The sequence below is a fragment of the Scatophagus argus genome, chromosome 13, assembly GCF_020382885.2.
Source record: "Scatophagus argus isolate fScaArg1 chromosome 13, fScaArg1.pri, whole genome shotgun sequence".
In the NCBI taxonomy this organism is placed as follows: domain Eukaryota; kingdom Metazoa; phylum Chordata; class Actinopteri; family Scatophagidae; genus Scatophagus; species Scatophagus argus.
Window position 1 is genome coordinate 23,286,541 of NC_058505.1, and position 144,179 is coordinate 23,430,719.

The 144,179-nt window shown below is 41.2% G+C and overlaps 1 protein-coding gene, 1 long non-coding RNA gene and 1 other non-coding gene across 3 annotated transcripts; 2 read left to right on the forward strand and 1 right to left on the reverse strand.

Moving 5' to 3' along the window:
* Nucleotides 1-14,514: 14,514 nt before the first annotated feature.
* On the reverse strand, nucleotides 14,515-97,599 carry LOC124069299 (junctophilin-1-like). Its single transcript, XM_046408333.1, has 7 exons — nucleotides 95,563-97,599; nucleotides 63,687-64,446; nucleotides 37,742-37,860; nucleotides 28,617-28,877; nucleotides 25,722-26,152; nucleotides 24,272-24,368; nucleotides 14,515-15,143 (listed from the first exon to the last, which is right to left on the reverse strand). The coding sequence occupies exons 1-6, from the start codon at nucleotides 95,939-95,941 to the stop codon at nucleotides 24,288-24,290; spliced, it is 2,031 nt and encodes a 676-aa protein (XP_046264289.1). The 5' UTR covers nucleotides 95,942-97,599; the 3' UTR covers nucleotides 14,515-15,143; nucleotides 24,272-24,287.
* Nucleotides 61,793-61,864, forward strand: trnac-gca. The gene has a single exon. It is a non-coding gene; the product is annotated as a tRNA-Cys (tRNA).
* Nucleotides 97,600-104,785: 7,186 nt separating the features above from the next.
* On the forward strand, nucleotides 104,786-105,369 carry LOC124069737. The gene is made up of 3 exons (XR_006845092.1): nucleotides 104,786-104,870; nucleotides 104,944-105,047; nucleotides 105,173-105,369. It is a non-coding gene; the product is annotated as an uncharacterized LOC124069737 (long non-coding RNA).
* The last annotated feature ends 38,810 nt before the right edge of the window (nucleotides 105,370-144,179 follow it).

Sequence of the window (144,179 nt, forward strand, 5' to 3'; positions counted from 1 at the left end):
TAAAAGAAGGCAAGAAGAGGAGTGTCAGTGAATTGTTTATGTATTCTAATGAAGCCAGCAGCTTGGGTGTACTTATACATCATGAAGGCTGTGATTGCCGTGATGATCCAACCACTGAGCAAGCTTAGTGGCTGTATCTTGGTGGTCTTAGGCTAATAGGCTTCGTGGTGACTGTGTTCACGAGCCGTCAGTGGCCAATTCACTCTACGAGTGTTTCAAACCCACATTCCAAACAGACTTCACTCTGTGCTCATTCTGCCATTCTATGAGAGATCAGTTTAAAACAACGCCTATCTCTAATTCCTAGAGGTCTAAGGCAACTAAAAGGAGGTATTTATTACCTATGGAAGATTTAGGGACAGGTCCAGTCCAAGTGACTTGGAGGTTGGAACATAAAAATGTGACCCCCCCTTTCCCTGAATTGGTGTTCAATTCAGAGGATGGTTGGTTAAAAATGACAGCAGGTAAGGCACCCTTGAGTATAACATCTGGTGTTGTTATTCATGGGTCTAAAGAGTGGCTTTGTAACCATGGTGACCACCAACAGGTGGGTCAGGGTGTGTGTTAGCATCACTCCCCCCTCCCCGTGGTTGGTTGGGACAATCTATTCTACATACAGCTGGTGATGCTATAAGGAGGTCAACAAACAGAACAATTAAAGGAACAGGGTGTCTGGCATTAGGAGTATGTGTGGGGAGCTCAGGGAGTGTCCTGGCTCCCGTTGGTCCCTTTTTCCAGCCCACAAAGTAAAACCTTGGCATCAGTTGAAGAGGAAGTCTTGCCCTTTTTCTTCTCTTAGCAAAGTCAGATATGGAGTGCTGGGAAACACTTCTTGTGCATAAGGCATCCCTGTGCCTATGGTGAACCAGTGGAGGAGTGTACTGGTCAAGAATGATCAAATGTAGGGGGTCTCTGCCTCTCCACTAACTGTCCTAAGATCTGTGGGTGTGTCTCGAACTGTCTGCCAAGCACCCTCGAGCTCCTGACATAAGATGGCTAACCATGCTCAGGTTGCCTGTAGTTCAGCCTGCAGCTTGACCTCCGTGGTATCCGCCGTTCACGTTTTAACCATCTCTTCTGGGACAGGGGCTGCATCTGGGTCAGAACCAGTATCAGACAGATCAAGGTTCAAGGCTGTCTTCACCTGACCTTCCGTCGTTTGGAGCTGCATGTTTAAATAATGACCATCATGCTGCATGGTCTCATTCTCCTCCTTTACTTTAATCAACTGATCCGTAAGGTACTTAACCTCTTGTTGCAGGATCAGGTTTTTGTGTTGCTCAGCATGGTAGCTGGTCTGCAACACTGTACGCTGCTCCTTATGCTCTACCGCTTGTAACTGGGCTTTACGGTAGTACGGCATTGTTATCTGACTGAGCATCCGAGAGACACGGGACAAATGACAATCGACCACTTCCTGTATTTTCCTGTCACAGGTGCTAGCATTGTAGCTATTCAGGTCACTCATATCGTCAACTGCCAATTTCACGAGGCCAGTGACTGTGGCCTGCATGTCCAGGTCATCTGCCTCTTGGGAGCCTCTAGCTCCTGGGCTGTGGGAATCCCTACTGCTCATTTTGTCTTTCCACTGAACAGACAAAACAAAAACCACAAAACTGCTACGCTGAGCAAGTCTAAGTTGCACAAGTGGAATTCAACCTGTGGCTAACAAAACCTACACAAATCAACAATGTGTTAGGCTAATTATGGCTGCTAAGTAGTCGTAACTGAAGTTACACTATACCTTATGTTAAGAAGTTAGTGCACATCAAAACAGGACTCACAGAACCAGGAAAGCAAGAGAACACGGCCTGTGTTCTGCCACTTAACCTATGTAATCCACTGTCCAATCTATGGCACCTCTTAGTGCAAACACAACACGACACAACCAATACTCTTAGTACCCGTAATTAATAGTTAACAATTAAAAATGGAGGGGACGGCTTCTTCACTCTAATTCTGAGAAAAAGAGGAAAATAAGGAGAATAAAAATAAATAAATAAATAAATAAATAAAAGAAATTCTCTAAACCGTCAATAGCAGGTTACTGTGTTTATACTGTAACACAGCTGGAATTAAACAGCCTCACACGGAGCACCAATTATGTTGGGCACTAGTAGGAGCAATTTGGTTATTGGCAAAAGAGTCAATGATTATGGGGAATAATCAGTAAGCAAAAATCAGTATATGCTTTATACATGTAAAAATTGGGGCACCACCCTGTCACCAGGGACCAATAGCCAAATTAATTAACAGGAAATAATAGTCTCTTAAAATTATGAAGGATGAATCCGAGCACTGACTGTCCTGAATCCAGCTTATTACAAGTACATACACAATAACCACAGACAACGACAGGTTAAACTATAACAGGATTTATTAACCAGCAACAACCATCCAGAGATAAGTATCACTTTGTAATAAACACTATTATAATCTAAGTTTTATCTATACACATTAACTATTAACTAAGATAACACAGGTACAGCAGCAGGAGTATATCTATACATGTATATGCATATATACAGGAGTGTGTGTGTGTGTGTGTGTGTGTGTGTGTGTGTGAGAGAGAGAGATAGCGATAGAGTCACGTGAGTGACATCTCAGGAAGAACCCAGATGGCGGAGGGGTGACGCAGGGGGGCGTGTCCCTCGAAGCCAAGATGGTGGGTTGCCGTGTGAGTGACATCAGCAAGACCAAGATGGCCGCAGAGTGCAGCTCAGAGAAAAGATGGCGATTGCCCACGTAATGTGGCTAACGTGGCAAACAAAGACTACAAAGGCAAAGATCCTCGAGCGTCACGTGTCTCGCGAGGAGATTCGTGATCGTGTGCTCGGGCCTCTAACTCATGCCCATGTAAAAATGTGAGAGAGATAAAGATAGAAGAGGAACTTAAAGAATTAAGAACCCAGTAAAGATCACCACTTCAGTTCTTGTGAGTCTCACACTATCACCACACAATAGCGGAGTCAGTAAACCGAAGTTTATCTGCTCAGATATTGGTCTTTTAACCCGTGATGCGCGAGCTCACGGAACTGATGAAAAATTAAATGAGTGCGGCGCTTACAAGCGAAGAAAATCATGTGTAAATAATCCTACTTTACACTATCTCAGCCTTAATAATGCCTCCGCCCAGACATAAGCCTCTTACTGTGAGTTGTTCCGGTCCTTCGGAGTTGGAAAATGAATAGTCCACTTAAACGTTTGCTGCGTTGTCCTCAGCGGGGTGCTGGCGGTCTGTTGTTTCGCTCCTTTGGCGATGCGGCGTATCACTGTGTGTCCCTCGGCGGCAGTGGGGGAAATCACCAGTGAAGAAAAAAACTAATTTTGTTTCGTCCTTAAACAAAGTCGGCGCGCGGCTCGTTAACGTGTGATCAGCTGATGGCAACGACCAAGTTGCAGAAAACTTCACAGTTCTCTGCTGTACTTATGCACGGGGCAAAGAAAACGGCGTGTTTGAATGTTGCTCCCTTTCGGCAGCTGGACACCTCGGAGAGCCTATTGTCACAGCATGCACGGGAAAAAGCAGCGTTTGACGGTCGCAGTGAACTTTTATTTCCTGAGTGACGCCACCTCGGACCCCTGTGGAGACGACTGGACCACAGCCAATGTCCATCCTGAGTCCGGTCCTGAGTTTGAATTCAGATTTATGACTAGGTGTGCGTAATATGGGGGGGGGGGGGGTCTCGAACCGACAGTCACTCTAACTCAGGCTTTGTAGGGTACATGTAGGCCGCTCTATTGTACTCCAGAGCACATGGCCAGAGATCCCAACACCATGAAAGCCTTTAATTTACCCAGCATGGAAACCCCAACATAGGCACCCCAACTTAGCCATCTGACCTCGTTGTGTAGGAGGAGATCCCCATATTCTGCGGAGCATTCCTCTAGGAACAGCTTGAAGCTCCGGTGTTGCTTTGCCTTTGCTCGAATGGAATTGATGATCCTGATAACAGGAGTCATGACATGGTCAAATCCCACTTTTGCGCATATAGCCTGTTGGTGAATGATGCAATGATAGTTCAAAAACTTTGGAAAGTCCAGGTCCGCTTTCCAGTGTGCAATAAATCCGGAGTGACGACCTGTCATTGCAGGTCCTCCGTCAGCTTTTCAATAGGGATCTTTTTTTCCACAAAGTAATCCTTTACTGCATTATAAATATCAACTCCTTTGGTTGTAGTTTTCAGTGGGTCAAAAACCCCTCTTTGGTGGAAAAATCATCAAACACCAACACAATGAAAACAGCCAGCTGGGCTGTATCACTGCCCTGCACAGACTCGCACTGAATAGAGAACCATTTGCACCTGTTCATGTCCGATTCCAGCTGTTTTACCACATCTGCAGACAGCGCACTCTCTCTTTGCCATGGTATTGGCACCAAGCTGTACATCGGCAATAGCAGACAAAATTTCCGTCTTATTTTTATGGTCCTTGAATAGTGTTTCAGCCACTGCGGTTCTGACCTCCTTTACGATCACACCATCGGTGAACGTCTTTTTGCACTTCGTTAAAATGTGCGCTACTTTAAACGAAGCCTCTGTTACTGAATTGGCCTTTTTCACTGGTTTGGTGAACAGAGATGCCGTTGAAGCGTTGTCTTCAGCTCCGTTATTTTGTCTTTTCGTAGACTGCTCCTGGCAGGAAAGTCCCGCGAAAAGTTACCGTGGACTTTGGTGAAAAGGCGCTCCACATTACACCTTTTACCAACTGACATGCTGGCACTGCAGATCAGACACACACACTTGTCATTAACATTGGTAAAACAAAATTCTGTTTCCCACTCTTGTTGGAAATGGAAGGTTTTTATCCACTTGTTCGTTAGGACACCTGTCGCCATTGTAAGCTCCTGCTCATCTCACATCAATACTGACTCATCAAGACTGACAGCAGTGCAAATTTTTGATTGACAGCTCAGAATCAGAATCAGAATCAGAATTCTTTATTTGTCACATGTGGATGTGCATCCACAGTGAAATGAAAAAACAACACTCCTTTTTTACAACTGTGATTGAACTGTGATATTACAAAAGTAATAAAAAATACAAAATACAAATAATCATTTTGTGTTGGAAGGGGGCGGGGCAACTGTGAATTTTGATTGGACATAAATTTAAGTAGATTTGCAGAGGGACCAATTGACCTTTCGCTAAACGGTCATTATCCAATCATACATCCTAGCAACCGTTACTATGCCAACAAGGTCCGACAAGCTGCGGACCTCCGACAAAGTCAATTTACAAAGTTTATACTCAATTGACACATTAACTGCATGTTCACAACCTAACGACAAGCATGTATACATGCATAAAACAAAGTTTGCCTTGTCCAAACACCCAAATAAATGCTGACAAGCAAAAATGACAAGCAAAATAGTATATTACCTCCTCTCAGCTAGCCTGGCGCGAACTGAGAGAAGCTGCGGAATGACGGCTCAAAGCCTGCAACCTCTTAAAGTGACAGTACAGGTATTAACATTTAAGTCTGAATACAACGTTCAGGCATGGTATAGGCAATAAAACACATTTTAAACATATAGAAAACAATATTTATCAAGATTTGGTGATATTTCAAACGTAAAAATACAGATATAATTTCAACACGGTTACAGCATCATACAAAACCATCAAAAAGTAGTATTGTTCTGATAATTAGGCTGTGAGGACAGTAGAGACCACATTTAAGAAAACACAATCATAAGAGCTAGCAAGGCTAAGTTTGTGCCTCTAAGACCACAAACTCCTGGATGAGGGAAGGGTTTCCATGGTCGTCAGTGTCTAGACTTCTTCGTTGTCCTTTGTGAGGTGTGGTTTCTCTGGAATGTGTATGTATTTATGTTATCAGCGTAGCAGTATAGACTGATGCTTAGCTTGTACTCAACACTGGTTTGTTTGGCGGCAGCCTCACTATGTGAGTGACTGAATGAAACTGTTCAGCTGTTTAGCAGCTCTAGCCAGTTATTGTTGTTGTTGGTCGGGTGTGGTCTGTTCTGGTGGAGCTTACAGTTGCTGGCATGTACCCATGTTGCTCCCTCAGTGACCTTGACAGCTGTGTGAGTCACCAGGAGCACTTGGAATGGGTCATTCCAGTGTATGGACTTCCAGTGCTTTCTTCACAGATCCTTGATCACCACAAAAATCACAAGGCTGGATGTCATGTAGAGGTTGAGATGCTCTGATGATGATTATCTTTCATCCGCTTTGGACAGCGTTGTGCAATGTTTCAACATATCATCTTCACAATGGGAGTGGCCTAAGTGTGGGGCCCATTCCTAAATTTGGAGGTCTGCCAAACAGGATTTCAAATAGACTCAATTTTGTTTGAGTTCTTTGTCTCATTCTCATTTACATCAACACTGTTGGCAGTACTTTAGTCCATGGCAGACCTGTTTCCTCACAACACTTTGCAAGTTTAGTTTTCAGAGTGACATTTTCTCCTTCAACAGCACCACCACTGGCTGGATGGCAGTATTGTCTAACATCAATTCCCACAAATGTACTCAATTTTCAGTTCAATTCAGTTTATTTATATAGCACCAATTCACAACAAAAGTTATCTCATGACACTTTCCAATTTGAGCAGGTCTAGACCAAACTCTTTAATTAAACTGTAATACAGAGAGCCCAACATTCCCCCTTGAGCAAGCACTTAGTGACAGTGGCGAGGAAAAACTGCCTTTTAGAAGGCAGAAACCTCGGAGCAGACCCCAGCTCTAGGTGGGCAGCCATCTGAGCCACCAGAAGTATCGGAAATGTAGATAATGATAATGACAATGAAGTATACAGAAGGTATTATGGTGATTTTGATAACAATAGTAGTAACAATAATAATGGTAGTAGCTGTACAGAGTCATAACAGAATTAAATCAGATTATAACTTTCGAGCAGGATGACAGCAGGACTGCAGCAGGAGGTCCAATCACGATCGATAGGAATCTGCGGGACAAGAAAGCACAAGGACTCCAGGGAAGAAATTGAGTTAGTAATATGCATTAATGGGACATGAATGTGTGCAGAAGGAGAAGGAGAGGAAGAAAGAGCTCAGTGCGTCATGGGAGGGCCCCCGGTAGTCTAAGCCTATAGCAGCATATAGCAGCCAGGCTAGGCCAGCCCTAACTATAAGCTTTATCAAACAGGAAAGTTTTTAGTCTACTCTTAAATATAGAGAGGGTGTCCGCCTCCCGGACCGAAACCGGAAGATGGTTCCATAGTAGAGGAGCTTGATAACTAAAGGCTCTGGTTCCCAGTCTACTTTTGAGGACTCTAGGAACCACAAGTAGCCCTGCATTTTGGGAACGCAAAGTTCTGGTGGGATAATAGGGAACTATTAACTCTTTAAGATAGGATGGTGCCTGACCGTTCAGGGCTTTATAAGTGAGGAGGAGAATTTTAAAATCTATCTTGAATTTTACAGGTAGCCAATGTAGAGAAGCCAGTACAGATGATCTTTCATGCTGCTTTTTGTGAGTAATCTTGCGGCAGCGTTCTGGATTAGCTGGAGAGTCTTTATAGATTTATTGGGGCAGCCTGATAGAAGGGAGTTACAATAATCCAGTCTAGAGGTAATGAATGCATGGACTAATTTTTCTGCATCTTTCTGACTCAGGATGTGCCTAATCTTTGCGATATTGCGGAGGTGAAAGAATGCAGTATTTGAAATATTCGCTATGTGTGAGTTAAAGGACATGTTCTGGTCGAAGATAACTCCTAGATTTCTTACAGTGGAGCTTGAGGCCACGGCTAAGCCATCTGGCATTGCAATACTGTGTTGTGTCATAGCCATATTAACAAATGCAGCACTGATGTTACTGCTGATTTTAGCTGGAATTCCCCATCTGTGAATGATTTCAGTTTGGAGAGCTTTTGCTATTGTAGCACTAGTTTTGATTATGGAAAAACTTCAACCCAGTTTCACCACATATCCACCATTTTTCCTTCAGTGGGTGTTAGTTCAATAAAATCGATCATAAAATGTTCAAAAGGTCTGGTTAGTGGTGGGTCTGCAGCTTGTGGTAGCGAGACACCTTTACCTGCATTGTGTGTTGCATGGATTACACAGGCTTGACAAAATTACTGAGCATAAATTGAAAACCCTTTTGTGAGCCAGTGCTGAGTTATTAAATCTAATACCCCCTCTTTTGAACCCATGTGTCAGTTTTGCAAAATGAGGGGAAAAATGTTTTGGAAAGCAGGGCTCATTATCATATCACCACCAAATGTCATCAGGAATGTTACAACCCGATTGTTTCCAGTTATCTGTCTATGTGTGCATGTGAGAGAGAGAGAGATACTTCCTGAGTTGCTGATGCTTTAGGAACTGTGTCCGCTAGTGCATTTCCTGTAGAGACAGGAGTCAATGCCTCCTGTGTGAGCTTGACATTTATACACAGCATTTACTGTTAACATTTTGTATTACATAAGTAGCTTAAAAGGCTCCAAAACTGACAATTTGGGCTTTATAAAGAATCATAAATGAAATCTTGAATCTCTTTCAGGCATAATATGTTAAACTTCCGTGTTAAATGTCTAAAAACGGCTCGACGTTTTCATTGACGTGTAGTTATCCTAAATGTTTCCAACAATGTTCAAAACCAGAGAAATGTTGATCCTGTCTGAGTCCTGTTAGCTATATTTTTATCTCCATTTATGCACAAGATACCATTAATTACTCTTTAAAAGGTGATTAGTATGGTGAAAGTGGTCATCAGTTAATTGTTGCTTGTGAAATGAGACAGGAACCTGGAAAGTAAAGGAATGGGACAAAAATCACACCAACACATGATGTAAAATGTTTTAATTTATCTCCACAGAAACAACTGCCAAGAAAAATAATTGACAATATGTGCATTGTATCACCAGCAAATTTCAACATGATTGCTGTATTTAGCAATCAAGGCCAATATTTAAAATAAAGTCACTAAGTTTTAGAAAAATACTGTCAAATGCATTTAAACCATACACAGTATACAGTTATGTAAAATTCCTTTACAGCGAAAAAAAAAGAGAGTCATTATTACTTCAGATATCAGTCATATTAGATTGTCCTGTTGGAGAATTTGCAGTAACCATACTGTTCAAATAACATTTTCAGAAGAAAAATATTCCTCATTCCATACACATCCATTAAAGGCACCAGTTTTAGTACCTAGAACCTATTTAATAGAACACCTATTTCATAAAACACCCATCTCATAGACAAGCTTAAATCTACCTCAAATTAAATTAATGACCCTGGCTCAATTTCAAATTTGCTTCAGTTTTTCGTAGCCCACAAAAATATAATAAATTCAAGACTCCCTCCTCTTCTCTTCCTGTTTTCCTCAAACACAAAGAAATTTCAGAGCAATGCTGTTACAATGCTTTCTGTCTCTCTCCTCTTTCTCCAACAAGCTTGTTTCTTCTCTAAGATCATACCTGAGTAAACCGTGATGTTAGCACAGCAGCCACACTCCAGCAAAGGCCCAAAGATTCAGGTGTGAATATTCCATCTGAAAACAGCACTGAATTAAAATAGCACAAGGGTCTGATGAAGCTCCCCTGGGCCCTTAGCCTATAAAAGATGGCCCATTAGCTATGACTGGTTTGTGTTGACTTTAGTTTTAATAAATCAGTCTTAATTTATGTAAAATCTTGCCTGGACCTCCTACTTGTCGCATTCCCATTAACACATTCACATAACAAATGGAGGCTGGATCATCTGGAATAGAAACTCATTTTGTAATAATTTAATTCAGTCTTAGTGTAACAAATGAGGAACTGTTGATTAGTCTGTTGGCGACCGGTATGACTTGTGACTGAGTGGTTTTTGCCTTTTGGTATTTGACAGTGTTGGTAAAGTTTTGTACCGCCCTAGAACAGTACCACCCTGTCAACAGCCAACACTTTAATTTAGAACAGTGAACAGAGACTTTCACTGAAACCACTAATTGGCACCTTGCAGCCAATCAGAACCATGGTGTAAGTATATACATGCTACTGATCAAAGGTACAAAGTCCCTTGTAAAAGTTCATCAAGGTTGAACTTAACTCAGACTTACAAGTGACTACAGTGATCACAGCAAATCCACTTAAATTATTTCATTTTGCTGTAAAACTGGTGTGACCAGGCCTTAAATGACAGAAGCAAGTATGTGATATTGTTAGAAAAGTTATTCATTTACTGGAGATTGGATTTAATGCAGGCACTTAATAGCCAAAGCCATTGTCTGCAAATTACGCAGCACAGCACCATTCATGTTTGGCATTACATAAACTTGCCACAGTGCATCTGAAGCTTTCAGTTCAACCACATAATGGTTGACCTTACTGTACATACAATATGTGTTCACTAACAGCCACACAACTGCGCTAATCAGCCACTGAACACAACACCATTGCTCTTATTGTCTTCCACTACAGTGGAAACAAATTCAAGTAAAAAAGATTCCATAATCAATCCAAAACCTTCTAAAAACTCAGCATCTTATCTCAATACTTTCATTTACTGTAAACCCTTTTAAAATAAATGACATGAAAAACAAAACTTTAAACAAACCTTTAAAATAAATTTCTAATTATCTAAAGTCAGTTCTTTGAAAGGTCAGGCTGACAGTAAGCTCTTCAGTGTTTACCAAACTTAGATTTGTAACATCTAAGGAAATTCAGATCTGCAAAAAGCTCCAATATACCACTTTTTAAGCTGCATCAAAATTGTCTTTGTATTGTGTCTTGAGTGTAATATGATATTTAAGACCTCAGCTGTATACCTGTTATATGAGTGTTCAGAACAATTGAATGCCATGTTTTAACACACCGCTTTCATTTTAAAAATGCACTTTTGTCACTCTGAAAATCCAAATAATAGCTATGTGACTACAGTTCAAATAATTCTGAAATGAGAAGTTATATATTCACTGATGTTTAAAGGTTTATTGAGTGTTTAGTTTAGAAATTCTGGTATTTTTAAACATATCCCTGTGTTTACATATTTTGGTGTATAAATTAATCATACTTAGGAAAAGTTATGGCAAATCGCCTCAGCAGGAAGGAAGGCAGCCGCTACATGGTTGCAATGGCTGCAACGTAATCCTCTGGGGCAACCCAGACTTGCAAAGGTACTTCCACTAAAAGTGATTTTGGTCACTAACAGGGTGACATTGCTACTCAAAATATCTTACCACAGAAAAGAATCCTTTCTACTGACAGTTCTCAGTAAATTCCAAAATTCTCTCTACAGCATTAATTGCCATTTCTGGAGCTATTTTTCTAGAACAACTCACCTCTCCTAAGAGACTTCTTCCTGAACAAAACTTGTGTTTCTGGTTAAACATAAAGGATTTTACTCTATCAAATAAAGGGTGTACCTCTTTAGTGATCCTTTCGGTAATGTAATTTTTGATGGTGTATGGTATATTTTGGAGGTAGGGGGACTAACCATTTGGTAAGTATGAATCATTTACACACCAAACGTGTAAATATAGGACCCAGGTTTAAAAATACCAAATTTTCTCTTTTAGGTACTTAACAGAGCTGATATCAGACTAAAATGGCAATCACTCAGTTTACATTTTCAGTCGACTTGGTGGGCTGGATGGATTCAAAGTTGCGGACCCAGGCAAACAGAGTTGCCAAAAAAAATCAACAGGATGGGCTGAGTACAAGTTTTTTGTTACTTTTTATATCTAGTACAGGTATACGGAACATACAGCCACTTCCTAAATCTCTGGATAATCTTTGGTGATACACAAGATCATATTTTCAGTTATGTTGCATACTCTAAGATATGTAACAACAATTAGCTATCTGTGTTATAAGAGAGAATAAGCTATTTCCCTGCAGATAGTGGACAGTGATGGAATGAAGAAGATGTTTCTGAACATCAGTTTCAGTGGGATCCTATTAAGAAATGGGAATGGAGCTTTTCATAAGGTTATTCATCGAAAATTGCACTGTAAGCACCATACTGCAGCCTTGGTGGGCCTGAAGTTTCAAACACATGTAAAGATTTCACACACTGATTTTTGCTGCAAAGTTGCTGAAATCCATTCCAAACTGCCAACAATTACTCACAACTAATGTAACTGAACACACTTTATACATTTTACTCTGACATCCAAAGTAAAAAACTAGCTTTCGGCATGCTAAAACAGGCACCACAATCATAATAAAAATAAGTTATTCTAAATCCAGCAATAAGGGTGGAAACATATTTAAGACAACATTTTTTCTTTTCCTAATGTAAACTGCCACAAAAGTTCAAATATTCTAACCCCTTTTATTCAGAAACCAAAAATATATTCCACATGCCATCATGTGTGTCAGTATCAACTGATTTAAAAAAGCAAACACTTTTTAAAGTGACTTTTCATTCAAAATTTTAAAAATTTACCTCACAACGTAGGACTAATCTTCATCAAAAATATGCACCTGCTGAAAATGGAGCTATCAAACACAAAACCCTCTTACTGTCTGCTTCAGAAGAGTTTCTTATTTTCACAATAATGATTCATTTTTCATGTCTGTCATTTCCTAATTATTTTGTGGATAGTTTCCTCCAAACAATTATAACTTAATGGAAATTATGTATTAATAAAATCATAAAATTAAACACATTAAATACACACTTTAATTTTTTGTATTATGGAGGATTCCATGGTGGTCTGTGAATATAATTTTTGTACTACTACATCATAACCACTGTGTGTGTGAGACAGTGTCTCCAAACTGTACTATGGTGACTTACAACATAACAGAAATCATTATTATCAGCTCATTATCAACAAAATATTTCCTTAACAGAAGAGTTATTTACTGGTAGTTCAGTGAAAGCAAAACACAACAACAATACTACTACTAATAATAACAATAATAACATCCAAACTTAAACGTTGAGCACCTCCACCTTTCCCAGAATGGCCAGAAAGCCATACAGTTTAGTTAGGCTAAAACTACAAAAACAAAGTTAATCGTAGCCCTTAGCAAAAGTAGATGCAAGTATCAGCTCTATGCAAAAGAGAGAAAATAACCAACAAACAATAAGAATTATTTTCTTGGGCTGATACATAGTTGTATCTTAGTATGTTGCATAGTCCAAAATATAGTATTCTGTTTATATAAAAATGATGAGAACATCAAATTTGAGTAAGTACTGTACCATACATAGACATGTTATATAATAAAACCAGTGTAAAGATCTACTCTTCTTTAAGCCTGTACCTCTGGTAATTCATTTTACAGGTCATCACGCTATTTTAGGTATTGTTGTCAGCTTTGGTGTTGAAAAGGAGAACAGAGACATCATAAAAGAAATTAAAACCATGTTTTACACCTTTCACATATATTTTGGTTTTTTTGGATTTGGATTTTGGATTTAATCAATGACTATGTTTTGCTCATGCATAACTACAAACCTATGGTCACTGATTCTTCATCATTCAGAATATTAGTTTTGTTCATTCAGCTCTTGCAGAGGCACTTGCGTTGGGTTCACTATGTGTAGCCTTCTAGTGCATTGAAATGCCTTCACAATACTGACTTTACTCACAAACACATAGTATTTCTACTGAGAATTCAGATCGTGTTAAGAAAAAAAATGCACTCCCCGATTTTACTAAGCATTACCTTACAGCTCACTGTTTTTTTGTGTTTTGTCATAGGACTGAAATTGTCAATGATGAATTTGAGAAATTAAGACTTAAATTAAGATTTGCTACCTCACTGTACTATTGCAATCCATTAACAATCCCCTTACTTGCACAAATCAATTCTTTATTTATTAGGTTCATTTATTTACAATTTTCATTGTCACTCCTGACAATGTTACTTACATGTTGTGTATCTGCCAATGGAATGGAAACTGAACCCGCAAAAAAGGAAATAGTTCACAAATTCATAGTCAGTAATCACTTTTTGCACTTTACAAGTCAGAGTGTATCTAAATGCATTGAACTGGGCTGTGTATTGAAGTGGCAATTTCAGTTAAATCATCTTCTAGACACACTGGTATTAACAGTGAAGGCAGATGCAACACATCAAAAACAGGCAATTCAGTTCCAAAATGAGAACTTTGACCCCTTCTCTTAAACACAGTGCAAAGAGGAAATGCACTAAGGAATAAGAACATTTGCAAAACTGCAATGAACATTTTAACAAGAGGAGAAATTTTAAATGTAGCTTTATGATCTCATTTTGGAATAAAAACCCTATGATTTTCTAACATGCGCCTGATGTGGTTTTTAAAGTGGCAGGCCTTGAGACCCACAGTACAGATCAATAGACAGACTGATATAAATAGAACCACTCTCTCTCTCTCCTAGGACATGGCAGATGGAGAATGAGCCGAGCACTTCACATTCCTGGCTGGAGCCTTCTCATCCACCACCACGTCATTGTGTAAAATGGTAAGGCAGCTGTCGGCTTCCATCAGCTGAAAGTGTATCTTTGGACCCCACCCCCCAACCACCACCAAAACAAAAAAAAACAAAAAACAAAAAACTAAATAAATGAAAATCCCCCCACCCCCACCCCCACACAGAAGCAGACAGAGATATGCACAAGTTTGGTTAAGTTAGGTGGGATGGATTTTTATGTAAGAAAAAAGGTGAATAGAAGCAAAAGTCAACAACCACTGCAAAAACTTGAAGGTAACTTTTTTGAAAATTGTTTTATATAGCAGACTGATTACACATGCTTTTAATTGAAGCACTCCAACAGATGGATGGAGAAGACATACAAGCACACATCTTATAGGCATTTATAAGCAGTATAAATGCCAGATCTCACACTTACTAACATTCACTGTAATCTCCAGGCCTCTTGTTATGTCGAACTCCGATAGAGGGCCCAGAGGCCCCTTTCAGAGCAGTGACTGCTTTCTTCAGTTGTCAGTGTGGAGTCACAAATCATCATCAGTCCAACCAGGAAGGATTCAGACACCAAGGGTAAGGGGTGGGGGTGGGGTAGGGTTATGGGTTGTGATGGAGGTTTCATCTTTCTCTCTGCTTTCCCCTTCTCTCTGCTTCTTCTTGTCCTCCTCCTTCATTAGGCTATTTTCAGTCCTCCATTTTGCCTGTGTCTGCTGTCCTGGCTGAAACAGTTTTTTTTTTTAAAAAAAGGCCCCTTTGGCTGATGGAGAGTTAGCCACTTGGCTGACAAGTTTGGATGAGTCCACTGCAGGGTAAGAACAGTTAGGGATTAGGAATATACTGGCATTAATTTATGCTGAATGACATTCAGAAGCTGTGTTGCCAGCCATACTGTAACTATGCACATATCTTAATGTAACCTAATTTAAAAGCAGATTTCTTTATGTAAAAAACCTGAACACTTACTCTAACTTAGATAAAGCCCTTCCCAAAACAACAATTTTACAATCATGGCTTTGAATTTCTCTGTATGTAAGTGCAGAGTCCATGCCCATTAATTCAGCATTTCAAATATTTTAGAGGTGGTGCCTTGTTTTATTCTTTCCAGCCAAGAACACAAAAGCAAAAGTGTAAGAACCAGATTAAACAAAGGCGCCAATGTGTTAATCTGCTCTAATGTAAGCTCCAAATCAGGGTGTTTGGCTATTTCACAATCTCCAGCGGTCAATCTCCAGTCTTCACAACAATCACCACCACTATAGAATATTATCCACTGTGTAGTATTTTTCCACATTTTCTGGATGCTGTTGATGATAACATTAATTGCTCTGTACTGCTCTACTGGGGAAGTTTATATTCCAGCAAAACCAAGGCACCGTTTCCTGAGATAGAGCTATGTATCAGTTAATCTTTATCCTAAAAAAACATTAAACAACATTAACCAAACTGTGAATTAATGATTAGATCTTACGTTTTCCCTATTATACGTTTTCCCCATTCTAACAGTACACTAACTAGTAAGGGTGCTCTGTTCAGGATTTTGGGGGCTGATTCACCAATAACTGGAGGCAATATTGCCTTTGCAGAACACCAATCAAAATATTATTTTTGAATTTTATTAGTATCTAGAGTCGTTAACTATTCATCACACAATAAAAACATAATTTAAATTTTGAGGAAATAAAGAACTGCAATTTTTTTGCTTGACTCAAAGAAATAAGTTTAAAACAAAATAAAAAGTTATCTGTAAACTGTAAAAAAACCCCAATAAATAATTTAGTAAGAGTTTGGTAAAAACTCTTGTGTCCCAGTCCCCTGCTGTCTCAGTTTGTGTCCTGAAGCCTATTACTCCACCAATGGGTCATTGCTTGTATCTGATTACTTTCATCTCCAACAGAAGTTTGTTAAAATGTAGGCTATGCTGCCATAACTACTGACCCATAAGATGGGGGGGGGGTTAATATTCTCAGAATTTTTGAGAATAAAGTAGCAATTTTTCCAGAAAAAAATTCTGATATTCTCGGACATTATAAAGATGCAAATTTACGAGAAAATAAATTCACAACTTTAAGAGAAAAACAAATTTGTGATAAAAAAAAACTTTGCATTCGTTGTTTTTTGTTAAGGAATCACATCGCATTGCCAAGATGTCATCGTCATTGCATGCATACAGTCTATGAGTGCAAACGTAGAGAAGGTGCTGAGGACCCATGGGCCATGGCGTCCGGCAAGTTTACCTACAGCCAAATACAATTTGTACCTCAACGCGGCTTAGATAAGCTGCTGTCATACATTGCTCACTAAATACACCTAAAATTTGCATAGTCTAAAGAACTACTCAGAAAAGTGTAGCCTAAGTTGCTAGCCTCCTTTCAGTTATTTTAGTTATTTTGGTTTAGCTACATCTGTAGTTAATGCTCACACTTCTGTTGACTCTCAGCCAAACGAATGCCATGTTACATGCATAATTGGCCCATGAATCAGATTTTAATACTAATTGGTGACAAATTGTGTTACAATTTACACTTGTGTGATGTACAGCTGTGAGTCACGAACAGACTTTGCTAGCCTTTACAGATGTTAAAGATACTTAAAACTGGTGGCCAAAAGTAGGCTCTATTGAGGCAAAACAGAAAATTAAAAATGTATAAAATACTTGCCAATCCAGATAATAAGAATACTGTGTAGTATTCCTTTAGTCTATTTTTCCAAAGCAGCTGGATCCAGCTGGGCCTCTCAGACAAAGTATATATGACATTATGTAAACTGGAAAAAATGAAACTGTTTCAGAGCATTAGTTTAACCTTTTCAGGGGGGTGTTCCTTCACAGAATTGCCAGTCATCACAGTGTCAGAGTTCTTACAACAATGTAGAGTTGCTGAAGAATTAGTGGAGGAGGAGGAGGATTAGGTACTATTATGTCTAAGATAAAAGCTCCATTCACTTGTGACTTCTACAACCTAAGCTCATTTACAGTAACAATGAAACTTCAGCAGTAAAATATCAGAAAACTGGTGTGTATATTATAACCAAAGAATGAAAGGTTATTTGCCATTGATGGCAAATCATCATTTTATGTGAACATATTGAATTAATATTTGTAGTTATAATAAGCAACTAATATTTATATATCTATCTATATATATCTATAGGGATCTGGCCAAATACATATGGGGATCGGCTGGCATTGATGAATTTCTGCAAAAAACAAACACTACTTCATAAACAGAAGATGGGCCTTTTTGAAAAGCTCTGGCCAAAGCAGTTGAGAAACCAAGCAGACACACTTAAACCTGAAGATGAAATGGCAAACATTAAATCCCTAACCCCTTCAAGGAAGAGGCGGGGAGCTAGTCATTGCAAAATTGAAATAGGGTGGTTGCACAGTGGGAATGGACAAGTAAAGCAAATGAGAGCAAAACAAAGAGGGGGCACAAGGACAGTACTTCTTCAAGTGGAATGTGGTATGGATACTGTCCTAGAAAAAGGAAAGAATTTCTTCTTTCCAGAAAGAATATCAGGATGGCACGGTGGTGCAGTGGTTAGCACTGTTGCCTCATCGCAAGAGGGTTCCAGGTTCGAATCCCGGTCTACATTGCCCCTAGGTGTGAGTGTGTGTGTGTGGTTGTCTGTCTTTGTGTGTTGGCCCTGCGATTGCAGTCCAGGGTGTACCCTGCCTCTCGCCCATAGACAGCTGGGATAGGCTCCAGCTCCCCCGTGACCCTGACGGATAAGTGGTAAAGATGGATGGACAGAAAGAATATCAACATGAACGCATTTCGACTTCGAATTGTGGGATTACAAACACAATCCAATCTGTGAGGATGTGACCATTGGTTTTATCCATGAGTTTTGCATGACCAGGTTAAGCTTCTATATTGCTACTTTCCCCAAGGAGGAGTCCCAGAATAAGAGTGCCACAGGTGACACAGAATCAAAAGAAGGTGATGAGATAGTAGTGATAAATGATCATGATGATGATGATGATTATCCAGATAGTCCACTGCTGGATGCTGATGACACAGAGCAAGAGAGAGTGGATGATGTATATGAGGAAGATGGTGAAACTTTCAACAATGGCATGATGGCAAACAGTATGAGGTGTGTTGCCTGTAATTGATATCTATGATATCCTAGGTGCTCGCCTCATCACTGATCATTATACTGTGGCAAATGTAATACTGCAAAACAATTCAGAAAATGACTTCATACTCAATGTTATTGATGAAGTTACATTTGGTCCAGGCGGCAGTGAACATGCAAGTGATGACAGTCATATGCACACTGAACCATATAATTTTGAGGTCATGCTCCAACAGCCACCCACCAAGTCAGATGTGTCCAGTGATATCCCCCTACGACAACCACTATCAATGTTGTACAATGCACCTTCAGAACAGCCCTCAACATCACATGAATCCAGAGATGCACTGCTACAACAACCACCCACCACATCTCCTTAGATAATAACCATACACCATTGCAACTGTCTTGATGAAATGATCAGTGGATTCTTGGATTCAGCAGTGCTGAGACAACCTTTGATTATAAAACGGCAACTTCCTGATAATACAGAGGAACATGGTGCTGCCTCAGGTGTCGTTAGAGACGTGTATTGTTCTTTCTGGCAGGAATTTTATGATCGTTGTACAATAGGAACAACTGTAAAAGTCCCTTTTTTTAGGCATGACTTCAGCTGTGAAACTTGGAAGGTCATGGGCAGAGTTGTGGTTGTAGGTTATCAAACATGCAACAGTACCTGCCAGTAAAGCTGGCTCTTCTTCTTTTGGAGGAGATTTTGAATGGAGCAGTGTGCAGTAACCTACTTGAAACTTTCATGCATTTTGTGAGTTGCCAAGATCATGACATCCTCAAGAAGACTCTTGATGATTTTTCTTCTGTTGATATGGACGAGCTGCTGGATGTCCTTAAGAATTATTTCCAATTTCAATTTTCAATTTTATTTATATAGCACCTTTTACAATCAAAATTGTCTCTAGGTGCTTAACAGAAACCCAGAGCCTGAACCCCTGAGCAAGCAGACAGTGGCAAGGAAAAACTCCCTTTTAACAGGAAGAAACCTTGAGGAGGACCCGGCTCACAAGGGAGAACCATCCTGCTGATAGTTGGCTGGGTGAATGTCGAACAATCATAGCTAAAACACTCAGAGGCATCCTTATGGACACAAAGAGCTTGTGCAAAAGCCAGTGTATGTTATTGATTGCTGGAGGGTTGTGACCCAGCCAAATATCACCCTTAACCATCATGAGCTTGCTGAGATGTGTAGCAGCCTTAAACCAACTTCTAAGAAAGTCCAGGGACTCCTTCAGTTCCCTGCAATGATGACGCCACAGCAAAGGGAGGTAGAGAACCACCTTAAAGGTATCTCAGAGAGATAGATGAAGAGAAACTTGGCAAGTTTCTACGCTTTGCCGCAGTGATGTGATGACATTTAACAGAGTTGAGATTTTATTTTCAGCAATGTCAAAATTCACAAGAAGGCCTATTGGGCACACGTGGATGTGTCCTAGAGCTGACTGACCTATGACAACTTCCCAGACTTCCATTCTGAGTTCAATGCTGTGTTTGACAGCAACATCTGGATTATGGACATAGTGTAGATCTCGCTAAACTGTGTTTTTTTCTGTCATGTATTCCTTCTTTGATTACGATATACCATAGTGACACCAGGCTATGTAACAATTGACATACAGGATGTATTTTTCTTTCAGCCAAATCAAAAGTTAAATGTGTCACGAAATGAAGTTGGTTTTACTATGAAAACAGTTGACAGGGCTGTCATTTGCAAGGAGTTACCCTGTGAAATATTGTGGTTTGCTATACATTTTTGTGCTGTAACATAACATGTAACAACATATTGTTTAAAAAAGAATTTTCAAGTTAATTACACAAACAGTTCACAAGAATTCCATCCCTATCCAATTAGAAGTATTTTAGTTCACTAAAGAAAGCAGTTGGAGCCTTTAAGGTCCAATTTTTGAATGTACTGATGGAAAATGCAGGTGTTTTATGAGTTGATATGTTCTTTAATGTTTAATGTTCAAAATGACATTTACTCTTATTCTATTATTATAAATTGAATGTGCAACACACAAGTTTTGTTTACACATGCTATGTTTAATGAATATTTTTTTCTTTGGCAGACACTGTGATCAAAATTGACTAGACTCTAGACTCAGAACAGTTTGATGAGAAGCAACTGGTAAACAGGCTTTAGCTGAACTGATATACCTGTATGAATTATTATACATTATAGCCTACTGTAAATCAGCAACATCATATAATAAAGAAGTTCAACAAAGTAGCTGATTATTGAGGCAGTCAAAAGCCATGTTAGATGTTTTGAAGTATCTCTGCTCTCAGTGAAGTATATAGTTCTGCAGCTTCAAAAGCATCAGTAGGAGCCTCCCATCAGTTCTCCTGCATTAGTAGTACACAGAGCTCAAACACTGTCTCATCACATGGGAATGGACCCTAGGGTGTGCACTCATCCTTGCATATGGCAACTTCCTCAGAGTCCACTGTTTTGAGTTTATCTTTTCTGAGTTTATTTAATATGATTCATTATTTTATGTCACTAACTGTGTGTCCAGTTTTCCTCATAGTTTTATGTCTCTCCCTCCCTTTCTTTCTCTCTCTTTATCTTTCTGCAGGTATCTCTCCATTCAGATCTACATGCTGAACTGCATCTGGCCCTCTGACAAACCCAGTGTCTACTGTCAACATGTGCCTATATCGTTTGTACTATTACATCTAACTTGAACAACATATCAGCTAAAAAACAAATACATACAATACACAGTCTTTCAAAATTCCAATTATTACAACCTGTCATGTTTGTCCTTTGTAATATATGATGTTTATTGCATGTATGTTTCTGTCTCTCTTTTATCCTCACTGTCCTCTCTACCTCTTCTTTCCCCCCTTCACTCAGTTGACTATCAGAGGATAGTTCTCTCTTGTGAGACGGGTCCTGCTCAAGGTTTCTTCCTGTTAAAAGGGAGTTTTTCTTTGCCACTGTCTGCTTGCTCGGGGGTTCAGGCTCTGGGTTTCTGTAAAGCACCTAGAGACAATTTTGATTGTAAAAGGTGCTATATACAGTGGTATGAAAAAGTATCTGAACCTTTTGGAAATCCTAACATTTCTACATAAAATCACCATCAAATGTGATCTGATCTTTGTCAAAATCACACAGATGAAAAAACAGTGTCTGCTTTAACTAAAACCACCCAATCATTTATAGGTTTTCATATTTTAAGGAGAATAGCATGCAAACAATAACAGAAGGGGGAGGAATAAGTAACTGAACCCTCTGCCTAAGGAGACTTAAAGGGCAATTAAACCAATTTTTACCAAACTATTGAAGTCAGGTGTGTGCCCAATCACTGATGAGTTGCTTAAAGCTGCCCTGCCCACTATAAAAAACACACCTGGTAAGAATTGTCTTGATGAGAAGCATTGTCTGATGTGCACCATGGTTCGCTCAAAAGAGCTGTCTGAAGACCTGTGATCAAGAATTGTTGATCTGTATAAAGCAAGGAAAGGATACAAAACCAGCTCTAAAAGTCTGGATGTTCACCCATAGACAGTCAGAGAAGTTGTCTACAAATGGAGAGAGTTTGGAACTGTTGCTTCTCTCCCAAGGAGTGGCCGTCCACCAAAGATGACGCCAAGAGTTCAGCGCAGACTACTCAGAGAGGTAAAAAAGAACCCGAGAATGTCTGCTAAAGACTTGAAGGAATCACTGGCACAGTCCAATATCTCTGTGCACACATCAACTATATGTAAAACACTGGCCAAGAATGGTATTCATGGGAGGACTCCACGGAGGAAGCCACTGCTTTCTAAGAAAAACATTGATGCTCGTTTAATGTTCGCAAAAAGGCACTTGGACACTCCACTGAAGTTTTGGCAAAATATTTTGTGGACTGATGAAACCAAAGTTGAATTGTTTGGGAGGAATACACAACGTCATGTGTGGAGGACAAATGGAACGGCTCACCAACATCAACACCTCATCCCCACCGTGAAGCATGGTGGAGGGTGCATCATGGTTTGGGGCTGTTTTGCTGCCTCAGGGCCTGGACAACTTGCAATCATCAATGGAAAAATGAATTCAAAAGTTTATCAGGATGTTTTGCAGGAAAACCTGAGGCCGTCTGTCAGACAGTTGAAGTTAAAAAGAGGATGGATGCAACAAGACAATGATCCAAAACACAAAAGTAAATCAACTTCAGAATGGTTTCAGAAGAACAAAATACACATTCTAGAGTGGCCAAGTCAGAGTCCAGACTTGAACCCCATTGAGATGCTGTGGCATGACCTCAAGACAGCGATTCATGCCAGACATCCAAGGAATCTGACTGAACTACAACAGTTTTGTAAAGAAGAATGGGCCAAGATTAGCCCTGATCGATGTGCCAGACTGATCTGCAGCTACAGGAAGCGTCTGGTTGAAGTTATTGCTGCCAAAGGGGGGGCCACAAAATATTAAATGTGATGGTTCAGTTACTTATTCCTCCCCCTACTGTTATTGTTTGCATGCTATTCTCATTAAAATATGAAAACCTATAAACGTTTGGGTGGTTTTATTTAAAGCAGACACTGTTTTTTCATTTGTGTGATTTTGACAAAGATCAGATCACATTTGATGGTGATTTTATGCAGAAATGTGAGAAATTCCAAAAGGTTCAGATACTTTTTCATACCACTGTAAATAAAATTGAATTGAATTGAATTGAATAAAACAAGATTGTATAACAAAACTTGAGTAATAGTTCCCTGTGCTACGCACAATAAACAAAAGCTATATAAACTAATAAACCACAAGTGAATCCAATTATTTTTTAATTTAACCACTTTTATCTTTCCACATTTTAGTTTCATGATTAAAAAATTATTTTTATGTACTGAAATGAAGAGCATAAGAACAATTTTGTTTATCTGTTTGTTCTAAATGACTCTTCACTAAGACCCGTACTCTGTCAAGTTGTCAGATCTTGCATGAAGCCCACACTGTCACTGCACTGCACTCCTTGAAGAAATATTACATAATTTTTGGAAAAACAAAAAAGTGATTTCAGAGAAATGCAGACAGCAGTCAACAGTATGTGTCTGAAGGATCCAGGATAACAAACCACAGTAAGAAACAGTTTAAAAAGATAAAGAGAGAAGGTAAAGAATACAGATCACAGTGTAAAACTGAAACAATATTTGGAGCAGAGTCAGTCTGGGTTGCATGATTGTAAAACATGTGTGATTCACAGAGTGAAATTTCCATTTTTTAAAAAAAGGGAGTCTGGTGCATTTGGTGAGAGTGACACAGCAGCTGTTTCTAAAATATGTGACTCTTCAATCTGAGCCTGTCAGTGGCGAAAACAAGAACTTTAGGTGGACATACTTTGATAGTCGAAGTTGTACACAACAATTACATTGCCAAAATTGTAGCCTTCATTGCAGCTCTAAACTTTGAATCTACACACACAAAAATATAAACATAGTGCTCAGATTTAACAATACCACTTTGAGGAACAACACTTTTCCTGTAAAACAGGTAGGTCTTTATTCGATGTTGATGAGGTGAAAATATTTAGAAGCTCTGATTTCAGATTTCAGATTTTTGGAAAGGATGTTTGCTTCACTCATATGTCCTTTAGTGATTTGTCACACCTAACGACAATGACGTGACACTTTTTCAGAAGAGAAAACTTTTCAGAACAAAGAACAGATGTTGCTGACCTCGTTATCTATTCTAGTAGCTGTTTTGCAGTTAAATTCTGCATTTATAATGCACGACTACCACAGCTGTTTGCATGTGCAGGAGACAATAACCCATGCTCAGTGAATGTGTATGGTCATGTGAATACCTGTGTACATGAGGACTAGACACAACTAGTTAACATAAATTCTTACCTGAGTTCAGATTTGGTCAGGTGAGGAAATGCACAAAAATGATTGCAAGGCCCACATTCAACAGCATCACTAGAGCCACCAATATAGAGTTAGGGCCCTGTGAAAACACAGAAAAAACTTTATGTTGTATTATGCCTTCTGAGTTAAGTCCTACTACGTTAGCATATGCTGTATATATGGCACACAAATTTAGTGCATGGCCTCCATTATAATCCCCATAAGCAACTATTTGCAACAGTTCTTATGAGCTGACTATACTAGTGCAACACCGACTAGCTATCAAATTGTTCAATGGCTGGTACACCTAGTCTAGCACATAGAAAAGACGTATATTATAGGGAGATAAAATAGTTTAGTACTAAAACAAACTGTGGTGTTTAAAGAGAGAATGACCTGCATATTTTTGCTGTTGAGAAAGCACCACATTGGTGAGCCCTTTTCTCCATAAATAACTGAGCTGATTTTTTCATGTTAATCTAAGTTATCGTTGTAGTTATTAATAAGCAAAAGCTGACAGATAGTGAGCAATAGTTGGAGAATTCCAACAATATCACATCATTGTTTTCAGTGTATCATCTTAAAATTCCCATCAGTCTTTGAATATAAAGTGAATGGTTGTCAGTAGTATCATTAGATCAAATATCCAAACTTGGTTGGCTTATCTAAAGTTTGTCCTGATTACCAATAAATACAACGCCAATGTCATATCATATTTTACAATGATTACAAAATGTCAAATATACCACTATTGTAATTGTAAATTGTAATATCTAAAATGTTACTTAAATCTGTCTTTTTTTTTCTCTAAAGAAAACAAATCAGGTCTACTTAGGACTAGGTTGAGTTCAAAGAACTGTTGTAGAAAAACATGCAACTCCACTATTTTGTATGGTTATTTTTATGCTGAAACAGTATATATCTGTGTTTCCTTGATATAATTCTTTCTTGTTTAATACTCCATAGACAACCAATAAATACCTGTAATTTAATTTATAGAAAATACTTTCAATTTAAATCAAAACCACAATATTGTTTTTAATTATATATTGTTTATAATTACATATTTTTCATCAGCTCTTTCAGCCCTTGTTATGTGTCAGGACCATAAGAACACTAAGTTGTCTCACACACTAACTTAAGTTCTCTGTTTCCAATCCATATGCAGTTTGATAGTCTGTTTTGTTGTCTATGTAGCTAAACTGGAAGAGCCAGGCAATCATGTGCCACTAAGGGCCCAAAATATGTTCTAGTTCTAGTGCTCCCTTTCATGTCTTTTGCTCGCTGGTGTAGCTATGTTGTTGGGTTTGGCTTTGTAGAGTCCAAGTCTATGTATTATTCTCTGTCTGTCTATTTGGAAATTACATCAAGTGATTTCAGTGAGCGGTGTACTTTCAGCCAGAACAAAGCATGAGTCAAAATCAAACATGTAGGGTAACTTGATCTAACTTACCGACTCCTCTTCTACAATTTCAGGAACTATTTCCACACTAGCTTTCTTGGTTTCTGTGAGGCTCTTTGGTTTAATTGATTCCTGTCTTTTTGGCTTTGGAGGCTCTAGTGCTATGGTGCTGTCTTTTGGTGGAACTGGTGAAGGGCTAGGGTCTGGTAAGAATTTTTGTGTTGTCACTCGAATCTGTTTGGCAGGTGGTGGCAAGCGTGCAAGGCTTGATGGGTGAAAATCATCCTCCACACCAACTGGCTCTTCGGGTGGTGGAATTTTGACATCTGCCTTGACGTAGTAACCATGGTACTGGGAGTGAATTTGCCCATTGCTGGGGTAACTGCTGACTGTTGTGGTAACAGCCGGTCTGACTGCTGGAGGAGCCTCCTGTTGTCTTACTTCCTGTCTGACAGAAAGTTTTGATGCTGCCTTTGTTATGCCTGCCAAGCAGAAGAAAGGTAAATACAAAAAGAGAAACAATGAATTAGCGGCCAAAATTGTAAAGCGCTTTGGATAAAAACCCTACTGCATAAATGAAGTGCATGTATTGTGCCTGGATGCATTACAATAATGCATAGATCCCTGATAATAATTGATTAAATTAACAATATAAGACACATTACACTGACCCTAAGTTAACTATGATCCATTACAACCAAGGAAGACTATCTTGGTTCTATTTTAAGATTAAGATTAAGATTAAAGTGACATATTTTGTCATTGGAGGGGAACTCACTCCAACAAAATTTGTTCTCTGCATTTAACCCACCCAAGTGACGTGCACACACACACACAGCAAACCCGGGGCAGTGGGCGACCGCGTGCAGCGCCCGGGGAGCAGTGGGGGTTAGGTACCTTGCTCAAGGGTACCTCAGCCATGGACACCGGGACGGGGAATCGAACCAGCGATCCACCGGTTAGGGGTCCGACACCCTAACCACTGATCCACGACTGCCCCAACACTTTCTGTTTCAATTTATAATACCATCCAGAACAAAAGAGAAAAAAATAACAGACTACACTAACAGACAGTGATTATTCTGCACTTTTATATTCAAGCATTATCTATATAATTATTATTGTTGCTATTCAGTTATTCAGTCCCACTTCCAAACTAATATTCTATAGAGAGAAATTATTCACAAATGTACATTACATTATGATATGAAAACAACAATTTGTATGTAATTTTGGGTACTCATAAATATGTGGTCAAATCGACACACAAATACCAAGCAATGTGGACACTTCATACACCATAACTTTTGTTTGAATGTTTTACATACATTCTTTTGTATATAATGACAGATTGTTCAGTGTGTATGCACAATCAGTTAATATGCATTTGCATGTGGAGTTTTGGGACACTTCACAGGCTCTGGCTCAACACAGGTTAATAATGTCTAGGACAAGTGCTGGTGGAAAACTGGGACATCTAGGCTTTTAGTGAATTTGTGTGTAACTTCAAAGTGGGAAAAGTGTTTTTTAAAGAGAAGCTTGTCACTCCTTGATTATAACTCTGTACAGTACAGTACTTGCACTCTTTATCCACAACTGCCCAAAACCCAAATTGTCATGCATTGTGCAAATACAGACGTCCTGATTACTCAGAGATGGGTGAACAACCCAAAAAGATGAGAGTAAACGGAACAGTGAGTAAGACATGGAATCTTCTGCAGCCAAATTTCTCAAGGTATCCATGAGGAACTGATTTTGCTTTCTTCCAAGTGAGGGTCTGTTTCCTCCCACCTGCCAACTCTATTGTTGGCAGGTGTAGTTAACCTTCCCTCCCATTCACCCAAACATTCACACACTGACAGAAGAACACTAAATTGCCCAAGGACACTTTGGACCAGGGATTGAACCACTGACCTCTTGATGTGGATGGTCACTCTACTTCCTGGGCCATATTAGAACACCCTGAATTATAATGAGGTCAATATACTGCTGAAACACTTGACTTCAGACTGATTATACTTTAAATTCTAAATTCTAAAAAGTTGTTTGAGTTGTTTTCCATTAAATTTCTAATTTTGTGTTGTTTTTCAGTCAGAGATTTTTATATATTTACTATCTATCTCTAGGACTGGGTTCATTTTAAATTATCTTTGTGAACCATAATCACTGTAGAGCTTCATGGTTGTGGTCATGTATACATGTACATGTATACATCAGAATCAGAATCAGAAGCCTTTATTGTTATTGGACAAGGAATACAAAGAAATTGTAACAGCCTGGGAGTGGTGTTATTCTAAATCTACATTTAAGTATGTAAAAGACAAGACAAGTCAAGTCAACTTTATTTGTATAGCCCATTTTTACAAGCAGTTTGTCTCAAAGGGCTTAACATAACATCATAGCGTATATAGCATATATAGTAAACAGGACAAACTCGGCCCCAAACTCGGTATTTGCCTGTAGCATGCTGCTATGATAAAATTAATTAAAATAAAATAAACAATGTGGTTTCTCCTATGAAACTCCTCATGCATATTTTCAACCAAATAATCAAAAAGGGATTGTGTATTTCCACACCTATTTCACATGTTAATCAGTGTAATAGTGGAAAAAACTCTCCTGTGGAATTTGATTACTTACTTTATTCATCCAATTCATGATGAAGTTGGAAAGGTTTAGAGAAATTACATGGGTATGGATAGACTATTATTGACAAGCTTGATAAAGTGTCACAGAGACTGCACAGGCAGACAACTATTGCTTATTTATGACCTGGACAGACATGTGTGTCACTGTCAGTATTGCAGCCATTGATAATGATAATGTTATAAGTTTTAACCCTAGATAGGGGATTCCTTGGAACTTGGAAATTAAAACACAGAATTTCAAGTAGTAGTATATATCTCTAGGCTCTAGGTCAGGTTAACAATAATGAAATTTGCTTACCTGCTGTCACAGACTCAGCTGTTGGGGTTTTATTCTCTTTCCCAGCAGTGGAGGAAGTTTTGCCGCTGGAAAGGGTTTTTTTAATGGCTGTGGGTGAAGGAGTAGGGCTGGGACCTGGGCTCTGAGATGGAGACTGGGAAGGTGTTGTGCCTTTCCGGTAAAAATGAGGGCTCCCTGATGGAGATTTTTCCTTTTTCTCTTCGACAGGAACATCTTTCACCTCTGCTGGCTCATTATACTTCTGCCGTATGTAATCAGGGCCTGAAATAACATAAAGCATGTTAGATTTGACAGGTTTAAAGGATAATTCTGGTTCATTAAAACTTGGGTATTTCAAGTTGTCTCCATCTGTGATTAAAACAAGGAACCACTGAGATCTGGAACAAGGCTTTATCAGAATCAGAATCAGAATTCCTTTATTTATCCCTTTTTGTACAGACATTGCACTTGCAGTATTCCCGACCAAGAAAGATAAGTGAAAGGTATAAAAATAGGATAAACAAAACAAGATAAGTATAAATCAAAAATTTAAAAGTACAGTTATTTACATAAATCTAAAATCTGAAAGTACAGGTATTTACAATGTGTTCCAAATTTTTTTTAAAAAAATGTAAAAATATAGGTATGTTCATGTGTAAAAACAATATATACATTGTGTATATAAAGTGAGTGTGTCCGTCACAGTGCTGACAGGCAGGAATGATTTCCTGTGTCGCTCTGTGGTTCATCGTGAGAGTAAGAGTCTGTTGCTGAACGAGCTCCTGTAGCTGATCAGCACATTGTGGAGAGGGTGAGAGGGAAAGTCCAGTATAGTCCTTATTTTGGACAACATCCTCCTCTCAGACACCACTGTCAGAGAGTCCAGTTCCTCTCCCACAACATGGCTGGCCTTCTTAATGATTCTATTGAGTCTGTTAGTGTCCCTCACCCTCAGGCAGCTGCCCCAGCAGACAACAGCATATGTGATGGAATAAATATTGGACAATTGGAACAAATATAGAGGTATATCAAATGATAAAATTGCACTAATATTTCACAGTTTGTGATACATGTGTGCCCTTGTCCATGTCATGGGTCAGGAACAGTCAACAGTGATGGTGGTTGTGGTGGTGTGTGTGTGTGTGTGTGTGTGTGTGTGTGTGTGTGTGTGTGTGTGTGTGTGTGTGTGGATGTGTATTCCTGTATTGTAGTTGTGAGGACAAAAATATGCCTCCACTGTCACACTGTGGGGACCTGCCCTACTTATGGGGACAAAATGCAAGTCCCCACAACCTAAATAATTAAATATTAGGGTGGAGAGTCGCTTTAAGGTCAGGGTTAGGATTAGGCAAGTAATGTTTATTGTTATGTTGAAGTGCTAGAAGCAAAGGCAACTGGATCGTTAGGTTGTTGAAAATGTTTCACCTCTCATTCAGTCAATTCAGTTTATTTCTATAGCGCCAATTCACAACAAAAGTTATCTCATGACACTTTCCAATTAGAGCAGGTCTAGACCAAACTCTTTAATTAAATTGTAAATAGAGAGAGCCCAACATTCCCCCTTGAGCAAGCACTTGGCGACAGTGGCGAGGAAAAACTTCCTTTTAGGAGGCAGAAACCTCGGAGCAGACCCCGGCTCAAGATGGGCGGCCATCTTGACCGGTTGGGTTGAGTCGTAACAGATTTAAATCAGATTATGACTAAACAGTAGTAATTGCAGTAGGTTTTGAGCAGGACGACAGCAGGACCGCAGCAGGAGGTCCAGTCATGATCGATAGGAATCTGCGGGACAAGAAAGCACAAGGACTCCAGGGAAAAAGTTGAGCTAGTAATATGCATTAATGAGACATGAATGTGTGCAGAAGGAGAGGGAGAGGAAGAAAGAGCTCAGTGCGTCATGGGAGGGCCCCCGGTAGTCTAAGCCTATAGCAGCATAACTAGGGGCCGGCCTAGGCCAGCCCTAACTATAAGCTTTATCAAACAGGAAAGTTTTTAGTCTACTCTTAAATATAGAGAGGGTGTCCGCCTCCCGGACCGAAACCGGAAGATGGTTCCATAGTAGAGGAGCTTGATAACTAAAGGCTATGGTTCCCAATCTACTTTTGAGATCTCTAGGAACCACAAGTAGCCCTGCATTTTGGGAACGCAAAGTTCAGGTGGGATAATAGGGTACTATTAACTCTTTACGATAGGATGGTGCCTGACCGTTCAGGGCTTTATAAGTGAGGAGGAGAATTTTAAAATCTATCCTGAATTTTACAGGTAGCCAATGTAGAGAAGCCAGAACAGGAGAAATATGGTCTCTCATGCTGGTTCTTGTCAGTAGTCGTGCTGCAGCGTTCTGGATTAGCTGGAGAGTCTTTATAGATTTATTGGGGCAGCCTGATAGAAGGGAGTTACAGTAATCCAGTCTGGAGGTAATGAATGCATGGACTAATTTTTCTGCATCTTTCTGACTCAGGATGTGCCTAATCTTTGCGATATTGCGGAGGTGAAAGAATGCAGTCTTTGAAATATTTGCTATGTGTGAGTTAAAGGACATGTTCTGGTCAAAGATAACTCCTAAATTTCTTACAGTGGAACTTGAGGCCACGGCTAAGCCATCTGGCAATGCAATATCACTGCATAATTTGTTTCTAAGGTGTTCGGGGCCCAGAACAATAACTTCCAGTCCAGTGAGCTCACATCACCAGTTAAAGGACCAATACCTGACCAGATAAACTTCGGTTTACTGATTCTGCTATTGTGTGGTGTTAGTGTGGGACTCAAAAACTGAGCTGGTGATCTTTATTGTGCTCTTTGTTCTTCTCTCTTTCCCTTCACACTTTTACACCGGGCATTGAGGCCGCCACAGGGCCTAAGCACGCGATCACGAATCTCCTTACGGAACACGTGATGCTCGAGGGTCTTCCCCCCTTTGTTTGCCACGTAAGCCACACCCCGTGGCCACTCACCATCTTGGCTCTGACTGATACGTCACTCACAAGACCACCCCCTATCTTAGCACACCCCGCGTGTCACTCCACGGCCACCTTGGCTCTTACTGATACTCTTATGTGACTCCACCATGATTTTCCCTTTCTCTCTCTCTTCCCTTACTTACTTACTTGTTTCAGTGATTATCCCCTATAATCACTGACATTTCTTGCTAATAACTAAATTGTCCCTGCTGATGCACAACAACAGGCACAGTAATTATCTGGAAAATGCTGTGATAGTTTCTGTATAATAACTCTGATGCAGGGGTGCTAAATGCTAAACAATCTGTTTCTATTTAATATCTCAATAAATTCAAATTCAAATTCATTTGACACTGTTAATGTCTCGTACAGTAAGTGATACAGATTGAACACGGAAGTACAAACTAGCCTAATGCAGGGTAAACTAGCCTGGCTAGCCACTTAAGTTAACACTTAACAAGACTTATTTCAATTCAATTCAATTCAATTTATTAATATAACGCCAAAAGTTATCTCACGGCGCTTTCCTGCAGGTCTAGACCAAACTCTTAAATTAAATTGTAGTATAGAGAACCCAATATTCCCCCTCGAGCAAACACTTGGCGACTCTCGTGAAGAAAAACTGCCTTTTAGAAGGCAGAAACCTCAGAGCAGGCCCTGTCTCAAGATGGGCGGCTATATGTCTTGACCGGTTGGGTTGAGGGAGAGCAGGAGAGAGAGAGAGACGGGGGTGGGGCATGAGAGAAGGAGCACACAAGCAGAGCTTGCATAGAGCATAGCAGCAGTAATAATACCTAAGTACTGGAACTGTAGATAAAGATAATGACAATGAATTATACAGAAGGGTGGTTGACGAATAACACAATTCTGACTGTCCATGTGTCACATACTGGTAAAAATTTATATTTTATTTATATTTTTTAGACTATATATTTAAATGTTGTTCCTCTGACAATATATAGTACAATACTACCAAAAGTGTTGTGGGTATAATAAGATTTCTTAGAGTTTTGATCCAAACATCAAAGATGTCATATGGTGTGACTGTCCGGCATATGAGTGCCCTCACAAATAAGAGCATATTTCCAAATAAATTATAAATATTTGATAGTTCTACAGTGCATATAAAATAATAATGTGTTATCAATAGCCACATAAAGTGTTGATGCATAATGTCAAAACAAATTCTGTCCAAATACATTTTGTCCGCAAAATGGTCGTCATACGGTGTGACGCTATAATCTATTTTTTGAACAGGCAATAATTTGAACATCTTAATTATTAAGAGGACCACACCCAACCAGGAAGTTACAATAACATTTCTGGAGTGGAGTTGCAAAGTCATGAGGTGAGTTGTGCTTTTTGATTTTTAGTTAAAAAGCTATGAAACACATCACCAGTAGTGGTCAATGTTTTGTTTCTTATGGTGTGACATTATTTGCATAAAAAATGAATATTTCTCACAGATTTTACTTATAAATTCTTAAAAAGCACTGCTGTGTTGTGCACTAGTAGGAGCAATTTGTTATTGGCAAAAGAGTCAATGATCTTAGGTGATAATCACTGAAGCAAAAATCAGTGTATGCTTTATACACTGATTTTTGCTTTAATGATTAAAAATCGGGGCACTACCCTGTCACCAGGGACCAATAGTCAAATTAATTAATAGGAAATAACAGTCTCTTAAAATTATGAAGGATGAATCCGAGCACTGACTGTCATGAATTCAGTTGTTATTACAAGTACATACACAATAACCACAGACAACGACAGGTTAAACTACAACAGGATTTATTAACCAGCAACAACCATCCAGAGATAAGTATCACTTTGTAATAAACACTATTATAATCTAAGGTTTATCTATACACATTAACTATTAACTAAAGATAACACAGGTACAGCAGTATAGAGTATAGGTTACATGGGTGTGCATATATACAGGAGTGTGTGTGTGTGTGTGAGAGAGAGAGAGAGAGAGAGGGAGAGATGGCGATGGAGACCAAGATGGCAGAGGGATGGCACGGGGGGGGGGGCGTGTCCCTTTAGGCCAAGATGTCGGGTCGTCGCGTGAGTGACGTCAGCAAAACCAAGATGGCAGCAGAGTGGCACGCAGGATGCGCAGCTCAGAGCCAAGATGACGATTACCCACTGAATGTGGCTAACTTGGCAAACAAAGACTACAAAGGCAAAGATCCTCGAGCGTCACGTGTCTCGCGAGGAGATTCGTGATCGCGTGCTCGGACCTCTAACTCATGCCCATGTAAAAATGTGAGAGAGAAAAAGATAGAAGAGGAACTTAAAGAATTAAGAACCCAGTAAAGATCACCACCTCAGTTCTTGTGAGTCTCACACTATCACCACACAATAGCGGAGTCAGTAAACCGAAGTTTATCTGCTCAGATATTGGTCTTTTAACCGGTGATGCACGAGCTCACGAAACTGATGGATTTGGATGATCGGTAACAAAAATTAAATGAGTGCGGTGCTTACAAGCGAAAGTCACACATTAGCAACTCTATCTTAATAATGCCGGTAACAAAAATTAAATGAGTTAAAGAAAATCACGTGTAAATAACCCTACTTTACACTGTCTCTGCCTTAATAATGCGTCTGCCTTAATAATGTACTTTACTGTTACTGTGAGTTGCTCTGCTCCTTCGGAGTTGGAAAATTAATAATCCATTTAAACATTCGCCGTGTTGTCCTCAGCGGGGTGCTGGTGATCCGTTGTTTCGCTCCTTTGGCGATGCGGCGTATCACTGTGTGTCCCTCGGCGGCAACGGGGAAAATCACCGGTGAAGAAAAAAAAACTAACTTTGTTTCATCCTTAAACAAAGTCGGCACACGGCTTGTTAACGTGCGATCAGCTGATTGCAGTGATCCATATCAGCAGAAGAAAAAAAGGAAAAGTTACAAAAAAAACCACAGCAGTCTGTTTCTCGGCCTGCGAGTTGAAACACTGTGACCTTTGAAATGATGATACCCAAACGTTTGAGAATTGCTCCTTTCAGCGACCGAGTTGCAGAAAACTTCACAGTCCTCCGCTGTACTTGTGCACAGATATGCTGGACACCTCGGAGAGCCTGGAATAGCTCTCATTGTCACAGCAAGCACGGGGAAAAAGCGACGACTGAGGGTCGCAGTGAACTTTTATTACCTGAGTGACGTCACCTCGGACCCCTGTGGAGATGGCTGGTGCACAGTGTCCAATGTCCGTGCCGGTCCTGGGTTCGAATTCAGGACTTTATGACTAGGTGTGGGGGGGTCTCTAACGGTTCGTCACTCTAGCTCAGGCTTTATGGGGTACATGTAGGCCGCTCTATTGTTCTCCAGAGCGCATGGCCAGAGATCCCAACAGCTGCCATGTGGCTGATTACATGGTAACTATTGGCTAGCTATTGGCTGTTTTTAGTTTGCTAATAAATTAGCTTAACTGATCAGAATGTCACACATCTGTCACACCATATGACATTCACTTTATTTTACATGAATATTTATCTATTTAAAAAGTTTGATCTAAAAAAATATCTATATGATAAATAATCCACTTTCCAATTTTATTTTTCATGCATCCATGTTTTACAGTTTCCCATAATATTAAAAGATCTTTTTCCTGCATTTGTTGTCAGAGTGAGACAGATATGTCCATCAAGGAGAGGACACACAAGTACAGGGAAAGACTGAATGCAGACCCTGTAAGGAGAGAGGAAGTCCTCAGGGAAAGGAGGGAAAAGTACATACATCATGCCAGTTCACATGGGACAGACACAGCTATAGGAGGTTGAAAGTCTAGGCTACAACCAGCATAGTAATATTTTGAAAACTATTACTACTGCTTACTATGACTATGATAGTGAATGTCAAATTAAATGTTTAAAAATCTTAGTCATTCTATATTTTCCTTTAACAGGTATGAAGAGAAGTAAAAAAGGAAAATTAAACCCTTCAGTGACCTGGATGCCTTAATGATAATATGTCTTAATGCCTTAATAACTATTACTGAATACACAATGTTAAGAGTTTATATTGAACCATTAAAGTTATGTGAATGCTGTTATTATGCTATATTTGAAATTCATGTGTAACCTGTTTCCTAAACTGTTTTGTTTGTGTGTTAAATACATATAAGACACTTTCTGCAATGATGTGGTGTGGTGCAGCTGACCATATGGCGTGACACTCGTCATTTGGTGTGACATTCACAATTGTGACAAAAAAATGTCTTTGTTAGTGGTAATTTATGAAAATATCAATAGAACACAAGGAAATTAGTATCAGCAAAATAGCTTAAAAAGATTGAGGAGCTATATCTATATATATATATATATATATATATATATATATATAAATAAGTGAATATAACTGATGAGGGTCAATAGGAGAAAAGCAGTCAAGATGATTAACTGGTTCTACTGTTGTTTCTAAAGTTCCAGAGTGTTTGGATGTCGATTGGTACCAGCTGAGGTCAGTAGTTGTTGAATTTTGTCTCTAATGTTTAAAATCTTTATTATAATCTTTGTCATTAAAAAATGCATGTTCTCCCTGTGCCCGTGTAGGTTTTCTCCAGGTACTCCGGTTTCCTCCCATAGTCCCAAAAACATGTCCATTAACTCAATTAGCTACTCTACAATGCCCTTAGGTGTGAGCGTGTGTGATTTTCTGTTTCTTTGTGTGTCAGTCCTGTGATTGACCAGCAACTGGTCCAGGGTGTACCCTGTCTCTCGCCCGCTGTTAACTGGGATGTGATCCTACCCCTTCATCTATTCTGGCTACTTCTCGGTGCCTGTCCCTGCAGGTAGCCCATCTTGAGTTCCTGACCCCTGCCCTTATGCTAACCATGGATCCAAAAAAAGAAAAGTCTCAGAGGAAAACACAATTGAATTCTGTGGAGATTCATTTGCTTTCACTGCCAAAGATGTTGGCTTAGGTGTGTGCTTAATATGTGGCAAGAAATTAGCAAACAACAAAAAATGAAATGTTGATAGACTTTTCTAGAACAAACACAAAGCAATTACTATAAAGTGACGAGCAATAGAAAAGTGATGAGCAACAAAGAGTGATTTTGGAATTTCTGTGGAATGCTGAGCAGAGTAAATATACTATCAAGAAGTGTCAGATCTACAAACTGAACTACTGTCGCTAGTTTAGTGGCAGTTCAGGAGGCACAAACGAAGAAATGTGAAAGAATCGTTCATTAAAATATCAGAGTATCTATACTTGGATTTCAAAAACAAACATATAATTATTCAGAAAATTGGAGCTAGACAGGGCCATTAAAATGACAACAAACAACACCAGTCAGCAAACTGAGGACATACCATTGTATTTTTTTCACCTTCATAAGAGTTTGGTGTTTGCCTTTATTATAAGAGGTAAGAATTGCAATAAAATGTCAACAGTCTCCTTCATTATAGCATGTAGTTTAATTATGTATAAAACTTTACAAGCAATGTTATTTTCATTTTAAAGGTCAGATTTGTTTTGCGGCTCCAGACAAATTTTATTTGGTGGAAATGCCTGAACCTGCATTGTCTTCATCAGAGTCTGTGTGACCCCACTTCCGCTGTGCACTCTCCAGGTTTCAGTTCTGGTTCTGGTGCACATTCTAACACCATTCCCTGCTTAGCCTAAAAACCTCTTCCTCCTAGATGTAACACTCCTGTGCAAGCAGCACCAGTACTCCATGTGCTTCCAGCTCGTAGTCTGGGAAGAATCAGCTAATAGGACCGCTATCTGCGTGGCTACAGTACAGTAACAGCAGCTACAGTTAATAGCAGTTAACAGTAAGACCCGCATGAGCGTGCTTTCCATGGAAATGCAGCCATCAAGGCTTTTGTCATATGGCCCCATTTGGTCATGTGATTAGAATTCCCTCTGTACAGCAGGCATGTCAAACTGGTCCACAGGAGGGCCGGTGTGGTGTGTGTGTGTGCAGGTTTTCTTTCCAACCAAGTAGCAGCACACCAGACTTGACTCATTTAATCAACTGATCTCCGTCTTCAGACAGTTGATTGGTCAAACGGTGTGCTCTTGGTTGGTTGGCACAAAAACCTGCAGCCACACCGGCCCTCCTGTGGACCAGTTTGACATATGTGCTGTAAAGGAACAGAAGAGGAACAAAGAAGACTCAAACTGCAACTAGCTGACAAATGAAAACAGTTTGATTGACTGCTGTTACAGTACCTGGCTGATGGAAAGTTGGAGAGAGCTCTCTGGCCACAGCTCTGGCAACATTTGAATCCTGACTGGCTGAATGTGCAGCCTGGTCTGCAGCCTCTGCTTTGGCCCGGGCATGGGACGTTCTGCAAAAATCAACAGATATAATGCTTAGACTCAGTGAGCTTAGCATCCAAGTAATACACTCACACAGCACAGTTTTCCCCCATTTTGCTACATATAGTTATTTTGTAGCGTCTTTCAACAAAAATCGAGAGACTGAGCAAAGTTCCAAAGATTCAAGATTCAAAGAAGGTTGTTATTGTCAGTTCACTATATGTGCAGGACATACAGTAGAATCAAAATAGCACACCTGATTTGAAATTTAAAGACCTGAATCTTATTTCAATGGTGCAGCATTTGTTAATTTATAGTCCAGTGCTGGCATTAAAAAAAAAACAAAAAAAAAAACTAGGTGCGGAGTTCTTCTTTCCAGGGTTCCACACCCACGTCTAATGTAACTGCTTGTTTCTGGCATTTACAGCTGCAACAATTAATTGGCTTTTTTCAGCTGTGAATTCAAGCAGATTTTTTTCACATTCAATCCCATGGTACAATTTTGTTCACAACTAAAACTGAGACATAGGTACTGGTACTATCTTGTACAATACAGAATGTGTGGACAGACTGAAAGCATGTTTTTTGCTATGGCTATTGTAGTGACATTAACACAACAAGAAAATGAACAGTGTTGTTAGCAAAAATAATAAATTCAGTGCAGAAAGTTTTTGGTCAGAAAACGAGGATAGATCTGTGGACACGCTTTATTTAAAATTTCACGAAAGGAAAACACAATGCAGTGTAGAAAAAGGAAACCAAGACAATGCCCTGTGGCTAAAACACAGTGGTAAGAATATAACCAATTTGTAGGCACACTCCCTTGCTATTAATGACACAGTAAGTTAACCTGAGTCCGTATAATAACCAGGCATATGAATTTGAGTGGATAAACCTTGCAAATTTTCTAGCTAGCAACCTTGGGTTACCTTGGCTGTAAACCAGTTTTTAACAACAACAAAAAGTTCAGTTTGTCGTGCAAAATAATGAAAAAAATGGCCCTGGCTTACAGGCTAACTCTGGGCTGATGTGTTAGCCAACATCAGTCCACCAGGGATTAATAAAGGAATTCTGATTCTGATTCTGATTCTGACCAGCTTCAAAGCAAGTGAAACATGCATTGTTTGACAATTAAGTCAACTTTCTGGTAAGTCAATTAAAAAAGCTTTAATGATATAATAATGTATCATTATTATAATGTATATATTGTTGTTGCATCTTTAGCCGCATGCAGCTCTTCAACTCCTCTGCATTGGCTGCCTGCATTTTTGACAAAAAATACAGAAATAAATAACGGTTATTTCAATTTTATTTATTTATTTATTGCACACTAGACAATCTTTCAAAGGGAACTCCTCTTATCTTTGAGTTTGAGGTAATGTGACACTGAATTTTGAATTTCCTTCAACTAAAATATGTATCACCTCTACTACGTCTACAACCTGGTGCCTTTCCTAGAGACTTTAATTTTGCGTTGACAGATTCATTTGCTTTCACCGCCATTGTCTACTGTTGACATCTGCCTGTCATTCTTCTGTGCACTGACTATCAGCGGGGTGGTTCTCCCTTGCGGGCCGAAATTGAACTGAATAGAATTGATAGGATAGTGATTTTCAACAGCACATAAAACATACATGAATGATACAGCAGTTCATTATAATTTCATTATTATAATTTCAGTCTTGTGAAATGCTAAAACCATATTGAGGTGGTATCAAAAATGAAACTAAACAAATTTTGTTTTACTTGTCTTTTTAGTAATGTCATTTCTCATGTTGTTAACTGCTTTCCTGCCTGTACAACATCCATTGCACGTCTGCACGTCCTGGGTGAGGGATCCCTCCTCTGTTGCTCACCCTGAGGTTTCTTCCATTTTTTCCTGTTCAAGGTTTTTGTGGGAGTTTTTCCTTAGTGGATGTGAGGGTCGAAGGGCAGAGGATGTTGCTGATGTTATGTTAAGCCCTTTGAGACAAACTTCTTGTAAAAATGGGCTATACAAATAAAGTTGACTTGACTTGACTTGATGCCGGTTCACCTATACTTGGTATGTGGCAAGAAATCAGCAAACAACAAAATAATGTGATGTTGCAAGACATTTCCAGAACAAGCACACAGCATTTGCCAAAAAGCACCAAGCAGATGACGAGTGAAAAAGGGTGATTTCTGCAGCTCAACTATTGCTACTAGTTTTGTGACAGCTCGGGAGATATAGAAAGGTATAGAAAGATGTTTACTGACAGAGAATATGTGAGAATCATTCCCTAAAACATCAGACCATCTATTATCTAACTTCAAAAACTGACATGAAATTGTTCAGAAGATTAGAGATATGGCTCTCTCTGCAAAGACTGTCAAAGACAAGGCTATTAAAATAGCAACAGATAGCACCAGTCAGCAAATTGAAGACATGCCAGTTTGTTTTCTTCCTCTTCATAAGAGTTTGGTGTTTTCCTTTGTAATTACAGTTAAGAATAGCAAAAAAAGGTAGTTTTCTTTAACGTAGTTTTATAATTACATAAATGTAAAGTAAACTTTGTACTATAAACTATGTTATCTTCACTCCAAGGGTCAAATATGAAGCTTAGCGAAAGTAACATTAGGTCACATTGCCTCACATCTCTGCGCATGATGGCTGACAGAGCGGCACTGGGATTTAATCTGCTTATATGCATCAATTTTATGAAAACACCCGTACTTCCTGGGCGCTTTCTTTTCATCTTCATCACACTTTGTCTTTTGTGTGCGTCTTTGTCTTTTTGTCTTTTTTGTGCTTTTGCATTTTCACTCCATTCAGCTCTACAGTGAATCAGCATTTACCTGTTTCTGCAACATATGGCTATCCTCCTGCTTTAATAATCATTTTGCCTGTCACATTTCTCCTGCATCATTCAGCTCTACAGTGCATCAGTATTTGCCCCTTTTTTTGCAACACGTTTATTCCCTGTATTACCAACCATTTTGCCTTCAGGTCGTTACAACTAAACTGACAACTGACAAACGTGTCCTGGGTGCACCACAAACTCGGTTTGCTTCCTAATGTTCCTGAAACCTGTTGTCTTTGAACCCTTTCGTGCCTCCAGCATCTATTGAAGTCCTTCATTAATTCAAGTCGCATCATATTGATAGGTGCTTTCAGGGTTTAGTTCAGTGTCTTAATCAGATTCCACCTTTCCTCGTCTCATCACTATTCCAACTTTAAAGTATTTCTTAGGGATTTTCTAAATGCTTCCTTTCCATACCTGTTAACAGACGCTCTATCACATATCTTATGTTGAGTACATATAAAAACCGCTCTTTGTATCCCCTCCTTTAAAGTATAAAGGAGTATAAAAATATAGATTATTACTATATTATAACCACTAAAGAAGACTCAGACAGTAATAATAGAGTCAAGAACCGAGAGGTTTTATTGCCATTCAGCATTTATAGTAACAGCGAACAGTGAAATGAGACAGCGTTTCTCCAGGGACCAGGTGCCGTGCTAGCATTTAAATACACACTCTACATAGTGCAAACCAATGCAAGACTATACCTAATGCACAGGACTATAGATAGTGCACAAGGACTGTGCAGACTATACACACACAACAGAGACTATATAAGACTATGCATACTGCACAAAGGAGCAGCACCGACCTGACTGGCTCTGTTACGTAATGTCTGAGACAGTCATAAAGTGCAGGTTGGGACAGTATTGTATTACAAGTACTTACTATTACTATTATACAGGATATATATGAACAATAATAGAATTATAGAATTTCAGCAGTTTAGTTGCATGCAACGATAATTGTGCACAGAAGAGAGCATGCATTGAAAACCATGCAGCCATACTGTCCAGTTTCATCTTCACAAGGAGGAGTCGAAGAGTTGTTTGGTCTGAGGTCCTCATGTGCTCTTCTGCCTACTTATGATCATCTAACTCGTTATGTTCTATCAGAATTTAATTTCATGATCTTAACTTTCCAGCCTAGCCATTATATTTATTCCTTAAACATTCCAAACTCAAGAGTCATTGTCCCTTCATTATCACCCCACTGATTCAAACTTTTCCTTCAAAGCTGTGCTATAAAACTGTGCATTCTTATAACAATGCTCTGTTGCTCTTCACAATAAATTACTCACTTTTCTCTCTTATTAGTTTCTCCTGATTGAAATGTTTTGCAGCTTCAGACAAGTTTTGTTTGTTGTAAGGGGAGCAAAAAAGGTTGCAGACCCTAATCTGTACTATTGTAGTGTTTCCATTTAGTCTACACTGAGACAGAATTTAGGTTTTTTGGATCACTATTCTCTCTTACTAGTCTCTCCTGGTTGAAATGAAGCTTAGCAAAAGTTCAATCAAGAAGACTACTTTACATATGCCCTTTAAGTCACAAGTGTTTTCCCGCAATCCTTTAGTTCCACTTTGTCATTCTTCCCTCTTCTAATCACAGCCTGTCATGTTTCTCCTACAGCTAATTGCTAACAAGCTGTCAAATTTTAAAAGTGTTCTCTCTCTCCATTCAGCTGTCTGTTCAGCTCAATATTAATATCTGCATCTGACCTCCATCCCTTCACCACCGCTACTGCGATGCCTGGCCATCTTCAATCAAATCCTCCATCTTCTACCCTACCCTTGGGCTTTGAGGGGTGGGGGAAGTTTGCATGGAAGCACCTCGTTTATCTGAGAGTTTCCTGTGGTGAGCTACTTTCTGTCATCTTGAGCCAGGGTCTGCGCCGAAGTTTCTGCCTCCTAAAGGCAGTTTTTCCTCGCCACTGTCGCCAAGTGCTTGCTCAAGGGGGAATGTTGGGTTTTCTATATTACAATTTAATTAAAGAGTTTGGTCTAGACCTTGTGAATTGGCGCTATATAAATAAACTGAATTGCATTGAAATTGAAGTGTGTATTTTTCAAGGATCTGCATCATTTGAAAGATTTGTGTTCTTCACATGGGCTAATTGTTTCAGCCATGGCTTAAAAATTAAGCTGAATTCTGTGAGGACCATTCAACAGACCAGCCATGTTATCAAGAGAGTTAAGACTAGATTGATTAAGAAGAAAACCAGATGAAAGACAACTCACTGACTGTTTGGGTGTGAGCATGTGTACATGCAGCTAGAGCTATGGGGTAGAGTGGGACAGTATGCTGTTATAAGTTCTCTTTACTGACCTTATTTAGACAAACACTCAAACACACAGGTAAGGTATGCTTGCACATGGGCACACACTGTTACACTCAAGTGCTTCCACAAACTCTACAAACTTGTCTCTCTCCAGCCCACTCACTGACTCTTAACGTCTGTCTTCTCAATGTTTTCTTGACTCTTCCTGCCCATAGACCTCCCCGAGCTGACCTCCAGCATTAACAAATCTAACCCAACTACATGTCTCTTAGACCCCATCCCAACTAAGCTCCTCAAGGACGTCTTTCCCTTGATTGGCGTTTCCCTCTTAGATCAGATAAACTTATCCTTAACAACAGGTTATGTACCACAGGCGTTTAAAACCGCTGTTATTAGACCTTTACTTAAAAAACCTTCACTTGACCCAGACATCTTAGCAAACTATAGGCCGATATCCAACCTCCCGTTCTTATCTAAAATACTCGAAAGAGTGGTTGCAAATCAGTTGATTGATCACCTACACAGGAACAGTCTCTTTGAGATGTTTCAGTCTGGTTTTAGAGCCCATCACAGCACAGAAACAGCACTGGTTAAAGTCACAAATGACCTCCTCATGGCATCAGACCGCGGGCTTGTCTCCATACTTGTTTTGCTAGATCTCAGTGCTGCTTTCGACACTGTAGATCACAGCATTTTATTACACAGATTAGAACATGAGACTAGGATCACAGGGACTGCGCTATGCTGGTTCAAATCATATTTATCAGATAGATTTCACTTTGCTCAAGTTAATAATGTTTCCTCTTCATATATAAGGGTTAGCCTCGGTGTTCCACAAGGTTCAGTGCTTGGGCCGATCCTGTTCACCTTATACATGCTCCCTCTAGGAAATATCATTCAGAAACATGGCATAAACTTTCATTGTTATGCTGATGACACTCAGCTGTACTTATCCTTAAAGCCTGAAGAAACAGAGCCGTTAGCCAGACTCCAGGCATGTCTTAAGGACATAAAGGACTGGATGACCTCCAATTTTTTATTATTAAACTCAGACAAAACTGAGATCATTGTTCTAGGCCCCAAACACCTTAGAAATAGAATAGCTGATAATATTCTCTCTCTGGACGGCATTACTTTGGCCTCCAGTACGACTGCAAGGAACCTCGGCGTTATCTTTGATCAAGACGTGTCATTTATTCATCACATTAAACAGACCTCTAAGACCGCCTTCTTTCACCTCCGCAATATCGCTAAGATTAGGAGTGTCCTCTCTCAGAGTGATGCTGAAAAACTTGTCCATGCTTTTGTTACTTCTAGGCTGGACTACTGCAACTCACTATTGTCAGGATGTCCAAATTATTCTATTAATAACCTGCAGCTGATCCAAAATGCAGCAGCTAGAGTTTTAACAAGAATCAGTAAAAGGGATCATATCTCCCCCATCTTAGCTTCTCTTCACTGGCTTCCGGTAAAATTCAGAATAGACTTTAAAATTCTCCCAGTTACATATAAGGCCCTAAATGGACAAGCCCCATCATACCTGCAGGATCTAATAGTCCCATATATTCCCAATAGAACACTCAGATCACAGAGTGCAGGTTTACTTGCAGTTCCCAGAATTCATAAAAGTAGAACGGGAGGACGAGCCTTTAGCTATCCGGCACCCCTGCTGTGGAACCAGTTGCCAATCTGGGTTCGACAGGCAGACACCACCTCCACTTTTAAGACTAAACTTAAAACCTTTCTGTTTAGTAAAGCATATAGTTAGCACCAAATAAAGTGTGTAGGGCTGGTAGGCATAGTTACACTCACCTCTAGATATATAGCCACAGACTGAATAGGTCTGGCTAACTGTTAATATTTAAATCTCTATCATAGCTATGCTGCTATAGGCCTATGCTGCCGGGGGACACAAACATGATCCACCAAGCAGTTCCCCCTCCTCCTTTTCCTCTTCTATCCTCTCCCCTCATCAGATTAACATACAATTCATTATTTTATGTCACTAACTGTGTGCCCAGTTCTCCTCAGAGTTTTGTGTCTCTCCCTCCCTTTCTCTCTTTCTCTTTCTCTCTGTATCTTTCTGCAGGTATCTCTCCATCCAGATCTTCATGTTAAACTGCATTCGGCTCTATGACCAACCCAATCTCGACTGTTGACATCTGCCTGTCATTCTTCTGTGCACCGACTATCGGCGGGGTGGTTCTCCCCTGCGGGCCGAAATTGAACTGAACTGAATTGATAGGACAGTGGTTTTCAGCAGAATATGAAAAATACACGAATGATACAGCATTTCATTATAATTTCATTATTATAATTTCAGTCTTGTGAAATGTTAAAATCATACTGAGGTGGTATCAAAAGTGACACTGAACAGATGAATCACATGAAAATTTAAAATTTTTATGAGTTGAGATTTTGTTTTACTTGTCTTTTTAGTAAAGTTGTTCTCATGTTGTTAACTGCTTTCCTGCCTGTACAACATCCACTGCACGTCTGCCCGTCCTGGGTGAGGGATCCCTCCTCTGTTGCTCACCCTGAGGTTTCTTCCATTTTTTCCTGTTAAAGGTTTTTCTGGGAGTTTTTCCTTAGTCGATGTGAGGGTCGAAGGGCAGAGGATGTTGTTGATGTTATGTTAAGCCCTTTGAGACAAACTTCTTGTAAAAATGGGGTATACAAATAAAGTTGTCTTGTCTTGTCTTGTCTTAAAAGTTTTCCAACTTTTAAAAGTAATCAACTTCCTGTTGCGGTAAGCGTCCTACGTCATTTCCTGTTGTTGTGTGTTACTGGTGGTACGAGCAGCTCCGTCTGCACTTTAATTAAAGATCGTTTAAGTTGTTCTAATATTTGCTGAAACAAGTAATTTCACACTGTTACCTTGATCGTCTGTTCTAGTCATAGACTTCATCACTCACTTTATTAATTTGACGCTAATCTTATAATCGATTAGCATTTGCTAAATTCCGCTAAACTAGCTTAGCCTGTTCATTAGAGATGGCTTCTCTGTCTCCCTCTCGCTTTACTGCTCTCTCCTGCTTGGTGTGTCAGATGTTTAGCTATTCCTCTGCCTCCTTTAGTGAATGTGGTAAATGTAATAAATGTAGTTTACTTGTAGCGCTGGAGGTGAGGCTTAGTGAATTAGAAGCACGGCTCCGCACCATGGAAACAAAGTCTTTAGCTACTGTTGTTAGTCAGCCCCCATTAGCCGGTGCGGACCGATCTAGTGTAGCTCGTAGCCTGCCCCCGGTAGTTCCCGAGCAGCCGGGAAACCAGGGAGGCTGGGTGAGTGTACGGAGGAAGCATAGTCCTAAGCACAAGCCCACGGTTCACCCCCAACCAGTTCACGTTTCCAACAAGTTCTCCCCACTCAGCGACACACCCGTTGAGAAACCAATTCTGGTAATTGGCAGCTCTGTAGTCAGAAACATGAAGTTAGCGACACCAGCGACCACAGTCAAATGCATTCCTGGGGCCAGAGCGGGCGACGTAGAATCATATCTAAAACTGCTGACTAAGGATAAGCGTAAATACAGTAAAATAGTAATACATGTCGGCGGTAATGACACTCGACTGCGCCAGTCGGAGGTCACTAAAATTAATGTAGAATCAGTTTGTACATTAGCAAAAACTATGTCAGACACCGTAGTTTTCTCTGGACCCCTACCCATTCTGACCAGTGATGATTCAATCGCTGGCTGTCGAGGTGGTGTCCAGCAAACAATGTGGGCTTTGTAGATAATTGGCAGACCTTTTGGGGAAGACCTGGTCTCATTAGGAGAGACGGCATTCTTCCCACTTTGGATGGAGCAGCTCTCATATCTAGAAATCTGACTGACTTTCTTATTAAACCAAAACCCTGACAACCCAGAGTTGAGACCAGAAGGCAGAGTTGCAGTCCTACACTTCCATTACAGTTACCCACCCAATATCCCATAGAGACTGTGTCTGTCCCCCGACCACTTAAACTTAAATTAATTGAACCAAATTCAAAAAGAGGAGTTATACATAAAAATCTAATAAAGATCAACACCAACACCTCCACAGCTACAACAAATAGGAGAATTAAATGTGGACTGTTAAATATTAGATCTCTCTCATCTAAATCTGTACTAGTGAATGAGTTAATATTGGACAATAATATAGATTTATTTTGCTTAACCGAAACCTGGCTTCGGCCAGAAGAATATGCCAGCTTAAATGAATCCACTCCCCAAAGTCATATTAATACTCACCTTCCTCGAGACACCGGCCGAGGAGGTGGAGTTGCCGCCATTTTTGACCCAAACCTATCATTTAGTCCAAAGCCCAAAGTCAACTACCATTCATTCGAAAGCTTTATTCTTACTCTCTCACACCCTACTTGGAAAACAATACAACCAATTTTTATTGTTGTAGTGTACCGTGCTCCTGGCCCATACTCTGAATTTTTACTGGAATTTCCAGAGTTCCTATCGAGTCTGGTCCTTAAAACTAATAAAGTTATTATTATGGGTGATTTCAACATCCATGTGGACGATAGTAATGATAGCCTTCGCGCAGCATTTATCTCTCTCTTAGATTCAATCGGCTTCTGTCAGTGTGTACATGAACCCACTCATTGTTTCAATCACACTCTTGACCTTGTTCTGACATATGGTATAGATGTAGAACATTTAACTGTCTCTGAACAAAATCCTCTTCTGTCTGACCATTGTTTAATAACTTTTGAGTTTATACTATTTGACTTCATACCACCAAGAAAAAGCTCCTACACTAGGTACCTGTCTGATAGTGCTATGGCTAAATTTAAAGAAACAGTTCTATTGTCATTAACTTCAGTATCATGTCCCCATACGAGTGAACAATACAATAATCCCTCTCAAATCGACCATTTCATGGACAGTGCTGCAAGTTTACTAAGGACGACTTTAGACTGTTGTTCCGCTAAAAAAGAAACTTATAAAGCAAAAGAAACTTGCACCCTGGTATAATACAGAGGTTCGCAAATTAAAGCAAAATGTGCAAAAACTTGAGAGGAAATGGCGTTCCTCCAAACTTATTGAATCTCTCTCAATCTGGCAAGACAGTCTTAGATTATATAGGAAGGCCCTACGGACTGCCAGAGCAGCCTATTACTCAAAATTAATTGAGGATAACAAGCGTAATCTCAGGTTTCTCTTCAGCACTGTAGCCAGGCTGACAGAGAGCCATAGTGCTATCGAGCCTTGCATCCCTGTGACCCTCAGCAGCAATGACTTTATAACCTTTTTTAACGACAAGATTTTAAACATTAGAGACAAAATTCAGCACCTACTGACCTCAGCTGGTACTGATGTAACATCAAACACTAGTGTCTTAGGACCAACAGTAGAAACAGATAATCATCTTGACTGCTTTTCACCTATTGATCCCCATCAGCTATACTCACTCATATATTCATCCAAGCCAACAACATGCCTCTTAGACCCCATCCCTACCAACCTTCTCAAAGAAGCTTTACCCTTACTCAGCACCTGTCTATTAGACATGATCAATCTGTCCCTGATAACAGGCTATGTACCCCAGTCCTTTAAAGTAGCTGTAGTCAAACCTCTCCTTAAAAAACCAGAGCTTTTAAGCAATTATAGACCAATATCTAACCTTCCATTTCTTTCCAAGATCCTTGAAAGAACAGTCGCCAATCAGTTCTATGACTTTCTTCAAAATAATAACTTATTTGAAAATTTTCAATCTGGCTTTAGAGCTCATCATAGCACAGAAACAGCATTGGTCAAAGTCACAAATGACCTCCTCCTGGCATCAGACAAGGGACTTATCTCTGTCCTTGTACTGTTAGACCTTAGTGCTGCATTTGACACCATTGACCACTCTATATTACTGCACAGATTGGAACACCTAATTGGCATCAAAGGAACTGCATTAAGCTGGTTTCAGTCTTATTTATCAGATCGATTTCAATTTGTTCATGTTAATGACACATCGTCCACACTCACAAAAGTTAGTCATGGAGTTCCCCAAGGTTCTGTCCTTGGACCAATATTATTCAGCCTGTATATGCTCCCCATTGGTGATATTATTAGGAAACACTCCATACATTTTCATTGTTATGCGGATGACACACAATTGCACTCATCAATGAAACCAGATGAAACAAATCAGCTAGTCAAGCTTCAGGCATGTCTTAAAGAAGGCAGGTTTTCCTCGCCACCGTCGCCAAGTGCTTGCTCAAGGGGGAAAGTTGGGCTCTCTCTATTTACAATTTAATTAAAGAGTTTGGTCTAGACCTGCTCAAATTGGAAAGTGTCATGAGATAACTCCTAAAAAAGCCTACTCTTGATCCAGGGGTTCTGTAGGCCTATATCCAACCTGGTCTTCACTCCAAAAATTTTGGAGAAAGTTGTCGCCAGTCAGCTGTGCAAATATCTCCATAATAACAGCCTATTTGAAGTCTCTCAGTCAGGTTTTTGAGAACATCACAGCACGGAGACTGGTAAAAGTCACCAACGACCTGCTAATGGCCTCTGACCAGGGCTGTGTTTCAGTACTTGTCCTTCTGGACCTCAGTGCTGCTTTTGATACTGCTGACCACCAGACTCTTTCACAGAGACTAGAAAATCAAATTGGTATAAATGGAACTGCTTTAAACTGGTTAAACTAGTCCTATCTATCAGACAGACATCACTTTGTACATGTAAATCACAACTCATCTATGCACACTAAGGTTAGCCATGGTGTTCCACAAGGTTCTGTGCTTGGCCCGATCCTATTCACAATCTATATGCTCCCACTAGGCAATGTGATCAGAAAGCACTCTATAAATTTTCACTGTTATGCTGACAACACCCAACTGCATTTATCAATGGAGCCAGATGAAAGCAATCAGCTAACACAACTGCAATCCTGTGTTGCAGATATTAAATCCTGGATGACCAACAATTTTCTTCTGTTGAACTCAGACAAAACTGAGGTTCTACTAGTTGGTGCAAAACACCTTAGACAATCTTTAGCTAATGATATAGCCTTTCATAACGGACTAGCTCCTGCCTCTAGCACCACGGTAAAGAACCTGGGTGTTAGCTTTGATCAGGACTTGTCTTTCTACACTCACATAAAGCAAATCTCGAGAACTGCATACTTCCACCTTCGTAACATTGCAAAAATCAGGCATGTCCTTTCCTTAGATGCTACTGAGAAGCTGAGAAGTTACCTCTAGGCTGGATTACTGTAACTCGATTTTGTCAGGATGCCCTAAAAAGTCCCTCAGGACTATGCAGCTCATTCAGAACTCCGCAGCTTGTGTCCTGACTAAGACTAAGAGGCTTGACCACATTTCACCTGTGCTGGCCCCTCTACATTGGCTTCCAGTCTTAAGAATTTAAGATCCTCCGAACCTACAAAGACGTGCATGGTCTGGCACCATCATATATCACTGATCTCATTGAACCATATCAGCCCTCTAGGGTGCTGCGTTCCTTAATATTCAGACTTACTGGTAATACCATGAATCTCCAAATGTAAATATGGAGCCAGGGCCTTCAGTTATCAATCTCCTCTTCTGTGGAACCAATTGCCAGCCTCAGTTCAGGTGGCAGACACCCCCTCTATGTTTAAGAGTAGACTTAAAACCCTCCTTTTTGACAAAGTCTATAGTTAGACCAACCCCTAGTTATGCTGCCATAGGTTTAGATTGCTGGGGGAGATCCTTGGACACCAAGCTTTCAGAGCAGGGGGACTCACTCATCATGTCCCAATCAACGGTACAGCACTAACTCGCCCTCTCCCACGGAGCTCTTGTGTTCCATCTTTTCTCAACACTTGCATGTTGCTGGATCGAGAATCTCCTACCCCGCCCTCCTGAGGCCTGGTACCGCTGCTGGATCCTGAGCTCTCTATGGCCCTGCCTACTGCACTGATAGTGCTGCTGGATCCAGAACCCTCTCCATGGCCCTGCAGCAGGATCCGGTCCTGCTGCTCCTGCTCTTCACTGTTCTCTCTATCCTCCCTGTCTGTCCTCTCTCCCTCTCCTTTTTCTCTCTATTTTTTTAAGTTACTTTATTAATCCTAAACTGGGAAATTACTTCTCTGCATTTAACCCATCACTGATTGAAACACACACACATGCAGCAGGCAACATGCAGTGAAACACACAGGAGCAGTGGGCTGCATCAAGCGCCCACATCAGCCGTCTAATGGGGGGTGGGGACAGTATCACTCCACCACACTCAAATTTTTCCTGCCCATCCGGTGGGGGAATCGAACCAGCGACCTTCCGATCACAAGCCGCTTCTCCAACCTCTAGGTAACAGCTGCCCCCTCTCCTGTCTCTCCTGTCTCCATTTCCCTGTCTCTCCTCCCCCCCCCCCTCCCTCCCAGACGGTCACAGCAGAAGGCCGTCTCCACTGAGTCTGGTTCTGCTCGAGGTTTCTGCCTGTTAAAAGGAAGTTTTTCCTCGCCACTGTCGTCATATGCTTGCTCAGTGTGGGGTTTTGCCCTGGGACCTGTTTCTCTCTGTTTCTCTTCTTTTTTGTTGTTTTTTTCTTGTTGTTGTTTACATACCTGTAAAGTGTCTTGAGATAAGTGTGTTATGAATTGGCACTTTAAATAAAATTGAATTGAATTAAACTAAATTGAAAAATGTTACAGAAAAACCAAAAAACAAAACAAAAACAGAAGAACAGTCAAAACATGGCGGTTAATATACTGATTCTGTAAAGATATAAGATCATGAGTCCATACAAATATAACTGTCAAACAATTCAGTGATTAGAGGATGAGGTTCGTTCAACAGATGAGATAAATCAGTGCTTTTAGTATATTGGATAAATTGACCCCACACTGTAAAATAAAAAAAAAAGCTAAGAAAACGTAAAATATCAAGGCAACGTGATGCAACGTGATGCGTGATTCTCAACTTTTGCCTACTGTTGTTGACTTAACTAAGGTTTACAAGTTCTGACAAGAGCTCTGCCAACTTGGATCTTCTTGTTCAACTAATTGGGATAATCCTGGAAAGCTAATGAAGAAATTCTGGTTTCAATGCCATGTATTTCTGCCTTCACCAAATGTAGATATTCTTGTTGAATAAACATACAATTCTTACTCCAGTGAGTTGAATTTACCTATATAAATAAAGGAAAATGTATGTTTCTGTAATTATATTTGAAAAATGCTCAGTAAAGATTAAAGATTAAAGTGACATATTTTGTCATTGGAGGGAACTCACTCCAACGAAATTTGTTCTCTGCATTTAACCCACCCAAGTGACGTGCACACACACACAGCAAACCCGGGGCAGTGGGCGACCGCGTGCAGCGCCCGGGGAGCAGTGGGGGTTAGGTACCTTGCTCAAGGGTACCTCAGCCATGGACACCGGGACAGGGAATCGAACCAGCGATCCACCGGTTACGGGTCCGACACCCTAACCGCTGATCCATGACTGCCTAAATAGATATTGAATAAAACAAAGCACAACTGAATGTTATCTGAAATCTTATTTATTTTGTTGAACAGTGCCTCAAGTACATTTCAGAATGCCATGGGTAGTCGGGCCAATTTCTGTAAAAAAAAGTATTGCCGGTTTCTTTTTGGGGTGCTTTGAGCACTGCTGCAGAGACATTAAAATTGAAGTTCAGAACCAAAAAAGAAAAACAAAGTATGGGGGGGGAAAAAGTGTCCAGCAACACATAGTCACTCATACACACACCTGGCTGTCTTGTAAAAGCGAAACTTGACCACTTGCACATTAAATAGAATAGTGCCACAAATGATTGGCAGTGTACCCAAACACTGAAGGTTTACATGGGCACAACTATGATGAACTCCAGCAGTTAAAAGTTCTTTTACCATCAATGAACAGGGAACTAACAGGTAAAACACCAGTTCTGCGCTTCATGTGAAGTGGACAACACATCAACAAATCTTTTAAAATACTGCATGACAAAATATCACCATACATTGTCAACAACATAGATTCCTCTGACTTTGTTTTAAAGGTACACCTTAGAAAGGGACATTGTACAGTTTCTTGGTTCTTTAAATGATGTCCAAGATGGTTCCAAAAAGTTTTTTCACTGCAAAGCTCCTTAAAATCACACAATTCACATAGAAATGTTGAATGTTTGTGGATTTTTACTATTGAGTGTGATCCATATATAACACACAGAAAGAATCCCTAGAATCAGGAGCTGAATACATGAACAAGCCAAAACCAGAGACAATGCAAAAAAAAAGTATGTAGGGAAAAAAAGAAAAACAACACTAGCTCATATGCAAGTTACTTACATCACTGTCATATAATTGCCGCACGTCTGCCATACACCAACCCATGAAAGCGTCTGCATGACGACGCCTGCTTGCACCCACGTAGCTTACATGGGCGGCAGTTTGTTTGTTGGTCAATGTTAACATCATGTCTCCACACAAGGATAACATTAAAACGGTTACAAAATGGGTAATAAGCTAATAAGCTTTACCACGGCAGACGTGCAGTAAAAAAGCCGGTCTGAGATACAGTCATTTAGTGATGACAATCTGTATCTGAATTTTAGACGTGATTAACATTAAACCGCATCAAACATTACTTTTTGCGGGGGTCGAAAGAGCTGGGCCGAACAACCTTAGCACAGAAGTACGTGAAGGGCTGGAAATGTCGTTAAGCGCTTGTAGAAAACCCAACAACACACTTACTTAGCTTACCTGCTGGGGCAAAATGGTCGTCAACTCCCGCTTCTGTCCAGAAAATGTCCAAACACTACACTCAAAAAGCAGACCAGGCGAAAATCCGTAATGGTCGAAATAATTCAGTTCACATCCAACTCTGGCCACGTTTGGCCACGTTTGGTCAACTTTTCTTGGGGGGGTAAGATAATTGGGGGTAGATAATTCCCTAAACCACATGGCTTACTCTTATTTTTCCATGTTAAAGCTATAGTTCTCTTTGCTTGTAAAAAACATATGTTTAAGAAGATTTTTTCATGACATTTTATATTATGTACCCATATACGTGGGTAGATGCCAAGTAGAAAACGTTTGGGCTCTATCTCTGATCTGATTGAGAGGATGTGCTGCACATGTAATCTAACCTCTTCCCAAAACTCTCCCACTCTTGGGCACTGCCATAGGCAATGAAAAATAGTGCCCTTATTTGCACCAAACATATTGTAAGTGTCCGGAATATTCGCATTAAATTTGTTAAATTTTTCTGGAGTGATATACACCCTCATCAGCAAGTTACACAGGCGTTTTAAGTGAATATTACCCGTCCCTGTCTGTGCTGCTGTACATGCCCTGTGCCACTGTTTCAGTGATAATTCCTCCTGCAGATCTGATTTCCATGCGTTAAACTTAGTTGAGGAGGCTTAGTTGAGCAGGCTTTCAATAAATTATAAAACTCAGAGATGATGCCCTTTTCAAAAGGATTTTTTATAAAAGTTTTCTGGGTCAGGGTCAGGGGTGGACAGGATATGTACTGATTTTGATTTGCTCCAATAAAACTCCTTAACTGAAGGTATTTGAAAAAAAGTTTGCGAGTGATATTGTATTTCCTGATCAGCTCATTGAATGTTAGGATTTCCATTAGTACCATAGATGTCTTTTATTTGTTTTACCCGTCTATCCACCCACAGTTTAAAATCTGCATCTGCTTTTCCTGGACTGAAAACATTATTACCCAGATTGGACTAAAACAGGTAGGGTTCCATCTGTGGTAAAATAGAACATAAGCGACCTTAGCTGGGCTGACCAGTAGTACCATAGCATGTTAGGGCACTGTAACCCTCCTCTGTCATAGAGTATATGTATAGAGTATATATATATATAGTAGAGTGTATAGAGTATAGAAGAGATAAATGAAGCCTGGTGTGCTTATTGTTCCATAAGAAGTTAATGAATAAATTTTTCATTCTGGGGAAAAAAAATCGGTGGAGGAAGTAGGGGGACGTTTTGAAATAAATGTTCTTTTGAGTATGTTGATTCTACCAATGAGAGAGACGTGAAGGCTAGACCATCTTTCGGTAGTTTTAGAAATAGATGCAATCACTGGGTTATAATTAACATTCACTATATTTTCTAGTTTAGGGGTGATTTGGATACCCAGGTAAGTAAAAGAATCTGTTGTTCTAAAATGGTGAGCAGGGATAGGTGGATTGGTCCTCTCCTCCGAGTTGGGAAGCATATTTATAACCCGAGATTTTGCCAAATGACTTTATTAGGTCGAGAAGGGATAGGATGGGTCTATCCAATTTTCTAGGAAAAAGGATAATATCGTCAGCATAAAGAGCTATTCGATGGTCAATTTCTCCCATCCTTATACCTGTAATCATGTTACGCTCTCTAACAGCAATTGCGAATGGTTCGATTGCAACTATGAATAGTAGGGGGGATAGAGGACAGCCTTGTCTACAGCCTCTGTTGATCAATATTGGTTTTGAAATATTGTTATTGGTAGTAATTGCTATATAGGGATCATTGTACAAAAGTTTAACCCAGTTATGAAAACCCTCCCCCAGATCAAAATGCCCAATAATTTCAAATAAATAAGTCAATTCCACCCTGTCAAAAGGCTTCTCAGCATCTAATGCTAAGAAGACTGTATCTGACACCCCCTCTGGTCATGCAAAATGTTCAAGACCCTTCTCACGTTGTGGAAACCCTGATGGCCAACCATAAAGCCATGTTGGTCTTCCATTATTAGACCTGGTAATATAGACTCCAATCTTTTGGCCAAAATTTTTAGGTCAGAGTTCAAAAGGCAGATCGGTTTCATATTTTCATATTTATTGTTTGGTTTACCAGGTGTCGGGAGTAAGGTAATCAGGGCACCTCTAGAAGAGGGAGCTAGAATTTGCCCCGGCTTTTCCCCTTGGCCAAAAATGCACTATTTCAGTTTTAATATATTAGCAGCAGCTTTGGATGCTGTAGTTTTGTTGTATTGTGCTCTCTAAAGTAACAGATCCTGATGAATCTTAGGACATGGGTTTCTGAAATAAATATCCTTCGTTTGAATTTTTGCTTCTATCAATAATATTTTTTGTTGGACTTTTTTAGATTTTTTGGAGCTTGTGAAATTAATTATCTGGCCTCTAAGAAAAGCCTTAAACGTCTCCCATATAATGCTTGCAGATGTCTCGTGAGTATTAATCGTGAAGTATTCATCTCTTTGTTTTTCAAGAAAACTGTCCTGAAGCCATTTTTGTTGAAACTTACATTTCGGGGGATCACATTGCTGTCCTGGGATTACATAAACCAGGTTATTTAGCATGGTCCGAGATTAAAATGCTGTCATAGTTGCAATCCTTAATTTTACATACTAAACTACCAGAGATTAGAAAGTAATCTATACGTGAGTACGAGTTATGGGTTCCAGAAAAACAGAAATACACTGCCACATCAGGGTTTCTGTCTCTCCGAATGTCCCTCAGATTTAGTTCTTTCATGAACTGATGTATAATCGTTCTGGTTTTGGTGTGTGTTGCATCTAAATGTGTTGCTCTGTCTTTCTTGGGTCAGGCATACAATTAAAATCACCCGCAATAAAATGTTAAATGTTCACAGAGTAAGGAACAAATTGCTGAAAAAGTTTGGGTCATCCTGATTTGGAGCATAAATATTAAGTAAATTGAGACATTCAGAGAAAAGAGTACCCTGGATTATCAGAAATCTGCCCATTTTATCTGATATTACCTTTGTGACATTCAGTGGAATGGACCCATGCACCAGTTTCATGACTCCTCTTGCCTGAGCAGTGAAAGGTGCTGAATACACAGCCGCGCCACCTCCTCTTGATTTTTTTAATCTCCCCATTACTTGTTTTACTTTTGTAAATTTTTGCAACCCTCTGTAGTTCCATGATGTAAATTTAATTTCTAACCCACTGGACATAGCGGTTAACCTGGGATGGAATACTCATGATGTAGTGTAATAGCAGTGACGTGCGGTGAGGATTCATGGCTGGTGAGGCATGGACTTTTTCAGAGTCAGATCTACAAATACATGGTGACCTGAAAACACTGGAACAGAGAGAGTGAGTGAAAGGAATGCCCTGGTCATATAGGCCCTATATCAAGCTGGCACAGGTGGACTGGCAGGAACCCAACAGGAAACTTTCAAAAAGAGCCTATTTCAAACTAGAAATAATAAAAGTTTACGGTCTTGTAAAAATGGGCTATACAAATAGAGTTGTCTTGTCTTGTCTGACCTTTACTTGTACACGAAATCCATGCGCAGATCCTTCTGGACAAATTTTTTTTTGTAGAAGTCCTCCTTGTCCTTCAGTTTTAAAAGTCTCTCCAACTCAATGGAGATCATCACCAGGGATGAAAGTCGTCCTTGATCAGTCATGTTCCAACTGTATGTTTTGATTATTTTTTAATGCTGAGAATGATCTCTCTACAGATGTTGTTGTCACTGGTACTGTGAGCACTAACTGGAGTAACTTTGTTGCCTCAGGAACAGTCTGGATGAGGTCGTTCTGGGCCAAAAAGCTGAGAAGCTGTCCAGAAAACTTGCATTCATTCCTCACCATTTGTGAGCTATACAGTCCAATAAGATTCGCCTTTAGTCTCACAAATCCAAAAAACCTTACATATTTTGACAGGCGCTGCAGTTTCATATCATCAAAATTTCACTAAATTTTGTGCAATCCACTAAACCAAGGAAAGCTAGCTCACCAAAATGATCAAACCTGGCCTTCAGCTGATCACTGATGTTATCAAGAATGTTAAAGAACACTATCCTGTGTCTGTCATGTTAGGGGTGCCGCATTTCTGCTCAAATCGGTCATAAAAACTCCAGTCTTTTGCATTCTAGAACCCCAAGAATGTTGCAGATGCACACACAATACTGTATATCCAACACTTTGTTTTGTACCACTCTAAAAAGTGCATCTGTTTCACTAAAAATGTCCTCATATGTCATAAGTAAAAAACATGTTGATGCTTTTGACAGCCACTGATCATATCCTGTTGCCATCATCAGTGTCATTATCCCAGCTGTCAGGATTTTCCACCATAATGTGGAATAAAGCATGCAGATCATTTTGGTATATGCTTATTGTCTGAACCAGCCTAAAGTTAGAACTCCATCTTGTGGGCGTTGCTACTGCAACAAACGAGGCTGTGTTAATCTCATTTTAATATAATTTCTGTTGACATCACCAACTGCTTCAATTATATCATTTTCTATTCTATTTGACAAGCCAGAAGCCTTTTTCAAGCCTTTCGTCTTTCTCAGGAAAAGCATACAATAGTTCAACATAGTTGCCACAATTAGCAGTGCCTGCGCTCTCATTATTGCCATGAAATGCCAGCTGCTGTTTATCGAGGAACAGGTCGCATTGATGAGGTCTGTTACCTTTGCGTTGTGTTTTCTTTTACCTTTGCTAATGTTGAATCTCCGCTGTTTGTTCAAGGCCAAGTCTACTCTAGAAACTCCAAATGTTTTCAAAGCTATCTGGCTTTGAATGTGAGTGATGTTTGCCCAGGCTTCTAGGCAAATTCTTCATGTCACAATATCCAATTTGAGTTCAGACATTGTCACTCATTGAAAATAGAAGACAGGGAAAGCAGAAAAGATGGTTTCTCGTAGGACATCCACAGACATCCAGCCAGTTTTTTAGGGCGTACCACTCCGTTTGAAAAGAACGGGTAATGTTCTTTCTCGTAGTTTGAAGCAAACCTTTCAGCTCCGGTGTTGGTCTTCCTTTAGTTATTACATTTTGCTTTGATTGAAAGTCCAGATCCCCCGCGACCCTGACGGATAAGCGGTATAGAAAATGGATGGATGGATGGATGAAAGTCCAGATCTGCGAATTTTCTCAGTTTGGAAATGTAATCTTCCATTTTGACAAGACGGATTGTAAAAGACATGTAAAGAATGAAGAAGATTGTAGGTAGCGCAAGAATCTGTGGGCTCACAAGTGCCCTCTGTCATGAGTCAGGCGTACTGTTTGCCTCAAACAGTGACTTTTTTACTGCGGTTTTATGATTCATCTGCGAGCATAAACACAATTCTGCTATTCTAATTGAAAAAAATTATTTTAATATTCCAACGGAAAATGGGTTTATAATACATAACAGCTAATAAATAGCAACATTTATCATATTTTATAATTAACTTATTTCTTTTCAAGATTGACAGTTGAGGCTCTGCCTCTCCTGCTTCCCCTGAATGCACAATGAAACCACAATAAAAAAGAACATCTTGAACATCAAACACAGATCCGATATCCCGAAACCCAAATTCCCCCCCCCACCTTCTTGCACACTCCAGTAGACTCAGTGACCATTCCACACCGTGTGAAGAATAGTCAAGCATTGCTAACCGCTCCATCTCTAATGCCGTCTCTATAAATTATGCTTTCGAGCCTTTATGAAGTGATTACATATGTTGGGATCTCTGGCCATGCGCTCTGGAGAACAATAGAGCGGCCTACATGTACACCATAAAGCCTGAACTAGAGTGATTGACGGTTCGAGACCACCACCCATGACGTACACCTAGTCATAAATCTGAATTCAAACTCAGAACCGGCACGGACATTGGCTGTGTGCCAGCCATCTCCACGGGGGTCCCAGGTGAAGTCACTCAGGTAATAAAAGGTCACTGCGACCCTCAGCCGTGGCTTTTTCCCGTGCGTGCTGTGACAGTGAGAGCTGCTCCAGGCTCTCCAGGTGTCCAAATCGCCGAAAGGGAGCAACAATCAAACGTTTGATTATCATCATTTTAGGTCCCGGGTCACAGTTCTGCAACTCGCAGGCCGAGAAACAGACTGCTGTATTTTTTTTTCTGTAACTTTTCCTTTATTTCTTTTTCCGACGTGGATCGCTGGGCAATCAGCTGATCGCACGCTAACGAGTCGCGCGCCGACTTTGTTAAAAAAGAAACAAAGTTTATTAATTTCTTCACCGGTGATTTTCCCCGCTGCCGCCGAGGGATCAATACTCCGCATCGCCTGAGACAACGGATTGCCAGCATCCCACTGAGGACGACGCTGCAAACGTTTAAGCGGATTATTATTTCAAACTCCGAAGGATCGAAGCAACGCAAAGTAAGAGGCTTATGTCTGGGCAGAGATAGTGTAAAGTAGGGTTGTTTACACATATTTTCTGTAACTTGTAAGTGCAGCATTTGTTGATTTTGTTTCCAGTCGGTCACTTCCGCCGTTTCAGCGAGACCGTGCGTCACCGGTTAAAGGACCAATAGCTGATCAGATAAGCTCCGGTTTACTGACTCCACTACTGTGTGGTGATACTTGGGACTCCAAAGAATTGGAGTAGAATATTTTTCTTATCGAGAGTGTTCTCTGCTCTTTTCATTTCTATCTTTCATCTTCACACTCTTCTTTCTGAACGGTGAAGCGAAAATCCGAGTACGCGATCACGAACCGTAACAAAAGGGAACGTGGCGCCCAAAGGCTTCCACCCATTGTTCTCTTCTGTAGACACGTAAGCCACATCACGTGGGTTATCACCACCTTGACTCTGAATAACATGCCCGGCGTATTCTTCTGTTGGCATCTTGATTTTACTGAGTCATCACTGGAGTGTTCATTTGCTGCTTTGTGTGCTGAGTCATCGTTTGTGTGGTTGATCACCATTTTGTGTGCTGATTCTTCCTCACGGGCTAATTCGCCATTTTGGGTTGTAGTTTCTCCACTCATGTGGCCACTTGCCATTTTGATTGTAGTCTCCCCACTCACGTGATCAGCCGCCATCTTGTTTTGTAGTCTTTCCACTCACGTGATCAGCCGCCATCTTATTTGTAGTCTCGTCACTCACATGGCAACCCGCCATCTTGGCTTCAAGGGACACGCCCCCCCGCGTCATCCCTCTGCCATCTTGGTCTCCATCGTCATCTCTCTCTCTCTCTCTCTCTCTCTCTCTCTCACACACACACACACACACACACACACACACACACACACACACACACACACTCCTGTATATATGCACACCCATGTAACCTATACTCTATACTGCTGTACCTGTGTTATCCCTAGTTAATAGTTAATGTGTGTTGATAAAACTTAGATTATAATAGTGTTTATTACAAAGTGATACTTATCTATGGATGGTTGTTGCTGGTTAATAAATCCTGTTATAGTTTAACCTGTCGTTCTCTGTGGTTAACCGGTGGATCGCTGGTTCGATTCCCCATACCGGTGTCCATGGCTGAGGTACCCTTGAGCAAGGTACCTAACCCCCACTGCTCCCCGGGCGCTGCACGCGGTCGCCCACTGCCCCGGGTTTGCTGTGTGTGTGTGCACGTCACTTGGGTGGGTTAAATGCAGAGCACGAATTTCATTGGAGTGAGTTCCCTCCAATGACAAAATATGTCACTTTCTTCTTTCTTCTTCTTCTTATTGTGAATGTACTTGTAACAACAGCTGAATTCATGACAGTCAGTGCTCGGAATCATCCTTCATAATTTCAAGAGACTGTTATTTCCTGTTTATTAATTTGGCTATTGGTCCCTGGTGACAGGGTGGTGCCCTGATTTTTATGTGTATAAAGGATACACTGATTTTGCTTTAACGATTATTCCCCATAATCATTGACTCTTCTGCCAATAACCAAATTGCTCCTACTAGTGCACAACACATATAAGCAGTCAGCGATACCCACCCAGGGCGTCTCATGATGGAAAGAACTTCAAACCACACTTATTAGCGGCTGGGCCAACCCCCAGTTGAAGATTAATTTCAATTTGCCAGCAAAACAAATTACATTTCCTATCAAAGCAGTACAACAACAGTTTTAAATTTTAACAAATATGTAGGCATGTGGTACTAAGGCAGACTTGAATCCAATGCAAAAGTTACCAGGAGTAACTTTGGTAAGAAAATGTTTTTGATAAAGTTACCCGATTTCACATCTTCTGTTTGAGGGTATAGCTCAGTGGTAGAGCATTTGACTGCAGATCAAGAGGTCTGCGGTTCAAATCCGGATGCCCCCTGAGGGTAAATTTTTGGGGGCAGCCGTGGCCTAGAGGTTGGAGAAGCGGCTTGTGATCGGAGGGTCACCGGTTCGATTCCCCCACCGGACGGGCAGGAAAAATTTGGGTGTGGTGGAGTGATCAATGCGAAAAAAATGCCCCCCCTCCCTTCATTAGCCGGCTGATGTGCCCTTGAGCAAGGCACTTAACCCCCCCCCCAATATGCTCCCCGGGCGCTTGATGCTGCCCACTGCTCCTGTGTGTGTGTTTCACTGCATGTAATTTGCGGGGTGTTGCATGTGTGTGTTCAACTAAGGACGGGATAAATGCAGTAGTCAAATTCAGTATGTGTGTATGTAAAAATATATATATACTGCCAATAAAAGTTGATTCTTCTTCTTCTTCTGTTTATATTCACACTGGCTGTTGGCGATAGCCAAGTAGTTATGCTAGCTAGTTGATCAGTTAGAGTTACTCAGTCTGTCATTCCTCCTCTTGAATGCTTTTTATGAAGTCTTCCGCCTATGCTGGCTTATCAAAAGTGTGTGTGTTGCCTTTGCAGGTCAATAGTAACTTTGCAGGGAACCATATTCTGTTCCTTATTCCCATGTTACAGAACTTCTGTCTCACGCAGTCCAAAGCCTTGTGTTTCTTATGCATCCCGGCCGCCAGGTTGGGAAAAAACCATACTGCTCTGTCCTCGTAGAATAGTTCCTTATTGTTCCAGAGCTCCATCATAACTTTCACTTTGTCTCTGTCGTTCAAAAACTTCAGGATTAGAGATCTTGGGGTGCGGCCAGTCTTTGGGGTGCGGTCGGGTGTTTTCTTGGTCTGACTCGATGAGCACTTTCAATGGTTAGCCCCATATTTATTATTCTCCAGCCTCTGGGATCCGAGCCTCGAGGAAAGAACAGGCATCATTACCCTCCGCACCCTCTGGCAGGTTTACGAGCCTAAGATTTGATCTTCTGGATCTTGTTTCAAGATCACTGATCTTGTCCTCCATTTCCTTACTTTAATTTTTGAGGTTTCGGACCTTTGCTACCAAGCTAATAACAGTGTCCTCTGCTACAGAGATGCGATTCTCTGTGCCCTTAACTTGTTCCAAGAATTCACCAACTTCTTCTTCTCATTCCTTCAATTGCTGACAAAACTCCATCAAATCTGCTGCAGAAGTCAGTTTTTAAATCTTTGATGGCTTCAAGAATTGTCGCTAAAATCTTCCACCATTGCACTAGCAGTAGTTGTAGCTTCTCCACTCGGTTTGGCCAGAGTGAATTCAATTTTAGGATTTGGATTTGCTACGGCCTTTACCCTGCCTGCTAAGAGTAGACGCCATCAGGAGACTTTCAGCAACCCAGCAGTTTACTTTAGGTGTTGAGTAGTTTAGTTTATTGTCGAAAATTTGGCAAAATCTTACGGAGAAGCGGGACACCTATCAGCCTAGCACACCGCCATGCTAGAAGCTCGGAATGTGCGCATTTAGTCAAAATAGTTGATCAAACATTGTTAATTTCACTGCTGGTGAAAGACTTGACTTGTAACACTTCACAAACACATGACAGTTGCATGGGTACGCAATCAGGGTTTTTTTTTTTAGTTTACAATTTTTAAGATGCTACCCATACCATGACAACATGTCCAGATTGAGTCCAGCCATGATCTTTTCACATCCCACATTACACTCACCCCACACTTTATGTTAGCATGCCACAGCACTCTGTTTAATATAAAGGCATAAAACTGCTGAAAATGCTTGGTTGAATGCAATAGAAAAATTGCATGCATGCATAAACTGATCTAACTGTAGCTGTCTGAGATTAGTTTACACAGGATCTTTTACCTGGAGATGGCAATCTCTACTTTGGTTCTAGCAATGGCTGCTGCTCTTACTGCTCCCTCAATGGCTCGATCCACCTTCTGTTTTGTCTTAGCATTCTTCAGTGGGATCAGCTGCTTCCTAATTCCACGGGCCAACACATTGTTTTTATACTTCCCTTCTTCCTTGGTGCCATCAGGAAAGATGGTGCAGCCATAGCCATGGCGCTTATTGTTTAACCACTCGCCTTCATACTTCATACCATTGGAACGTTCAGAGACACCAAAGCCACTACGCTTGTCATTCTTCCACTCGCCCATGTAGGATTCAGTGGTGGTAGCATCCACATAGTCCTCCAGAGGCAGGTAGTCATCACATGGGTCTCCATCTCCAAAGCTGATGGTGGAGTTTGCATCACTTGAACTTATGCGGCTCATGGTGGTGTCACTGTGTGCTGAGCTGCGTTTACTTGAAATGGATGAGTGTGATTCTGATTTGCGCAGTCGCTGAAGACTACCGAACAGGGAGCCACGGCGAAAAAGACCCTTCTTCTTCTCTGAACCTTCTCCATCTGAGTGAAAGTTGAGTACAAAGCCACCACGTGTGCCAGCAGGGCTGTCGGACAGGCTGTCACGCAGTATTGAACCATTGCTCTGCTCACTGCGGAGGGAAGCCAGCGAAGTTCGCAGAGGTGAGCGGATGACAGAGGCCATACCATATGGAACACTCTGACGTACACCATAGCCATGACGCATCCCACCAGTCCACTGACCCTGGTAAGTACCTATTGTAGAAACAGAAAACATTGAGTGAACGCAGACTGCAGAAACAGAATGAAGAATGAATCACCAAATTACTTATAGATTAAGTCATTGAACAGATGTGTTCATGGCATTTTGAGTTCTTTGAACACAAAACCACAGATGGATGACTGTTGACAACATCTGACTCTATTAGCAAGATTTTCCTGAAGAATTACTAAATAAATTTTAGAACCAAAGATTATAACTCAACAGAAAATGAATAAGCAAATGCTTTATCTTTTGTTTTTTAACAATCAGTAATTAAACTCAAATTCAAGAAGACAAACTCCCATCCATCATTCAGTTCATCATTCTAGACCTTCTCTCTTAGCGCTGCAGGAGCTCAATACCAATAAGTTTCCTTGGCTTGTTTTGTTGGTACTGTTACCTGGTGATAACAGATGAAAACAGGTTTCTGGCACCAAGTGGCTTTTTCTTAGCCAGTTTCTCTATCTTTTGACAAATCTGTCAACTAAAATTTTCACCAGTGGTGGAATATTATTAACTATATTTAGTATTCTACTATTCTAGTATAGTGTTTGCATTTTATGCAACTTTGTACTTCTATTCTACTGCATCTACAGTACAACACAAATATTAATTAACAGTTCAAATAGTACTTTATACTTCGCTACATTCATCTGACAAAAATTACTAGACACTTTTCAGATTATAATTTTTCATCCCATTCCTGTCCTGTAAAAACACCACATGTTGATATTGTATGCTGTGATAAACCCAATGATGAAGTGTTCCTTTCTGCATTAAGAAATTTCTTTTCCTTCTGAATAAATTGTTCAAAAACTCTCTTGGATTGGCTGGAAAAGGCATTGCTATAAAGCTGAAAACAGGGCTGAGCTCATGAAAAGTTGGCTTTTCCAAAATATATCATTCTCAGTCACTTTGCAAGTATAGGATGAGTTTACAGAATATGATGAATTGCTACAGATTAAACTACCCAGTAATGCATGAAGTAGTGTTGCACATACACATTAATGCAGCAGTAATATTAATCCAGACACATCAAATATTATAGTAACAGTAGGGGAACCTTTTACTACACAATACTACTTTTACTTTAAATACTTTACTACATTTTGCTGATAATACTTACTTTACTTAAGTAAGTAAGGGGTTTTTTCATTTTCATCACTGGTTTTCACTAGTGTTGCACTGATACCGATACTAGTATCTGGAGGGCACTAAAACGCTGGCATCGTTATTGGCGAGTACTAACAAATAACGCACCGATACCATTTACCGTTACTGGTATCAAACTTAGAAAGCAGCATCTTGTGTCTTTCTCTCGCCCAACACTCACTGCTGGGTGTGTGTGTGTGCGCACTGTGTGATCACGTGTTCAGTTCAGCGGACGAGGCAGCTTTTTCATTTTCAATACCTCAAACCTGATAAAACATTTGAGAACGAAACATGTGAACGTACACCAAGAGTTTGAGGCAGCGGCAACTGCGAGCAAGAGAAAGGTGGATTAAGCGCAGCAACAGACCCTGGTCAGTTCACTTCAGAGGAAGGACCAGTGGGACGAGAAGAGTGAAGCAGCAAGAAAGATGTCCGAGAAAATTGCTTAAATGACTGTGCTCTGTAACCTGCCTCTCTCCTTTGTTGACAACGTGGGATTCCGGCTTTTCATGGCTCACGAAGTACCAAAATACAAGGTCCCAAGCCGCAAATATATCACAGAGACTGCTGTCCCTGCACTCAAAAAGAAGGTAACGGAGCATGTTTCAAGGAAGCTAGAAAAGGCGCAGGCCATAAGTTTCACTACTGATATCTGAAGCAGCGACATCTCCCCACTTTCCCTGCTGAGTTTAACTGCTCACTGGGTGGACACTGAATCGTTAAATCTGGAAAGCGTGGTGTTGCATGCAAACGAGTTCAAAGGATCCCACACTGGTGAAGCAATTGCAGGAGCAATAGCCATAAGACTACTTAACTCTACATGATCACTTCCCCTCCTCACCCACACAAACACCACTCAGGACTACAGCCCATTTATTTACTGTGCAATATATTTATATTCTGTACATCTACAAAAGTACTATTTATTACAAATACTCACTGTGCAATAATAATTACATATGTATATATGCTGACTGACTTTTTATACAAAATACCTCATTTTTCAAGTACTTTTTACTGCATATTTATTGTGTGTATATATTATATTTTTTAAATTTTTCTTTTAAAGGGTTAGTAGTGGTTAGCACTGTCGCCTCATAGCAAGAGGGTTCCAGGTTCGAATCCCGGTCTGGGCCCTTCTATGTGGAGTTTGCATGTTCTCCCTGTGCCTGCGTGGGTTTTCTCCGGGTTCTCTGGCTTCCTCCCACAATACCAAAAACATGCACATTAGGTTAATTGGCTACTCTAAATTGCCCCTAGGTGTGAGTGTGAGAGTGTGTGGTTGTTTGTCTTTGTGTGTCGGCCCTGCGATTGACTGGCGACCAGTCCAGGGTGTACCCCGCCTCTCGCCCGTAGTCAGCTGGGATAGGCTCCAGCTCCCCCGCGACCCTGACGGATAAGCGGTATAGAAAATGGATGGATGGATGTCGGTAATTCCTGCTATGCTTGAGCCACTGTACCGAAATTTCGTTTGTGATGAAAATCCAAATGACAAATAAAGAAAGTCTAAGTCTAAGTCTAATGCTGCTTAACTGGAACATTCCACTGGCCACATCACGGCTGGCAACCGTCCAGACGGACCTGGGAATGCTGGTCAAACGACTAATACAAGACGTGCCCACCCGCTGGAATAGCACATTAATGTTAAACATTTTGTGTTAGTGTGGAAGTAAATGCAGCACTAAATACAATAGCATATGAGCTAATGACTAGGTTATGCTAGCCTCTGTAGCCGGTGGACTGTACTGTGTGTGCGACACTTCCAATCACAGCTGATTAGGCAAATTCTTCTTGAATTATATGAATTAGAATCACAGAACATAATGTTTTAGATGTCCAAATGTTACACCTTGCTTTATTACAAATGGACATATTATTATTAATGCACATTCATGTGAATATCTAGCCCATGTCTCATTCTCACCAGCATGAAGAACTATGGAACTAGGCTGTTTATTCAACATATGTATTCTGTTTACTATGTTACTGCAGATACTTCACAAGTGCAGAAAGCAGCAAGCTTGCAAAGAGTGCACTGGCCCGAGAGGTGGAGAAGAATGAAGAGTCTAGATCACTGCAGACAACCACCACTGAGGCAGCAGATCCAACCAGCAAGGTCCCACGGATGGAAGCAGAGACGACACAAGTAGCAAAAGATGCTTTAAGGGGCTGTAGGAGGAAGTCCTGCAAGGGCATGATGCAGAACAAGGTGGGGCCAGCAGCACAGCCACACAGGTACAGATAAAGACATATCTGGCTGAGAAAACAATCCACCGCATGAGAGCCCATTCAAGTACTGGGGAAAGAATAAAGAACGGTTCCCCTCCCTGGCTCCCACTGCTGCTAAGAATCTCTGCGCTACCTCTACAAGTGTAGGTAGCGAGAGACTGTTCAGCACAGCTTCCAACATACTTGATGACAAGAGGAATAGGCTGTTAGGAGAGAAAGTAGAAACACTCATCTTCTTAAAGAAAAACCTACCAATGTACTTGAACTTGTACCCCAAGGACTTGAATCCTCAGGAGGACTGAGTAAACATTACTAGGTGTTGCTACAATGTGACATGTCTGTCACTAATGTGAACTTTATTTTGCCACTGCTTGCTTTAGTTTTATGAAAGTGGATTTTGGAGTTGGAACTGTTGTGATAGGACACTAACATTTAAAATGGCCTTTTATTTATTTTACCAAATTCTGGCTGCACTTAAAGGAGCACACATCAGCCTAGACCTAGGTTTACAGGAGAAAATAATGTCTTATGGCAATTCTGATTAATCTGAGATTTTCTTACCTCAGATAGGCCTTAATGCCATGATCTCTCTCAAAGATACCTCATATGTATTGTAGCATACCCTCCGAAAGATGGTAAGAGACCCGACTGATGGTTTTTAAGGTTTATTGCCGATCCATAAACCAGCTCTATGAACCAACGTGAGAACTGACAAACAAACAAAAAACAAAACGATCACATCTCCGTTTCCACCTCTGTCCACAATAAACGGTTAACAATCACAGTACTTGTCAATCAGAGAGTTTACATATATAGTGTATATACATGCATAACAAATAATCAGTTAATTCAGAAATAATTATAAATACAACACACACCAACCTTGTGCCTCCTCGGAGGGTTGCCATAATGAACTCAGCCTTTTGATGTTTTGTCATTTCTGTTTTGTTGTCTTAAATTTTTTTCTTGTAACTTAAACTTTTATCGTTTGCCGTTAATTCCTTCCTATCTAAGTGGTGTTTTGGTTTCCCTGGCAATGCAACACAAGGAGCCAGTATGAAGTAGTGATTTTCAAAAAAAATCTCTCTATTTACAAAACGGAACCATTAACTCCTTAACAGGCGTAACATATAATTACATTTTTTACATACATTGTTTTTTTATTATTATTATTATAAGAAACCCAACTCCTGAAATGTATACATGTAAGCATATCATGTTAAAAGCATATAAAGCAAATATTTCATTTTGGGATTAACCTATCAACAATGCACACACCTGGGGAACAAAACAAGAAACAGCAAATACAAAACAAAAGAAATGGGTTTGATCCCACCAAAATTATGAAAGTTCCATATTAAGTGAACTATGAAGTCGTACACAAGCTGGTCTCAGGAAAGTCAGAGGGGGATTTCTGGGGGTGGTTCGAGGTTGTCAGGGCAGTTTAAGTTATCCACAGTGGGGGGTCGACTGTTGACTATGGCCATAGCTTCTTAGAGGTGAGTCCGTAATGAAACATTGTTGAGTCTGCCTTGAGAAGATGACAGTGTAAAGCTCAGAATGCTTTTGACAGTTTTAATCTGGCATTCCCACACGCCTTCTGCGTGACTGGAGTGGGGTGCATTCATGACGAAATCACACTGTTTCTGTGACAGAAATGTGCTCAGTCTCTGTGAGTCAAGCTCTCTAGAGCTGTCTTGAATTCATTCTTAGCACCAATAAAGTTAGTGCCTTGATCACACTGAATTTGACGGACTGCACCTCGAAAAGCAATGAAGCGACGCAGGGCGTTGATGAAGGTGTCAGTGGACATATCCTCTAACATCTCAATGTGAATGGCTCGTGAGCAGAAGCATGTAAAGGGCAGGCCATATTTGGCGACAAAGGTGTGAAATCGTGGAGCATCGTTATTTATGTAGCCCAACACTACCTTTGAGTCCGTCCAAAAGTATTCTTTCAAATCAACAATTCTCATTTCTACTCTAAGCATATTGCTAATAGAGACTGAAACCACTGCTGCTGTTAATTCGAGTCGTGGTATTGTAGTCACCTTTGTGGGAGAAACACAGGCCTTTCCTATCACGAGGGAACAGTGAATCTCTCCCTTCTTGTTCTTGACTCTCAGATAAGAGCACTGCGCATATCCACTGGTGCTCACATCTGAGAAATGGTGTAATTCAGCGAGGTATGTTTATTTTCTGTAAGTTAACGAAGTCATGTTGCCAACTCTCCCACTGTGGTTTTAGCCTTTCTGGCAGGATTTCATCCCAGCCAGTGCCTTGGTTGCACATTTCCTGGAGGATTCTTTTCCCATTGAGGACATATGGTGCTAGAAAACCAAGAGGGTCATAAATGGATGCGACAGTAGATAATATGCCCCTGGGTGTGGCTGGTTGGTTCTTTAAGGTGCTGTTGGATCTGAAGATGTCCTCCTTTAATTCCTAAGTCCTTTGTCTTTGCTTCTGCTGCGCACTCTGAAGGAGGTAGGCTCTGCAATACAGCATGGTTGTTAGACACAAATTTGTGGAGACAGAGACCACCTTTGGCACAGATTTCTCTTCCTTCCTGTGCCAAAAAGGTGTACTTTCATAGGATATTCCTGAGGTTGTGTGGTTGTGTCTCCGTCCTTCCACCAGAGGAACTGGAGGCAGTTGCGGTCTTCCTCCTGGACGTGAAATTGGTGAAACATTTTCTCTATATCGCATAGAAGAGCAATGGAATGTTGTCTGAACCTTATTAGGATGCCTGTTTGGTTGTTAATCATATCTGGTCCCGGGAGCAGGTGTTCATTTAGGCTTGTGCCACAGTATTTTGCAGAGCAGTCAAACACAATGCACAGTTTAACAGGCTTCTGAGGGTCATAAATGCCGTAATGTGGAATATACCATCGCTCACCTTGAGCTGCATCTGCAGGCACCTCTTCCACATCACCCCTCTCTATGATTTCCTTCATATATATTGTGTAATCTCTTTTGTATTTCTCATCCCTGCTGAACTTCCGCCGTAAATGACTAAGCCTGATTTCAGCGAGCTTTTTATTATCAGGTAGGGATGGCCGTTTTCTAAATGGAAGAGGCATCTCATAATGTCCCTGAGCATTTTTCTTTATTCCATATTTGAGTTTGCTCAAGAACATAAGATCCTCTTGTGAGACAATTTTGTCATCTCCTTTGGTGTCCTTAAAGTCTGACTCCAGGATGTTTATCACATTTATTGGCGTTACTGGAGGGAGTTCCTTTACCATGACTCTGTGACAAAGGCTGGAGTGTTCTTCATTAAAGCCAGGTGTAGAGCAGCCCACAATGCTCCACCCTAAGTATGTAAGCACACCATATTGTTCACTGTCTGTTCCACTAATCATTCATCTGGGTTTTATAGCTCTGGGACAGTTATACCCAATGAGGAGTCCTACATCACAGCTTAGGAGAGGTGGCATCTGATCTGTGACTGTTGCTAGGTGGGGCCATTGTTTTGCTGTTTGATGGGTAGGTATGTGGTCTCGGTTCATGGGGATGCAGTCTTTTGTATATGAAGGAAGGTCAATGTAAACACCTGAATTATAGCCTCTTACACGGAGTCCATCTACTCTTTCACTTTTCATTATCATGCTGTCTCCCATCATAGTAGTGAGTTTCAGTTGCACAGGGGAAGAGGTTGGTTGTAATTCATCACTTACTTCTCTCTCAATGAAGGTGCTGTCACTCTGGGTGTCAAACAATGCGTAGATGAGCTTCTCTTTGAATGGTTGTGTGGCAGAGGAGACCCATGCAGGAACGATCATGGATGTGCTGCACGACCCACCCTCTTTAGTGACACAGAGTGGGCTAGTTGTCACGATTTCATTTGCGCATTTTGAAGCTGCGTCTACATCAGCTGTAGAATTTTCTCTCTACATGACTACAGGCTTGTTTTTCACCTCATGCCTTTTATAATTTTCATCATGCAGACAGGTGGGATGCCTTCCTTTACATAGCTCGCAAGTGTGATGGTGACAACATTCCTTGGTGCTGTGACCTGGTTTGACACATCCATAACACAGTTTATTGTCTTCAGTGAATGTTCTTGTTCATGAAGGGATTTTTCTTTGAACTTTGTGCACTTGGACAGTTGATGCTTGTCGTCTTTGCACCACATGCAGACAGGCTTTTCTTTTCCATTGTTTGATCTGAAGTTTTCAATGTTTGCATTGGTTTGAGTGCTGAAGACGCTTACTTTACTTCCCTTTGTATCATTTGTGCTTCTTCTGCCATAGGATGAGCTTGATGAGTGCAGAGCATGCAGGGAAGTGATTGGGTTACATGCTATCTCAGCTTCTACTGACACAACTGTGGCAAAGTCTTCAAAAGTGGGAAAGTCTAAACCTTCCATGAGGACCATTGAAACCCGACGGTTCCAACGGGCTGCTAGCCAATCAGGAATTTTCAGTGTTAGCTTTTGGTTTTCTTCACAATCATTCAGTATTTCTAAACCTTTCACATGAGGCATGGCTTGGTGACAAGCATTTAGGAAATCATCGGCCCTTAATCCTTCAGCATCTTTAGCATGTACCTTTGGCCATTCTGACAGCTTATCCCTGAAGGCCCTTTGGATAACAAATGGCTGTCCATAGCGTTGATTGAGCTTATTCCATGCATCTCTGTATGCTTCATCATCGTTTCGATAAAAGGTGCCTGTTGATGGTTATGCTGTCTTGTATCGCTTGGGCTAGAAAGGAAATATCAGTGGAGGGATTTGATGGAACAATGGAAGGGTTTTGGGGATACACAAAGTGAGTGGCAGGGTTATGTCTGTTGTATATACTGTCCATTTGCTGTAAGAGCTGACTGTCAGTTTCCTGTCTGATTTCTCTGTCATAGCTTTCCAGTCTGACACGTGCGACCGCTACGTCCCTTTCTGCTTTTAAACGTTCAAATTCAGACTCCATCATTCTTATTTTTTCCTTTTGCTTTCTTTCTTCCTCCCTTAGTTTTTTTGAGCCTCCTTTGCAGCGAGCTCTGCGGCTGCTTCAGAAGCAGTCCCATATAATGAGTAGGCATAGTCATGAGCGTGTAGCTGACGGAGTTTGCGTCTTTCACGTTCTGCATCAAAGTAATCATCTATTCCAGATATGCGCTCATTAATTATTTTCATAATGTCTCTGGTGACAGCCTCACAAGCATCTATTCTGTGTCTCAGATCAGTGGTTGGTATGGCACCATGTCTCATTTCATTGTAAACTTTCAGAATGTCATCTTTTCCATTTTCAATGGTGTCTGCCATGTTAGCCAGTTCCATATCTGATGCGTTTTTCTTTAAGTCTTCTTTGGCAGATCTGATTTGAACTTTCCATTGTTCATAAAGACTAAGCAATCTCCTTTCCTTTTTTCTCTGTTACTCCTTTTGATAGGCAAGAAATTGCTCAGAGGGTGCACTTTTGCATTCTGAATGCCATAATGACCTTAATTCTTTAGTGTAATCTATTTTGAGTTGAAGCTCAACTAGTTGTATTTTTTTCATTTCAGTTAGTTCCTTTAATTCCTGCTTTGACGAGCCTTCTTCATCCCTTTGATTTAGCAAGCCTTTACCTTCATCAATTTCTGCTTGTAATTTATTTATCTGTTCATTTAAGGCATCCATTCTGACTATAGTTGTATTCCTCACTGTCCCTTAACCGTCACTTCACTATGCGTTGCTGCAGCGCTGCTCTGTGCCTTGCCGTGCCGTTGATCGTTGAGTTCACAGACGAATGCTGCAAGCGACAATGATGCCAACGGTCGATTGCTGGATAAAGTTCTCACTGTAGCATACCCTCTGAAAGATGGTAAGAGACTCATCCTAACTTAAACTTCTATCGTTTGCCGTTAATTCCTTCCTATCCCAACGGCCTTTTTGGTTTCCCCGGCAACGCAACACAAGGAGCAAGTGCAAAGTAGTGATTTTCAAAATAAAATAAAAAACAAAAGGGAACCATTAACTTCATAATGGGTGTAACATATAATTACATTTTTTACATACTTTTTTTTATTATTATTATAAGAAACCCAACTCATGAAATGTATACATGTAAGGATATCATGTTAAAAGCATATAAAGCAAATATTTCAATTTGGAATTAACCTATCAACAATGCACACGCGTTCTGGTGGACAAAACAAGAAACAGCAAATGCAAAACAAAAGAAATGGTTGCTATGTGTATATTATTTCTTATTTTAATTTAATTTTACTTCTTGTTGCACTACTGTTATACATGTTGTAATTACATGGATATTGCACTATTTTGGCCTTTGAGAGCCAAAACTCTCAGGGTTTAGAAGAGTTTATTCACTTACTGTCACCCATACCAGGTAGGCAATAAAAAAAGTTCTACTGGATTCACTCTGTATTAGTCTTGTTTCCTGTTTCACAAAGGTTTTTAAGCAGTGCCTGACCAAGCCATGATAGCAATGATTTTACATCCAAGTGAGTATGCAGTTCTTTAGAATTAGAAGAAAAAATGCTCTTATATTTTGTATTTTCAAACAGCATGGTACCGGTACAGTATCGGCATCGGACGATACTGCACAGCCAGGTATCAGAATCGGTATCGGGGGCCAAAAAATGGTATCGGAACAACACTAGTTTTCACCACATTTACTGAATTTGGTATCAATGATGGCTGAAATGACTGGATACCTCTTGCTACTATTATGCTCAAAACAAACAAAATCTTAACAGAAAATATTAAAGATACTTAAGTAGTATGAGATGCCAAAGGCATACTTTAGCAAGCTGTAGGCTTCAAACCATGTAGGTGATGGATATGGTGCATATCTTGACTTTTTTCAAAAAGACTACTGATTTGAATTCTCATATGAACTTAAAAGTATTTCTTAATACACAATGTTGGAATCCTTATCACTGGCTACAAACATACATGTGATTGTTGCTATGAGACAGTCTGTTTTCAAAACTAAAATGGCCCTTGTTCACTGCTGGAATTCCAGTGATGAAGAACTTTAAGTCATGCTTTCCAACAGGTAACAAGGAGCATACAACAAGACCAGAGCAGACTGAATCTAGAAAGCACAAAAATCTGCTTCACCGGAGAAAGATCTCACCAACAGCAAGACCAAGTATATGCGTCAGGCTGTCCATAAATCCACAGGCTATAAAAACCTCTAAGGCGACATTGCCAGATGACCTAATGACATTTTATGCTAACTTTGACCTCCTCACAAATCAGCTGTAAAGTCTTCTTCAGTGCCAGAGTTTACAGTATGTCAGCATAGACTGCAAACGCGATAAAAAAACAGCTGAGAGTGAATATCAGAACAGCTACTTGGCCTGATAACATCTTTGGCTATGTACTAAAAACTTGTGCTTATGCTGACAAAATTTTTAATATATCAATATAACCCCACCGGTATCAGAATGCAGTTTTGTCGATTTCAGTTTAGCATTCAGTACAATCTCTGCCATGAAACTGAAAACAACACTCTGCGCTTGAGTATCACACTTTGGTCATTAGACTTCCTTACAAACAAATTCCAGACAATTCGGACAGTCACATTTCCTCCACTCTGGTATTGAACACCCCCAGGGCCATGTGTGCAGCCCTCTCCTGTTCACACTGTATATCCAATCCCAGACACAGAGAGACCTCTACTGTGATGTATGTAGACAACACCACCATCATCAGCCCAGCTTACATTGTGAGAAGATCTAAAATATTGCAGAGTGCTGCACAGAGAACAACCTGCTGCTCAATGTCAATAAAACCAAGGAGTTTATTATTAATTATAGAAAAAAGGAGGTAAAGATGCATGTCTGTAACAAGTGACCTAAGGTGAAGCAAGTGAACAGTTTTATGTTCCTGGTAATCAACATCACACAGAACTTGGCATGGTCATCAACCATCTCCAGCCCAGTAAAACAAGTTCAGAAAAGACTGCACCACTTCAGTAAAAGCTAAATTTCCATGGGAAGTTCTTGCTTACTTTTACAGAGGAGTAATGTTGACTGGAAAGTTCACAAATTGGCATGGTTCCTGCATGGCCCAACACAGGAAGGCTCTGTAGTGGGTAATTAAGACCACTGGTATCCATCTATTCAGCATCTGTAACACTGGTGAGTTGAGGAGCTTGTACAGAGTCCAAAGGATGCTGAAAGTATTAACCCTGTTCTTTCCTCAGGCTGTGTGATTCCCAAACTCATCTGCCAACTCCACCATGACAAATACTTTTTCATGATTTTATTTTCATTCTTTCATATAATTTCTGTTTTGTGTGAGTAGCATAAACAGACAACTTTTCTAATTTCATTTTACAATCTAGTGCTGTTCAGTGATAATTAAGTTGAATTTTGAATAACATTTTCTGGTTACAATGCAATGCTCTGGTAGGGAACCTTGGGTCCTGGTTGTTGATGTTACTTTGACACACACCACCCTCATTTGTTGCAGACCGCTCAACTCCCCAATGGCACTCCCCAATGGAAGCTGCCTAGTCACAGCTGGACAGTGTGCCCTGGCACACTGCAAAAACTGCTCAGGAATGACTCAAGGTAACATAACAAAGAGACCAAGGCACTGATCACTCAAACAAACAAGGTCCAAATCCAACAGAACAACCCCAATCCATGCAGGCCCATAGGTCCCTGGGTATCTGCTGACAACATATTGGTGCCAAATGACACAGGACCCGATACCGTACTAGGCAGGTGGTTTTAATATTGTGGCTGATTGGTCTACTTACATGTTGGCAAATGGGTAACATTAAAACTATGCTGAATTGGTTGTTAACAGTTCCTTGTTTTTTTCACAAATAAAGAAAATTCAAAAGTGTCAGAAAACTGTCTCAGTGAATGATGACGCAGCTGTTGGTAACTCCTCCAAACTTGCTGCACTTTTGTTTGAAAGTGATGTTTTTTTTAAGCTTTATTTCTTAAACATATATTACCTATGAGGGTAGCACGGTGGTGCAGTGGTTAGCACTGTCGCCTCACAGCAAGAGGATTCCAGGTTCGTATCCCAGTCTGGGCCCTTCCTGCATGTTCTTGGGTGCTCCGGCTTCCTCCCACAATACCAAAAACATGCACATTAGGTTAATTGGCTACTCTACATTGCCCCTGGGTGTGAGTGTATACGTATGTGGTTGTCTGTCTTTGTGTGTCAGCCCTGCAATTGACTGGTGACCAGTCCAGGGTGTACCCCACCTCTCACCCGGAGTCAGCTGGGATAGGCTCCAGCCCCCACAACCTTGACAGATCAGTGGTATAAAACTTGGATGGATGGATATTATCTATGAGAGACTTACACTCATTGGCACTGGAGAAGGAAGAACAGATTTGGATTAAGAGCGACAGATTTTGGGGGGGGGGTGGCACCTTTTGACCTCAACCAGCCCAGCCAGACTGACAATGGATGAGAGAAAAGAGATCCAGGACGGGAGCCATGCTCGCCCAATTGCATTTGGTTAATGTCCAGTTGCAGGAAATGAAATGGACAAGGTGATATTCAGGCTCGTCTTGCAACAGAATATCGGAGAGTGTTGTGCTCAAATCTTTACAGAGACTTTCCCCCATCACAACATCTGTAAACTGGAGAATCTCACATTGTTCACTGCAATAAATTGCTTTGAAAAACACAAAAAAAAACAACAAAACAAACATACAAAAAACAAGTAAATTTTACAGGGGATATATGTTCCAAAAAAAACAAAAAAAAACAAGAGGAAAACAAATGTAAATTTTTGATGCTCTTTGGAGGCAAAAACAACACTTAACATCAACAGTCGGATGATGTAAGATTTAACAGAATTATGCAGTATTTTCCTCTTACCAGAAAATGGAGGACAGAAGCCACATGTTGCATGCGCCTTCATCATCTTAAGATCCTAGTTCATCTTCTACTCGGAGATCAAACAGAAAGGTCAGTACTGTTATATCGAGAAAATAAGATCTTGATACCCAATTTTTGACTAAGGTTTAATTTTTGCTTTCATTAAACTGGTATGCTAGCAAGCAAGAGAGCATTCAGAAAAGGATATCTGTAGTTTGAGAAGTTAGAATATTTTTCAAACATTTTTGTACGGCTGCTTTCCGTTTAATAAATTCAGTAAATTAAAATTAATGTTATGTCTATTTTATATTAACTGCATGTTTCGATACAGTAGTGGAGGAGATTTTGTTGGAGGAGTCTAAAGCACACCCAGTCCATATGAGTTGACTGGGTTCAAGTGCTGCCTATGTGGACAACAAGGTACTTAAAGGACTGGACTTGGGCACTTGGCTGGTTATGTATGACAACCTTGCTGTGATCACCAACTCCTTTGAGATCAAAAATAATCTCCTCTGTCCTTTTAACATTGATTGTAAGGTGATCGGTATCACACCACTCGACAAACCTTTCCTCTTCAGAATGATAAACGTTCGTGTTATCATGTACCTGGAGTAAGCTCAGCACTGCAGAGTCAGAGTATTTGAAAATATAATTCTGTGAGTGACTTGCTGAGCACTCACTTGTGAACAGTGGTACAGAACAGCAAACAGAACTGGTGAGATGACACACCCCTGTGGAGCTGTGGTGCTATGGTGTTTACCTGAGAAACACTATTACTGGCCTTAGCCAGCTAAGTTCTGTTTGTTAAAATGGAGTGATACCATCTTATAACTGAGGGGCTGACAGCCAGTTGTTTCAACTTCTGAATTAAAAGATGTGGCTGAAGTGTGTTAAAAGCAGAGCTAAAATCAATAAAAAGCAGTCAAGCATATGCCCCAAATGTGCCTACTGAATCCTCAATGCAAAGTCATTTCCAGACTCCCTGGACCTGACCAGAGCGAGCTGCCAATCAAATGAAGAAGACTTTGATGTGCACCTCAGTAAATAATAATAACAATAATAATAATGAAAGGGGCAACCGTGGTCTAGAGGTTGGAGAAGCGGCTTATGACCAGAGGGCCGCTGGTTTGATTCCCCCCAGACAAGCAGGAAAAAACTTGGGTAGGGGGGTAGAGTAATTAATCAAAGCTCTCCATTAGCATCCTCCATTAGTAATGGCTGATGTCCTCTTGAGCAAGGCATCGGTACCGCATCGGACGGCCACTACCATGTCATCAGATCCTGCCACTATTCGGGGAGACGGATTGAGGGGCTACTTCAGTCTTAGCTTTGCGTTGGTGTGGCATTTTCAATTTTTTTTTTCGGAATTTCAGATGAGAGCAACTTCTCATTTGAAACATAGTTTTTGTAATTAATAACCTGTTATTGTATACTGTTAACTATGTGGAAATAATTTTAATATTATTTTTTTGTTTTACACTACTAAAATGCTAAAATTGTCAAAATACATTTCAATACACATTCCACAACTATTCCTGCAGGAAATTTGTAGTTGTATACATCTGTCATACAGGCTGAGTCAAGTTGAAATTGTTTTTCCCCCCAAATCCTCTCTTCTCAGACCACTCTTTAGTAACATGTGAATTTACTTCAGCAAACTATACTGGGAAAAAATTCCACTACAGAAGATGCCTTTCTGACACTGCTATATCTAAATTTAAAGAACTCATTCCAGCAGAGCTTGCCATTATATAACACATCAATACAATGGAGGGCAACTATGCCAATTTCACTCCCTCACAGGTAGACCTTCGTGTAGATAGCACTGCAACATCACTTGTTGGAACCCTAATTCGGCAGCCCCTATGAAAAAGAAGGTCATTAACCAGAAGAGGGTAGCTCCCTGGTACAATCCAAATCTACACATCTTGAAACAGAAAACTAGACAGCTGGAAATCAGAATCAGAATCGGAATTCCTTTATTTATCCCCAAGACATTGCATTTGAAAGATATAAAATTAGGATAAACAACAAGATAAATATAAATCTAAAAAAATACAGATATTTACATGTGTAGTAAAAATCTAAAAATACAGGTATTTACATGTGTAACATATATACATTGTATATATAAAAGTATGTGTATTCGTCACAGTGAGTTTAACAGTTTGACGGTGACAGGCTGGAATGATTTCCTGTGTCACTCTGTGGTGCATCGTGGGAGTAAGAGTCTGTTGCTGAACGAGCTCCTGTAGCTGATCAGCACATTGTAGAGAGGGTGAGAGGGAAAGTCCAGTATAGTCCTTATTTTGGACAACATCCTCCTCTCAGACACCACTGTCAGAGAGTCCAGTTCCTCTCCCACAACATGGCTGGCCTTCTTAATGATTCTATTGAGTCTGTTAGTGTCCCTCACCCTCAGGCAGCTGCCCCAGCAGGCAACAGCATATGTGATGGCACTGGACACCACCGACTCATAGAACATCCTCAGCATCGTCCTGCAGATGTTGAAGGACCTCAGCCACCTCAGAAAATAGAGGTGGCTCTGGCCCTTGGTCTTAGGTCACATTTAGCTGTAGGTGGTTTTTCCCGCTCCATGTGACAAAGTTGTCCACTACAGTCCTGTACTCCCAACCACTGCAATCATCAGAAAACTAATCTGAAGATGGCAGGTCTCTGTGCGCTTTAAGTCTGTGGTGTAAATGGTGAAGAGGAAGGGAGAGAGGACGTCTCCCGGTGTTGCTGATCACTTCGTCTTACAAGCAGCACTTCAGGCGTACATACGTCTGCCAGTCAGATAGTCTGCGATCCAGAACACCAGTGGGGCATCCACCTGCATCGCAGTCAGCTTCTCAGCCAACAGAGCTGGCTTGATGGTGTCAAACGCACTTGAGAAATCAAAGAACATGATTCTCAAAGTGTTTGCTGGCTTGTCTAGGTGGGTGAAGACTCTGTTCAGCAGGTAGATGATGGCATCGCCCACTCCAAGGTGGGACTGATAGGCGTAGGTGAAGGGGATCCTGAAGTGGTTGGACCATGGGCTGGAGCTGTTCCAGGACGAGTCTTTCCAGAGTCTTCATGATGTATGACGTCAGAGCCACAGGCCTGTAGTCCTTGGGGTCGCAGTGTCTTCGGGACAGGAACGAGGCATGATGTCTTCCACACCACGGGGACCCTCTGAAGACTCAGTCTCAGGTTGAACTCATGATGAACTCATGTGCTCCGCTTAGCTGGGGGGCACAGGCTTTCAGGACCTTGGGGCTCACACCATCTGGGCCTACAGCTTTGCCTGCACAGAGTCTCTGCAGCTGTCTTCTCACCTGTTCAGTTGTGAAGGTCATTGTTGAGGTGATGGGTGGGGGAGGGGTGCACATGGTACCCAGGTGAGAGCGGTCCATCCGGGCGTCTGGGGATGAGGTGTGAGCGAAGTCATCCAGATGGATTGTGGCAAAGGGAGAGAGGCTGGAGTGGCTAGTTGCTGCCGTACTGCTGAGGAGTCGTTTGAAGCGTGAACTGGGGTCCCTGTGTCGAATCTGTTAAAGAACTGATTCAGCTCATTTGCCCGTTCCATACTGCCATCAACTCCTCCTCCGCTGTTTGGTCCATAACCAGTGATGGTCCTCATGCCACTCCACACCTCTCTCATGTTGTTCTGCTGAAGTTTCCACTCCAGCTTCCTCCGGTACCTCTCCTTTGCCTCCCTGATCTTTATTCTCAGGGTTCACTGAATAGCTCTCACCTCCTCCCTATTGCCTGCTCTGAAAGCCCTCTTCTTGTCATTGAGCATGGCTTTGATGTCCTTGGTTACCCACGGCTTGTTGTTGGGGTAACACTTTACAGTTGTGGTTGGGACAATGGTGTCCACAGAGAAGTTTATGTAGGCAGTGATGCACTCAGTGAGCCCATCAATGTCCTGGCCGTGGGGCTCACAGAGGGCCTGCCAGTCTGTCACCTTGAAACAGCCCTGAAGTGTCTCATTGGCCTCGTCTGTCCATCTCCTCACAGTCCTTGAAGTTATGGGCAGATGCTTTACGAGAGGCACATAGCAGGGGGGGAGGTGGATCAGGTTGTGACCTGACCTGTCTAGTGGGGGGAGGGGGGAACAGCTGTAAGAATCTCTTACATTAGCACACAGCAGGTCTATTGTTCTTCCCTCTCTGGTAGGACAGTTCACAAACTGAGTGAAAGTGGGGAGTGTTTTGTGCAGGTTAGTATGGTTTAAATCACCCGTGACAGCAATGAATGCACTCGGGTGCTGATCCCGAGTGTAAACAATGCAGGCAGCAAGGAGTTGCATCGCCGCGTCGGTGAAGAAAGTCGGGAGCGTCTGTAACAGGCTGCACACGTATCAACGCATGCGCACTGTCAAAAATCACATTCCAGGAACATAAAAGGAACTTTGTAGCACCAGAAGGGCATATTACTCCTCATTAATAGAAAGGAACAAGAACAATCCTAGATTTCTCTTTAATACTGTAGCCAGGCTGACTAAAAACCATAGCACTGTTGAGCCATGTATTTCAATATAATATTCCACTGCAGAGACTGGACCATGAAATTGGGATTAAAGGATCTGCCCTTTGATGGTTCAGGTCATATCTATCTGACAGGTATCAGTTTGTTAACACTAATCATAACTGCTCTGAGTAAAGTTACTTATTGTGTACCTCAGGGTTCAGTATTAGGGCCAATACTTTTCACTCTCTACATGCTTCCATTATGGAATATTATCCTCCATATTAGCCTCCATCAATTTTCATTGCTATGCTGATGATAGACAGCTATATTTATCTATAAAAACAGATAACAGAAGCCACCCTGCCAATTTGGAAAACTGTCTGAAAGAAATTCAGTCCTGGATGTCCTCTAACTTCTTATTACTTAAATACCCTGAATTACCTTTAACTCTGTTACAGCAATGAGGAACCTATATCATAGAGCTGTTAGTTATTGCTGGCTCAGGTGACTCTGAACCATTTTATAGCTATGCTGCCATAGGCTTAGACTGCTGCAGGACACATCAGAGCCATCTTCTTTCTTCTCCACTCCTCTCCTTCTACACATTTGCCGTTTCGTCTTTATCTGTTATATTGATTAGTGTGGCCTTGGTGTCTTGCATTCTCTCTGTGTCTTCACAGATTTCCTTAGAGCTCCATCCACCGGCACCAACCTCCACCTGCATCACTTCCTTCACTCGGCTTTTACCCTGCCTGCCGTCCCTGCTCATTAACCAACCTGCTGCTCCTGCTTTCCCTGTTTACAACCCAGCCTGCCCACCAGGAGCTGCCTCCATCAGCTCTCCCCTGACTCCATATAGGAGGAATCCCTCCTCACTCTGAGGTTTCTCCCATTTTTTCCCTGTTAAAGGTTTTTTTCTGGGAGTTTTTCCTTAGCTGATGTGAGGGTCTAAGAGCAGAGGATGTTGCTCTGATGTTATGTAAAGCCCTTTGAGACAAACTGCTTGTAAAAATGGGCTATACAAATAAAGTTGTCTTGTCTTGCCCTGTCTTTTTCCTTCTTCTATGGTGAAGACTTTAATCACCCTTCAGTCTGAGACCAACAAACACGGGGTGACTCCCTGTGTGTGTTGACCTTTATTTACAAGCAAAACTCCAAAATTTGTGTAAAGTTAAGATGCAAGAGTAGACTAAAAACCTGTTTGATCAAGCTTATAGTTAGGGCTGGCCTAGGCCAGCACCTAGTTATGCAGCTATAGGCTTAGACTGCCGGGGGCCCTCCCATGATGCACTAAACTCTTTCTTCCTCTCCCTCTCTTTCTGCACACATTTATGTGTCATCAATGCATATCACTAAACCAACTTCTTCCCTGGAGCCCTTGTGCTTACTCGTCTCGCAGGTGCCCATGGATCGTGGTCGGACCTCCTACTGCGGTCCTGCTCAAAACCTACTGCAATTACTACTGCTTAGTCATAATCTATTTTAATTCTATTACTACTCTGCTGCAGCTGCTACTATTACTATTGTTACTAATATTGCTATCATTATCACCATAGTACCTTCTGTATACTTCATTGTCATTATCATTATCTACAGTTCCAATACTTCTGGTATTATTATTGCTGTATGCATGCCCCTCCCCCTCCCCCTCCCCCCCTCTCTCTCTCTCTCTCTCTCTCTCTCTCTCTCTCTCTGTCTCTCTCTCTCAACCCAACCGATCAAGGCAGATGGCTGCCCATCTTGAGCCGGGGTCTGCTCCGAGGTTTCTGCCGAGGCAGTTTTTCCTCAAGTGCTTGCTCAAGGGGGAATGTTGGGTTCTCTATATTACAATTTAAAGAGTTTGGTCTAGACCTGCTCTAACTGGAAAGTGTCATGAGATAACTTCTGTTGTGACTTAGCGCTATATAAATAAACTGAATTGAATTGAACCAAATTAAAGTAACATGCACTTTGCCTACCACTGTAACATACATGGCACTTTCTCAATGCCACTCATCAGAGTCAAGTCTTTCCACACAAGTCGCAGTTATTGTAATTTCTGCATTATGATGAACTCTTATTTCCATTTTGATCAATGCTGTTGTCAGAAATATTCATCATAATTGTGTTTGTCACTCAGCAGGCCTGGTCTATGTGAGACACCCTGTACAGATGACAGAGGCTGGGATGAAGCAAGTCAGGAAACATTCATCAGATGAAGAAGATTTTTTCTCCTCAATGAAGTACAGAAGGTCACAAGATACACTCAAAAGAAAAAAACAACAACAAAAAAAAAACAACCAGGGCATCTGTTTGAAGAACAAAGTAGGGATATGATGCACAAATGACTTCATTGGGTTTATGAACATTAAATGAATTGTTCATGCTTGTCTGACAATCAAAGAAAATGTCAATACAGTGAGAAAGAGATCCTTCAGAACAAAGACTCTGATGCTGTATGCCATTGTACATGCTCCACCCTCACCAGAAGAGGAACATTCTGGTGAGATGCAGTGGAACGTTTCATGGAGGCATGTACTTGAACTCCTGCCACATCAGTTGCCATCACTGAGATTAAGGGTAAGTAATTCATACATAGCTACAAGAATGTATTTAATTCTACATTATGAGTGTGAAACGCAGCGGTATGAGACATATTATGAGCAATTTCTCAGTTTGATCATTTACCCTGTGAATTTGCCACATGTTAAGCTAGCTTAACCTTGCTATCACTAGGTTTTCTTTGTTTGCACCATGGAAACAGTAGTTTGCTGAGTAGGTTTTTGTGCATGTTAAAGCTGCATGCAGTAGAACCACACTGGAGAGAAATAAACAGCAATGAGCCATATTTATCATTTTAGTGCTTTCATGAAGGCAGTGATCCTTGGTGAGGGGCGTGTAGCTGTGCTGTAGCCAGATAAGCGGCTCTGCTTTAGGAAGTGTGCATGAGTTGTGTGCCAGGAAATAGTCAGCCCAGGTAAATCATTGTGTTTAGAGTTGTTGCCGTTGCTTATTTTCTAGAGTTGAAAGCTGTAGCGCAACCCTTATCAGCAGAACCGTGCATTACTGTTAATGCCAAAGAAAAAAAAAACCCTTGCTCATGTGCACCTCATTAAAAGCTATAAAGCTGAACTGCAAAATACATTTGTCACCATGTTATAACTGTTAAAATGTGAAAATGATAACAGTTTTGCACATAACATTAAACTCTGGCACAGTTGAAGGGTTGAAGGTGCTTGCTCCTGGAGTGCACGTTTATAATCAGGGGAACCACTGAATGAATGTGTATGTCTTACACACAGCAAGAGAGAAAAGTGCAATGACCTTGCAGTTACAGACCATATTACGTACTTTCTTTTACAGTAACTTCTTTCACAAAATGGTGAAGCTGATTGACAGGTAAGCTGTCTCCAGCAGTTGCTGTCCGATCGACTGATGTTGAAACATCTCATCGATTAAATTTTCATATTTAAAGAATAACTAAGCTCCAAAGTCATGACTTAACAACCGCTATCCACGAAATTCAGAAAATGCATCTAGAACGTGAAAGTGAAACGGGTGGCGGGCGGCAATCCGGTGGTGGGGGTATGGGGTGGTTGGTGACGTAAGCTGCCTTCAAAACGCCACCTGTCTCCAGCTCAATCACTCACAAAATTCAGGTATAGCCAGGTTTCAATCTGTAGAGAGTAACACTAATAGTAACACTAATAAATACCTATTTAAATTGATTTTCAACAGAAAAAAAGTGGTTTAGGGGTTTAGTTACTCTTTAAGAGCTATTATATTGATAATGCATCACGCACACCTGTAGATTAGTTACCTGAGAAGGCAACACAGCGAAGACAAAGAACCTTTCTGAAAAATTCAGAAAGATTTTCAATTACATGGACTCAGAGCAATGCACAGAAGGCGCTATGAAGGTGCACATGCGCACACACACTTCACTGCATATTATTTAATTAGCTATTCCATATTCAGTAATTTGAGCATTCATCTTCATTGGCCGAAGTGATTGATTTAGTGTGCTCCAAGTTTGGAGAGACATCTGACAGTATTTGTTGGAGGTTTCTACTGAAGCTCCGGAGCCGTTCCGGGTGGTGAACACATGTGTTTCAGCACCAGTTTTGAATGGACAGCAACTACTGTACACAGTGTAACTTTCAATCAGCTGTGCTGTTTTGTGAAAGAAGTTATTGGAAAAGAACGTACACAATATGGTTTGTAACTGCAAGTTCATTGTGGATTTCTCTCCCGTGTCCTCTCATGCAGACATGAACATTCATTCAACAGTTCCCCGCACCACATTTGACTCTAATTCTATGTGAAACAGGGTTATTATTTCCACATTTTAACAGTGCAATTAAAAGTACGATATTGGTGATAAATGTATTTTAAAGTTCAGTTTTATAGCTGGCATTTGGAAAAGATACCATAATTGAAAACCGGATATCCATCTAACGAACACCTTGTTATTTGGTACACATTCATCATTCGGCTTCAATATTAGAAATGAGTTTTTAGCTATGATGTTGAACTGCAACTTGAACAGGCCAACACTGAGTACAGCACTAGTGGAAGTCACTCCCTCACCGAAAATGAAATCCCACAATTTAGAGCGAATGTCGAAAAATCAAGTTCAAAGTTCAACTGACAGTGATCTGAATGATGTTGAAGAAGCTCTTGTGAAAAAACATCCTTACTTGTGGGAGCAGGGAACCTTTAATGGCTGTTAAAGGTAGAAAACTAGCCTTAAATACAAAATAGGCAACTTCTGAACCAAACTCAGAGGCCTGGAATGTCCTGAGGTGACAATAAACTGAACACCCAAAAGAAAATGTGCCTCTGCTATCTACATTCTTTGCTGAGCTAGACCAGCCACACATGATGGAAATGTTTCGGTCCAGAGGTGGGGTTGCTGGAAAAAAGGATAAGACATCTTATAGTGGACCTCTCTAAGGTTTGTATTAAAATGAGGACACCTATGTTTACAAAAAACCTGTTGACATTCAGAATTCTCCATGCATATCTGCAGTGAAACACTCACATCCCACCCCCCTACAGGACTTCACACATACACCCTCCCCCGTCTAGCCACATACACACACACAGCATACCATAGACTGGCACTAAGTGCACTTTATTTACCTTACTTGTATTTTGTATTTTATATTTTTATATTTTTCTTAAGTGTGCAATTTTAATTTTCTGCTGCTATTTATAAGTGTGCTTTTAAGCCGAGAATCTGCACAAAATTTCATTATGCTTGCATAATGACAATAAAGACTCTTGATTCTTGATATTTTCGAAAAGTGCCACTTAATTAGAGTTTCACTTCATCAAGAAACGTCTGTTTTGTAGGTATTGCCTCAGCTTTAATCAAAGATGAGGAAGTAATATCACATCACTAAAGTTTTGCACCAAAAATTGCTTTATTTGGTTTAGATGTCATATAGTTGTTGACTATTTGCCGTTTTGGTTCCCCAAATCAAATCATCATTCACATGCTCAACACTAAGACTGATCAACCCCATGCATTTTTTTCCCCCCAGGATGATGCAATACACACCAGACGAGCATCTATCCTCAAACCCTTATGCATCTATACTTGAATTAAGATTTTGAGAAACTTGTTGAAGAAGATAGATAGATAGATAGATAGATAGATAGATAGATACTTTATTGATCCCGAGGGAAATTCAATACAAAATACAAGGTTAGTAACCTGTGAAATACACTGTGTGTGACACAATTTAATATTTGTTTAAAAATGGTAAATTCACAGCTGAAGCTGATAAATATATTAACAAGCCAAATATAGATTAAAATCTATACAGAAAAAATTACTTAATCCTGCAATAATGTATCTCATAGGTTAGACAAAGCACCCACATCCATCAAAGCATCCAGCTAATTTAAAAAAGAACTTTCTTTTAGTTTCAGGGCGTTAGGTGCTGTGGCCGTAGCACGCTTGAGTGTTGTGTCAGCATCCCATACTCAGGTTGTAGAAAAACAGCTCTAGGTATTGTGAGAATTTATCTTATAGAATTTATAATTGATTATTATTATTATGTTTATCTATTTATTAAGGTTCCCATAGATGCAATTTTGATACATTTTTTTGTATTCTATTCTCTTTTGAAATAATAACTTATTACTGGACTATAAATTTTTCACTATCTGTCTGGACACAAATGTATACTAAAATAAAGAGTTCATTCATTGGCTGCATTCACTGGCTTCACATACACTGTGTAACTCAGTGCAGCTGGTTCTCAGGGCATATTCATACAGTGTATATTCTCCTATGGATGGTTTTGATTCATATTCATTCATAGCAGCTATCTCTGTTTCTTGTCACATTTAATGTATAAGTAAAAATTACTGTATTGTTATATATTACTCAAAAAGACACAGACTCTCAGGCCATGACTTGGTGATGGGAGTGTATGTCATTCTGAAGAAGGGTACAGAATCTGTGGATGATCCAGAGGACATCAGCACCCAAATTAAAGATGTGAAAGTCCTCAATAAATTAAGGTATGTTGCAGTCGCATGTGCTTTGTTGTTTAAACTGATATACTGTCTAAACTTCAGCTACCCACCAGAGCTCAAATGCACTTTTGAGGAGTTCCAGAACATTCTGCTGGGCCTGGAGGGGCAGAGGCTCTCATCCAAGGCACAGTTTGTGAAAAATAAACTTTTGGGTTGAGCTTGAAAAGATCCTTGCTTACAATCCAGATTTTTTTTAGAGCGGGGACTTTTTTGTCCCAGCAATATTTTTGCGGTGCATATGGACATTGGATTCCATTGGATTCATACACAATGAATGTGAGCATGACTGTAATGTTGCACTGATCTGTGTTCTTGATTGTTTTACAGAGCTTTTTTGTGGGTTCCGCTGTCTTCTTCATTGCAAGCAGGAAGATGGTTGCATTATAAAATGTGAAACGCAAAACCAAAGTGTTAATTGAATTTCTATTTAAGCATTTAAAATTTAAAAACATTGTTTTTTATGTTCTAAGGTATGGTCAATATAAAGGCAGCTCTGATCAATATCTATTTTCAGCAAATCTTTAAAAAAAGATATGCCTGAGATAGTTAAAAGGGAGAGAAATTGAGCAAGATGTACAGTGTCACTAAATAAAAATGTTAACATGCTTTGAATGATGTTTTTTATGTCACTAGACCTGTGGTAATTGGATTTGTAGCCATGTGTGACCCAAACCTATCATTCAATCCAAAGCCCAAAGTCAACTACCATTCATTTGAAACCCTTATTCTTACTCTCTCATACCCTAGCTGGAAAACAGTACAACCAGTTTTTATTGTTGTAGTGTACCGTGCTCCTGGCCCACACTCTGAATTTCTATTTTTCAGAGTTCCTATCGAGTCTGGTCCTTAAAACTAATAAAGTAATTATTATGGGCGATTTCAACATCCACGTGGACGATAGTAATGATAGCCTTTGCGCAGCACTTATCTCTCTATTTAAATTCAATTGGCTTCTGTCAGTGTGTACATAAACCCACTTACTGCTTCAGTCACACTCTTGCCCTTGTTCTGACATATGGCATTGAAGTAGAACATTTAATAGTCTTCTATCTAACCATTGTTTAATAACTTTTCAATTTGTACTATTTGACTTCATACCACCAAGTAAAAACTCCTACACTAGATACCTGTCTGATAGAGCTGTGGCTAAATTTAAAGAAGCAGTTCTATTGTCACTTACTTCAGTATCATATCCCGATATTAGTGATATGAATTACAACAATCCCTCTCAAATTGACCATTTTGTGGACAGTGCTGCAAGCTCATTAAGGACAACGATAGACTCTGTTGTCCCACTAAAAAAAGGACTCATACGAAAGTAATTTCTCTCAATGATCATTTATGACCCACAGTGTATGGTGGTGTCTGTATGTATGTATGTTTCTGGATGTCAACTTTTGGCCAGTGGTGTAGAGCCCCCAGTCAATAGCAGAGCATGGTTATTGTAACAGAGAGAAGGGACTCGCTTATAGGTTATATGCTGACTTCGTCTCTCTCTCTCTCCTATTCTGATCTGTTATAAAGAACTGCAGGTCTGTGAGTCTGTTTTAGTGGGGTGAGACAGACTGAGCAGAGAGCCAAACAGCAGACAGAATGAAGCTGTACTTCCACCATATTTACACCAAAGGGTTGTGTTGAGCAGTGGGGTTTTTATTTGTGTTTTAGAATTTAACATTCAGAAAATAAAATGTTATTTCTTGAGTCTGTATTATTTTTTCAAATGCCGCTCCCTCTCTTCATTCACTGTATTCAAAGTAAAGTGTCTCTCTTTGTCTTGACTGTTTGAAAGGTGGGCCCAACTTTGAAAGGGGTATTTACATTAACTAACATCCTGCATATTATGTCTTTAAACTAGTTCCACAAAACTATATTTGCAATAATGTGTGAAGCACATCCCTGCTTGAGTCTGAAAGGTATTTTAACAGCTTCGACATAAAGCAGAAAATGCCACCAGTGGGCATCATTGTGTGATGAAACAGTTTGCTTCGTAGCCTGGTTAGGCAGTCTCAGACTCTGGCCCTGATGGCATTCAGCTGGAGAATGTAAGAATGTGCTATTTTAAAAGATGGAAGTAACTTGAGACACTGAGAAGCTGTTGGCTGGCTAAACATAACTCCACTCTATGTAGAATAAGCCTTCTTCACTGTGGCAGACCGAAGACACTAGACTAGCCTCTGGAAAAATATAAAAAACAAAAAAACACTCAATAGCCTGTATTGTGGAAGCTAGCATGTTTACTTTCCATGACTCTTTCACCTAACTACTCATATAGATGGAGGTCCACGGTCACTTAAGTCCAGCTTGATGGGATTAGTAATAAGCGGGCAGTTAAGTTATAAGATAAGGCTTTTATTAGTCCCTCACTGGGGAAATTCACAGTGATTGTAATTAATACAGGACTGTTAATTTGTAAGGGTTCCTTGGTCCTTTCTTGGCTTTCTTTCCACCTCCTCTTAATCAAGAATTACAGAGGCGGTAGTGACTATTAGTAACAGCTTTGCTTTCTGGTGATGTGCTAGAGTTCAGAGCCATGCAAACAGTGCTGCTATACAACTCACAAAAGAGAACTCTCATCAGTAATGAGTGCAGGTTATGCTGTCTAACATTACAGTACCTGCTACAATACTTAAGTACAAATCATTGTTTTGATCTGCTTCCATTTGTCCTGTTAAAGTTACTGCAATGCACTGTTAGTATAATTCAACACTTCCTGCAACTCTTTCAAATTAGAAACTGCACAGCGTTTTAGTAAATAGAAACTCTTTGTTGCTGAAGTCTTATTTATTATTTTGTTCTTAAACTTTAGAAAAGGAAAAGCTGAATGACTGTTTTGAGAAATAAAAACATAATGTATCCCTGTTTGACATTTTAGAATTTTTACATTGGCTCCACCCATCAAAATCAAAATATTGTTAAAATGCACATAATCAGTTGTCCATATTAGTGCGAAATATCAGTGCCCTACTTTAATCACAACTGATTGGCTGACCAGGACCACCTGTCTCACCTCATCACATCTGCCTCTGAGGATTATATACAATTATACTATGCTGTGCACAGATCCTGTTGTCGCAGTTTAAATACACATTTTGCAGAGGAACCAACTAAGGATAGCAGACTAGTTGTTTAAACATTGCTACCCTTTCTAGTTGACATGAAAAATACCACTCCGTTATTATTATTATTCAATTGTGTATGAAGGACATCACACTGATTTGCAGATAAGGCTCCTCCTTGAATTGCCTGCATTCCATCCTTTTGCCAAAAGCAATCCAATTATCAGGTCTCACTAGTGGTTGAAACTATAAACTAAAATGCACCAAAATGACAATCGTCGACATAAGCTCCAATCGAACATAAAACCGCATACTTAAATCACTGATACTAACTTGGTTTCAAAAAAGGTGTCTGTGGATGTATATATGTGCACGTGTGTGGATGGATATTACTCTTATTGTGGGGACAAAAATCTGTTTACACATTCACATTCAAAAATGCAAGTAGCCACAATGTAAATCATTAAATATTAGTTTGAAGACGTTCTTTAAGATTAGTTTGCGGTTAAGGTTAGGTTAATGTTAGGGTTAAGGTTGGGCAAGTAATGTTTACTGTTATGGTTTGGTGGCCTCCCAGAAATTAATGTAAGTCAATATAATGTCCCCAGAAATGATGGAAACCCGACTGTGTGTGTATGTGTGTGTGTCTGACTGTCCACACAGCACTGTACCTTTGACTTCTCAAACTGTAAAGTATTGAACCAAATTTGGCATGTAGTTAATCCACCAACTAAATTGTATTACTCATAAAATCCCTGCTAAATTGTTCAGCGTGGATGGGTAATTATGTTAGTTAGCATTATGGTTTTGCAGTCACCATGCACATTGTAAAAATCACATCATGAAAATTTCAGTTTGGACAGTCAGATTAATGTCATAGCAAACTCATTACTCATAGCTGCTCATTACAGTACAGTCAATATGAAATGTGGTTAATGTTAACAATGAGATTTGAAGTAAATTTGATTCTTTAACATTACTATTACTAAATGTGAAATCAATGCAGGTGCATTGCATACAGTGCTGTCACTGCAGAGTATTTTTATATTGAACATGAAATATAGCTATGTTTGTTGGCTGTTTGTTTAATTATGTTTATGTGTTTCTTCTGTGTGTATGTGTTTGTTTGACTGTTTCTTTTTAGGTGTGTGTTAATCTGCGAACAACACAAGGCACACTGGAAACAGAATCTGGTGACTGTGGATAGGAACTGTCATATACATTGGGGACAGGGATATGCATTGGCAGTGGAAAAAAAAAAACACCCGCAGACAATGCCCAGAAGAACAGGCATAGAGTAAAGAAACTAGCAGACAAATCACGTTTCATAGAATCTAAAGTAAGATGTAAAATTATTGAGGTTTAATTTTCATATTGTGTTTGATATGTAAAAATTCAATCCATCAGATTTATAATTTGTTGAATCACTCCTAACAAAGAATCACTCCCAGAGATATGAAGGAAAAGAGGAATTATAACCTCTTTTCCCTCATATCCCTGGGAATGATTCTACATTGTCTCCCTAGCCGTGTAGCTGCAGATCCTCAACTCAGGACTTTCATTCTGCACTTCTTTGTCACAAGCTGCACATGGCATCATCTTAGAGGGGCATGGAATCACGAGTGACAGCATAACAAAGAGGGCTGAGGACGTCCCTCTGTCACGTTGCCCAAAACAAAGGTACTGTGAGGAGTATCACTAAACACGTCTATACACCATATTCACATTATGGGCAGTGAAAACACTGACGCCATTGATAAGGTTCTAATTAGCAAGCCGTTTTAAACCGAACTTGGCACAAATCACAGTATAAAAGCAATAAATATGCCACACTGTGCAGTTCAACAGCCACACTTGAACATTTGATGTTTCCCACTTGCACATGCAACTGTGAACGCAGTGAAGTATTGGCTAGCAATAACAAACGCCACCAGAACAACCGGCAGGTTGAAATGTCGGTACAGACAAAATGTTGGCTATTTTTTGAATAGATACTCCGAGAAATTATCCCAAAAGTTATAATGATGGGTAATTTTTGTAACAAAGGGACATACCTTACGGAGAATTTTCTAAAGCTAGAAATTGAGCATGGGACTATTAGAGTGTACATTAACTAGCCTAACAGCTACTGACCAGTGTCATGCATTGTTGTCCAGCAGATGAATACATCAAACGGCCAAAATGTCTGGCGGAAAACATGCCAACTAAAAAGGTTATTGTATGACAAATAAAATATGTTCACAACTGAAAGGATAACCGGGACCTTACTGTCCCATGTAAATGATTGATAGGAACAAAAATCTTGGGAATCAGTGAATTACTGATCTGGCAATCGCTGCCAGACTCCATTAACAAAAACAGTAATTTTACTCAGCAGAACAGAGGAGTTGCTGGAGTATTCCTGCTTCAATCAGTTAGTTTGTGCTATTGTGAGACTTTCAGTAGTTGAAGACGTTTTCAGATAATGTTTTTTTTTTTTGATACATGAAAGTGAAAATAGATTATTTATTCAAAAGAACTTCTGAACTGTATGAAATTTCTATTTAGTCTTAAAAGAACTTTTCCCACACTTATTTTTAGTTTGAGCACAATGTTGTTCAAAAATTCTAAATTTCTACTTTGAATTTCAAATCTTTTTTTCAAATTAATTAAACTTTTGGCCCTGATTTGGTTCCATAGATCTAATGTATAATATACAGTAGCTCAACATTAGGTGCAAATTTATTACTGAAAAAAAATCTTCCACCCTGACCAACTACAACGGTGAAATCCTGCTTTTTTATTATGATTACTCAAATGCTGCTACTTAACTCAGTTTTCAATGTGGGAGTTTTGCTTGTAGCAGAATATTTTTACAGTACTACTGCTTCTACTTCAGTGCAAGATCTGAGTATTTCTTCCTCCACTGCTCCTCTGTCTATCAAAGTATAAGCTCTTATTAAAATTCATTTGAATATTTGCTCTTAAGAGATGTTCCTAATCATGCCACCAGCAAAACAAACTTAAGCACAATATGATTAGAAGCTTGGGCAAAATAATTTAAGCAGCAAGCATTCTAGCTCCAAGGTAAAACCTTGATTATAAAGAGTTGAGACACTGTGTAGATCCCGAGTAAAACAGAATGTAATCATCTGCTAATCCTTGTTCACATACAATCATTTGAAAATAGTACAAAGACAATATATGTAATGTTTGACCTCATCAACTTCATTGATTTTTGTAAATACATGTTTATGAATTTGATAGCAGCAACACGTTTCAAACAAACTGGGACAAAAGACAGGGAAGGTTGGAAATGTTCAAAAATACCTGTCTGGAAAATTACACAAGCAAGCAGGTACACTGGTAACACTTTGTTAAGAACATGTTTAATCATGGTTGTGAACATTCCTTTTTTAAAATGTCAAATTTAGAATGAGTGTGTGATCTGAATGTCATTGTTAAGACCCCATGAAAATGTCATCATTAATGAATTATTTTCTATGCAGGAAACACAGCAGCAGGCTGATGAGAAAACAAATGATTCTTTTCAGGTGAGGGCCTAATTTTGAATTACTGTTTGCAGTTATAGTGAGGCACAGCACTGAAGCTGGTATGAGGAACATATTTGGTCATGAGTTTATAACGAAAAAAATTATAACAAGTTGGGTTCATAAGATCCTATTCACTTAATATTTAAAACTGTCCTCGAAAATAACTGGGAACTAACGTTTGAAACATACGTTTAAATCCTGTGTATCTTACTCATGTGGGTGGATTGTAGAGGCCCAACCTACACTCCGGTCACATAATGGTATTGCTGTGGTTTCTAAAAATAGATACATGTTCCAACATTGAAAAACATTTACTTGCATTAGAATCCACGTGCCCCGTCATGTCTCTCACCTCCATCACCATACGTCTCCACGCCATATCCGTCCTGCACTCCGTTACTCCAGGTGCCCTCGTACCTGGCCAGTGTGTTCAGGCTGTGCCGGACTCCGTATCGGCCCTTGAACCCGTGAGTCCACTCTCCCCGGTAAATCCACCTCCCCTTGGTTTCTACGCCGAGCCCGTGGCGTTTCCCTTGTGCCCAGTACCCCTGGTACAAGTTCCCGCTAGGCCAGGTGTAGACGCCGACCACCTCGAAACCACTGGACCATGAGCCTGAGTACTCGCCTTGGCCCTTAGGTCCGGTGCACACACCGTGGCCGTGGGCTTTGCCGTCATCCCAGCCTCCGCAGTAGGTACCACCATCGTCAAAGTCGAAGCGACCGCCCGTCATTCAGAAACAGAGGATGAAAGTATTACTGTATTGATAAGTCCAGCGTGTACGAGCTGTTTTCAGATACTAGTAGGTGCTGACAGGGAAGCCCCACTGAGGACAAAAACTCTCGGCGGAGGTGTGAGGGAATGGGCAGTGATGGCGGCTGGGCTCATCAAGCAGTGCTGTGTTGGTTACTGGAAGTGGGACGTGGGAGAGTGAGAGGCGTCCACCACAACTCCCAGAGTCGCTCCGCTGCTGAATGGTGGGACACTTTCCCACTTCCACTCTGAAGTGAAGTCTACAAGTTATCCGCGATGAAAAAATACATCGCTTCCTGTTTGACTTTTCAAAAGAAAAGTATTCAACCAATGTTTTGGAGTATTGCAAGGCCCATGTCTGAAAGGTGGATGGAAAACAGCAACAGTTTGTTCTTGGACTGGACCATACATGGGTATAACAATTTCTATTATAATATGTCACCAAAATAGTTAAATGCTACTTAGCAAGTCTAGGTATGAGCTCAAACAACCACAGATATAAACAGTATGGCAAAATTTCTGTCTTTTGATAAAAGTTTTATGGTATTCAGTTGTAATAATTTGATTAATGTTTTTTTGCATCACCAGATCCCAAAGTGATGTTTTTTGAGCATTCCACAATTTATTTCTTTTGTTGCCTCATTCTTATTGGCATCAAATTTAGAATAAGCACATATACTGTATGTGTGTGACAGCTTCATGCAGCTGTCTGTCTGTGAGAGTTCAGGCTTGACATGCACACGAGAGGATGATCACAGTTTTCATGTAAAATCTGTTACATCAGTTGGCATACAACAGCATGCATATCTCAGGGATAGTTTAGTACCTGGCCTAGCGGGAACTTGTACCAGGGGTTTCCAACATTATAAATACTATCTGCAGATTTCACTATTTTATGGTGACTGGGTCAAAACAAATCATGATGGACATTTTTGAACCAGGCTAAGAAAGATGAGTGAAACCAAAAAACCAAAACATACAATCTATAATTTTCCAAAAAACATGGTGTTTGTGTAATTGGTATTACAGGGCACAGTGTGAAGTGCTTTTTATGAGGCGAGTTTCTTATGTAAACAAAGATTTAAACTAGAATTATTGAGATTTATCTGATAAGTAGCGCTGTGATGTTCATCAGGCTCAAAGCAGCGATTCCATTCTCCTGATAGGTGCTGATTGAACTGCAAAATTTGGATCCACCCACAAGTCCTGCAAGGCTACAATACTGTATTGTGGTGGTCAACTACCCAGACAGCAGGAACTTATGGATTAGAACAATATTAGGAGCTAAAATCATCATGTGCCACTGCATTCAACGTTCAACAGAGCTTCTGGACATAGAAGCATTAGTTTCTATGTTTTGTGATTTTTTTTTGCTACAGGATGCATTATCTCTGTCCCACCTGTTCTTAAAAGTGACTTTAGTCAAAATTGACTGTTGTTACAGGTTATTGCAAGGGAAAAGGCTGTCAGTCAGACATAGACAATTTAAAACTTTGAAATTCAGACAAGTGAGGCCAAGAAGCAACTGCCATCTCAACACTGCCATCTTCTGGAAAATCTAGTTGTCGCAACTCAGCCTGCTGCAGTTTTTGAGTTTTCTGACATCTTTTCCCAGACAGCTCAGGATTTTTACTAACTGATCTGCTATAATGAAGATGCATAGCCTATGTCAAAGTGCAATTTTATTGCTAAAACAAGTACATTAATACAGTCCCTCACACCTCTTTTTTTGTACTTAAGATTGAATTTAACCTTTTAACAGTGGGTGTTTTTCCTACAAAACTATGGTAAGAAGAACCAAGGGAGAAAGTGGAGAGATAGCAAAGTTGCCAGGGGGCAGGGGGTTGACTGACATTTGCAGTGAGCTTGCAGCACTATCAGTGAGGGACTACAGATAGTATAAGACTCTTCTATAGCACAATCACTGAATCAGAATCTCCAGTGGTCTCCACAGTCATAATGTAAACTCACAGTTGATACTACAACATAAGATTTATACAAAAGATGCACAGAATTCATTAGAAATATTGACTTGCCATTTTCCTCCTTCTCCTCCTTTAGCCGTCACTTCTGACCTCCAGCTCCTGCTTTAGTATTGGCCTTCCTTTTCCTCAAAATCAGGAGACCTCGGTTGTGGCCTTTTCATAGTGCTAAAGCTCTGATTTTCAACAGGTGTTCATACTTACAAGAATTACGGAATGTAGTGGTTGTCGAGAGCTGTGACTGGCATTATTTCCAGACTTTACACAATCAGGTGATGAAAATGACCCAGGTGAGGTGGAAGTCATAGTCATGGTCACTGCAGTGATTTAAGCACAGTAGTCAAAACTGTACTTGGTCATAGTGCACAATATTAAAAAATATTAAATACTTCTGATGCCCAGTTCTGCATTTTTTTTTACAGTCTTTTAATTTATGCTTAGAAAGTGTTGCATGTTCTCTGTAAACAATCAGTTATACAACCAACCATAATATCAATAAAACTCACAGTGTACAAATACCACTGTGTATGAAAATACAACCATAAACATACATGCATTTAAGTAGTAGTATTAGTTAGTAATGTAAGTAACACATATTTCATGAAGGAAGACTTGACTGTCTCCAAGTGCTTGCTCAAGGGGGAATGTTGGGCTCTCTCTATTTACAATTTAATTAAAGAGTTTGGTCTAGACCTGCTCAAATTGGAAAGTGTCATGAGATAACTTCTGTTGTCAATTGGCACTATATAAATAAACTGAATTGAATTGAATTGAAGTATATGAGTTGAGGAAGAAAAAGCTGCAACTGGCCTATTGTGGCAGAGCAGTAATCAATGACAGTTTTATGCTGTTTATTTAATTAAAACATGTTTAACTAATGTGTTTTTGGTTCATATGGTAACATCTGGCATAGGCACACTGAAAGTAAGTGGGAACAAATGTGTTAGCAAGCTTTACTGTCAAGTATTTTTTCAGGGCAAGTTTTCCTGTACTTGAAAGAGGAAGGGCCTTTTAACTCCTGAAAACCAGACTCTGGACTTCACTCAGTTCACTTAACTTCTCTTTATTTTAGAAGAACTGGTCACAGGTGAAAGACCTTTAGAAACACAGAAAATGCACAATTAAGCAGTAGCTTCAAAGCAAATGTAACTCAATCAAACCAATAATTATTTTCATTTTCATTTCTAACAATATTAGATATTGTGATTTACACATTTTAACAGACTTTTTCCTTTTATTTTCACAGTTCACCATTTTACCACTTTTTACGTTTTTACTCGATTACAATTTTACTCAAATGAATTAATATATTTATTTTCTTGCCCGATTCTCCTCCGATTGTTTTTACGAACGTCCGTTCTCTCCTGACGTGCAGACACAACGCTGATCAACCTCATCTGAGTCACCTGTGGGTTGTCAGTTAAATTGGAGGAGCGCGCGTCGGCTCCAATGCGTGCGCATCCACGCGATGCTCAGCTGGGATAAGGGCGAAACGCGCCCATTCGCCGCAACACTTACTGTTGAAAGAGTAAGGATTGTTTTACAACCTATATAGTGTTAATAGTTTATTTTGCCTGTACTTGTCCCATTTCGGATTTAATCTGTTTTTTTCTTTTTGTCTGCCTTTGTTTTTGGTTTTGTGGGTATATGCTGTTATGATCTCAATTATTATCCTTGTTGTAGTAAGTGTTACAATGTAACACTAGATGGCAGCAGCAGGCCATCTGGATTGAAACAAGAAAAAGAAAGAATATCTGTGGGAGAGGGACAGGGTATAATGACTATTTAAAGCCTGAAAATAGGCATGAAAAAGGAAAAATGAGGAGACCAAGAAACAGGAAACCCTATACATATTACATATTTTGGGTCTTGAACCTGGGACTATACTACACTGCTACACTCTGCTCAACTCAACTATTTGTTTTTAATTAGGTTACTGTATCAAAAAAGTAAAGATAATATGTGTTTTAACTTGTTTTCTCTTAAATGACTGTAGGGTCACTAGAGACAAGACAAAGTATGTAAGTGTTATATTTTTATTCACAGAACAGTGGATGCAAGTGAAAGTAGGTAACATTGAGTTTTCCTGTTTGGCCTAATGATGGCATTGTTGTCTCATTATTAATATGAATAAACAGAAACACAATGAAATGGTTAGTTGATAATTGCAACAGATGCTGTCAGGTCAGAGCAACATTTTACAGGAGGGCAAAATTGCAGTATGAAAATGACATAGCTAGTTCAAAGGTAAAGTACAAGCCCAAATTGCCAGCCTGAGCCTGACACTGACCAGAGATGTCGCAATAGAAGGAGTGACCAGAATAAGAGTGATCAAAGACCCCCAATGCAGGTGCCAGAAAAACAGACCGAAAAAACAACAACAACAACAACATGGGGCTGCTGGCCTGTGGACTCACCATCTGCAGGAAGAAGCACTGGGTCAGGTGCATTGTATGCCTGGTGGCAAGCAAAAGGGAGGACGTGTATGTACAGACCCCTGGCAATGCAGACTGATCCCATGGCTGTGGGTTGTCATCTTTCTGGTTGGGAAGGAACCAGAGCTACTGGTTAGATAGCAGCCCCTGACTGAGTGCTGCTGCATTTATATGATTGCATGTTACTGAGGAGAAGACTCCTACCGTTGTGTGTGTTTATGCACCAAACAACAGCTAAGCATACCTGTCCTTCTTAAAGTCTCCAGGTGACATCCTGGAAAGGGTTTCACTCAGAGACTCTATTGTTCTTCCGGGGGACCTCAGCACTCACATGGGCAACAATGGAAGCAGTGCTTTGTTATTGGAAATTCTATGCTCATCATCAATTAGCCATTACAAATACCATGGCACCTCATAAGTGTACCCGATGCCAGATTTATTGGATTTAATTAATTTAATAGTGGACATTGGTTGCACACAGATGTTTTGCTTTGGCAGCAATTTAAACAGTTGAGATAAATTAACACAAGTTATACATATTCAATAATAGGGTTATTCAATATATAATAATAATATATTCAATAAACCTGTGTATTTTGTGTTGATACAGTATGACTGAAACATGTTTTGATAAAGTAATTTAAGCTCTTAGAACATTTTAATGCTTCACAATTTTATCACTTTTTTATTTTATCACATTCTGAATCAAGACTCACAGAAGATGCACGAAATAAAAGTTACAGAGGAAGAGGGAAGCTTTGAAACAACGGAGGCTTATGACTAGGAAGTTTAAGCCGTGTCTCCCCTCTATCAACATGGGAAATGTGAGGTCACTTGCGAATAAGATGGACGAACTGACGGCACTGTCTCAGAGTCAGAGGGAATACTGGGATTGCAGTTTGATGTGCTTTACAGAGACAGGGCTGCACCAGGATATACCTGATGACAATACGACAGTATCGGGCTTCTATATGGTCCGTGCAGACAGAGACTGCACTGCTAGTGGTAAGAACAAAGGGGGAGGGCTTGCCGTGCTTGTTAACAACTGGTGGTGTAATCCAGCTCACATCACAGTGAAGGAGTGCATCTGCAGCCCGGATGTGGAACTCTGTGCTGTTGGACTATGTCCATATTACTTGCCCAGGGAGTTTTCACATGTTGCCATGGTGACTGTTTATGTTTCCCCTTCTGCAAACCCCAGCATGTGAAACTATTCACTCTGCAACAGCCCGGATACAGACTCAGCACCCGAGTGCATTCATTGTAATCTCGGGTGATTTCAACCATACTAACCTGGACAAAACACTCCCCACTTTCACTCAGTTTGTGAACTGTCCTACCAGACAGGGAAGAACAATAGACCTGCTGTATGCAGTGGCCTATGCAAAAGGGGTTACAGTTCTTCCCCCCTCCCCTCACTAGGCAGGTCAGATCACAACCTGATCCACCTCTCCCCCTGTTATGTGCCTCTCGTAAAGCGTCTGCCCGTAATTTCAAGGACAGTGAGGAGATGGACAGACGAGGCCAATGAGACACTCCAGGGCTGTTTCGAGGTGACAGACTGGCAGGCACTCTGTGAGCCCCACGGCCAGGACATTGATGGGCTCACTGAGTGCATCACTGCCTACATAAGCTTCTGTGTGGACACCATTGTCCCAACCACAAAAGTGGGGTAAAGTGTTACCCCAACAACAAGCCGTGGATAACCAAGGACATCAAAGCCATCCTCAACGACAAGAAGAGGACTTTCAGAGCAGGCAATAGGGAGGAGGTGAGAGCTATTCAGCGCACCCTGAGAATAAAGATCAGGGAGGCAAAGGAGAGGTACCGGAGGAAGCTGGAGTGGAAACTCCAGCAGAACAACATGAGAGAGGTGTGGAGTGGCATGAGGTCCATCACAGGTTACGGGCCAAACAGCGGAGGAGGAGGCAGTATGGAACGGGCAAATGAGCTGAATCAGTTCTTTAACAGATTCAACAGGGACCCCAGTTCACGCTTCAAACGACTCCTCAGCAGTACGGCAGCAACTAGCCACTCCAGCCTCTCTCCCTCCCCCTGCATTCCATCTGGATGGCCTCGCTCACATCTCTTCCCCAGAAGCCTGGGTGGACCGCTCTCACCTGGGTACCACATACACTTCTCCCCCACCCACCACCTCAACGATGACCTTCACAGCTGAGCAGGTGAGAAGACAGCTGCAGAGACACGTGCAGGCAAAGCTGCAGGCCCAGATAGTGTGAGCCCCGGGGTCCTGAAAGCCTGTGCCCCCCAGCTAAGCGGAGTACTCCATCATGTCTTTAACCTGAGTCTGAGTCTTCAGGGGGCCCCCGTGGTGTGAAAGACATGCCTTGTTCCTGTCCCGAAGACAACGCGTCCCAGCGACCCCAAGGACTACAGGCCTGTGGCTCTGATGTCACACGTAATGAAGACCCTGGAAAGACTCATCCTGGAACAGCTCCGGCCCATAGTCCAACCACTTCAGGATTCCCTTCAGTTCACCTACCAGTGGACGGTGCCATCATCTACCTGCTGAACAGGGTCTACACCCACCTGGACAAGCCGGCAAGCACTGTGAGAATCACGTTCTTTATTTTCTCGAGGACGTTTGACACCATCAGGCCAGCTCTGTTGGCTGAGAAGCTGACAGCGATGCAGGTGGATGCCCCACTGGTGTCCAGGATCGCAGACTATCTGACTACGCCTGAAGTGCTGCTTATCCTCTCTCCCTTCCTCTTCACTATCTACACCACAGACTTTAAGCACTGCACAGAGACCTGCCATCTTCAGAATTTTTGGGGGGGGGGGGGGGGGGGGGGGGTGAGAGAGAGAACAGGACGGTGGTGGACAACTTTGTCACATGGAGCGGGAAAAGCCACCTACAGCTCGATGTGACAAAGACCAAGGAACTGCTGGTGGACCTGAGGAGGACTAAGAAACCAGTGACCTCTATCAACATCAAAGGGGCCACTGTGGAGGTGGTGAAGGAGTACAAATACTTGGGGGTGTACTTAGACCACAAACTGGACTGGTGCAAGAACGTGGACATGGTCTACAGAAAGGGCCAGAGCCGCTTCTATTTTCTGAGGCGGCTGAGGTCCTTCAACATCTGCAGGACGATGCTGAGGATGTTCTACGAGTCGGTGGTGTCCAGTGCCATCACATATGCTGTTGCCTGCTGGGGCAGCTGCCTGAGGGTGAGGGACACTAACAGACTCAATAGAGTCATTAAGAAGGCCAGCCATGTTGTGGGAGAGGAACTGGACTCTCTGACAGTGGTGTCTGAGAGGAGGATGTTGTCCAAAATAAGGACTATACTGGACTTTCCCTCTCACCCTCTCCACAATGTGTTGATCAGCTACAGGAGCTCGTTCAGCAACAGACTCATACTCCCACGATGCACCACAGAGCGACACAGGAAATCATTCCAGCCTGTCGCCATCAAACTGTTAAACTCTGCACTGTGACGGACACATTTACTTTTATATATACAATGTATATATTGTTTCACCTGTATTTTTAGATTTTTAACACATGTAAATACCTGTATTTTTAGATTTATACTTATCTTGTTTTTGTTTATCCTATTTTTACATCTTTCACTTTTCTTTCTTGGTCGATAAAACTGCAAGTGCAATGTCTGTACGAAAAAAAAAGTTCCCTTCAGGGATAAATAAAGGAATTCTGATTCTGATTGTGACATCTTGGTTCAAAACAGTATTCTCAGAAGTATTTAAAATTCTTTACTCCAATTAAACTAAACATCCTGTTTCACATGGCCCTGATAGGACTATTTAGACTGTGTACAGTTCTCCATCTCTTCACTTGCAAAGACAAACAGAAACTAAGACTGAACAATGCTGCCAATCAGAGAACCTTTAGCAGAGAGAAAGAGGGGGAAAAAAACTGTCCCCGGCGACATGGCAGTTAAGGAATAAACAACTGGTGAAGCAGAGGTATAAAACGACTGACACTTTGTTTTTTGTTGGTGGACTTAACAATGGACACTGTGATTCAGTGTGGGATTCATTCATTGTTGGAGATGTGCTGATCTTCATAGAATAACGCCTTCTGGGGGTGAGGTACATCCTATGAACATACTTATAGCGTATTAATTGAAAAAAAAAAAAAAAAAAAAAGAATTTCCCTTCGGGGATAAATAAAGGAATTCTGATTCTGATTCTGATTGTTGGGGGTTTTGTGGATGTACCACTGACATTTTTCCACAGCGTCCCAGTAAATCTTTCTATCCAACATTACACATTATCCAGATCTTGAAGAACCACCACACTCTCGATGATGATGCCAATGTGATAGGTAGAGCTCCTTCCCCTCCCACTGGCAGCTTGGTCACGCCCCTCTAATCAGCACCGATTCATAACAGCCGAGGTTGGATCACTTCCTGGTCACCTTTAAATGTAGCTGCAGACAGCCAGTGGTAGGTTCCCCTCATTCTTTCCTGATCCTATACTGCCAGGAACGGCGTCTAGTTGAGGTATGTTTCTCTGTTGTTTTGGTTGAAAATAGTTTTGGTATATGTACCTTGCACTTCCTTTATATCTGTACAGGTGCAGGACGGAGCACTTAAGCTGCTGGTCACCGTGCTCCCCTCTCCGTTTGGTGCAGTGCTCATCATGTGTGTATGTGTGGCTGTATCATGTGGAGTTCCCGGGTATGCCTGCGCTTGGCGTTTTGTGTAAATTCTCGTTTTTTGGCTGGATATGTTACTTAGACACCCAGTACCCAGTAGTCACATTATCCTAACATCTTGTATATGATGCATGTTTTTCATACTAGGAACGGGGAAGTGATGTCGGCTCCTGGTGCAGTAGCTGAGCTCTAGGCACTGCTGTTTTTGCCCATTTGTCAAATATGTTTGGTGTGTTTATGGTAACTTTGTTGATTAAGTGTTTTTGTATAAGTTGTTGTAGCTATTAGTTTTTTTTTCTCCCTAGTTGGGTTAAGTTTTGTTATTTTTATGTAAACCAACATTGAGTTTGCACTCTACAGGTGGTGGCTCACTAGGTGGAGGGCCCCCCCCCCACCCCTGAGTTTATTTGCATGCTTAATTTTGTGTTGTGTTCTAACCTGTCTTTTTGTTTTGCAGTGTGTGTGTGTGTGTGTGTGTGTGTGTGTGTGTGTGTCACCCCCCCCCCCCCCACTCCCCCCACTCCCTGTTGGTCTCTTTGATACCACTGCTCCAGTACAGTGATACCTTTTTTAAGAGAGTATATTTTTAGTAGTGGGATTTTAAACCAAGTCGGTATGTGATATGGGAAATTCTGTTTAAATAAAACTTGAATATTGTTGTGAAACTGGAAATCCACCTCTCTGCTTCCTTTTCTCAAATCAGAAGGACCTGTGTGGTATTCTCTGGGTGAAATTCCCAGAGTGGCGTTGTCATATTGTCAGTGGTTTAGAGCTGCCCCGGCCACACCAACATCAAAAGTCATTGTCTGACGTCTCTCTGGTGACGTAGATTCCCAATGTTGTTCTCTCGATGGCACTCAGTGTAGTGGCCTCAGTCATGTCCTAGTTAAAGATAAAACATTTTTTGAAGCTTAAAAAAAAACAAACTAAACACTTTTGAATGTAGCAATTCTAATACTATGCTTTATTTAAACCCATGTAAGCATCATAGCAGATTACCGCAGCCAAAGAAGGCCTTGCCATGCTGCAATTCATGGTCAATTTCGGTGAGAAAAAAAAATAGACACATAACAACTTCCAGATCAAATGAAGAGGTGCCTTCAAGCTTTACATTAGTTTTTGTTTGAAAGACACTGGCCCACCAGAAGCCAGGTTACGCCACTCAGAAGACTGACTGGAAAAAGCAGGCTGCATCTGGAGTCACCAGGTGGCCCCAGGCCATCATATGGGCAACGTAAGTCTGCTTCTGTTAGGTCAATGTCTTTCAAACAAAAACTAATGTAAAGAGGGTATTCTCCTCCTTATTTTTTGGAAGTCGTTTTTATGTTGGATGGCTTTTTACATGGTTGCGGGAGATTTCAACCACGTAAACCTGACAGACACTCTGCCTAAGTTTTACCAGCATGTCACCATACCGACACGGGGAAATAACACGCTGGACCGTATTTACACAAACAAACGAGACGCATACAAAGCTGTCCCCCACCCCCACCTCGGCTTCTCCGACCACATCTCCATCATGCTGACTCCTGCCTGCCGTCCGCTGCTCAAACGCCACATGCCGACACAGAGGACCATCACCATGTGGCCCACCGATGCAGTCACTGCACTACAGGACTGTTTCCAGCGCACAGACTGGCAGGTCTTCAGGGAGGCAGCTGCCCGTGAGGGAGAGGTGTACCTGGAGGACTATACATCTGCTGTCCTCAGCTACATCCACAAGTGCACAGAGGATGTCACTAGTACCAGGACAGTAACAACCTACCCAAACCAGAAACCCTGGCTGAATGCGAAGGTCCGGTCTCTGCTGAAAGCCAGGGATGCCGCGTTTAGGTCAGGTGACAGACTGGGTGGCGAGATGAGAGCTGACTGCAGGAGTGAAGCGGGCCAAGACCGCATACGCCCAGAGGATCCAGGGACACTTTGCATCCAACGATCCACGGAGCATGTGGAGGGGCATGAAGTGCATCACAGACTATAACACCAAAGATGCACAATGCCCCACGGACCCCTCTCTGCCTGATGTTCTCAACAACTTCTTCGCCCGCTTTGAGGACCCAGACACCCCCCTCAGCACCAGACTCACCCCCCCACCTGGTGAAGAGCCCCTCAGCGTGACCCCAGCTGAAGTGAGGAGGACCATCCAGAGGATAAACCCACACAAAGCTGCTGGTCCTGATAACATCCCGGGGCAGGTGCTGAGGGGCTGTGCGGACATCTTCAACACCTCTCTCCAACAAGTGGCGGTCCCCACCTGTCTGAAGACCTCCAGGTGCAGGAGGTGTAAATGTCCTCACACAAATTATTTGCCCCTCTCCCCTCAGGCAGGAGGCTGCGGAGCATTAAGAGCAGGACCACCAGACTGAGGAACAGCTTCTTCCCAGAAGCTGTGAGACTGTTGATCTCTGGAGGACCTCTGCAGCCCCTGCTGCTGCTAACTCCTTAACCTGAGGATCCCCGTTCCTCCTCCTCCTTATTTCAGTGGTTTGACCTCGGTGAGTGACCCCACCTCCACCCCCACCCCCCTCTTGCAGAGTTGCAATAACTGCAGCGGCGCTCTCGGGGTGGGGGTGGGGGTGGGGGGGGCGTAATTAAAACGCCAGGGGGTGCCAATTATTAATTAATTATTTAAGTATTTTTTTATCTTTTTTTTTTTTGGTGGGCTCCTCACATGCCGTCCCCATCATAGTGCCGCCCTGGGCGGCCGCCCAATTCACCCATATGAGAAACCACTACTGTACATACCTACACACATCACTCTCCCTCTCCCTTCCCTGACAACTCCCATGAACATTGCACAATGCAGCCAATTTGCACTGAACCATGCATCTCATTTGCACCATTTCTCATTTGCACAACTCCGCAATACTGCTGTAAATACTGTTGCCATCTGGTCCCTGTTCACTGGTTATATCTTTTATTCTGGTTGTTTTTTTTATATTTATATAGTGTTGTTTTTATATTTATAGCATTAGTATTGTAGGTTTTTGGGCTTATACCAGGATCAGGGAAACTAATTTCGTTCCACCTCATGTTTATGCATGTGTGAAATGACAATAAAGCTCCTTCAATCCTTCAATCCTTCAATCCAGTCCCAATTCTGCCCTTGTCAGATGAGGGTCAGCACAGTGTGTGAAGATGATGGAATTTTCCTTCTTTCACTATCACAAATCTGAAGTGATTTCACACTGTTGTAACCCCAAATGTAAGAGAAACAATATTTTTCACTCTGTGGTAGAGGGGTCAAAATGGGTGATTTTTCACTTTCATAATGGGGAACTATGGAAATGTGGACTGTTTGGACCATTTGTGTGACAAGTGTAACTTTTTTTTTAATCTCAGTACTGCAATCACTTTGCCAACGAAATAAAGCGGACAAATGGACCTAAACAGTCCAAGTAGGATCACAGTTAACTGAGTACATTTTAAAATATAGTAAAGCCACAATCTATTCACAAAACACTACCCATGCACTTCTGCACCAAGACGTTGGGATTCTCATTCAGATAGATGCAGAGTCCTTTTATGAGGGACTCCCTTCCAGCATCAATGTCGTCCTTAAGAAGAAAAGAGAGATATTTTAACCCAAATTTTCAGTAGCACAGAAGAAAGTGCTCAAAGACAAACACTAGAATGTGACACCAGCATAGGGCTGGGTATCAAGTCTGGGTAGTCAGGGTCTGTGGTAGCACAGACCCTGACTACCCAGACCTAAGCTCCGTGCCCACTTGCTACCACCATCTCAAGGAGGTGTTCAGTAAGACCAAGGCCATGTCACTCCCTCCTCATCGTCCTTATGATTGCGCTATAGACTTGGTTCCTGGGTTTACCATCCCCAAAGGACGCCTGTACTCTGTTTCCAGACCTGAAAAGAAGGCTATGAAGGAGTACATCCAGACCTCTCTCAAGGTGGGGCCCATTGTCTTCACCAACAGGTGCAGGTTTTCTTTGTAGAGAAGAAGGATGGTTCCCTGAGGCCATGTTTTGACTATAGCCCGCAAATGAGATTACCATTAAGAACAGGTACCCTCTAACCCTCATGACCTCTGTTTTCGACCAGATTCAACAGGCAAACATTTTCACAAAACTAGACCTACATAATGCTTATCATTTAATCAGAATCAGAGAGGGAGACAAATGGAAAACAGGCTTTAACACACCTAGTGGACACTATGAATACCTGGTCATGCCTTTTGGTCTTACTAACGCATCCGCCATGTTTCAAGCCATGATTAACGACGTGCTTCGTGATTTTCTGGACCAGTTCATTTATGTGTATGTTGACGACATCTTGATCTATTGAACTGATCTAGAAACGCACCAAGTTCATGTTTCTAAAGTGTTACAGAGACTTTTAGAGCATAAATTGTATGTCAAGGCAGAAAAGAGTGAGTTTCATGCCAACACCATCTCCTTCCTGGGCTTCATTGTAGCCCCTAGCAAGGTGCAGATGCAGGTGCACACCCGATAGCCGCAAGAAGGTCCAGCAATTTCTTGGGTTTGCTAACTTCTACAGGTGGTTTATCAGAGGTTTCAGCGCCATAGCCGCTCCGCTTCATGCTCTAACGTCCTCCAAAGCTCGTTTCCAGTGGTCTTCTGAGGTCGAGTCAGCATTCCAGAGCCTTAAACGTCGCTTCACCTCCGCACCCATTCTCGCTATGCCCGATCCGCAACAACAGTTCGTGGTGGAGGTGGACGCCTCCAATGAGGGCATCGGGGCTGTACTCTCCCAAAGGTCGGAGAACGATGAAAAGATGCATCCCTGTGCATTCCTGTTTTGGCGACTGTCCAAAGCAGAGCAAAACTACGACGTGGTCAATAGAGAGCTACTGGCGGTCAAGCTGGCGGAACTGGTTGGAGGGAGCCAGTCACCCATTCATCGTCTGGACTGATCACAAGAACCTAGAGTACATACGAAAGGCTAAGAGACTAAATTCTCGCCAGGCCAGGTGGGTGCTTTTTTTCAACCGATTTAACTTTACTCTCTCTTACAGGCCGGGGTCCCGGAACATCAAGCCAGACACCTTATCCCGGCTATACTACCCCGAACCTGTTGCCAAGGATCCTGACACCATCCTTCCACGGTCCTGTGTGGTTGGATCGGTCACTTGGCAGATAGAAAAAGAGGTATAGCAGACCAATGGTGTAGCTCCTCCACCTAGTGGTTGTCCGGATAATAAGCTGTCCCAGCTGAATTACGATCACGGGTGATTCATTGGGCTCACACCTCTCTGCTCTCCTGTCACCCGGGGGTTCGACGGACTCTGTTTGTCATCTCCCAGAGGTTCTGGTGGCCGTCCATGGTGGCGGAGGTCCGGGAGTACGTTGGAGCTTGCTCGGTCTGCACCCGCAACAAGACGTCCACTGGACCATGGGGCTCCTACAACCTCTGCCCATCCCATCTAGACCGTGGGCAGAGATTTCGTTGGACTTTATCACAGGACTCCCGATCTCCCAGGGTAACACCATGGTGCTCACTGTAGTGGACAGATTCTCCAAGATGGTCAGATTTATAGCTTTACCCAAGCTACCGTCTGTGAAGGAAACAGCCGAGGTTATGATGAGCCATGTTTTTAGAATCCATGGGTTTCCACAGGACATTGTATCTGACCGGGGGCCCCAGTTCGCGTCAGGAGTCAGCACTAGAGGGGGGGCACTGCCACACCGTGGTGAGGTATTGTCTTGGTTTTATGTCTCGTCACTTCCTGTTTTATTTTGAAAAGTAACTCCTCTCGTTTCAGGTCACTTGCCCATCCTCATGTCTCCAGTCTTATTGTCTTCCCAATCACCCGATTGTTTCCACCTGGTTCCCATGTGTTCAAATAGTCTGCGTTTCCCTTGTCTTGTGCCAGTGTGTTTTGTCTGTCAACAATCACTCCAGCTCTTGTTCAAGCCACAGCCATAGACTTTGTATGTACCTTGTGCCGCGTTCTATTCTTTCCTCTGTTCCAGAGTGATCTTTTGTTGTAAATTTCATAGTTTACGATTTAGCCACAAATTAGTGACAGGTTTTGTTCTTAGGTTTCTTCTTCCTCCAATGGAGTGATTTTTGGTTCTATATTTGTTTGTTTTCATAGATAGTTTTCCTCTGCTTAGAGTGATTTTTTGTTCATAGTAGTTTATTCCTTCCTGTGTTATTTTTTCCTCCTTACTTCAATAATAGACATCGAAATCTTTCATTGCTCTTAAGTTTTTCTCTCTACTGAGATCTGTAGATTTCATAGTCTAGTCATAGCCATTGTTTTTGTCGCTCTGAGTGAGGTTTATTAGGGCTGAGCTTGGTTAATAAATTCAGTCCTCTAACACCATCTCTGCGTCTGAGTCCTGCGTGAGCCCGAACCTGACACAGCATCTACAAAACATTAAAACTATCTGTTTGGACCTGACCTTTATGGACTGGACTTTATATTATCTCCAGAGATTATTTTAATAAGATAATTTTATCACAGTGGGACAGTAAATACATCATAAAAATGACTGGGTTCTTTCAGTGGAATCAGTACTTACAGGTAGAGTTAGTTGAGCTTTGCAATGGATGCATAAAAAAAAAAAGTTTAACAATTTAAAAGTTCTTACTGTCATCATGGTAGCTATGTCTTTCAGCTTTTTGCCCTGCTCCCCTGATCGCCTTGTAAACACTCTCAGCAGACTTTCAGAGAGAAGGTCAAGCTGAGACAGAAACCCTGATTGTAGAGATTGAGATTGTTTGCCCCAAAGATCGTAGAACTAGAGCAGCTGATAATATTCTCTCTCTGGACAGCATTACTTTGGCCTCCAATACAACTGTGAGGGACCTCGGCGTTACCTTCGATCAGGACATGTCATTTATACATCATATTAAACAGATCTCTAAGACCGCCTTCTTTCACCTCCGTAATATTGCTAAGATTAGGAGCGTTCTCTCTCAGAGTGATGCTGAAAAACTTGTCCATGCTTTCGTTACTTCTAGGCTGGACTTCTAGGCTGCAAATCATCATTATCAGGATGTTCAAATTACTCTATTAATAGCCTGCAGCTGATCCAGAATGCAGCAGCTAGAGTTTTGACAGGAATCAGCAAAAGGGATCATATCTCCCTCGTCTTAGCTTCTCTTCACTGGCCTCTGGTAAAATTCAGAACAGAGTTTAAAATTCTCCTAGTTACATATAAAGCCCTAAATGGACTAGCCCCATCATACCTGCAGGATCTAATAGTCCCATTTATTCCAAACAGAACACTCAGATCACAGAGTGCAGGTTTACTTGCAGTTCCAGTTGACAAACCCAATGTCTACTATCAACATCTGCCCATGCTGTTCTTCTATGTAGTACTATTATAACTAACTTAAACAGCATATCAGCTAAAAAACAAATACACATACACACAAACACATACAATACATAGTCTTCAGAATTTGAATTATAACAACCTGTCATGTTTGTCCTTTGTAATTTATGATGTTCATTGCATGTATGTTTCTCTCTCTCTCTCTCTTTCATCCTCTCTGTCCTGTCTACCCCCCCCTTCACCCGGTCGACTATCAGCAGGGTAGTTCTCCCTTGTGAGCCGGGTCCTGCTCAAGGTTTCTTCCTGTTAAAAGGGAGTTTTTCCTTGCCACTGTCTGCTTGCTCAGGGGTTCAGGCTCTGGGTCTCTGTAAAGCATCTAGAGACAATTTTGACTGTATAAGGTGCTACATAAATAAATTGATATGAATTGAATTGTCATCTGCAAAAGATTTTGTAGAGGTGAATGCCCTACACCTTGTTTATCAAAGAATGAAAATGGACCATGAAAATGCTTGCTCTTTCTTCCTCTCCCTCTCCTTCTGCACACATTTATGTCCCATTAATGCACATCACTAACCCAACTTCTTCCCTGGAGTCCTTCCCTGAGTGCTTTCTTGTCTCGCAGGTTCCCATGGATTGTGGTTGGAGCTCCTGTTGCGGTCCTGCTCGAAACTTACTGCGATTACTACTGTTTAGTCATAATCTATTTTAATTCTGTTACTACTCTGTACAGCTACTACCATTACTACTGTTACTAATACTACTATCATAATCACCATAGTATCTCCAGTATGCTTCATTATCATTATCTACAGTTCCAATATTTCTAGTATTATTACTGCTGCTATGCATCTCTGCTTGTGTGCTCCTTCTCTCATGCCCCAGTCCCCTCTCCCTCTCTCTCTCTCTCTCTCAACCCAACTGGTCAAGGCAGATGGCCGCCCATCTTGAGCCAGGGTCTGCTCCGAGGTTTCTGCCTTATAAAAGGCAATTTTTCCTCGCCACTGTCTCCAAGTGCTTGCTTAAGGTGGAATGTTGGGCTCTCTGTATTACAATTTAATTAAAGAGTTTGGTCTAGACCTGCTCTAATTGGAAACTGTCATGAGATAACTTTTGTTGTGAATTGGCGCTATCTAAATAAACTGAATTGAATCTTGTCCCTTGTGTCAGACAACCAGTGTCATCTCCATGCCATTGGAGATTTTTTACATTTTTTGTAATTTCCCAGTTATGGGACTAATAAAGGATTATTTTATCTTACCATTGTCACTGTCACTGCCACTGCCAGGTCTTGTTATTTTGTTACTTTGTTCAAGTGATTTTTTGTTTGTTTTCTTAGTCTAGCTTGAGTCAAGGGAGTTTTTTGTTTCTTAGATTAGTGTAAGTTTTTTTCCTCTGTGTTTTTGTACCTTTTGTGAATAAAAGTTTTATTTTGAAACTTTGAGAGTTGTTCATTTGGGTTTAGGTCCATGCTTTAGTCGTGACAGCACCTGCATCTAATAGCCACGTGAGATACTCAGCTACATGTTGGCACAAAATGTATGAAACAAACTGCACTTAGCTGAAACGGCAAACTGAAATTATGATGACAGCTGTTATGTACAACACCTATTGTTCTGCATTCCATATCAAAATGCATCTGCTGCAACTTCCAAACTAAGTCCTCATGAAGTGTTGAAGTTCCCTTCATTTTTGTCCACACAGACAAGACCACATGTTATACCCAACAAACACAGTTAGGTTTTTTGGCATTTGACCTCTGTATACCACCATGCTGAATTTAGAAAGTGACATATTTTGTCATTGGAGGGAACTCACTCCAACGAAATTTGTGCTCTGCATTTAACCCACCCAAGACACACACACACACAGCAAACTCGGGGCAGTGGGCGACCGCGTGCAGCGCCCGGGGTGCAGTGGGGGGGTTAGGTACCTTGCTCAACGGTACGGTACACCGGTACGGGGAATCGAACCAGCGATCCACCGGTTACGGGTCCGACACCCTAACCGCTGATCCACGACTGCCTGCCACACCCCTAGAGAATTTGAAATGAAACACTCAAAATGTGAGTGAAGTGAAGACTTTCAGTTTTAATTCAAGGAGTTTGACGAAACTGTGGCATTAACCATTTAGGAATTACAACCATTTCTATACACCCACCTCCATTTTTGGTGGCTCATAAATGATGGGACCAATGGTTGACAAGCTGTTTCATGACCAGGTATGACCTGTTCATTTATTAGTCCATGACAACTGGAGCAGATAAAGGTCTGTGTTACATTTGCATTTGGTAGCGATTTAGGGGAAAGCTCAACATGAGGTCCAAAGAGGTGTCTATGCAAGTGAAAGAGGATGAAAAAACAAAGTAAAACCATCACAGAGATAGCAAAAACATTGGGACTTGCCAAAACAACAGTCTGAAACATCCTTTAAAAGAAGAATTTAACTGGTAAAGTCAGCAACACCAAAAGCCCTGGGAAACCAAAGAAGACAAATGAAGTGGAGGACCAGAAATTCTGTCATTGGTGAAGAAAAACCCTTTCATAATGTCTAGCCAAATAAATAGCACTCTTTAGGAGGTAGGCATGTCATTGTCAAAGTTTACAGTCAAGAGACGGCTTCATGAATGTAAATACAGAGACTGCACAACAAAGTGCAATCTACTGGTCATGCTCAACAACAGAAAGGTTTATACAAGAATGATGAGAAGTGAAAAGTATGGAGAAGGAAAGGAACAGCTCATGTTCTGAAGCATACCACATCATCTGTATGGTGGAGGTAGTATTATGGCATGGGCATGTATGGCTGCCAATGGATCCAGGTCACTGGTGTTTATTGATGACCTGATTGCTAAATAAAAGTAGTAGGATGAATTCAGAAGTGTTTTGTAGTGTCTGGAGATTGGTATGATTGATGCCTTCCTGAGATCCAGTAATTAGTAGAAATGGTGGTTTCCTGGGGCCTCTCAGTGATGATGACCCCAGCCCTAATGGTACATAGGAAAATGCCCCCCCCCCCAGTGTCTTGGAAAGGTCATTGGTTAATTTCTAGATGTATACACCTCTTTTGTTGTAAACAAATATATATAAGCCTATATAAGCATATGACCAGACCATTAGTGTGAGTAGGCCTGGATCCACTCACATACATTGATGCTATGCTTCTTGTATTAAACTTTTTATACAAGTAAGACTGTGTCAGCGGAGATCTCCTTTAACATCTCCACATCATCGCTATCAATTGTACAACAGTTTAGTGCTGTAGTCTCTGCTCAGATTCTGCCAAATGATGAAAACTGCTAGGATGCCACTTCATATTGCAGATGGATAACAAAAGCTTAAGGCTGCTGCAGTAAAGGTCTGGCAAAGTATCTCAAAAGAGGAAACTCAGCATTTGGTCATAGCCATGGATTTCAGACTTTAGTCATTGACTGCAAACAATTTTCATCCAAATATTAAAACAATTCTTACATTTGTCATGGTGTTAGCTTGTCCCATCATTTATGAGCCACCAAAAATGCAGATGCAGGTGTTGAGTGTTTCATTTCAAATTCAGTTTGCTGGTATACCATCAAGGTCAATCTGTCACACAAGGACACAAGTTTCTCTGAGTTTCCTTGTTCACTAGAAAACAGGAAATAGCTGAGAAATATATTGTCACAAAGCTGAAAGGAGGGCTGCTTTTCTGAGCTTATGAAAAGTTGACTTTTTACAGATAAATGGTTCTCACAGGACAGCCATTCTACAAAGCTGTGATAATCTTATAGTTAAGATTAGTTAAAATTAGCTCAGCCACAACAGCAGTACTACTAATCCAAAAACATCTGACATAATAGTAACACTCTGACAGGGAACATTTTACTATACAGTGACAACTTTACCTTTTAATACTTTAAGTAAATTTTTCTGATAATTAAAGGATCTGAATACATCTTCCACCACTGCTGAGCAGCTCATGTAAGTTTAAGTGGACAGACCTGTGAGCTAGCCACTGTTCTTCCACCACCTGTGACAAACATGTTACCTCACCCTGTGAAAATGTGGCTATAAACGCTGAACTGTGGTGTAGCTGTTGCCAGAAGCAAGGCTACCTAACACCTCTGAAGGGAGGAATGGAAAGCATGGGTCTTGTCTGATGCACAGGGTCGATGCACAGTGAACAACCCACCTCTGTATCCATCTCATAAAAAGGAAACCCAGGAGAATCATCATGTGAACCTCAGACATCATGCCCACCAGCTGCAATACACAGAAAGCTGTCACAACATTGTGAGGTGTGACACGACAGAAGAGAGTTGTCAGTGCTGCAAATCTCTTTTGAGAGAGTCATGGTCTAATGCTAGCTCAGTTTAATTTCACTCTCAAATAAATGACAAGCTGTGGTGCCCACACTTTTCCATTTATTGTAAAACCCATTTTTGACAGATGTGAAACCATTGTCATCATCTGTAACACAACTTCCTCCTTGAATTAATGAATTAAACCAGGTGACACAATTCTCAACCTAAGTCTAATTGCAGTGAAATGAAAACAATTTGGATGAATTACAAAGCCTTATAACATGTATCTATCTCCAATTCCACCTGTTTATTTTACACATAAGGACTATTCAAATGGTGATTTTTGAAACACTGATCTAGGTAAGTCTGTTGTGTGGGATAGCGTGTAGCAGCAAATTGGTTTTCCACCACATGCAAATATTACACAATAAAAGCTACATTAACAAATGAAGGGTTTCTGAAGTTTAGACAGCTTTAATGTGAAAGGTATACAGGACATGCTGAGCTTGAACAGCATAACAGGGGGAATTAGAAATAAAGACCTAATGTTAATAGGCAAGAGACCCTTCAAAGAGCTGCCTATTTGATTCAGGCCCTTCTCCACAGTCTAATCCTGTTTAATGAGTAAGCTAACATTAGGTGGTCATGCAGGGAAACATAGCCAACAGTGACTTGCAAATCAGCTCAGTACAATCAGCAAGAGTACAATCCTAAATTTGTGAATCTTGCCCCATCCTTGCCTTTTGTGGAAGCTTCTTGCATACCCAATCATGATACAATCACATGTAACCAATTAACATGTTGACTTGTGGAATGTTCCAAATAATTCCAATTTTTTTGAAAATTCCACAACTTTCCTTATCCCTTGGTTGCCCCTGTGCACATGTGCTATTAATAGATAATTACTAAAAAAACAAAAACAAAACAACAACCACAAAATTACCTTCATCATGTTATGATTAATTTGGCATAATAAAACTCCTGGCAAACATCAAAACACACTACTAATTTTAGGATGTTTATTTATTTTTCATAATGATGTATGATAACCACCACCTACATCTTTCCCTTTACCCTGCACAGAAAAGCCATCTGCCATCCATTTGACAATAATACAGCTTTGAAGAACTGATATACCAATGCTGCTGGGAAAATTAAATCCCCGGCCCCAAATGTGTGTTTCTGTGTTGATGTAGGTGGACCCAATTAAATGTGCTAACATCAGGTGTGTGTGTGCATACTGTATGTGGCTGCGTGTGCTTGTTTGTACTTTTTTAATTAAGTCAGTTGACACCCCAGTGTAATGTTACTGCTGAGGTGACAGAGACCTCCTGGACAGTGACTAAACACACAACATTTTCATTTATTTTCTGAAGAGAGAGAGAGAGAGAGAGTGTGTGTGTGTAGTTGTTACTGGGTATGTGGGGGTGTTAGATAATGGCTTCAGGTGTCACACCATATCAGTCCATCTTTTTATTAGACCCTGACTGTAATGAGTAATTAACTTCCCACAGAGAACATGTTTGCGCCGCTGTCGATGTCATAAAGAGAGATATTAGCAAGCCATGGGTCAGACTTTACTTTTCTATACCAGAGGCAAGGAAAATTAATGTGTGTGTGCTTTATGTGTCTGTGTGTGTCTTTAGTGAGTAATCTAAAGATGGCAGGGGTTTTCTCATGATTTCCACCATTTTGTCAATACTACATGTGTTTTGTACACCACCTTTATCTCTTTATGCGTATGAAAGAGACTGAAAAAGACAGAGATGCATAGTGGTTCATTCTATCATGGCTGTTATTGTCAGGTATTCAGTAAAAATGTGATTGGGGTTAATCCTTCCCCAGGTAGGAAGGCAAGGAGTGCAGGGAGTCATTAAGAAATTTCCAGAAATAATATATATATATTTTACCATTTGATAATGCCATTTTCACTACAAATTCTAAGAAATATACTGCAAACCTGCAATTGACATATAGTTTTATTGCCATAGACATGAAACGGATTTGATGAGAAAGAGCTTGATTAAACCAAGTAAAAAATGGTGGCACATAGCCTACAAAGTGTTGGTGTCTTTTTTTATTTTACCTGAAGAGACATTTGTCAAGCCAGCATATGACTTATTTGTATGATATTGCTTACTGTACTTCTGGGAGTCAGTTATTAAAAAAGTATTTCACTGTTAAAATGTGTTTGCCATTAAACTCGGCTATGTATGCTGTAGAAAGATACAAACATTTTTGAAATTGATTCTATATGAGAAGAGTGACAGAAACAAGGCTGTGCTATTCATTTAAAGGTAGAAAACCTACAACAACCAGAATGCACTGTGCTGCTCTGGAGAATCCACATCAAGAAATGTCTGTAAGCTCTCGGTCTGCAAAAAATGAATAAAAGCATTAAGATTCTCTTTCATTGGAAGCAAGGGGCCTAACCTAACCCCTGAAAAACAGCCCCATAAAGAGGTGTGTATGGATACTTTTGTTTATATAGTGTATGTATACCAATTAGCCACAACATTAACACCACTGACAGGTTAAGTGAATAACATCAATCATGTCTTTACATTGAAATGCTCTGTGGGGAAAACTTGAGTTCTGGCAATCATATGGATGTTTTGTGACACACACCACCCACCTAAACATTGGAGACCAAATAAACGCCAGCCCCCCTTTGTTTGTTATGAAGCAAAGAAATCTTTAATGTGCTGGATTTACATGTGACACAGAGCTCTGGCAATTGTTTTTATTGGTTTGATTGTGACCACACATGGCAATATACAAGGTCATATCCAATGTCCAGACCACTAGTCACCATTGCGAGTAATTAATAACTTATCTCCTCTGCATTACTTACTGATGAAGCATTTCTGTGTAATATTGTGTGTTTTCAGACTGCTCTCATAAAGCATAGTATAGTCTTGTAAAACGCAATTAAAGTTCCATTGTCAATGTTTATGTGAGTGGGTTCAAATTATGTGCAGGTTGAGGTGTTCACACATAAGTGAGTAGCATACACTAAACAAAAAAGTGTGTATGTGTGTGTGTGCTGCAGGCCTTTGCTCTAATAATTAGCGTTGCCATCTGTGTGTCAGAGGGTGGCAGCCATACACCCTCTGTCTCATCCCCGCCTCCAGCTATCAAACTATACAGAGTGATCTACTCAGAATAGCTGCATTGCACCACTGTAGAGCACTCAATGTCATTGCATACTGTCAAGTCAAGTTATAAAGTCACAAAAACACTCTGTGTTGACTGTTCATTATAACTGATAGTTGACAGTAATAACTGGTCCAACAACATTTTACTACTATTAATATTTTTACATTTATTTCTAGCTGTATCTTTCCATGCAGATAAATATATATATACTGTATATATATATATATATATATATTTTTTATAGGGAATCAATCAAACAACATTTATTTGTAGAGCCCTTTACGACACAGAAGTGACCAAAGTGCTTTCCAATAGAATCAAAATAAAACAAAAAAGATAAGATAAGATAAGATGAACTTTATTGATCCCGCAGTGGGGAAATTCACCTGTTGTGGCAGCTCACAAGAACACAAGAAGAGTGCAAAAAGTGTGCATAAACAGTTACAAAAAATATAGAGGTGAAATAAATTAACAATTTACAAGGTAAGTAAAAATAGTACACTATAAAGCTATATACAAGTCCTCATAAGGGAAGAAAGAGGACTAGACCATAGAATTATACAGTCTAACAGCAGCGGGAATGAAAGACCTGCTGTAGCTCCTTCCTACACTGAGGGTGTAGCAGTCTGCCACTGAAGGAGCTGTTCAGAGCCTCCACTGTCTGATGCAGAGGGTGAGAGGTGTTGTCCATGATGGATGTCAGCTTGGCTAACATCCTCCTCTCACCCACCTGCTCCACGGAGTCCAGTGGGCAGCCCAGGACAGAGCTGGCCCTCCTGACCAGCTTATTTAGTCTCTTCCTGTCCCGGTCCGTGCTGCCCGGTCCCCAACAGACCACAGCATACTGAATAGCAGAGGCTACCACAGAGTCATAAAAAGTCCCTAGGAGGGGCCTGCACACTCCAAAGGACCTCAGTCTCCTCAGAAGGTGGAGGCGACTTTGGCCCTTCTTGTACAGGGCATCGGTGTTATGTGACCAGTCCAGTTTATGGTTGAGGTGGACACCCAGGTACTTGAAACTGTCCACAATCTCAATGTCCAAGCCCTGGATGTTCACTGGTGTATGTGGTAATGACCTTCTCCGAAAGTCAATCACCATCTCCTTTGTTTTACTGGTGTTTAAGCACAGGTGGTTGCGCTCACACCAGTCCACAAAGTCCACGATGACTGACCTGTACTCCGTCTCATTCCCCTCAGACACACAGCCAACAATGGCTGAGTCGTCAGAGAACTTCTGGAGGTGACATCTGCTGGTGTTGTAGGTGAAGTCCGAGGTGTAGAGGGTGAAGAGGAAAGGTGAGAGTACTGTTCCCTGGGGGGCCCCCGTGCTGCAGACCACCACCTCAGACACACAGTTACGCAGTCTCACATACTGCGTAACAGTTAACAGACAATAAATTCAATAAAAAAAATAAATAAATTCAGATTCATAAGATACAAGAGGATACAATAAATGTCCCTGCTAGGTGCCAGTCTGAATAAATAAGTTTTGAGCCTGGATTTAAAAAGATCCAGGTCCATGATGGTGCACATATTGGGGGGCAGTGTGTTCTGCAGTCTGGGGCCAGTGACAGAGAAGGCCCGATCACCTATTTCAGGTATGGTGGAGCAAGGCCATTCAGGGCTTTAAAAACAAACATAAAAAATTTTAAATCTACTCTGAGAGAAACTGGGAGCCAGTGTAGGGACTTTAAAATTAGGGATGATGTACTGACGTTGTAAAGCATTCGTTAAAAAACGAGGTGCAGCGTTTTGCACCAGCTGGAGGTGGCTGAGGGCAGACTGGAAGACTCCGACATAAAGTGCATTGCAGTAGACTATTCTTGAGCTGATAAAAGCATGGATAGTGTTGAAGCACACTTGCTTCCCCGAGTAGGTTGATGTGAGAGAGTTAAAACAGAGTCGTTGAATAGCCTTAAAACAGAGTTATTTATTTTAGAAACAAAGATCTTTGGAGATCCCACCTCAGAACACAAGTCTGCTTCAGCCAAACGCCAAGTGGGATCTAAAGCACTCAAGGAAGTACATCATTATATATACTTTAAGATAACACTGGTTGTTAGTCTCAACACCTTTCCACTCAAGTCAGAGGGGAGGGGTGGTGTATCAGTGTCTTCACCTGTCGGTCAGAGTGACTTGAGATATGGTGTCCTTCTCCTACTATGCATGATACCTCTATCTCCCTCAGAGTGTGCAGTACTGAGACAAACAACTAGTTCTACATGATTATAACATTATGAATTATACCAAAGCATAACAGAATAAGGCACGGTAAATATTTATTAATCCACAATAGTCTGTTCAAGGTCTGTGGAATTTAAAAACGGTTTCACTTTGGTTAAAAAACGTAACTGATAAAAACTGGCTTTCACCATGCTGTCAATTTGTTTGCCAAAAATTAATGTCAAAAATGACCCCTCGGTTTCTAACAGTTGGCCTGAGCCTTTAACTAAAAGCACCAAAATCCATAGCAACACAATCACCAAATAAAATGCAGTTGGTTTTGTCCTCATTGAAGTTGAGGAAGTTGTGGACCAGCCACTGTTTGATTCAAGTGGAGGTTCAAGTGTATCACCCTTCTTTGGGGTGACTGAGAGATAGATTCGTAAATCATCTGCATAGCAGTGAAAGCCTTAAGTGGTACTTGGATATAATGGACCCCAGTTGAAGGATGTAAAATGAAACCAAAACAGGGCCAAGAATAGAGCCCAGGGGAACCCCACAAAATTGAGAGGCCACGGAGGAGAACAAGTCAGCAATCATCACAGAGAAACTCCTGTTGGACAGATATAAGGTTAACCACTTCAGTGCAGTGCCATGGAAGCCAATAAAGTGTTTCAGGTGGGACAGAAGGACTGAGTGGTCTACTGTGTTGAAGGCCGCAGTTAGGTCCAATAACACTAAAAGAACAGGGCACTATCAACAGATAGGGCAATGTCATTGTGCATGTTTAACAGTGCAGACTCAGTACTGTGCCAAGACCTGAAACCAGACTGGAATTTCTCTAAGACAGAGTTAATTTCTAAAAAAGGCTGTAATTGATTAAAAACACATTTTTCAAGAACTTTTGAGATAAAAGACAAATTTGAAACAGGTCTAAAATTAGATGAAAGAGGAATCAAGGTGTGTTTTTTTTAAGAAGAGCCCTGACTATGGCATGTTTAAAAACATCAGAAACAATATCAGAGCTCATACTGTTCTTAATTAAATCCAAGATAGAAGGTCCAACTATAGGGAAAACCTCTTTTAGCAACTTAGTTGGAACAAGATCAAAGGGGCAGTTGGTAGCTCTCATATTTCTGACCACATCAGTGAGCAATGACAGTGAGACAGGTTCAAAGTGATCAAGTAGTGCAGAATTTGTGGCTGTGACAGAGAATGCAGAAAAGTCAGTACCAAATTTACTGTTATCCTTTCTAGCAGAAACCACTTTGTCAACAAAAAAGTGGAGAATATCCTCACATTTGGAAACAGAGGCATCTACTCGAGAAGATGTTTGAGGGTTCACAGTAGAATTGATTGTACTGAACAACACCCTCGGACAATGTGCATTACTAGAAGATAATGTCAGACAAATATTTTAACTTTGCCTCTTTCACAGCTCTCTGATAATGAGCAAGACTGTTTCTTAAAATGCCCAGAGACACACGCAATTTGTCCTTTTTCCACCGATGCTCTGCCTGCCTACAACGCAGCCTTAGAGTACATACAGTCTAATTTGACCAGAGATCATCTCTTGGCTTGATGGACCTGATTTTATAAGGGGCAATAGTATCCAAGATCCCAGCAGGTAGTGAGAAACGATGAAAGAAAGTCCACCACCTGTTAAGGGAAGGTTTTTCCAACTTAACATAGATGGCTTCCTTGACCCCTCTTTCGTACCACCTGTCCTCTCTGTCAAGAATGTGGACATCACTGTCATCAAAGGAATGTCCCTTTTCCTTAAGATGTAAGTGGACTGCTGAGTCTTGTCCTGTGGAGGTGGCTCTCCTGTGTTGTGCCATTCTTCTGTGGAGTGTCTGATTTGTTTCACCAATGTAAAGATCAGAACATTCTTCACTGCACTGGACTGTGTAAATGATATTGCTTTGTTTTTCCCTGGGGATTTTGTCCTTGGGGTGGACCAGTTTCTGTCTCAGTGTAATCATTGGTTTGAAATGGACCGGGATGTCGTGGTTGTTGAAAATTCCTCTTAGTTTTTTTGATAATCCTGATACATAAGGAATGACAATGTTACTCCTCTTCCTGTTATTGTCCTTTTTATTATTGGTATTCTTTTTGTGGCTTTGGTGAGTGCCCACTTGGGGTAGCCACATGTTTTAAGGGCTGACTCGAGGTGTTGTTGTTCCTTCATCTGTCCTGCTGAGCTGGTGGGGACTGTCTCAGCTCTGTGATGCAGGGTTCTGATGACCCCCATCTTGTGTTCCAGTGGATGGTGTGAGTCAAACAGTAGGTATTGCTCTGTGTGGGTGGGTTTCCTGTATACTTCCACATTAAGGCTTCCGTCATCCTCAGTGTGAACAGTACAGTCCAAGAAGGCTAGATTGTTATCACTGATGTCCTCCCGTGTGAACTTGATGTAGTGGTCCATCTATGTTAAGTTGGAAAAACCTTCACTGAACAGAGGTGGTGGACTTAGACATAAACTGTAAACCGTTTTATTCACCGCGGGAGTTCTCCTCGTTCATCCTGGTCAGTGTTTACATTCCACCTCAGGCCTGTGTAACGGAGGAGTTACAACACTTAGCTGACCAGGTATCAGACATGGAGGCAAAACATCCAGACTCCCTGCTCATCATTCTTGGGGATTTTAACAGAGCAAACCTCAGCCAAGAACTCCCAAAATACAGACAACAGATAAAGTGTCCCACCAGGGATGCTAACACGCTGGACCACTGTTATACTGTTTTAAAGGACTCCTATCGCTCTGTTTCCCGTGCTGCCTTGGGACTCTCCGACCACTGCACAGTTCATCTCATCCCAACCTACAGGCAGAAGTTAAAATCAGCAAAGCCTGTGGTGAGGACAATTAAGAGATGGACAGCTGAGTCAAAGCTGGAGTTACAGGCCTGCTTTGACTGCACTGACTGGAGTGTCTTCGAGGCTGCTGCCACAGACCTGGATGAACTGACTGACACTGTGACATCCTACGTCAGTTTTTGTGAGGACTCATGTATGCAGACCAAAACCTTCTGCACATACAACAACAATAAACCATGGTTCACCAATAAACTCAGGAAGCTGCGCCAGGCTAAAGAGGAGGCCCACAGAAGTGGGAACAGGGCCCTATCCAAACAGGCCAGGAACACACTGACGAGGGAGATCAGAGCTGCAAAGAGGTGCTACTCTGAGAAGCTGAAGAACAAGTTTTCAGCCAATGACCCTACTTCAGTGTGGAAGGGCCTTAGAGACATCACCAACTACAGGAGCCCATCCCCCCACCCTGTGGGTAACAAGGTACTGGCAGAGGAGCTGAACAGCTTCTACTGCCGGTTTTCACACCCTTCACCCACCCCATCCACAACACTCAACCTCTGTGCCATACCTGACACCTCCCCCTCCCCCCTCAACTCAGACCTCCTACCAGCACTGAAGGTCAATGTGGAGGAGGTGTGGCTCTTCCAGAGGCAGAAAACCAGGAAGGCTCCAGGACCTGATGGAGTGTCCCCCTTCTGCCTGAGAATCTGCGCTGACCAGCTGGCACCCATCTTCACCCAGATCTTCAACAGATCTCTGGAGCTGTGTGAAGTACCCTCCTGCTTCAAACGTTCCACCATCATCCCGGTCCCCAAAAAACCCACCATCACGGGGTTGAACGACTACAGACCCGTCGCCCTGATGTCTGTGGTCATGAAATCCTTTGAGAGGTTGGTGCTGAACCACCTGAAGTTCATCACAGGCCCCCGGCTTGACCCCCTGCAGTTTGCCTACCAGGTAAACCAGTCAGTGGATGACGCAGTCAACATGGGACTGCACTTCATCCTCCATCACCTTGACACCCCAGGGACATATGCCAGGATCCTGTTTGTGGATTTCAGCTCTGCGTTCAACGCCATCATTCCAGAAATCCTCTGCCAGAAGCTCTCACAGCTCACAGTGCCGGCCTCCACCTCTCAGTGGATCTACAACTTCCTCACTGACAGGAGGCAGCAGGTGAGGCTGGGGAGCATCACCTCCAGCACCAGGTCCATCAGTACCGGCGCCCCCCAGGGGTGTGTTCTTTCCCCACCGCTCTTCTCCCTATACACAAACGACTGCTCCTCAGGGGACCCGTCCGTTAAACTACTTAAGTTTGCGGACGACACAACAGTAGTTGGCCTCATCAGGGACGGTGATGAGGCTGCCTACAGACGTGAAGTAGACCAGCTGGTCCTCTGGTGTAGTCGGAACAACCTGGAGCTAGACAGTGGACTTGTCATCCACTGGGGACCCACCTTACCCACCCTCACCATTCTCAACAACACATTGTCTACTGTGGACTCCTTTAAGTTCCTGGGAACCACAATCGTCCGGGATCTTTGCACTACATATATATATATATATATAGCTTGTTTTTTTTCTTCTTGTAAATACTTTATTCTTCATTTTCTTCATTTTTTATTATTATTATTGTTATTTTGTATTTTGTATGGTGCACAGGAGAGAGAAAAATCCGGAGTCAACTTCCTTGTATGGTCACACGTACTTGGCAAATAAAGCTGATTCTGATACTGATTCATCTCTCTTGCACTTACAATGCTGTCCTCCCATCCATACTCAGGAAGTTTCACTCCAATCCACACGAAATCCATAAGAACAATAGGTCGTTAACCGGTCGTACCCGAACTCATTAACAGTCTCACAGCCATTATCCAGTCGTTAGACTCAGATAGCCAGTCGTTAGAAACAGAGGGCCATCACTAGCTGTCAAACTACATAGACAAATCTGCAGGACTATCAGATCCTTTGTTTTAGTTAGTTTCACTTAGTCACTCCCACTGAGGTGTATATATTTGTTCCCCACCAGTCAGTTTTTTTTCAGAACTGATGAAGCTACTTGGATTAGTAGTGAAACGTCTTCAAGCCAAATCTTCACAAGTCCAGACGCCTTGCTTTAACTCTCTGAGTGAATATGACCTGGATGACTGAGAATCTCCACAGATGTAGATTCTCTAAGGGCAAGAAACTCTGAGTCTGTAAAAGCAGCAGCAAACTCCTCTGAAGTGGAATAGGTAATGATATGGTGATGGGAGGCTGAGGCGAAAGGTTTACTGGCTTGTTTTGGAGCTGGAAATTTAAATGTAACGGGCAAATGGTCTGACAAGCCGGACTCTGATATTTCAATGACAGAGACAGACAGGGTGCAGGTGACAGACAGACATGAGAGATTATTAGGTCCAATGTGTGTCCAACATTGTGTGTGTGACCATCCACAGACTGTGTTAAATCAAAAGATGTCAAAGGTCTCTTAAAACCTGTGGCCAGATGATCAGAAGGGCAACAGACATGAATTTTAAAGTCCCCACAAATCAAGAGTTTGTCATATTTTGGAACAACATTAGCCAAAAACTCATTCACTGTTGTGTTTAGGGGGACGATAGACTACAGCACACAGAACAGGACATTCAAGCTCAATAGTAAACAACTGTACTTCAAAGCAAGAAAAATTATTTACCTCTAGAGGCTTGCATTTAAAATTGTCTCTGAAGAGGAGACTCTGTAGATCGTGTCAGGAAGGCCCTCAGTCTGACAAGTACCCCACTTCTTTTTCTGCATTTTCTGTGGCAACTTTTGCCGGGCAGCAAGGCAGGTAGACGCCAGAGATAGTGGGGTATAGACACCTGGAAAGGTGGCTGCGTCCTTGATTGTTCACTTGAGCCATGGATTGCAGGGTTTACCATGAAATCACGAATATTTAGCAGGGTCTGGCGATCATAGACTTGTAGCAGTGGCTTAGGCTCCTGCGTTGGGTAACGTATTGCGTATTGCGTCACTTCCTGTTCTCGCACTACTCATTCACTTGCTAGCGTTTGGTGTTCGGTGGTATTGGTGTACTTGAGTCGACATATTTTGTGTTAGCTTTTACTGTGGTTGGTTCTTACATATAAGTACACAAGCACTTTAGGAAAAGTTTATTAACCGCACGATCATCTAGATTCTTTCCTTTTCCGATCCCCGTCCTGTTTGTCGTTGAGCTTAGCTTAGTGCTAACATGGCTTCTTCCACTCACTCTCCCTCTGCCTCTCCCTCTCCCGTCTTCTGTAAGGTGTGTGAAATGTTTAGCTATTCCTCTGCCTCCTTTAGTGAGAGTGAGATGTGTAGAAAGTGTAGTTTATTCACAGCTTTGGAGGCGAGGCTAAGTGAGTTAGAGGCCCGGCTTCGTACTGTAGATCACAGTCCATTAGTCCCGACAGCTAGCCAGCAGCAGTTAGCCTGTGCGGACCGGCCTATTTTAGCTACTTTAGCTGATGTCAGCCGCCCCCCGGCAGCCCCCGAGCAGCCGGGAAGTCAGGGAGGTTGGGTGGCGGTTCGAAAGAAGCGTAGTCCAAAACAAAGGCCCGTGGTTCACCACCAACCGCTTCATGTGTCTAACCGCTTTTCCCCACTCAGCGACACACCCGCTGAGAAACCGACCCTGGTTATTGGCGATTCTGTTTTGCGATATGTGAAGCCGACACCAGCAACCATAGTCAAATGCATCCCGGGGGCCAGAGCGGGCGACATAGAGGGCAATTTAAAGCTGCTGGCGAGAGATAAGAGTAAATATGGTAAGATTATAATTCACGTCGGCGCTAATGACACTCGACTACGCCAGTCGGAGGTCACCAAAGTCAATATTGAGTCGGTGTGTAATTTGGCAAAAACCATGTCGGACTCCGTAGCATTCTCTGGTCCCCTCCCGAATCTGACCAGTGATGATATGTTTAGCCGCATGTCATCGCTCCGTCGCTGGCTGTCACGGTGGTGTCCAGAAAACAACGTGGCCTTTATAGATAACTGGGAGACTTTCTGGGGAAAACCTGGCCTCATTAGCAGAGACGGCGTTCATCCCACTTGGGATGGTGCGGCTCTTATTTCTACCAATATGGCCAAGTTTATTAGACAACCAACACCCTGACAACCCAGGGTCGAGGCCAGGAAGCAGAGTCGCTGTCTTACACACTTCTCTGCTGCTTCTGTAGGACTGCCGCCCTCCGTTAAAATTAGAATAAATAAAAATATAAATTCACACAGTAATACTAAGATTAATAATCCCATAGAAATAGTGTCAGTGCCTCGTCCTCCCATAGTCCAACCAGCACAAAATTTAAGAAGTGTTAATCATAATAACCTCATAAAAATACAAACTAGCAAATATTTAGAGCCAAAAAATAGGACAGTCAGATGTGGATTATTAAATATACGATCCCTCCACTCTAAATCCCTCCTAGTCAGTGATCTAATTATTGATCATCAGTCTGATATATTCTGCCTCACTGAGACTTGGTTACGGGATGAAGAATATGTTAGTTTAAATGAATCAACTCCATCTGGTTATATTAACTATCATGTTCCTCGAGGCACAGGCCGAGGAGGAGGAGTGGCAGCAATCTACCACTCCAGTCTTCAGATTAATCCCAAACCTAAATCCATCTATAGCTCATTTGAGAGTCTCACTCTCAGTCTGTCTCACCAAAACTGGAAGTCAGAAAAGCCAGTTTTATTAGTTGTTGTGTATCGCCCACCTGCTGCTGCTTACTCAGAGTTCCTGTCTGAGTTTTCTGACTTCTTATCTAGTTTAGTGCTCAGCACAGATAAAGTCATTATAGCAGGTGACTTCAACATTCATATGGATGTTGACTCTGACAGTCTTAAAACAGCCTTTAGTTCACTCTTAGACTCAATAGGTTTCCTTCAGATAGTGAATGAACCAACACACTGTCACAATCACACACTCGATCTGGTTCTCACCTATGGCCTAGAAACTAAGAACCTGTCAGTTGCCCCTCAAAACCCCCTCCTTTCAGACCATTCGCTTGTAGTTTTTGAACTAACTTTAGAAGACTTTACAGCACACAACAAAAAGGTCTATTACAGCAGATGCCTCTCTGAAGATAGTGTAGACAGATTTAGGGATGAAATCCCATCACAGCTCCCCTCAGCTCCATGTACCAGTACAACAGACCGTACTGATTTAAACGTTACTCCTGCAGTAATTGATTCCTTTGTCAACAACACTGCAGCCACGTTGCACACAGTTTTAGATATGGTTGCCCCACTGAGAAAGAAGGTTAGAAATCATAGGAGGCTAGCTCCTTGGTATAATTCAAATTTAAGAACACTTAAACAAACATCAAGACGGATGGAGAGGAAGTGGTACTCCTCCAAATCAGCTGAATCCCAGAGGGCCTGGAAAGACAGTCTATTGACATACAAAAAGGCCCTTCGTGAAGCCAGAACTGCCTATTATTCAACATTAATAGAGAAAAACAAGAACAACCCACGTTTTCTCTTTAACACTGTAGCCAGGCTGACCAAGAGTCACAGCTCTGTTGAACCTTGTATTCCTGCAGCTCTTAGCAGTGAAGACTTCATGAGTTTCTTCACCAATAAAATCAATAACATTAGAGAAATAATCAATAAAGATCTTCCCAGAATAGCCAATATAGTGCCATCTCTAGTAATCTCTTTTAATCCTACTCCATCTCTGGACAGGTTCCTGCCCATAGACCTCCCCGAGCTGACCTCCAGCATTAACAAATCTAACCCAACTACATGTCTCTTAGACCCCATCCCAACTAAGCTCCTCAAGGACGTCTTTCCCTTGATTGGCGTTTCCCTCTTAGATCAGATAAACTTATCCTTAACAACAGGTTATGTACCACAGGCGTTTAAAACCGCTGTTATTAGACCCTTACTTAAAAAACCTTCACTTGACCCAGACATCTTAGCAAACTATAGGCCGATATCCAACCTCCCGTTCTTATCTAAAATACTCGAAAGAGTGGTTGCAAATCAGTTGATTGATCACCTACACAGGTACAGTCTCTTTGAGATGTTTCAGTCTGGTTTTAGAGCCCATCACAGCACAGAAACAGCACTGGTTAAAGTCACAAATGACCTCCTCATGGCATCAGACCGGGGGCTTGTCTCCATACTTGTTTTGCTAGATCTCAGTGCTGCTTTCGACACTGTAGATCACAGCATTTTATTACACAGATTAGAACATGAGACTAGGATCACAGGGACTGCGCTATGCTGGTTCAAATCATATTTAACAGATAGATTTCACTTTGCTCAAGTTAATAATGTTTCCTCTTCATATGTAAGGGTTAGCCTCGGTGTTCCACAAGGTTCAGTGCTTGGGCCGATCCTGTTCACCTTATACATGCTCCCTCTAGGAAATATTATTCAGAAACATGGCATAAACTTTCATTGTTATGCTGATGACACTCAGCTGTACTTATCCTTAAAGCCTGAAGAAACAGAGCCGTTAGCCAGACTCCAGGCATGTCTTAAGGACATAAAGGACTGGATGACCTCCAATTTTTTATTATTAAACTCAGACAAAACTGAGATCATTGTTCTAGGCCCCAAACACCTTAGAAATAGAATAGCTGATAATATTCTCTCTCTGGATGGCATTACTTTGGCCTCCAGTACGACTGCAAGGAACCTCGGCGTTATCTTTGATCAAGACGTGTCATTTATTCATCACATTAAACAGACCTCTAAGACCGCCTTCTTTCACCTCCGTAATATCGCTAAGATTAGGAGCGTCCTCTCTCAGAGTGATGCTGAAAAACTTGTTCATGCTTTTGTTACTTCTAGGCTGGACTACTGCAACTCACTATTGTCAGGATGTCCAAATTATTCTATTAATAACCTGCAGCTGATCCAAAATGCAGCAGCTAGAGTTTTAACAGGAATCAGTAAAAGGGATCATATCTCCCCCATCTTAGCTTCTCTTCACTGGCTTCCGGTAAAATTCAGAATAGACTTTAAAATTCTCCTACTTACATATAAGGCCCTAAATGGACTCGCCCCATCATACCTGCAGGATCTAATAGTCCCATATATTGCCAATAGAACACTCAGATCACAGAGTGCAGGTTTACTTACAGTTCCCAGAATTTATAAAAGTAGAACGGGAGGACGAGCCTTTAGCTATCAGGCACCCCTGCTGTGGAACCAGTTGCCAATCTGGGTTCGACAGGCAGACACCACCTCCACTTTTAAGACTAAACTTAAAACCTTTCTGTTTAGTAAAGCATATAGTTAGCACCAAATAAAGTGTGTAGGGCTGGTAGGCATAGTTTCACCCACCTCATGATAAATAGCCACAGGTAGAATAGGTCTGACTAACTGTTAATCTTTAAATCTCTATCATAGCTAAGCTGCTATAGGCCTATGCTGCCGGGGGACACAAACATGATCCACCAAGCAGTTTCCCCTCCTCCTTTTCCTCTTCTATCCTCTCCCCTCGTCAGATTAACATGCAGTTCATTATCTTATGTCACTAACTGTGTGTCCAGTGCTCCTCGTAGTCTTGTGTCTCTCCCTCCCTTTCTCTCTCTCTCTCTCTGTATCTTTCCGCAGGTATCTCTCCATCCAGATCTTCAAGTTGAACTGTAGCCGGCTCTATGACCAACCCAATGTGTATTGTTGACATCTGCCTGTCATTCCTCTGTGTACCGACTATGGGCGGGGTGGTTCTCCCTACGGGCCGAAATCGAACTGATAGGATAGTGATTCTCAACATCACATAAAAAAAGAATACATGAATGTTACAGCAGTTCATTATAATTTTCAATACTATAAATTTCCTATAACTTGTGAAATGTTAAAATCATATTGAGGTGGTAGCAAAAAGTGAAACTAAACAGTTGAGATTTTGTTTTGCTTATCTTTTTAGTAATATCATTTCTCATGTTGCAAATTGCTTTCCTGCCTGTACAACATCCATTGCACGTCTGCCCGTCCTGGGTGAGGGATCCCTCCTCTGTTGCTCACCCTGAGGTTTCTTCCATTTTTTCCTGTTAAAGGTTTTTCTGGGAGTTTTTCCTTAGTCGATGTGAGGGTCAAAGGGCAGAGGATGTTGCTGATGTTATGTTAAGCCCTTTGAGACAAACTGCTTGTAAAAATGGGCTATACAAATAAAGTTGACTTGACTTGACTTGACATAATTGACAAAAAGTAATAGTTACAACATCAATGACACAAATTGGAGCAGAGGTGGATGGCAAGCCGTACACAGTGGCGCCATCTTGCCATTTAAAGAATTTCCCTTCGGTGATAAATAAAGGAATTCTGATTCTGATATGTGTCTATATATTGGACAAAAAGGTCTACCTCACAAGGCAGCAAGAAAACTGACCCAAAAGCAAGCAACCATTCTGCTACCAGCCAATATTTGAGTATTTATGATGTACAAATGGCGATACAAATGATACACTTACAGCCATAGGCAACAAGTCCAAAATGGTGTGTGTGGGGCAACAAATCCAAACCATTGTGTCCAAACCTGGGGATGGGGTGGGGGTGGGGCATGGGGGGTAGATTCAGGATTAGGTGTAGGTTCAAGAAAATGAAAAGCAACTGTATGAAACAACACTGATGATCTAGGAACTGAAAAGAGAAAAGGGGATGGTACTATGTATACTGACAGCATGGTTGAAGAATGAGTGACAGAGACACAGGTGAGCAGGTAGAGTTGGGAATCATGCAAATGGGACACGGAGGAAGGTCTGAGGCCCTGTCCACATGTACACACGTATTTCTTAAAACAAAGGTTTTTCTATGCATTCTCAGTGTGTATGTTCACTCACTAGACATAAACCGAGAGAAATAATTGCATAGGTACCCGTGTGTGGTTCCTGACTGGGTGTGCAAATGTCCAAGGCAAGACTTTCTGATAACACTGTTACCAAATTCGGACTTTATTCTCTACAGTGATGGTTCTGCTTGGAGATCAGCTGACAAGAAACTGGCCTGCTATGCAGTAGTGAATTATTGGCAAGTGTTGGAATCACATTCATTGTCTAACGGTACTATTGGAGACAGATTTATCATATCTAGTAGGGAAGTGCTAAGTAGGGGTAAAACTTCTTCGAGCAGCTTAGTTGGGATGGGGTATAAGAGGCATTTTGCGGGATTAGATGAAAAGATCAATGAATTTAGTTGGTGAAGGTCAATGGGAGAAAAGCTGTGTAAAAAATTATCTAGTGCTACTGCTGTTTCCAGTGCTCCTGTGTTTGAAGCTAGTTTGGTACTCTTCTGATAGGTCCTGTATGGTGTGCCAAATATTCAGTTGTTCTTCTGACTACTTAAGTGATACTGGTACATGTAATAAATGTAGTGCAATGTTGTAGGCAAGGCTTAGTAAATGAGAAACATGAATCTGCACCATGGAAACCGAAATCATGAGCTGCTAGTTAACCAGGCTTCAGAGGCAACTGGCAACTCCCAAACAGCAAGGTAAATGAGAATGGCTGGATGGCTGAATGCACGAAGTAAACATAGTCCTAAATTTAATCTCACAGTTCTCCACCAACAGGCTTGCATTTCTAACACTTTCTCTCCTCTCAGCAACACAAAAAAGAAAGAAGAATAGAAACTGACCCTGATTAATGGCAGGTCTATTTTGAGAAACATGCAGTTATTGACACTAGTGAGCATAGTGGTTGTGTTCATTTGTCAGGAACAGCAATGATGTTCCCAGGTGAACTTGACCTGTTGCATATTTTAATATCCAAAAGAAGTCTGAAAAAACAATCCTCATAAGCATTGTTAATATTTAATTACTAACTGCATTACATAACTATTCTGTCAATATTTAGTACAATGGTGTTCCATTCCTGAGCAGGAAATGCTGAGTAAAATTTGAAACTGCTGGCTTAGGACAAGCATATATACAGTAAGATTATAATACACATCACTGGTAAAATAATAATATTAATAGGCTTTGCACAGAATCCCCTGTTACTCTTTCCCCTTGGAAGAAATATCCTACATTGAATGTCCATCTGATCTATCCACTGTAGTGAAATGAAATTTAAGGAGGTGATTCCATCAACTTGTAATTCAATGCTATTTATCAATATAATGCAGGATTCTTCTGCTAACATTAGTCACTCCCAAACTGAACATTTAGTTGAGAGTGCTTCAGGCTCACTACCACTGACACTCAACTCTATTGCTCCCCTCAAAAAGAAGACTGTAAAGCAAAAGACATCATCTCCATGGTATAACTCTGAAACCTGTAATATAAAGAAAACATCACTTGTTACCATTGGTTCAGGTCATTCACTGTCTCTCTCATATCTGTCAGGAATGCAAGATCAAGTAGCTACTCAGCATCAGAAAAGAGTCATGACCTCCTCTCTTGATTCTATAAAAGCCTTGATTTCCTTTAGCAAGGAAAGAAATTGTTGCAATATCTTACCTCCTCTCAGCCATCTGACCTGCATACGGAAGAGGTGATCACTATACAGAGCAGAACAATCTCTTTGAAGCTTTTGGCCTTCTGTAGGTCTTTGTGCTGTTTAGCTTTTGCTCAAATGGAGTTAATCATTTTTAACTACAGGTGTCATTACGTGATAAAATTCCATAGCCTTTGCACAAGGCATTCCTCAAATCATTGTAGATGTCAATTCTCTTGGATGTAGTTTTCAGAGGAAGCAATATCAAAAACTTATCTTTGGTAGAAAAATCCTCAAACACCATCTGCATGAAGACAGCCTTCTGGGTTGTATGGAATCCATTGATTAATCACTTTGGATTGAAAACCATTCACACCTCCCCATGTCTCATTTTAATATCTCCATTGCAGACATCCTTGTTGTCATTGTGTAGCTGTACATCAGCTATAGCTCACATAATTTCTGTCTTACTTTAATTGTCCTCCAATAAAGTTTCCACCACTGGTGAATGGCGTCTTAGGATGTGTGGTACTTTAAGCTTGTTTTCTTGAGCTCTTTCACCTTTTCTGCTCATAGCCTGCTACCTGAGGGAAAGGTAAATGTTGCAAATTTACTGTGGACCAAATTGCTGCTCAATGTTACATCTTCTGCTGATAGAAACACTGCAGATGAGGCAAACACACGTGTTGTTCACAATCGTAAAACGAAACAAAATAAATAAATAAAAATAAAAAGATTGTTTCCTCATTCCTAGTGAAAATAGTATGTTTCTCCCTGCTTTTTTGGCATGGTTGTTTGTGCCCATGGTGGGTGGGTTGATTTATTAGCCAAAGTATGCTGTCAACAACAGCACATTTGGGTGCACCTTGTGACGTAAACTACCTTCACTGATTCAGTTTCTTTGACTGAAAGCAGATCCTGAAGTCATTATAATGAACTGGAATGGAGGTGGGATGATTGTGGATTGACTCAAACATAATTGCTTAGTGTCACGTCTTCGGTTTAGGTTATGTTTTGTCTTTTGATTTTTGAGTCCATGTGTGTCTTGTGTTTCCATGTGTTATGTTCAAGGTTTTTGTCATGTCCTGTTTTATTTTGAAAGCGTCACTTCCCCTGTGTGTCTCTGTTTCATGTAGCTTTGCTTTTGTTCAGCCCGATTGCATTCTCCTCCCTTGACGTGTGTCACCTGTGTCTCGTTGTCTTGTCTATTTAGTCCTTGTCTTCCCAGTCACCTGTATCATAGCGTTACATTGTCTTCAGTGTTCATGCCAGGAGCTTTTGTTTTTTCTTTGATACCCTGCCACAGTAAGTGTGTGCTTTTTGAGTTTCGCTTTATTTAATAAAGATTATTGTTCGGACCTCTGACTCGCCTGATTGTATGGAGTAGCTTCTCTGGTGAACCCTAACATGCACTGATATCCCCAGCTGTCATCTGGGTACAGAGGCGCTGGATCAGTGAGAAGGTGTGGTCATGCGGCTGTGCAGGCCACACAGTTACCAATGTTGTGATCTTTTGCTGTTTGTGCCATCCACTCCAACCAGAGATTACTATCTTTGTATCCTGTGCCCATTTGTATTATGTCTAGGGGTTTTAGTGTGGTATAATCAATAGCTTCAATGTTACTGGATGAGATTTCAGGTGTAGATGTGGGTTGTGGCTCTGAAGCAAATGTGGTGTTGTCAGTGGTGTGTGTCGGGGGCAGGATGCTTGTGTGGCGGCACGAGACAATGTGAAATGATATGAGGAAGTAGTAGTAAATTTAGCAGATGCCGGGCTGAGACCTACTGGGACTGGAGGGTCCAAAAGAACAGGGATTCCAGGGACACCGCATGTGAAGCAATTAAAAGTAAAAGAAGAAATCAACCAAGTGCAGAGCAATACAGTAAGGGACACCACCACCTGGACACCGATCCACCACCGTAGGCTCAGCACCCGCTAGACGGCTAGGTTAGACACAGGCAATCAGTCGCCGCATCGGCCCGTGCATGCTCACCATCCGGATGACAGAGGGGAAAGCAAGAGACGGCAAGCAGAGGTCAGGTTGCCCACGGCAACACCACAGTCTTTTATCTGTATATAGATTTACTAATTCTTAAAAGGAAGCAAAACGGCAGAGGCTCTTATGGGAGGATTAGCCGGCGCTACGCCGCTATAAAGTCAGTTGCAGTCGCCCTACAATCAAAACAGACAAGCACACATGCATGAGCAGCTTATAACTGGCAAGAGGAGAAAGCGGAGACCACTACGCTACCTACCGATCAGGCAGTCCGGGACAATGCAGCGGAAGCAGAGGTTTTGACAATACCTGATAAACCAGCCCGGACCAGCAGCAGCAGCACCCAAGCGGGCCCCTGAGACAATCACTGGAGTTAGCACAAGCTGGACACCAGCAAGAAAAATGCAGCCACCACTGACAGCCTGCCTGTCACGCCATGGAAGCGGAAGTAGAGAACACCAGGGAGTAACGTGACCCAACCTCCAACTAGCAAGAGGCCGACAGGTGCTCTATGCCCGCCTTTATATGGCTGGCTTCTGCAGCGATTGGCTGTAAGAGAGCCACACAGCTGACTGTTACCAAGGCAACCAACAACTTCCTGCCACAATCGGTTCAGGTGGATCAACCAGATTGATTTTAATTAACCCCTTGGTGTCCATACCGGTGTGTTCTACACCCAATACTAGGTAAAATGATTTAGCATTGGGACTAAGAGCATAAGGACCTTGCTGCCACCCTCCTATTCACAGTGAGAGTGAGTTCGAAGTTGTGTCGAAGTTATGTTGGAATTTTACCTGGTCCCATCTGCTTTGGGATGGTGCCTTTAATTTTTAAGGGCTCCGCCGTCCGTGTCCGGCGGTGTATGCTCTCACCATACTCCAGTCACCACACCACGTTCCTATTATGGCCTTGCCTGCAGAACATTCTGCATTAGTGGGTTATCATTACATAAATAAATGTCATATCCCTTCCAGTCACTAGGTCGGTTGCCACAGAGGATGACTGAACACAGGTCGAATACAAAAGTGGTCGCATTCCCAATGGTGTAGTTTAATTCAATTCCACTGTATCGCTGCAAACAATAGTCTGTTGTTTTGCCTGGTGCGGTTGCTCGTTTGACTTGTTGGGACCTCTAGCCATGTGTTGATGAGAACAATAGAGAGGCCTACATGTAACCCATAAAGCCTGAGTTAGAGTGACTAACCGTTAGAGACCCCCACCCATGACGTGCACCTAGTCATAAATTCAAACTCCGAACCGGCACGGACATTGGCTGCGTGCCAGCCATCTCTATGGAATCTAAGGTGACGTCACTCAGGTGATAAAAGCTCACTGCGACCCTCAGTCGCTGCTTTTTCCTGTGCACAAGGACAGTGGAGAGCTCCTCAACTCCTCAAATGTTTGAGTATCATTATTTCAAATCCTAGGTCACAGTCTCTCGCAGGCCGAGAAATAGACTGTAGTGTGTTTCGTTTCTTTTTCTTTTCTTCTCCGATGCGGATCGCTACAGCCAGCTGATCGCACGCGAACGAGGAACGTGTGCGGCGACTTTGTTGAAGCGAAACAAAGTTGTTTTATTCACCGGTGAGTTTTCCCGCTGCCGCTGAGGAATCAATACTCCGCATCACCTGAGACACGGATCGCCAGCCGAGGACAACGCTGTGAACGTTCAAGCGGACTATTAACTTTCTAACTCCGAAGGATCGGAGCAACGCAAAGTAAGAGGCTTATGTCTGGGTAGAGATAGTGTAAAATAAGAGTTGTTTACACACGTTTTGTAACTTGTAAGTGCTGCATTGATTGATTTTGGGTTACCGATCATCCACTTCCGCCAGCTTAAAGGACCAATAGCTGAGCAGATAAGCTCCGGTTTACTGACTCTGCTATTGTGTGGTGATAAACGGGCTTCCAAAGAATTGGAGTGGATTATTTTTCTATTTGGGTGTGTTTCTTGTTCTTCTATTTCTTTCTTTCTTCCTCACACTCCTCTTTCTGAACAGTGAGGCGAAAGCCCAGACACGCGATCATGAACTGTAACAAAGGGGTACATGGCGCCCAAAAGCTTTCGCCCATTGTTCTCCTCTGTGGACACGTAAGCCATTTTTAATTCTCTCTCTCCCTCTCTCTTCTATATATATGGATATAGATATATATCTATATGTATATAGATATATATACACACACACATACACACACCCACCTTTATGAATGTCTTTTGCCCTGTATACCTATTGTAGTTAGTAGTTAGTGTGCACTCATAAAACTTGGATTATAATAGCTTTTGTTGTGAAGTGATATTTATCTTTGGATGCTTGTTGCTTTTAATAAATTCTATTATAATTTTATTTATTTTGGTCTGTGTTTATTGTGAAAGGTACTAATGACAACAGCTGGATTCATGACAGTCAGTGCTCGAGTTTACCCTTCCCAACATTAAGAGACTGTTTTTCCCCACTTGTTAATTTGGCTATTGGTCCCTGGTGACAGGGTGGTGCCCTGATTCTATACGTGTAAATAATACACTCAATTGATTTCAATGATTATTCCCTATAACCATTGATCTTCTTGCCAATAACCAAATTGCTCCTACTAGTGCACAACAGACTCTAGAAGCTATCGTGGAGGAGGCAGGGTGTTGGTCAGTGGATTCACACAAGAGTAATATTAAAGTTACAATCAGCACGGCCAGCAGGCTGAGTCCTGCTAGCCATTTAGCATTACCATACATCACTTCTTTTTTCTTTACCCTGTCAATGTTTTGAAGTTAATTATGCAAGCGTTCACACTTAAGATGGCAAAGATACAGCATTAAATGAATTATGACTCAATTCTAGTTCTGGAATATTATTTTTAAACGTCTCTCTTATCACATATCTGAGATGTTGCCTAGGCTAATGTTAGATTTATGGCATCAATCCAAAATCCTGGCCAACCCTCTCACAAGTTAAATATCGCCTCAGTCTAATTTGTACACACCCAAAGATTCAGCCCCCCACAGACACACGTGTTCATGTTTGGGATTCCCCAGTTTGAAACACCACGCTTTGCTGCTGCTTGCAAGTAACATTAAATTTTCTAGCTAGCTTGTTTATCACCAACTACAGCCAGATCTTACCTCCCTCATCCTCATCTCTCTTGGCTCTGCTTCGTACACACAATTTCCTTATGCATCTACAAAAGTCACACAATGATGCTTGTTAGTATGAGATCATGGTTCTGTTTAAATATTTACCTCTGTCACATGGTGTTACTGTACCTTAGAACTGCACTCACTTTCGCTTGCCAACACACAGATAGGTGCATGCGCGGAATACCTTCCCTGCTGCGGCACATGCACACAGACGTAGACAGCACAGACACACAGAATGCAGAATGTGTGTGTGCTCCTTTAACTACTACTACTTAACTACTTTGAATCCTCTCTTTAACTACTTGCCCGTTACAGCTACAGTTGTCAGTACACATACATTTTTTTTTATATTAACTAGGATGTGCTACTTGTAGCCATTCTGATATGTTACAAAACAGACTTACACTTTTTGCTTAAGAGGGCTAGAGTGTGAGATACTCCAATCAATTTCCCCATAAGCTCCCTTTTTGAATGAAACCAAATTTTCACAAAGCAGACAGTCCCTGTTTTTTACATTGCTGCAGAGATGACACTTTTAAGTGTATCCTACACAAATTATCCACCTGTCTATTGAGCAATTTCTGAGGACTCTTACAGTGATGTCATTTGAATAACCCACAGTTTTTGACAGCAACAGCCTAGTTCGGAGGTTAGAAATGGCATTATTCTCACTCTGAGCCAAATGAACACAAAAAAGTGACCATCACCATGGCAACTACCATCTGCACAGGGAACAGCAGATTGAGATGAGCTAATTAGTGCTGTTTTAGACACACAAACACCAACACTCACTCTCTCTTTCTCTCCCTCTCACACACAACCTTTAACAGTTTTTTTAGAGCAATTTTCAAGTTTAATCTGCTCAGTTCATATTTTCTGATAGAGACTCAATTCAAACACTAAAATTTTCCACATCTTTGATAATCTTTGGGTGTGCTACCTGGAGCCAATCTGGAGTTTAGTGAGGGATACCTAATATCTTGTACCTTCTCTCCAATCTCCCATCAGCACACCTGTTCCTGACCCAGTCTATTATCTCCACCCTACTCCTGCCTTATATAGAGACCGGTCCAGCCTCTTTCCAAGGTGATCTTCTACAGCTCTGTGGTATCACATCAAGCTGTCCCTTGTTTTCCTTGAGCCCAGGTTCACCTGCCACCTCTTCCTGCTCTGCCACTTTCAGCTCCAGTGTTCAGTCTATCCTGTTTCATGAAAACACTGCCAAGAAAGATTCTACGTTTAGAGACTCTTTTGGAAGGCCACATACGTTCAGCCTATAAAAAGATTTCCCTAGTTTGGAGACGCAATCTACTCTGAGTTAACTTAAAAAAATCTTTGCTGTCTCAAAGTGTTCAGCGTTTGGGTTCTGTCTTTGATTCACTTAACAGTTCCTTGGTTTTTAAACTCCTAATATTCTCTCAGCTGCTTCATAATACAAATTCAAGGTAGCAATTCAGTTGAGTTGAAGCCATTCAATGGAGTTCAGTTTAGTGCACGCTATTCCACAGCAGCATTCACACCTGCAATTTCCTTCGCTAGTTGGTTATTTGATGCTATAAAAAGGGGGTGAAATGTCATAACAACTCTGTCATGACAACTCAGTCCCCTAGCTTTACCAGTCACTCACTGTTGCACAGACTCAGGCTCCAAATGATGTCATGAGTGCGAAATGGCAGTGCTCATTGGATTCACGTTTATACAGTTTGAGGAAGTAGAGATGTGTGTGCTAAAACATGCAATGTGAACATTACAGCCTGTGTACCTGCCACCTGTACTGGCAAATCCACACAGCAACTTGCATATATTTGTACTGCCAATGTAATGCCACTTTGGTCTGAACACTAATGTTTTCAAGTTTTCTACATATGTACATTTTAGAATGAATACAAATGAAATACATAGAAACTCTTGCAGCTGATTTCTTTGGCTGTTCAGCATTCAGAAAAACCTTGTCCTCCTTGTTGACGTTGTTCAAATAGTCATCAGCTTATTAGTTGCATTCATTTGGATCCCACAAAGCTGTGTCAAAGTCATCCATTCAGCCTGTACTGTGGTTCTACCCACCAGGAAGTTGTTACAATAACAAGACAATGTGAGTCAGAATTACTGGCCTGTCAAATGCTATTTCAGCTGTTTATTCATTGCTGAAAAAAAGATTCTTAACTAAATTATGGTGTGTTCTTCCTTTAAACAGACTTAGCATTTCAATCAGGAGAGACTAATAAGAGACAAGTGAATGAGATAATTCGAGTCAAATTAATTTATTGGGAAGAGCAAAATAGACTTTGGCACTTAGACCCCAGCAGAAGGTAGATGGGAAACTCTCAGACGAACGAGGTGCTTCCATGCGAAGAAGACTTCCCCCAGAAAAGAAGGTATACCATACTTGACCTTGCAGTGCTAGGCCAGCAGAGGGAGAAAGCACAATTAAAAGCATTCATGAACAAGAAAACATTATAGGCTAACAAAGAAGACAGTAAGAATGAAAGCAACGTCAGGGAATAAGGCCAAGAGTGAGGGAAGAACTGAGAAAATAGGAGTGCTAACCAGAGAAGTGATACCAAAATGATACAAGGACATGTAAATAATGAAGCAGGGGAAACGCAACAGGCAAATTGGCTCTTAATTCAGGGGAATAGCTATATTTTGCAGCACACAACAAATGCTAATGCAGTGTTGAGCTGAATGATTCAGGGGAAATGCAACAGGCAAAATGGCTGTTTATACAGGGGGAATAGCCATAGGTTGCAGAAAAGTCAATGCTGATGCAGCAGAGAGCTTGATGATGCAGGGGGAAAGTAACAGTTAAAATGGCTGTTAACACAGGGAAATAGCCATAAATTGCAGATAGGGGTAAATGTCAATACAGGGTTAGAACTAAATGATGCAGGGGAAATGCGACAGGCAAAATGGTTGTTAATGTAGGACAAGGGCAATATGTTGCAGAAAAGGACAAATGCTGATGCAGTGTAGAACTGAATGATGCAGGGGAAATGTGACAAGCAAAATACACAAAGGAATAGCTTTATGTTGTGCGACTTAGTAGGAGCAATTTGGTTATTGGCAAAGAGTCAATGATTATGGAAAATAATCATCAAAGTAAAATCAGTGTATGCTTAATACACATAAATATCGGGGCACCACCCTGTTACCAGGGACCAATAGCCAAATTAATTAATGGGAAAACAGTCTCTTAAAATTGTGAAGGATGAATCCGAGCACTGGCTGTCATGAATTCAGCTGGTATTACAAATACATACACAATAACCACAGACAACGACAGGTTAAACTATAACAGGATTTATTAAACAGCAACAACCATCCATAGATAAGTATCACTTTGTAATAAACACTATTATAATTTAAGTTTTATCAACACACATTAACTATTAACTAAGATAACACAGGTACAGCAACAAGAGTATATCTATACATAGGTGTGCATATATACAGGAGTGTGTGTGTGTGTGTGTATGTATGGGTGTGTGTGAGAGAGAGATGATAACAGTATGGAGGCTAACCAGCTAGCCAGGTAGCGGCTAACAAGCTAGTGGCTAAAAACAAACAAAATGGCGGTTAGCAAGATAGCCAGAGGGTGGCTAACAAGCTAGTGGCTAAAAACAAACAAAATGGCGGTTAGCAAGATAGCAGCTAACAAGATCGCAGCTAACAACAAGCTAGTGGCCGACTACAATTAAGATGGCGGATGGCCACATGAGTGGAGGAACTACATGAGGGTGGGGGTCAGCACATGAGGTGAACAACCACATGAGTGGATGATTCAGCAAACAAAGCAGCTAGTCAACACGAAAGTGATGACTCAGCAAAACCCAAAATGACTGCAGAAGAATACGCCGGCCGTATTATTCAGAGCCAAGTTGATGGTAACCCACTTAATATTGCTTATATGGTCATAGAAGAGAATAGTGGGCGGAAGCCTTC

Coding starts and splice junctions, on each gene's coding strand:
- LOC124069299 (XM_046408333.1), bottom strand. CDS start 95,941: ATGACGGGCGGTCGCTTCGACTTTGACGATGGTGGTACCTACTGCGGA. Junction 64,447..95,562: donor GGAGACGTATGGTGATGGAG/GTGAGAGACATG, acceptor TTTCTACAATAG/GTACTTACCAGGGTCAGTGG. Junction 28,878..37,741: donor TCCAACTTTCCATCAGCCAG/GTACTGTAACAG, acceptor ATGTTATTTCAG/GCCCTGATTACATACGGCAG.